This window comes from Athene noctua, unplaced genomic scaffold (genome assembly GCF_965140245.1).
Source record: "Athene noctua unplaced genomic scaffold, bAthNoc1.hap1.1 HAP1_HAP1_scaffold_31, whole genome shotgun sequence".
NCBI classification, from domain to species: Eukaryota; Metazoa; Chordata; class Aves; order Strigiformes; family Strigidae; genus Athene; species Athene noctua.
In genome coordinates, this window is record NW_027437536.1 from 787096 (window position 1) to 929523 (window position 142428).

At 50.5% G+C, this 142428-nt stretch overlaps 3 protein-coding genes across 3 annotated transcripts; 1 reads left to right on the top strand and 2 right to left on the bottom strand.

The window, feature by feature from the left end:
• Positions 1 to 438: 438 nt before the first annotated feature.
• On the bottom strand, positions 439 to 12725 carry LOC141974075 (protein Smaug homolog 2-like). Its single transcript, XM_074933326.1, has 9 exons — positions 11135 to 12725; positions 10324 to 10575; positions 10133 to 10242; positions 9942 to 10028; positions 9338 to 9479; positions 9138 to 9223; positions 954 to 1157; positions 758 to 853; positions 439 to 582 (listed from the first exon to the last, which is right to left on the bottom strand). Exons 1-9 carry the CDS (start codon positions 11298 to 11300, stop codon positions 439 to 441), a joined length of 1287 nt encoding a protein of 428 aa, XP_074789427.1. The 5' UTR covers positions 11301 to 12725.
• Positions 12726 to 15669: 2944 nt separating this feature from the next.
• LOC141974076 (uncharacterized) lies at positions 15670 to 80241 on the bottom strand. The gene is made up of 8 exons (XM_074933328.1): positions 80235 to 80241; positions 78312 to 79324; positions 62298 to 62446; positions 59781 to 59976; positions 57859 to 58016; positions 39966 to 40193; positions 18640 to 20414; positions 15670 to 15693 (listed from the first exon to the last, which is right to left on the bottom strand). The coding sequence occupies exons 1-4, from the start codon at positions 80239 to 80241 to the stop codon at positions 59829 to 59831; spliced, it is 1317 nt and encodes a 438-aa protein (XP_074789429.1). The 3' UTR covers positions 15670 to 15693; positions 18640 to 20414; positions 39966 to 40193; positions 57859 to 58016; positions 59781 to 59828.
• Positions 80242 to 119352: 39111 nt separating this feature from the next.
• LOC141974077 (protein Smaug homolog 2-like) lies at positions 119353 to 122484 on the top strand. The gene is made up of 8 exons (XM_074933329.1): positions 119353 to 119441; positions 120467 to 120693; positions 120776 to 120885; positions 120994 to 121080; positions 121576 to 121717; positions 121833 to 121915; positions 122011 to 122135; positions 122406 to 122484. Exons 1-8 carry the CDS (start codon positions 119353 to 119355, stop codon positions 122449 to 122451), a joined length of 909 nt encoding a protein of 302 aa, XP_074789430.1. The 3' UTR covers positions 122452 to 122484.
• Positions 122485 to 142428: the final 19944 nt, after the last annotated feature.

The window sequence follows — 142428 nt, forward strand, 5'->3', positions numbered from 1 at the left end:
AGGACCGTCCACCAATGGCGGCGCGGCTGATGGCCAATGGCGGCGACGGGGAGGCGGGCCCGGCGGCGGCAGAGCCAATGGGAGGAGGAGGCGGAAGCGGAGGCGGGGTGTAAGGGCAGAGCATGAGCGCGGCCGGCGCTGAAGCCGCTTCACTCTCCCCCCGCCCCGCAGTGGGGTCCCGGCTCAGCACCCCCCACCCCCGGGGGTCCCGCTGCAACCCTCTCTCGGCCCCGGGGGGGCATTTAACCGCCCTTTCCCCAGCCCTGGGGGGCGCGGGGCCCTGGTTCATCCCCCCGGCTGCACCCACAGGCCTTTATTGACAACTAAACCTCGTTCCAACCGCCGACACTGAGCAGGGGAAAGGGGTGTGGAGAAAGAGAACGGGGGGGCACAAAGAGAACGGGGGCAGCAGGGGGCGGGGGGCACAGGTGGGCCCCCTCAATCTTCCATCAGTTTGCCGAGGAAGTGGAGCCTGAAGGTCCTGTACCTGTCCTCGAAATCCATGTGGACAATCCCGTACTCTCGGTTCCTGCAGAGCAGGGTCCCGGTGTATTCACGGTGCATCCCCAGGATCACCTTGACCTGAGGCAGAGGAGGGGTGCAGATGGGGGGAGAGTGAGCCCTGAGGAGGCTGGTGGGGGGTCCCAGCGGAGCTGGGGTAGCACCTGAGGGGATCTAGAAGGTCCCCAAAGCAGCACGTGCTGGTGGGAGCAGTGTTGGGCGGCCCAGGACAAAGGGGGGGCTGGGGGGGCCCTACCTTGTTGCCGCAGACGGGAGTGACAGGCTCCAGGTGCCTGCTGGAGATGCTCAGCACTTCCTCGCTGTCCCTCAGGTAGACAGCGCACATCCCGCCCTACAAAAATAGAAAAAGAGGGGGGGAAAACAGCATCACCATGTGTGTTACCCCCTCACAGCCCGAAAAGCACCCCCGAACTGGGGCGGGGGGGTTTCACCATGAATCTGCGAATGACGCCGGTCTGTCCCACCGCCTGACTGTCCGGGTACGTGTCACGGACCTTCACCTGGATGTCGGTGGTCACCCAGTCGCTGGAGCTCTGCTCGATCCCCGAGCCGGGGGTGTGGGGGTTGTACCGCCGCATGGGGGGGGCTATAGGGGTCATGGATCTGTTGACCACCGGGCTGGGGCTGGGGCTGTCCTGGGGAGAGAGAGAAGGCAGTGTTGGGGTGTGTAGGGGGGCTACAAGGAGGGTTTTGGGGGTCGTAGCGGGGCTATGAGAGGGTTTGGGTGTCGTAGGGAGTTTAGGGGGGAGTAGGGGGCTACAAGGTGGGTTTGGGGAGTTGTAGGGATTTTAGGGGGGCTCTGAGGGGATTTTGAGGGGGATGCTTGGTGGGGGCCTGTGGATGCAGGTCAGGGATTGGGGATGCTCGGGGAGATTCCCCCTATTTTGCTAATTAGGGATACCAATTAAACTCAGACACCAGAGTGAAAAGAGCAGGAGTATTTTGCTGGGGAAAACCAAATAATGTAACAGTGTAATACAGAAAATGTGCAGTAAGAAAAGGCAGAAGAGTGCAGCTAAAGCAAGGAGAGGAAAATATAGGGAAATGCGTCATATCATCACTACCTGAGAGTCAGAGCAGCAAGTACAAAAGATCCTTCTCCAGATGGATGACATCTTCCAGCCCCGCGGGCAGCCCCGGTTCCAGCGAGGGTTTGCAGAGCCTGGCCCGGGCAGGGGGAAATCCTACGCGGTGCCTCCGCCCGGAGCTGAGGCCTCCAGAGGCGCTGGGAGCGGGCCCGCCCTTGTATACCAGAGATTGACAAGCCAGAATAACTGGCACCTTTGTCTGGCCCAGTAAATTTCATGTTATCATTTTCCTGTTGCATTCCACCCAAAGCCTGGCCAGGGCTGGGCGCCTCAGACCAAAGAAATTTCTACCAAGCCGGAATACGTGGGTCCTCAGCCTTGAACAAGGATGCGAAAGGAAAGTTGGATACTTTGTCTCCTGACACATTCCGTACAGATTATATCTGGTGTCTAAGCTGCCTCTTTCCCTGGCGAGTTTCCCTGCTTTATTAATGACCACATGCTAAGGTAGAGGCTTCAGCCCGGGGCCTGTTGCTCAGGCTGCAGCATTTCAGTGCTTGAGCACTGTTTACACCAGCACAGGCGGGTGGTGATACCTCAGTGCAGCACCCACGAGCACGGTGGGTATCAGTTATCACATCTACAGGATTCACCTACGGGGCAGCTCTGCCCTGGGCCGCTTGCCAAGCCTGAGCACTTCACAGGTGGATGCAGGGCAGGGATGGGGGATGCTCGGGGGGCCCTGGGGAGGCAGCACAGGGAGATGGTAGCGCCAGGATGACGAGGGTCTCGGGGGAGCGTCACCCCCCACGAGCTCGTCTTACCGGCACGTGTCACCCCAAGATCCGGCATCGCCCCGGAGGGCCGAGCTCCGCCAGAGATTGAAGAGGAGGAGGAAGATGAGGACCGAGAGGCTGAGGAGGACGGTGGAAAGCAACGTGCTGCGGGAGCACTGGGATGGAGAGGGGCCGTCAGTGCCCTGAAGTGAAGGAATAAATTCACTGACGGGGTTTAAAGGCTCCCCCGAGACTGGTGGCACCCAGCAAGGGATGGCACCGGGTCCAGCTGGCACCGAAGCCAGCCCCCGCAGAGCAGGGGAGTTTCCTTCGGTGGGAAGCAGGTGGGATGTGCCCCCCGGTCCTCCAGTGGGTCCAGCTGGGGTGCGGTGACTTGTGGAAAACAGACTCTCCAACAGGAATAGAGTTATACGGCAGGGGTGGTTACTCCAGCGCCGGGGTGCAAGGGGATTTCTCCACAAAGCCTGCCGCAGGCAGCTGGCATCCCTTGCTTGCTTCATCAAGTTGTTTAGAGAAGTACGACACTGCCCTTCTATCTGGTCCCAATTTTTGGGCCAGGACCCCTGGGGCTATTCCCCGTTTCTCGAGGGAGAATAACCAGACAGCTGAGTGATGTCTGGTTAACCCGGAGCAGGGGCATCCATCAGCTGCTTCTTCAGCTGACGGAATGCTCTGAGCGCCTCTCCGTGCCGAGTGAGGGTTTCCGATTTGATTTTAATAGCTCACCGAGGGATTTTTTGTACCAGGAGTCCGTAGTTACATACCCACAGGCGACACCTCCGGGTCGTTCCTAGGATCGCGCAGAGCTCTTTAGCTGGCTGTGCCCGAGGGCTCCGACAGGGGCCTCTGGCCTTGCAGTCCCCAGGGTCCCTTGCCCAGCCGTGACCTCGGCTCCAGGGCAGGTTACTCGCTGCTGAGCTGCTGGAGCTTTCTGTGGAGAGACTCGATAGCCATTAAGACCCCAAATTTAATAAACTAATAGTCCATGTTATGCACATTTCTTTAGTCTCTGTGGCTATTAAGGAATCATCTACATACTGCAGGACCCCCGATTCCATGCGGCCGCTCCCATTGCTCCAGGTCTTTAGCTACTTGGTTTCCAAGAAGAGTGGGGCTATTTTAAACCCCTGGGGCAGCACAGTCCATGTTAATTGCATCTTCCTCCTGGACTCCATCTTTCCTCATTCAAATGCAAACAATCACTGACTTTGGAGCTCAAAGGCAAGCAGAAGAAGGGGTCTTTTAGGGCCAGCACGGTAAACCAAGGCAATTCCGGTACTCATCTAATTAACAGTGTACATGGGTTTGCTACAACAGGATGCAGATCTCCTCCCCACCTCTTGCTATATGCTCCCTGTGCTCTGTCTAACAAGGTCTCCACATTCTAACTCTCTGGCACTTTCAGCTTTTACAACTTCTTTCGAATGCCCCGTGCTGACTGCCCTATAAATAACGACACTAACTGTTGTATTCCCACCCCTGACCCTGGATCTAAGGGGTGTGTCGCCTCACGGTACCCGCAGCTTACCCAGGAATTCTGAGGGAGTATCTTTAGGTCCCTGCCGAAGGGCATATAGGGCCGAGCAGTTCATTGCTTTCGGTACAGCCCGCTCCATGCCCCTGACACTCCAATCTCCATCTGCATCCACAACCTCATATGGGCTCCTGTGTTGGGGTTCCAGCACGGGTGTTTTATTAGAAACTGGAAATGCCTGGTCACCCCAACAGTCGCTTCGATACCCCTTCGCTGCACTTTTCCAAGGTGCCAGATGGAAGGAAGTGAACGGGACTTTTACCCTGGCAGGGCCCATCCAGCCCTAGGGCCTTTCTCAGAGGAGCCGGCACCGCCGCTCGCTTCTCCCGTCTCTGTCTGCGACACGGGGCTGTGAGGGGGGAGCCTGCCTCTGGCTCCTCCAAACTTTCACCCTCCTCCTGCCGGCTTCCTACCGGCGGTTTATAGTACTCTGGGAAATCTTTATTTTGGCCCCTTTTTCTTTCCCTTCCTTCATATTTTCTCTGTCCGGTGCCAGCACCAGTGGGTCTCGTGGGGGTGCCAGGCCACGGTCTATTTGATATTCAGGATGGTCTCGGAGGGTGAGAAACATGTCTGCATAGGAGACTTCATCGCAGTTCCCTCCCTCCTTAAAACAGCATCAATTGCAGCAGGGTGTTATCACTCAAGGTCCCATTCAGGGGCTATTTTCCATTTTCCCCGCCATCACATTTGTGGATAACAGGTGAGGGGGCACCTTTACACCGTGTCACGGTGGGGAAAACGGCACCGAAAGATCCCCCCTCCCGAGGGGGAAGGAAGGACTTAACTCGTTATCCCGCTCCTTAATTAGTGACATGAGTTGCTCGCCTGCGCTGAGCTTCCCCATCATTATCAGAGTTGTTTCTAGGAGGGTGGTGGTGTCCCAACCTGTGCTGTGGCTATCGTGGTGCCCCTCACTCTGGGCCTGATTAATCAGAGCTCGTAACGAGGGGAGACCTCGTTAAGCCAGGTCTTTCCTCGCTGCAGGATCCAAAAGAACATGTTGGTGGATCTGAACAAGGAGATGATGAATGAAGTGGGCATCAGAGAGGTGGGAGACATCGTCGCCATCCTCAGACATGCCCGAGTCGTGTGCAGGCAGGTACGGGGAAGTCCTGCCGGCTCGTTCAGCAGCAGAGTTTTGCCTCGAGCCCTCTTGTTCGCAAAAACGCACACAAGCACAACAGAGACCTGCCAGGAGCACAATGCAGGGGCACCAGGCAGGAGCTCACACGTATGCAATTAATCAATTAATGTTTAATATGGCAACAGTTTCCTCAAGTCTCTCGCCTCTTCCTTCATTTTTTGCCCTGAAGTGACCTCAACCCCACAGCACCCAGGTCAGTCCATTTCTCCCGAATGCTGCCACTTGCACACGATTCTTTCCCCACCTCGGTGCCATCCAAATCTGGATTGTCCATAGGTACCGGCCCCAGTGGCGGAGGAGGGAGGAGCAGACCCTTCCCCTCCCTGCCCCAAACAGGCTGGGGCACGGGAACACCCCGATCCCGTCAGCCGGCCGGGAACGTCTCTGCCCCGGCCGGGTTTGGGCTCTGTTCCCTTCTCCGTAGCCCAAAAGTCCCAGCTGTGCTGCCCCCGGGGGGGATTCGCCTGTCCGGGAACGTCAGGAGAAATGGGTTTGTTCTGTGCCAGCGTCACGCGGGATGAAGCCCAGCGGCACCTCCAAGCAGCTCCGGGGCTGGCGACACCCCGAGACCCCAAAGCAGGGCCGTGGAGCTCCCTGCCCCATCCTGGCCCCCCCCCAACCCCAAACCGGGGCACCATATGCCCCCCATTTCGTCCCAGAACCTGAACCCTGAGGAGACCTCTGGCAGTTCTGGGGGTGCAGTGGGGGGTGGGGTACTTTTCCCTGGGGGCCCTGGGCAGTTTGGAGGAAGATTTTACTCCCAGAGCAGCCCCCACCCTGGTTTGGGGTTCCCCCTCCCCCCCCCCCTTTCCCATTTCCCTGCCCTCACCCCAGCTGGACCCACTGGAGGACCGGGGGGCACATCCCACCTGCTTCCCACCGAAGGAAACTCCCCTGCTCTGCGGGGGCTGGCTTCGGTGCCAGCTGGACCCGGTGCCATCCCTTGCTGGGTGCCACCAGTCTCGGGGGAGCCTTTAAACCCCGTCAGTGAATTTATCCCTTCACTTCAGGGCACTGACGGCCCCTCTCCATCCCAGTGCTCCCGCAGCACGTTGCTTTCCACCGTCCTCCTCCGCCTCTCGGTCCTCATCTTCCTCCTCCTCTTCAATCTCTGGCGGAGCTCGGCCCTCCGGGGCGATGCCGGATCTTGGGGTGACACGTGCCGGTAAGACGAGCTCGTGGGGGGTGACGCTCCCCCGAGACCCTCGGCATCCTGGCGCTACCATCTCCCTGTGCTGCATCCCCAGGGCCCCCCGAGCATCCCCCATCCCTGCCCCGCATCCACCTGTGAAGTGCTCAGGCTTGGCAAGCGGCCCAGGGCAGAGCTGCCCCGTAGGTGAATCCTGTAGATGTGATAACTGATACCCACCGTGCTCGTGGGTGCTGCACTGAGGTATCACCACCCGCCTGTGCTGGTGTAAACAGTGCTCAAGCACTGAAATGCTGCAGCCTGAGCAACAGGCCCCGGGCTGAAGCCTCTACCTTAGCATGTGGTCATTAATAAAGCAGGGAAACTCGCCAGGGAAAGAGGCAGCTTAGTCAGCAGATCATCAGTTTGGAATGTATCAGGAGACAAAATTATCCAACTTTCCTTTCGCATCCTTGTTCAAGGCTGAGGACCCACATATTCTGGCTTGGTAGAAATTCCTCTGTTCTCCCCCCCAAGCCATGGCCAGGCTTTGGGTTGAATGCAACACGAGAGCCAAACCAGATGTTTCCACTGAAAAAAAAGTGCAAGTCTTTCTGCCGGGCTGATTTTGGGGCTAGAAGGCCGGGCCCGCTCCCAGCGCCTCTGGAGGCCTCAGCTCCGGGCGGAGGCACCGCGTAGGATTTCCCCCTGCCCGGGCCAGGCTCTGCAAACCCTCGCTGGAACCGGGGCTGCCCGCGGGGCTGGGGGCTGGCAGCGGGGGCAAGGGCTGAGGGATCTGCCTTAACCCCTGTGCTCTCTCTCGGGCAGGGATGCTCTGAGGCGTTGCCCTGTGCTCTCCTGGTTGCACTGCTCTCCCTTGTCTCACTCCGTGGGCTCTGTATTATTCCCCACACTCTGGAGTTATTTGCAGCAGAAGACGCCGGCTCTTTCCCCTCTGCTGTCGGAGGTTAATCGATATCCCTAATCAGCCAAACAGGGGGACCCGGGGGGGCAGAATGTGTGGGGCCCCCCCAACGCCCTCCCCCATAATCTCTTCCCCTCCTCCTCTTCCTCCTCCTCCAGACGAAGAGCGTGAGGAAGGCAGCGAGAGCGAAGGGGGAGAGGGCAGCGAGGAGGAGGAGGAGGGGGCCGAAGGCTCCGGGAGCAGCAGCGAGCGGGGTGGGGGGGCTCGGCCCTCAGCGAGGAAGAGGATGAGGCCGAAGATGAGGAGGAGGAAGGTGGCTGGGGGGACCTCGGGGGGGGCAGTGACACCGCCCGGGCCGCTCGTGACCGGGAGGAGATTTTGGGCAGCAACAGCGACGAGGAGGAGGGAGAGGAAGAGGAGGAAGAGTCCGGGGGGGGCAGCGAGGGGGGGACCCCGCACAGCCCCCGCCTGACCCCAGCGAGGCCTCGGAGGACGACGAGAGCCCCAGCGACGCCTCCGACTCCTCCAGCGACAGAGCGGCGTGTCCCCCCTCCCCGTTTTGGGGAAAAACCAGGCACTTTGGGGGGTGTTTCTGGTTTTCTCTTTAATAACGTAGTCAGGGTTAGTAGCCACAGCCGGAACTAAAGTTATTCCTAACAACTTGTGTCTAAAATAACGTTTTCTATCGCAAAGGGCCGCGGCGCTGCGGGTACAAAGGGGGGGCGGGGGGCTGTACCGACGGGGGAGGGGTCCTGGGGCATCCCCACCCTGGGGGAGGGGAGGGAAGGGGGGGCATCGCCGTGTCCCTCAGTTTGGGCTGTAAATAATAATGATATTATTAATGTGTATTAATATACGTTAATATCATTTGGGGTACTGATACAGTAATGAAGAGAAAAGGAATAAAAACTGAAAAACCCATCAAAACCGCAAAGATTTGGGGATTGTTAAAAATGTTGAAAACCGACAAAAATGGGGGAGGGGGGTAAAGGGGGGGCAGGGGGTGTCTGTGTTAATCCCCACCCCCCCTCCCCGCCGCTTATTTTGGGGGTGGGGGGGGTGGAACCGAGCGAGACTGGTCATGGAGGGGGTGACACCCCCCCGTGGAGTGGGGGAGGGTTCATGGGGGGAGGGGTCATGCTGGGGACCCCCATATTTGGGGAGGGGGGTCGGCGCCATCAGATGGTGAGGTCTTGTCTGAGCCATCTGCGGGGGGATGGGGGGTGTCAGAGGGTACTTGGGGGGGGCCACATCCCCTTACACCCCTCCCCTCCCCCAAATCCCTTCCTGCCCCCCCCAGCGCCCCCCCCGTGCTCCCCATCCTCCCCCGTGTCCCCAAATTCACCCTGTCCCCGTGTGTGTCCCCCATACTCCCTCCTGCCATGGCTCTGTCTCCTCCCCGTGCCCCCACCCTGTCCCTGGACCCCCCCCACATCCCCGGACCCCTCTCACGTCCCTTTGCCCCCCCCGGGCCCCCCCTCACCGCCCAGCACTTGCTCCACCATGCTGAACAGCGACTCAGGCGTGGGGCTGATCTCCAGGTCCGTGCCGGGGAGGGGACGCTCTGAGTGGGGGCGGAACAGAAACTGGGGTAAGGGGGGGCCCAAGATTTGTACCCGACCCCCCCAACCCTCCTAGGGAGGGGACCAGGCACTCTGAACCCCCCAAACCTCCCACACCACGACCAGAACATCTTCCCCCGCCCTAGTGGGATGGGGGGTGCGGAGGGGAGGGGGGGAGCACAGGTTCCTCCCCCCACTCAGGGGGTGCCCCAAGGTTTTGTCTTCCCCCTCCCCAAGGTTTGGGGGGTCCGTGTCCCCCCCCAAGACGTACCCTGGGGGAGGGCGAGCAGGGCCTGGGGCGAGCTGTTGATCGGCACCGAGTGGGAAGGTGCAGAGCAGCCACTGGACCTGCCACCACCAGGAGAGGAGCCTCCTCTTCTGTGTCTCTGTGAACGCCTGGGGGGGGAAGGGGGCACATGGGGGGGTCACACAGACCTATAGCCCCCCCCCCAAGCCCTACAGGCCCCCAAAGACCCCGCAGCCCCCCCCATACCTCGTGGCTCAGGCACTGCTCCAGGAGCTGGAGGTAACTGATGATGTTCTCCTTGTCCGGCCACGACGTCAGGAACTGGATGCAAACTGGGGGGTGTCGGGGGTCAGGGAGGGACCCAGACACCCTGATTCCACACACACACACCCCCAAAACCATGGGACTCCCCCAAAAAAGGAATTGGGTTGTGGGGGGTGTCTCACCTTTGCCCATGACACGGGTGAACAGCCTCGGGATGTCCCCGTAAGGGACGGGGGCTGCGGCGTTGCTGGCTTTAATGGGGGTCACTATGATCTTCTGGAGCTCCTGAAGCGCCGGCCACAGGCTGCCCCCCCATATGATGTGCTGTGGACGGTGGGGGGGAGTGTCAAGGAGGGGGGGGGAAATGTGGGGACCGAGAGGGAGATCAGGGACACACACCCCAACCCCCCCCACCCCCAGTCTTGGGGACACAGGGAGGGGTGACCAGGGACATCTTGTGCCACTGCTGGGGACATGGGGAGGGGTCTCAGGGATGTGGGGTTCCCCCCAGGGATCTGAGGACAGGGGACACCCTGTGCCAGCCCTGGGGACATGAGGGACACTCTGGGTCACCCCTGGGGATGTGAGGGACATGGGAGACAACCTATGCCACCCTTGGGGACACCCTGTGCCACCCCTGGGGACATGAAGGGGAGCAGGATCACCCCGTTCCAGGTCTTGCGCTTCAGAATGGGACATGGGCCACCCCGGGGCCACCTCTGAGGACCTGAGGGCCTCCCCGAGGCCACCCCAAGGGACCCATGGGCCACCCTGTCACCGTCCCACCTTCTCCAGCTCTCTGAGGATGCTCCGCCGCTCCCGCAGGTTCTGGATGCTGAGGAGGATCCTCTGCCGCGCACACCTGGGGACATTCTGCGGAGACAAGGAGGGGACAAGTAGGGTCAGAGTGACCGGGAAGGGGGGGACAGTGTCTTCCCTTTCATTGGGGGACACAGGGGAGGGACACCCCGTGTCACCTGTGACTCGAGTTGATGCTCCGTCAGCCTCATCATCTCCTCGTACGTCATTTGGGAGAAAAGCGCCGTGTATTTCTGCAGCCCCAGGCTCTCCAGCCAGGAGGGGACATCTTGGGGGGGGAAAGGAGTGTGACATGGGGTGGCAGGTCCCTGTGAGCCCCCCCACCCCCAAACGGCCCCCCAAACCCCACCTTTCATGCCGCTGCCCTCCTCCTCGAAGGTGTTGCGGCCGCCGGCCGGCTCCTCGGTCTGTTCGCTGCCCCAAGAGGCCACGCTGCTTTGGGGGAGCAGGGGGGCGTGGGCCCCAAAAGGGGGGTGGGGGGGCACGGGGACAGGGGTTTCGTCACCCCCCCACACCCATTCGGGTCCCCCTCCCTGGGCACTGCCGGGCACCAGCGAGAGGGAGGGCTCCAGCGGGCTGGGGTGCAGCTGGGAGGGCAGAGCTGGGGGGAGAGGAGGGGGGGTGTCAGGGGGTGGGCGGGGGTCCCCTCTGCGGGACACCCCCCTGCCAAGTCTCCTGCGGCCACCTGGGTCCCCTTAATGTCTCCCCAAGTTCTGTCTGTCCCCTACATTTCCCCCGCAACCCGTCCAGCCCATCCTCAACCCCCATCCCCCCCAGGCCACTCCCTGTCCCCCCTCCCACCCTTCCTCACCCTCAATGTCCCTTCTCAGCCCTTAATGTGCCCCCCCAGACCCCTTCCCGCCCCCTCTGTCCTCTCAATTCCCCCCCCAGACCCCTTCCACCCTCTCTGTCCTCTCAATTCCCCCCCAGACCCCTTCCCGCCCCCTCTGGCCTCTCAATTCCCCCCAGACCCCTTCCCACCCCCTCTGTCCTCTCAATTCCCCCCCCAGACCCCTTCCACCCTCTCTGTCCTCTCAATTCCCCCCCAGACCCCTTCCCGCCCCCTCTGTCCTCTCAATTCCCCCCCAGACCCTTCCCGCCCCCTCTGTCCTCTCAATTCCCCCCAGACCCCTTCCCGCCCCCCCGCCGGCCCCACTCACCTGCTCCCCCCGGCCCGCTGCTGCTGGTGGGGGGGTACAAGGGCGGGTGCCTGTTCTCCTCAGGAGCCGCCGCGGACCGGGACGGCCCCGACTCGGTGGCTGCATCTTCGGGCCCCTCGAGAGGAGGTGGTGGCCCTCGAGCAGCATCGGGGCACGAAGGCTCCATCGGGGGGTCGCCGCCGGCACCGGGCAAACGCTCCTTACTGGCGCAGCCGGAGAGCCAAGGCTCTGCGGCCGTCCCGGGGGGTGGCAGGGTGTGTCTGAGAGCCTCGCAGAGGGGCTGGCTCTCCTACAGGCAGAGCTTGTTCTTGATCCCGGACGCCAAGATAAAAGTGACTGTTTCATGTCGCTGGCCTTGACGTTGGTGCTGCCAGGGCGCAGGAGGGGGCGGGGGGCCAGAGAGAGCTACTCCTGCCTCGGCCGGCTCCTGCGGCCACGGGCTGATGCCACCTGCAGCAAAAGAAAGGGGACAGGGAGGAGACTGAGGCTGCGTCCCTGTGCAATCGTGTGGGGAGGTGGGGGGAACGCGGGGCTAAACCCCGATGGATTGATCGACTGATTCTCAACCCCCCCAGTCCCTCTCTGACCGGCAGCTCTCCAGCCACTCCTCCCCCAGGCTGTAGCCCTGCTGGGGCTGTTGTGGCCCAAGGGCAGCCCCCGGCATTTGCCCTCGGTGAAACTCCCCCAGCTGGGCTCAGCCCATGGCTCCAGCCTGGCCAGGTCTCTCTGCAGAGCCTCCCCACCCTCGAGAGACCAACACCCCCACCCGGCTGGGTGTCACCTGCAAACTGACCGCGGGGGCACTCGAGCCCCTCGTCCAGCTCATCAGTGAAGGTGTTAAACAGGAGCGGCCCCAACACCCAGCCCTGGGGGACGCCACTGGTGGTAAACTGGAGTTAACTCCCTTCCCCACAGCTCTTTGGGCCCGGCCAGCCAGCCAGGCTTTTACTCGGGATTTTATCTCCTCCTCTGCTCGGCTCCCTTCAAATATGACTTTTTGTGGCGACACACAAACTCTGTGCTCAGCCTCCCTTCTCTCCTGCACCCACTGTACCAAGTCCATCTTGCTTCCCGTCCTCCCTCCTTTTCCCACAGAAGCCCGCCGTGCCCCTTGGCACCACGAAACTGGGTCAGTATTGACAGAATGTTGATTGGACTCCAGCCCCACCCGCTCACCCCGACCTACCACCACAAATAGCCCCCCAAGCCTGCACCCAACTTGGAGGGACGACCACCCGACACCAAAGCGGAGGGACAGACCCACGGGTTCGTGCTCTCGCCCCCCCAGAGGGGGCTACGCCCAGTGCATCCGCGGGAACTGTGTGTGTGGGACTGCAATCGTTCCGGGTTGGGTTTTCTCGGTTGCTGTAGTGCTCTAGAGCCAACCTGCAGCTTGTGCGTTTATCGTAGGCAGCCTCAGGGAACCTGTCAACGCTGCATGAAAACAAACCGTGCTATCCGTGAATCTGACTGTTTCTCCTGAGTGCCCGCTGGGGCTGGCTCGGATCAGGGTCCCAGTCCCGACTGGTATATTAATACCAATTTCATGTCACACCTATTAAGGGACAAGTCCAGCCGCCCCTCGCCCCTCTGATCTCTGAGGACCGGCCAGAACGCAAGGGGATTTCTCTCTTACCAAGTGAGCTCTTACCCTAAAGGCAACACCGGTAAACGGGGGGACCCCCCGGACCTACCCGGAGCGGGTGTTGGGGCTGTTGGGGTCCCAGGCGCCGCTCTGGGCGGGCGTGCGGCTGCCGTCGGGCAGCGGCGTCTGCGAGCCGTAGTGCGGCGTGCGGCTGCCTGCCAGGGCCCCGGCGGCTCCGTCAGCCCCCCCGAGCCCCCTCTGGCTGGGGGGAACCCAAGAGTCCACCCCCCAAGTACCTGTTACCTGGGGCACCAGGGACCCCAAGTCCTTCTGACTCTCACCCAAAATTCGGGTTCGCTTTTATCCTTCGTGCTGGTGCCGTCACCACCCCGCGCTTCGACCGGCACTGCCACAACGCTGACGCCGCCGATTTTAGACGCCGCCGGTGACGGTTTTGTTGCCGTACGGCTACCGGCGGCGTTCCTGCGACCCGGTCGCTGGGTGGCTGCGGTGACGGGGACCGGTTTGGCTTCCGAACTGGTGGCTTTCGCCTTGATGGTCCCTCCCGGCTCAGAGCTTTCCTTAGGGGGAGGTTTGGCGAGTTTTTTTAGGACGGCAGCGTACTGGAGCACGGAGCAGTCGTCGTCGCTCTCGGTGGCTTTGTCCCCATCGGTCCCCAAGGCATCGCCCAGTCTGCTGAAGACCCCCGCGGGCTGGGAGACAAGGTGAGAGGAGCCCGTCAGCACCTGCACCCCCATTTACCCTCCCCTGCCCCTCTGCCCCCCGAATTCTGCCCCTGGGATGGAGACCAGATGGATACCAGCCCTCTTGGGATGTAACGATGCAAAATGCTGCCTGCGGCAATTAATGACTAGGCTATAAAGCAGGTCTCTGCATCACCCATAACATCATATTCCCTCGGATTTGTCTCGAGGGGCTGAGTCTGCAACTTGTTTTACACCCCCAAGACTTTCGTGCTGAGCTTTTTGGCTCCAGAGGAGAGAAACAGATGAAAATCTCTCTTTTTTAATGATTTCTTATACATGAACGAGATCCTAGAAATAAGCAATCAATGGCCATCGTGATCCCGAAGAAGAGACTCGGAATCAGTAAACTGCCGTGAGGCTGCAGGTGCTCCGCTAGTCTGAAGTCACAGAGCCATGCTGTGCTGCTCGTTCGTCCCCTGCACAGCCCGAGCACGGCTGGCCAAAAACCCCGCCCAGGTAATCCTGGGTGAGGACGGACGGGTGGACACCTTTCCTTTAGGCATGCTTAAGCTGATTATACTATTTTAACTGAGACAGGCACAAGAAATGGGTGACAATCCAAGCGTCTGGCTTTAATGCTTTTAAAGGTTCTAAGATTAACTTCTCAGAAATGGGAAATGTTAAACGGAACATCGAGGAACGGTTGCGGGAGACAGACCAAGAAAAGAGGGTTGTTTGAAGCCGGGTGACTTGATGGCCCTGAAACGGCCCAACAGACCGTGTGATCAGGGGCAGAGCCACAGACAAGAAAGGACTCGCTGCCTGGTGGGGATTTCTGGGCATTTTTGATCACCGACAGAATAGAGCATTGAAACGTCAAGGGAACTGCGGTGGACTCTGTATGATGTGATGGTTTAGAGTCCCGATGTAAGGAGGAGCAGGGACTGATCAGCTCGTAGGTCAGCTCGTAGTGGGGCGGGTTGATGCTGCTCTGGTCGGTGCAAAAGACGTTTTCATCCGAAGCGTCTGGGAATGAAAAGGTTCAAAGGCGTCGGGGATTTCAAGGGTGCTGACGAGAGCCCGGAGGCCAAGGGCAGCTCAACGTGAGCGCCGGTCCCTGGTTTATCTGGGCTCTGAACGAAGTGTTGGGAAGCGAAGGCTTTGCCCTCGGGATATTCGGGGTGAGGCGGCAGCTGGAGTCCAGGTAAGTGCAGAACACGTGCGTGATGATCTGGAAGCAGAAAAACAAACCTCGCTTTAGCGTCCTTAGAAATACAGCAGCTTCCTTGCCATAATCGTGGCTGTCCGTGACAGTTTTGGCGAGTGCAACGCTGGCTCAGCCCCGGTGTGTTCAGGAGCCCGAGGCAGTTTGACGCTTAAAGCGGAGATTCCAGCGGGCCGGCACGCCACGGCCGTGCAGGCAGGTTTGTTTTGTCCAGCAGCGAAACAGCCCCAGTCACAAGGCGATAAACTGAGGCTGCGCGTCAGCAGCTCGGTTCCCCCAGCAGCAACTTTATCCCGGCACCCTGCAGAATTTGGCCAAGGCACGGCTTTAGCAGATTTCGGCCACGAACTCCAAGCAAACTGTTTTAGCGACGGGTCCTGCGCTGCCTGCGAGGCTTCGGCTCAGAAGGGCAGCTGGAATCCAGTGACAGCAAATCCCTCCTTGTCCCTCACGAAAGGCCAAACAAAAATCACTGGAAAAACCTGAGCTGGCCACAGGTCTTATTAAGAATGCCAAAATTTTGAGATAAAGGGGTAAAATGAGGAAACCACGCTGCAGCCTGCTGTTGGTGGCTTAACCCTTCCCGGGGAGGTCTCAACATTTTCTGTGGGCAACATCACCCAGTGATCTGTAATCTGGTACTTGCTGGGCTCGTTCTATACAACGGGGTCTGTTTCACAGAAAAAACAAAAGAGTTCCTCTGGGCTAAATGGCCAAAGTCTCCAGAAATCTGGGAGATGCGCCTGGGAAAGCAGAGCGTTGTATTGCCTGCAGGGTGAGCGACAAAAGGGCGAAATTCCATTTTTTCTTATTCTTACAGTGATTGTCTCGAGTCACTGAATGTCAGAACTTCATGGCAAGTGTTTCTTTTCATCTGTTGGGTCAGAACTTCTGTCCCAGGATTGCTGGAAGTTTCACTCCGGGGTGCCCTCCTCTCTCTCTTCATCTCTGAACACTTGGAGCTGCTCACCCCGCTGTGGGGCAAGACACCGAGAGCTGCTCCGTGGCCAGTCACTGTCAAATATTCCATCATCTTCACAAACTGAAAATCAAACCCTGTGTCACGACTGGTTTTGTACAACTGCAGCTTCAGCAACTGACTCTCGTGATACCTTTGTCAGCAAAGCTGTGAAGCTCTGACGGTCACACCTCCTGTTATATTCATATTAATTAAAAACATCAACCCGCCGCGTTTTATATTTCAAATCCAAAACTAAAGGCTGTGGGCGGCAGGGGGGAGGAAATACAACATCCCCAGCCCCTCCCCGCAGCTGCCACTGCCACGATTTGGCCAGAAAAGCGCTTGGAAAATGGCAAAAATCCCCAACGAAACGAACACACACACACAGAGGAAAAAAAAAAAAAAAAAAAAAAAAGTTAAACCTGCATGTGGGACATCGACAGCGTCTGATCGTTCCGCGGCGGTGACGGGGTGCGGGGCTTTGGGGGTGGGGGCTGCGGGGAGCGTTCTGTACAGCGGGGCCTCCGGCTGCTTTACGAGTAGAATAAAAAATGGGAATTTTCCAATTATTTGGGGTTTTTTGTGAAGGTTGGGAAACGGTGAGATCCCGGCGGGGGGCTCCCCCATGGGAACCGCCCTCACCCCCCGCACCGCCCCCCAATTAAAAACGCGGCGCTGCTAACGAAGTCGGCGCCGAACTGGGCCCGGGGGCAGCCGCCTCTTTCCCTGGAGTTTTTTACCAAAACTGGAGGAGTTGTTGGGGTTTTTTTTACCAAAATTGGAGGGTTTGGTTGGGGTTTTATAACCAAAATTGGAAGATTTGGCTGTGGGGAATTTTTACGAAAATTGGAGGGGTGTGGTTGGGTTTTTTACCTGAATTGGAGGGTTTGATTGGGGATTTTTTACCAAAACTGGAGGGTGGTTGGGGGGGAGGGGAAGCAAAGTTGAAGGGGTTTGGTTTTTCCAAAAACTGGAGGAGTTTGGGGCTTTTCTTTTTTTTTTCTCTACCAAAATTGACAGGATTGGTTGTGGGGGTTTTTTTGGTATTGTTTTTTTTTTTTTTTAACCGAAATTGGAGAGTTGTAGGAGTTCTTTTACCAAAATTGGATGTTTTGGGTTTTTTACCAAAACTGGAGGGGTTTGTGTGGTTGGCAGGATCGCCCTCCTGCCTCGTTAGCAATTTTATTAATAATTTTCAACGCATTAAACGTGGGGGGGGTGGAGTTTCCCCCCTCCTCCCACTTTGGGGACCTCCCCGGGACTTGGGTGGGGCGGGCCCGATCCTGCGCCCCCGGGAGCCGAGATGGGGAGAAACCCTCCAAAAACGGCTCTCGGGAGGGGTGGGGGTGCGGGCGTTAGGTGACATGGGGCTCTCCCCTCGCTTTTGGGACGCCCCCGCCCGCACTAATTAGCGCTTCCTTGGTCTGTGGTAATTAGCGATGGACTGGGGGGTAACTGGGCGCACTTGGCTGAGGTTAGGGGGCGATACTGGGGGCACTGTGCTGGGCTTATGGGGGATGCTGGGAGGATTTAGAGGAATACTGGTGAAAGCGGGCAGAGCTGGCTGCAGGGTGTGTCTGTGGGGGGGTTACTGGGAGCACTGGGGGGCACGGGGTGGGGGACAGCGGGAGCTGCCGAAGCACACTGGGGGCACTGGGAGCGCCAGCGAAGCTGAACCGGGCCGTCAGACTGGCCGGGCCCCGGGCACCGGCTGCTCTGGGGGCGGGTCCCTCGGGGGGTGTCGGGGCACACGCGGGGGGGGCCCGGCCGGGTGTGGGGGTCACACCGGGCCGCACCCCCCGCCCCTCCCCGGAGCGGCAGAAGGCGGAGGAGAAGGCGCAGCGCGGCGGGAACGCGGTGGGAGAGGCGGCGGCTTGTAACCGGCTCGGCGAGAGTCCGGCCAGCCGCGGTGAGTCCCCGCGGCCCCCCCGCAGCCCCCCCCCGCTCTTAACCCCCCCGGCTGCCGCCAGGACGCTGCGAGGAGGCTTCGGAGGGGCAGCGGCAGGAGCTGCGGCTGCTGGAGGGCGCCGGCCACGGCTTGGGCTGCGCCCCGGCTCCCCGCACGATCCGCGAGCGCCGGGCCGAGCCGGAGCGCTACGAGGCGGCGCTGGCGGTGGGGCTCGGGGACTTGGGGGGCACCGAAACGCTGCCGGGGGGCGCTCGGCTCGCTTTTCGCCCCCTCCCCAGCCCCGCCGGCGACAGCTGGAGCCGGCGCGGTCCCTCCGGGCTGACACGGGGCGAGGAGCCGGGGCTGCCCTCGGCCGGGCGGGCACGTTCATCGCCGCCAGCCGCTCGCCGCAGGAGGGGGCGGCCGCTGGAGCGCTGCGCCAAGCCCAAGGGGCTGTTCGCACCCTTCGGCCACCGCGGAGGAAAAAGCGGAAGGTGAGGCCGCACCGGGGCGGGGGCACCTCGGTCCCCCCCTGCCCCGGGGGAACGTCGGCAGCTCCCGGCGGGTTTTCGGAGCCGCAGGAAGCGTGGCACGGCGGCACAGAACGGAGCTGAGGAGCCGCTTGTGCCTCGCCTTGGGTTGGGGCTGCGCTCGCTTGGAGGACCCGGCTAAATGCGAGCGCTGCCTCAAAAAAAGCATTTTCCTCTCGCGGTGAGGGCGGGCGGCGAGGGGGGTGTGGGGCAAACCCGGCCGCGACGGCGGCTCCGTTTGCGGGCAGGGTCGGCTCCACGAGGATCGGTACCGCGGTACTTCAGCCCGGGGCGCATCCAGCCGCGGGAGGGCGAACACTCCGCGGCTCTGCGGGGCCTGGCCCGGGCGCGCGGCTGCGCCCGGCCTCGGAAAGGGAAGGGGCTGGAGAGCGAGTGCTGCGGCAGCACGGCCCGGGTGGGTGCTTACGGGGGCTCAGGAGCTTCGTCCCGGCCTCGGGTGAACCCGCTCTGATGGGTGTCCCCGCTGTCACCCAGGTCCTGCCGCGTTTGGGGCAGCTGGCGGCCGCCAAGCGCTCGCTGAAGCCAGCTCACTGCCCGAGGGGCTGCTCTCCCTGGGGAAAGCAAATGACACGGGATTACCGCCCTCACCGAGGCAGAGCTCATTCCTCTGAAGCACTGCAAAGCGCACAAAGAAACCAGCGACGGGGAAGAACGACGGGGAACGAGAGCAGAACCAAGACGGTGCATCACAGGAAAAAGGGGATGGCTTTTTCCCCGTTGCCGAGTTAAACTTCTTGTACACTCACGTTACACCGACTGTCACGGGATTGCTGGAGGTTTTTTCCTGGGACGTCATTCACGCGCAGTCAAGGGCCGGGGTGACTTCGGCAAGCACATGTCAGCCTGCGAGCTGACTCAAAGCACTCTTCAATGCTGAGCATCTCACCCCCCGCTTCTCCCTGTCCCCACCACACACACCCATCCTCACAGCTGTGCACGGACACAAACGGGTGTTTGTTCCCCCTTTGTGAACATCCTGTCTATGTACAAAGGCATTATACCACAGGCAAAGGACAGGCGTATGAAAAGAACCTTCTACTGGCACTTGTTAGCTGAACCAGCTGCCAGTACGAGCCAGTGAACTGCTAAGTCAGTGCGCAGTGAGTCAAGGATACCCTTCTAAACTCCAACAGGCAGTTAAGTGTGACACGAAATAAACTCACCCAGTGAGAATAATAAGGTCCAGAAAAGTCAAAGCTTTGCCATAAAGAAAATAAGCAGTAATCGATGGTCACAGTTCTCTGCACACCTAACACAGAGGACGGAATTCCTAGGTTCCACAGAATAATTGCAACTTATTCCTTAACCCATCCCAACCACCCTCTCTCTAGAGCAGTCAGCCCTTGCAACCTTTACGATAAATTCATCGGTGTGCTTAGAACGACTTCACAGCTCACAGGGGGTTCATGCTGCAGAAACAAATGCAGCGAGGGCCTGTATCAAAAGATCAGTAGGGGGGGGAAACCCCTTCAGACACGGCGAGAAGGCCAGAATAAGTAAGACCAAGTGCCACAGAGGTGTCATTTCTAACGGGGGTTCCTCTGAACATCAGTGAGGGCTCCACTGCAGTGCCCACGCGCCCAGGGCTCCTTGTTGCTGGTGGTTCATTTCCAGACAGGTTTCCTCAGAGAGGGATGGGTAAGAAAAGGGATCTGCCGAGAGAAAAACCAGCACACTCCTCAGATCTAAAGGTTCAAGGAGTTTCTGTGACTAAAAATTTATCCTAAGACAGCAATTTAGAAAACACCGTCAGCAAAACAGTCACTTTATTCTGAGAGGAACTTTTTCTACATTTTTTGGGGGGAGAAGTGCAAATAAATTGCCTCAGCTAAGAATTTTCAGAAGTAATTTTCTTTAAAAAGTATCAGCAGCACAGAGCAGGATTGCATTCCACATCCATGTATTAAAAATACATTTAAAATCACCACGTAACAATGTTCTCATCTTCAAAGAAAAAGAGCTTTTGCCTTTATGTATTTGTATATAAAAATTCACTGAAGGGCTAAAAAACCCCAAACACCCTAGTCTCCAGAAATGGGCCGTTTCCATGTGTTTTACCACTACTCAGGCGAAACGTTCTTTGCGGGCAGGGAGAAAGGCATTAGCATCCCGAAGGCTGAGATCTCTGCCTACGATTTAATCTGCACGTGCGTGCAGTGAGGCTGAGGCAGATGCGCGGGGAACAATAAAGGTATGAATAACACAAAATACGGGATTCAGCAAAATTATGATACCAAATTTATTTTTAAAGAAATGAACTTGTTACTTAACCCCTTCAGCACCATCAACTTTCATCAGCTGCTTCAAATTCTGCTGCAACAGGTTTGTGTTCCATCGCCAGTTCAGAAGTCCCAAGAGGTCAGCTAGGAATAAGAAAAACAATTCTAACATGCAAACCATTTACTGTCACTCACACTCCCTATAACTATGTTCAGGACAAACAGGTTTACTCCCTTGGGTCAGGCATTTTCTCCAGACAACAACATACTTCTAGTCTGCCCCTGACACGGCAGAAAGTTAGCCCAGAGCTTCTCTTGTGGAAGAGCTCTGACAGGCTTTCGGACAAGCAGCCTGCTTTTGAAATGTCAGCGTTAAAATCTCGGCCAAGGAAGTCTGATCCTTCAGTTTTAATTTGTTGTACACAGCAGTTGAGTGCTTAGATAAAGATGCCAAAAGGAAATTAGTCAGCCACCGACACAGCCACATCTACAGGGCCGTGACTCCTCCAGCATTAATATTTCTAACTTCTCTCACTGAATAAACTGAGAGAGAATGAGGCACAAAAGAAGGCAAACAGCTGCAAAATAAGCTAAGTCAGAGGAAAGCCGTCTGCTTCACTCCCAATGCCCCAATTGCTTGCTCGCTTCCAAAAGATGGAGAGTTGGGGCACAGACCAGATCACGAAACAAATCACCTGCCAAGGGGCTCGTCCCCAAATCCTCCCTCCCACCGTTTAGACTGTGTCACTGCAGCATTCACTGACAAATACGGGAATGCTGAAGGCAAGCGCTCTCTGCTTTATTAGTCAGGAAGGGCCACAACACCATTTTCTGTTTCCTTAACCTGGGAGAAAGAGGCCTTTCTTTCAGCTGAGAACGTGTCATATATAAAAGGAAAGCATTTGTCCAGGAGGTTGCAATCAATTAAATTAATATATTTCACTCTAGTAATCCCAGGTAGATGGAACAGCGTTAGGTTTGGGGAGCTGCTGTAAGTTTTTAATGATTCCCACAAGTGAAACCATCTCCACCTGCCCCCAGCTGAGGCCGGCTGGGCTGGTAAACTGCAGAGATGAGGCCGGAGCTGCCTGAGGTAGATGGGTATTGCCATCGATAGTACTTTTGAAAAATTAACTGCCTTAGTATTTGATAATCAAATAGTATAAGGACCTCTAATGCTCCAGTATTCTTCATTTTTATTTCTAGATCAAGTAGGCACCAGCGCTGAGTAATATATTGTTACAGTCGTGAGTAATGCCCCTGAAAACAGTGGACACTTTCCTAATTTGCTAAAAATAAGATTTTAGATCTCTGTGGGAGCGGCCTCTCTTTCCTTTGGAGGATGAAATACTGCACTGAGATGTTATGTTCCATTAACGCGCAGCCTGGAGAAGGCTCTATTTAAACAGAGCAGAGAGAAAGGTGGCTGAAGAAACCAAACTCAGCGTGAGCCCGTCAGGAGGGGAATGCAGTAACCACCTCAGACAATTCTCCGGGTGCATTGGTGCCACAGAGGGACTGTACCCTCGTGCCCACAGAGCTGCAGGCAGCAACGTGTGTGGCCAGTGGTCCAGCTCTGGGCTCCTACATCACCTCTGCTGTGGCTGAAGAAGGTAAAACATGAAGCAGGTAGAAAGGTCAACGTGGGGAGATGGCACTAAAGGTTCTAAGATCATGTCATAGGTGCCCTCGAGGCTTTCAAAAAGTGGTATTTGGAAAGTTCACTTTGACACAAGGTGATTCACTGATAAAGGCAGAAGTTCAAGAGTGTGTCTCACCGGTGTTGTGGCCAAGGAGTACAGTGCTTGCAAAGAGCATCAATTATTTCCTCAGAGAGATCACGTGGGATTGTTTCATCTCCATTCGTGACATCAGAAATCCTGCATGACTTCATCCTGACTGCAGCCTGGAATACCTGCTTCTAAGGGAGATACTGGGTGAGAGATTCAGCCCATCAGTCAGGATAGCCACTCTCATACTAGAGGCGTGAAGGAAAGTAATAAAAAGCAACAGATCTAGCTGCTGGTTGTATGGAAGCTCTTGCAAGTGTTATGCTGCCCTGTTGGTAAGTTATCTAGCACAGATTAATTATAATGGGGTTACGGTTTAAGCTAAAATTTGTCCCACCCTCTGGTTTTTCATGTCTCATGGCTTTTGTGCAGGATATGTACCATGTAAAAAGATAAAATCACACTTAGCTCAACTTGGACCAAAACCCTGCTTTTGTTTCTTTTATTTTCCTATCTTTTAAAATAAACTCACTATGGTATTTGTTTTTTTCTGGAATGACTTCCTCTGAAAGCTTTCTGGGGGAAAATGGATCATAAAGTCAGTAGACTTCTGAAGAGAAGAAAAGGGAGATGTCTTTTATCCGAACAAAGCTACAGTTAACTTCTTGGAAGTTAAACTGAAATTTTCAATTTGGAAGTTAAAAACTGCTTTCTTCAGTTAATGGAAGGTATTAAGCATGACAGACCCTGGGAGAAACCTTTATGGGCTGCTGCACCGTTGTCTGAGGATTTTGTTAGGCACGGTCAGAAAAAGAATGATGGCTTTGCTTTCCTCTTCAGGCAGTGAGATGTCGTGATTCGCAATTAGAGGGTAAGAAACCTCAGCTTTCTCTCCTGACTGTCCTAAAAGAAAATCAACAAACAGGAATGTCACATACTGTCTTCACAGTTAAACTTCAGTTCTCTCCTTTGCTTGAGAGTTCAGCAAGGGACCACTGTAACATTCTTTCCCTTCCTCCTGTTTCAGGATCTATTTTGACTAACCACCTTAGAGCAATTTGCAGTTGTCTTTGGACTCATGTTAAATGATTTAGTGCTGGGTTTCTTGGTAGCCTGTGCCTGTATCAATGTGCTATAGAATGATACAGCTCCTGGAGCACATTTGTAATTGAACCGTAGAGCGTTTTGTGAACACTGAGGTAACGTTTGGAAGCCTGTGAAACTCAACAGGGTTCTGATCAGAGAAAGTTTACAAGGAGAGTGTGTGCTTCAGATAAAACAGGAAAATTAAGGCAGCCAGTAGGAATCAGCTGGGCCGTCTAAACAGGGCACTGTTCTGTGGAGGCAAAAGCTGGCTTTTGGAGTGCACTGAACGTGCTGGAGGGGAACATTAGGATGGTGAAAGCAAGAGTCTGTTATGGTCGAGAGCGTTGGGGTTGTTAATTATAAGGACTGACAGAATCCCTCTCACGATGGCAAGAAAGGGACAGAAATCCCAGGGCGAGGGGAGAGAACCAGTGGGACAACCAGCAATGCTATCAGTGGGAGGCCTGGGGTAGGAAAGAGAGCTGCGAGCAGCTAAGAATGGAGCCCTGATGACCTCAGCATCCTGGCAAAGAGGGTGGCAGGTCATACACTGACAAGCTAATGACGGCTACTGATGGAATCTTAAGCAAAGGCTGGAGAGAGAGGGCTCGGGGAAAAAGCTCCAGGGGAACAATTCCCTTGCTTCCAGGTTTATGGTCAGTGATGTAACCCTCTGCTCTGGCAGTCCTGGCACTGTGAGCAGGATTGGCGCAGCCCTTCAGCTCCGTGCAGCATCTGCCTTAGCGTTCCTGCCGGACCGTCACGGACCCTCGGTGTGACCTACCCTCCTTCCCCATTTTCACATTAGTGGCATTACTTGTTTTCCTTCACTACTGAAGACATTTTTCTTTCCCAGTTTGGTTTGTGCTCTTTACTGCTGAATCTTTCCGTGCTGCTGCCACTCATGGCAAGTGCTGAGATGACTTTTAATTCGTGCTGTTAAGTACATACTTGAATTTAAGTGTATGACTGAGGGTTGTGTGGAATGGAGATGCTGTAACTCTCCCGTTCCAGGGCGCTGTTGCTCCAGTGGGCATTACCACATGCAAAGAGACTCTGCAAGCAGGGCAAATATGACTCTAGAGTCCAGAGCAACCATTTACTTCTTACTGTGAACAGCAGACAGCGAGGATTAGGAAGTTACCAGGCTAATCATCTGGATGTGCATCGCCCTGGTAAGACCGTGTGTTTCTGTTCTCTCTGCATGTTCCACTGGGCTGGGAAAGCAGGGAAGGGGTGCCTCTGCCCCTCCTTGAAATGGGCTGCTCCTGGCTGATACTCAATTGCCATCTTCAGATTCTCTTTCCTCTCCCCTCTCCCCTTTTATATAGCTTTTTATATCAGGGTGTTCCCTCTGAAACCCTTCAGCTGCTACCTTTTTTCCCTCCATTGTTTTGTGGGGGGGTTTTGTCTCCCCGCCTCTCAATCATGGGGGAGCAGAATGACATTCACCCTGATGCCAGGAGCAGGGAGCGGCAGAGAAGAGGGTTGTATTACACTACCCTGAGAGTGCGTTTACTCCCTGTAGGTCCCTCCTCTCCACACAGAACGCGTGCGTTTGGATATGGGTTCATCGTGCACGGCTGAGGGGCTCTCTGAAGGAGTGCTGTTACTCTCCGTACCTGTAAGGGCTATGCACGTTTTCATTCAGTGCTGCTGAGGTGCTTGGACTGTGCTGTTTCAGCCTCAAATCCTCTGAGGTTAGGTGTAAGAATTAGTTCTGTATTGTGAGGGGAAAAAAAGACCTTAAAACAGTAAGGGGGAAACCCCTCCTTGCTTCTTAATACTTGACACCATCTGGAGTGTCCCCAGTGTGCCTTGGCTGTGAGGATTCCAGCTTAGACATGACGGTATTTCATGTTCTTTTCCTTTGTTTTTTTCCACCCAGCACTGGAAAGAATAATAAACAACTTAAGAAGGGTAAGTTTTGAATCTATCTTCATATAAGAATGAGCAGCTTCCAAAACCTCCACATATTCCAAGGTACACCGTAAAAGTAAGGATACATGCTACAGACTACCACTCTTTTTTAGCTTCTCTCCCAAAACAAGAGCTGCACCCTTGAGGGCTTATTTCTTTCAGACCACATTGTGCACTTTTCATAATTTCTTGTACAAACATGTCCTCCACAAGCACAGCCGCCGGTGATTTGGCAAAGGACTAGGAGGCTGGTGTTATCTTCTCAGGAGTTTCCGGCTGCAGTGCGGGCATTCTGCAGTTTGGCCCAGCCAGTTCTGGTACACATTTTTCAAGAGATGTTTCCCAAAGCACGGCTGAGAGTGAAAGGCTTCCGTGCATATTTTGTTCAGCTCGGTTCAGTCAAAGTGCTGCTCCTGAAGCCTGCAGAAGGAAGGCCTTGGCAAGTGCTTCAGCCTTCAGGTCTGAAGTGAAGCCTTAGATGGGCACAGCGAACCAAGATCTCTTGTGTCCGGGGGTGGCTGAGGAAGGCTGAGCAGGCAGTGAAGTTGAGTACACCACACTTACTTACAGCACCTTCACTGGAAGAAGGGAACTAACTGGGCAAGCAATGGGTGGATTTGAGAATTTAAGTCTTCCCTGTCTAGGCAAGGGCACGGAACCAAGCACAGTGTTCCTGGTGGAACTGGCTGGCATCCAGCCTCACCACCCTGACTGTGCCAGCTCTACCGCACAGAGCAGTCTGCTCTCCCGTGTCAGAGATGCTGCGGCATTTGCCACAATGGGGCCCAATAGCCAGGTAAAAGTCTCAGGGGAAGAAGATAAATTTGAGGAATCCAGATGTTTGCGCTCTTTGTTCTAGTGCAAGTGGGTGCTGTCCAGAACGTCCCGAAGTTGGGAGCGGTCTCATGATCATTAACAACGGCCTCAGGAAAGTAGAGACAATGCCAAGGCAGGGAAGAAAAAACCTGGAACTCCACTTTCTTTAAAGGAAGAAATCAATTCTTTTATTTAGCAGGGTGTGCGTTTTTGTGATTTCCATGTGAGGGACCACAGGGACCTGCAATGGAAGTTATGAGACATTATTCTGAAGGGATGAATATTGTCTCCTCCAACACAGCTAAACAGGACACTACTAAAGCTATGCTCTATCAGCTACTGGTGCCTTATCATCTTAAAGGGGAAGGTTGGTAGCCAGCCCTGTTTACTGTGGTTCTGCGCTTGTAATACACGCTGGGAGAGAAAGACAACCCATACAGTAATAGGGCCTTCCCCTGAAAGTGCCTCCATCCTTGACAAGGGTTGGCTGGCAGAAAGGCAGTTTGAAAGAGTCGCAATAAAGGGAAATGTGTCATCACCCTGGAACTTAATCACGGTAGGTGTCTGAGCTGGAGTTGGGGTGCCTGTAGCTGATCTTTCACTGATGGCACTCAGAGTCCTTTGCTATTCTGCCAAGCACTGGAAGGCCGCCTCGCCAGCCCTCTGTTTTCAGAAGCACCCGGAGATGGGAGCCCACTGCCAGCCTCAGCAGTGGTGTGAAAACGACATGATTCCCTTCACTGATGGCTCTCCAGACCTCACCGTGCTCCTGAGAGACTCAGATAAGGTGTGTGTCCCTCTCCATCTCTGCAGGCTTTGTTACCGGCTTAGAAAGCTAACCTACAGCCTGTGCATCTTGCTGCAATAATGAAGCTTGGCGCTGCCTGTGGTCCTCCTCCTCCTCTTCCTCCTTCTCTCTGTGCCTGGGGCTGGCCACGGCCCGAGCTAGGAGCATGCTTCTGCTGCGGTGCCAAGCAGCCCCAGGCTGCTGCCAAGCAACGGCCTGTTTTGTCTTTGGCCACTGCAAAGTGTAGGGTGGCAGATCTAATGAGACAACGTGGAGCAGCTGGTTTTGGCTGTTCAGCTGGCCCAAGGGATCACTGCCCGACGTTGGGGTGTGAAGGATTTGTACCTTGTCCTGGCTCGGCTAGGCTAGGGTGGTTTCCCAGCAGTGGGGAGAGGGCACTAGCCGGGTTATTCAGACCCTGCTGAGGTCAGGTCCATGCGCCAAGGGGGGGGGGCGGTACCTGTTTGCTGCCTGGGCTTTTGTGAGGGGTCTCACCCCCTCTGTGGGTGAGCCAGGGGAAGAGATCCTCTCGGCTGGGGAGAGCTTTAACTGTCCTGGGAGCATCCAGGCCAGTGTGGTTGCGGCACAATGCTCTCTGAGTGGCTGCCTGATTTGGGTTTTGGCCAGGCGGTATTTCTCCAACAATAGCAGTGCCCGGAAACCTGCCCCGAGGTCAGGTAACAGTGAGTGGCAAGGGCTGTGGGAAGAGATGGGCAAGCACCTGAGTCAGTGGGCACCCCCAAGGCTTAGGAATTGCACCCCCGAACAAATGCAGAGCCCCGATAAACTGGCGGAGTGCTTAGAAAAGGTGTGTCGGCAACCTGGCAAAACCCGGGAGACACAGCTCGCTGCGATGTGCTGGGGACTTGCTGTCACGGATGAAAGTATTGACACGGTAATGATTTAGAAAAATAATTTAGATTTATTAATAACTAACAACTGTTTGTCAATACAAAATAACTCAGAAAGAAAAGCGACTTATTCAGGTTCTAAGATGACAAGATTCACTCTAACTTACTTAACGGTCCCTTAATTTATACACATATGTACATGCGCATACACAAACCAGACATATACGTACAGAAACAAAGGGGTTTGGGTGCAGTAAAATGAACACAAAAGGGACAAGCACACAGGAACAAGGGCAAGGGTACGTACCCACACACACCCCCCCACCAATAAACAGGTGCAAGAGAAGCTAGCTCAAAGAAAATTTCCCTCTCGAGTTTAGAGCAAATACTCCCAATGCCTTGGCATTCCTCAACGGGCGATAATTGAGACTCGAGCGGGGGGACTTCGCCCTGGCCTTCCGTCTGGAGCAGACGATACCTGAGAGGCATCCCAGCTCAGGGGAGATGCTGGCCACAGCCCGCTGCGATCCAGGAGAGCTCAAAGGGCCTCTCTGGTGGTCGCAGTTTATAGGATCCAAGATGATTGACTTTTGTCAAATGCTATCTGGTGCCTTCCAGCAGTTGCACAAGAATTTGAATAACATGCACCCCTGTTACTGCTCCATCTGACCACATCCCAGGCACAGGGGTGTCAGGCCATCAGGAGATGATGGGCCATTATAACCTTTTCCGAGCAATCAGAGGGGGGCAGGAGCCAGGCTCCTCAAGGTTATCAGTCCTTATCTCCACAGACTGGTGTATGGCTCGGGGGAATGTGGATGGAATCACACCTGGCACCAAGCAGCCCAACAAGGACGGCAGGGAGGGGTAGGAATTGCACCACCACACTTGCCCATGCCTGCCGTGTCCTTTTGAAGGCCACTCACTGCCCTCAAGGGGGAGGAAGGGCTGCAGGGTCTGAGAGTGAACTTACTGGGACAGCAGCTGGGCCGGGGGCACAGGCAGAGCCAGGCTCGGTCGCCTCCACCAGCACAGCAGCTGAGCCAGAGAGACAGCCAGGGCCGGGATCAGTCGCCCCGATACAGAAACCAAATACACCAGAAAGTCAGCTCGCAAAGGGGCGGATGGGGACGGGCCCGGCACGGGAACAGGAGGGAGGGCCCGAGGTGATCACCCCATCTCTGTCCCCGACTGAGCTGCCAGAGATGCGGAGAGAGTTCGGCCGCCTCCCAGGCGAGCAGATGTGCACCTGGCTCCACTGGCATGCCTTGCGGAAGATCCTTCTCATCCCTCATTCCAGCTTTCTGTAGCAGTTCCTTCAGATCCTCGCCCTGGTCCTCCTAACCCTTTATCCGAGTCATCTCAAGGACACCAATTCAATTCCGTCTGTGTGCTGACAGCAAACGAATCTGCCTGTCAGCTCCTAAATCGCACACTCTCTTTACACCTAGCCTACTCTAAGGTGCTCCCGATCTACTTGCACAGCCAAAACTCTTGTCTTTTGACAACATCCTTTCTTTCCTCACAAGAAAAGAAATCGGTCCCTTTTACCCACGTAGAGTGCTGCTGGTCCTCCAAGGCTGCTATCTGAGCTGTCTTTTCACATCGTTTGTTAGCTTATCTTTTCTTCATCACCTTGAATACAAGTTGCTTCTTTTCATTTTCAAGGATCTGTATTGCCCACCCCTTCCTCTTCCCCCATTCTCTCTCATTTACCCGTCAAGGACAGACAGTGTCCATTAAGACCCTACTGACCGCTACTGCTTTCCTGTTTCTTTGTCTTCCCTATCTGACCATATTAGCCCGGGGTCTCCTGCCTTACGTGCCGCTTTGGGAGCTGCTCTAGCTCAGGATTTTCTAAGTGCACAGCACAATGGGATCTCACTCTGCTCCTCAGGCACCGATAGAAAACCAAATTATAAACAAGCAACCGTACAAAAATGATCATCATTTTTGCGGGGATACCTCTATCTAGGAAGTCTACCCACAGTAAGAACAACTTGAGGGCAAGCTCTGCCCCCTGCTCTGTGGAAACACAGCACTGAAGAGATACTGCAGGTCTCTGGGTACTTAATAGCTACCTTCAGGATTCACAGGGAAATCTTGTACCCTAAACCCAAACCAACACCCCGGAGACAAACTGCCATCGAGTGTATCGAACCATATGAAGTTAGGACCCTCAGTGCACCGTGCTTCTCCCCTCTGTCCTCTCAGCCTCCCAGGAAAGCACAAGAGAGCATGACTACCTCTAACTGAAGATGCTTCCCCCCAGTACTTCTCTTTGGACTGCATCCTGCTGCTCTGCTTTTCCCAAGGAACTCTGCAGTAAAAGCGTAGCAGAGCCCTTTCTGTCCTCCTCCTCGCTCAGAACTCTTTTCTGAATTTGGGGTACTGCAAATCTAGGGCCTCAACACAAAACACCTGTCTCCAGAAACATAAATCAGGGGGACAGCCACTAAAATCAAGGCGTTGCTGAGGAATACAGAACAGGGAATGAGAGGTCTGAGGTTTATTTTTCTGGAAGAAACAACGTTGATCTTGGAGTCCCCAATTCTTTCCAGGGGTGCTTCCTTCCTGCCGGTGCTTTTAGACTCTGAGCATGGAAGGGAAGAAAATACTGTGCAGAAAGGAAAGGGATCACTGCACAGGAAGAGGTTTGAAGGCAGATGTTGGGTTCTATTGCTCCCTGACTTCTCAGCATCTTAATTCCCTCAGCAATGAAATGGAGAGAACTTTACTTAACAGATATGGGGAAATCTTAATTAATGGTTGTAGAGCACGTTTAGATGGCAGGATGATACAAATCATGGGCATGGAAATCATTATTTCTACTCGATAAAGTCACAGGTGCTTACTTTTTTCCCGCCCTTTTTTTTTTTCTTTTAATGTAGCTACACACAGAATTTCTTCAAAGGCTATCTTTCAATCTACAAACCCACCACAAAAAAAGGTAGTAGTAGTAGAACAAGGCTGTTCTGCTAACCAGCCTTGAATACCTTTCAGGAGAACACGAGAACATCACTGACTAAAGTATCGTGACAGCCTTTCCTCCATAACACAAAGGAATCTTTTCCTGTCTTCTGTACTCTCATTAAATACACGGTGCTTTTAACAGCAGCGTGAACAAAGCAAAGTGAATGAGCATCTTCTACCACTTTAACAGCATATCAAAGCAGCTGGTAAGGCAAGGAAGGGGAGGCATGTGCAACATGAGAATAAATGATTCCCGTTGGAGGTTGATCCCCCTGTGCTGAGCCCCTGTCTGTTTTACAGGGGAAAGGCGCGGTTGTTGACATTTCAAACCATTCTAAAGCAGGACACACGTCCCCCACTCGAGTTGGTTCTGGCAAACCAAATGCACCACCGGAACTTTTATATTAGTCCCTTGTCATCACATTGCTTTCTGAAAATTAAACACAGCAAATACTTGTCTCCTTGCACTGACCTGAAGCACTTTGTCATGACGAAACCCAACTGATATTTTTAAATTGTGAATCTGTTCTTGCATAAAATGGATTCCACCTCCAAAGGCCATAATTAAAACCCTGGAGAAGTACGTCAAATCGAGAAGGAGCCATTTATCCAGTCAGTTTTTCATCTGCGAGCTGAAGGAATAAAGCGTATTCAGAAACAGCAGCTAACGTAGCAGATGTAATCTGCTTATAGAGATGAGCATAAACTACTCAGACCTAAAAGGACCCCTTGATTTCAGCAATTCTGCTGAAGCTCAGCAAGTCATCCAGCTCTGTACCAGAAACTTCTGAGTGTCTGCCCCTACAGTCTCCTGGCAACTGTAAACGAATCTACATTGAAAATTCTAGAGGAGAATTTTTAAGTCCTGAACCTGACTTGAGTTTCAGCCTCTTTGTCACTGAGTTTTAAACGGGAAAAAATAATTAAGTTTTTAAATGAGCCTTGCAGACTTCTTTCTCCAATAAGCCAGTCACAGCCGATAGTTTCTAATTCAGAGCCGAGAGGCCACACTGAAATGGTGACCTGCTACTTCAGTACCTTTCTAATAGTTTGTTCCTTCTGAGACAAACACTGCACTTACCATTATAAAACACACTCTTCCAGAGATTTTCACGTGGGGAATCACAGGACCTTCATTAAGGGAGACAGCAATGATTCACCTGTTGTATCTGGTTTCAGACGCCTGGGCACATCTTCCTCTTAGTCTACATGACACTGTGGTCTCCAAGGGAACCATTTAGTACCTGTGTGGCTTCTAAGATTCATTCTGCTTTCTTCCTTAGGAACTTCAGCATTCTTACCTTGCTGTGGGAACTAAGTGCACTGCGTACCCTCGCCTTTATGGGCACAATCAGTAAACAAAACAAAGCAAAGCAAACCAGCACAAGCCTGTGAGAAATAAGTGCTGAAACAGAGAGCAAGTTTACAAACTAAGTTCTCTGTTGCAGGCTGTAGAAAAGAAATGAACTGCTCATACAAGCGCCATGTTTATTCTTGCTTCTAAGTGCTGTACAGATACTAGGGTTGTACTCCAGGTTCTACATTCAAAGCAATGTTTAAGCACTGGTTTTTCCAATTCTTTCAAACTTGCAAGGATTTTTCTAGAAGCAGTTCTTCTCTTCTATCTAACTAAAGGTGGCTAGGAGCTCTGTCAGCTGGCAGCTTGACAGCTCAGACCGGGACAACTCACCCAGGCCTTAAGGATCTCTCCTGTCCCCTCGCAGTGCCGTGGGAAACCATCAGAAGCAGCAAATGCAGTTAAGAGAAGCTCTGCCTCGACAGTCTCTCCTGTCTCCCTGAAGACAATATGAGGAACCGTCAGCTAGTCGCACAGGAGGGTAAGTAACCTGGATTTGCGGTGTTACAGTATTACCTTGTTGGCTGTTTAGACAAAACAGGCTCCAGCATGGGGCAGCACTCAAATGCTTTTTCACTCCATCTGATCAAAGGTTCTGAACTCATATTCCAAAGTATATCAACAATCCTTCACAAACTGCAGGAGCAAGAGAAATACAGCTCTCCTTACATTTTCCTCTGTGCCTGATGAACAGAATCTTGATTTTACTGGAATTCTTCTGTTGCCACCAGTCAGCTATTGATTTTAAGGATACAGGATTATCCCTGATATTCACCCTTAGACGACAGCTAGATTATATGCCCTGAATTTATGGCTATTACCAGATTCATATACTTATCTGTTGTGGGCTGGGAGGGCAGAAAGAGAGACAGAGAACTATTGTGGGGTGAGAGGGAAGAAAGAGAGATAGAGACAGAGAACGTAACAGGCCAAGGATCTAGGCCCACTCTCCTACGTAAAATAAACTTCCCAGTATTTAAAGGCCTACAAAAATTAAATTATGTCAGTAAAGATTTGGTCGCATTTTAAATTAACTCCCGGAGAAATAGAGTCCACTTGACTCGGGTCAGGAGGAAGGACGATAGAAAAAAATGGGGCTTGTGGTTCATTTAAAGCACAGCCTCAAAAGTAAAACCTGCTGGTTGCAAGTGCTATGAGTCTGAGCTTACGTGGTCGTAATCTTAACTTTACAAATCAGGAACTTTATGATGAAATGGATCTCTCTGTTAGAAAATCCTCAACTGCTCTGTGGTCTGTGCAGACGTTATCTGATCGTTCAGTGAGGTCCTTGTGGTCTGTAAAAGTGGGGACCCTGAAGATCATCAGAGACAAGTCTCTTCCCTGGGGCCTTTTTGCTCTGCTGACACCTACTGCAAATCTACCAGCACTACGCTCTCCAGAGCAGCAGTCATTGACTCCGTCAAAGTCACAGGCCAAGGGTCTGGGGCGAGCATCTAGTAATTAGTGTCATTATTCCCAGGATGACAGTTACCAGCTGCAGGATCCACTCAGCATCTTCTCTCAAAACTTGTCTTTCTGCAGTGCTGAGGGTTCAGTAGGCTCAGTTACCACCGTTTCCCAGTTACGTTCGCTAGGGTATATTGTTTCAGATGCACAGGACGGAAAGCCAATACCTAATTCTGACCTTTACAGTAGCCTGTGATTAGAGAGGCTGCTCCTACAGCCATCAGCCACAGCATTCTGCTGAAAAACATCTGTCCTGTTTGGGATAGATTTGGGATATTTCTCCTCTTTCAAATATCCTTACAAAACTAATTTCCTGGAGAAATAACATGGTTTCTTTCAAGTTATATTCTTCAACAACAGCCTTCTTCAAACTAATGCACTGCATATATTAGTTGTACAATGTGATGTGTAAGCCTCTTTCAGCTAATGGTGATATGCACTTGGTAAAATTTCAAACCCGATTCTCCAGTTTTCATTAGAAAAAAATAACACCGAGAAGAGGTACAAGGCTACGGCCTGTGTTTACTCGGCAGTGTCCAAATCCTGCATGGTGCTGAGCCGAGCTGAAGTCCTGTGCAGTTCAAAGAAACTAGAATGCTTGGCATGTATTTGAATCAGACCTACGTCTTTCCTAAAGGAACGGAGAAAAGAAATAGCATAAACGTACTTCCACCTGCTCGGGAAATCTAACACACCTCTCCTGTGAGCAGGGGGATAAGGTGTCCACAACAAACAAGGCTTTGATAGGACCTACTGCGAATTCATTTAATAACAGAGGGAAGCAAGCCTTTGATGGGAAGATTCTTCTCTACACTTTGAAAACTGGAGGTGTTTTAAATCCATGATGGGACGAGTTTCCCCAAAGGCTCTAATAGAGCCTACTGATTCCAAAGAATATTAATCTTCTGCCAAATCAGAGCCCTACATTTCAAAGGGCGTAAACGATGATAAATCAGGAGGTGTCATACGGGGAGACTACAGAAGGAGGGTTATGTCAGAAGGTAGGACAAGAGCTCCTCTTTCCCAGAGCAGTAAAGTCTGGATTATTGAAACAAGCGAAAGATTGTCTAGTACAAAAGCAGGAGAAGAGTGCGGGGAGCGTGGCATCATGTCACTCTGACGTATTTCTCTCCCTTCATTCTCCCCGAAGCTGACAGCAAGAGCAATCGGGATGTCCTGCACTGAACAGCAGAGTTCAAAGGGTCAGAGGAACAGATAGATGTGTTCTGGAGAAGCTTTGATTCTTCACTCCTACTGTGCTGATGAGGCACAAATCAGAAGAGAACGTATTTTTTAAACTCTGTCAATAAACTGTGTTTCCGAGTGGTAACCTGCCCTTTCAGCAGATATTGCAAAGGGTCCCCGGGACAGTGCCTCAGCTGTGCCGGGGTCAGTGGAAGCAGCAGTGTTGCTTTGAAATGTGCTGCTAGACTGTATCTGTGAGCACTGGATGTTCTTCTTGAATAACCTCAAGTAAAAGGCTGAATCAATTCAACGACAGCGGCTGAAAAAAAGTGCAATGAGCCACATTATAGGAAAATGGGGAAAAGGATGCAGGATCTCCACTGAACACAAGCCGATATTGTCGGCAGTCTGCGGCAACACCCTTTTCATTTCAGTTCAGTCCCATAAAATTACCACTAACATTACAACTCACGCAGAACACAGATCAATGTAAAAATGGCACACAGTTCCTCCAGATGGGACTTTTCAGTTCCACTAGATCCCCATCTACTTTTTTACTTGTCTAATATTTCATTACAACCTTCCATAGGTTAATTTTCTTTCCACTGACCATGTAAATCACAGACCAATTTTCATTTCAAACCCCTGACCACAGATTGCTCCTGAAAGCTCAAAGCACATGCTTCAGTAAGCTCTCCAACATTCTTAATGCACATTAGAAAAAGGTTGTCTTCTCTTTAAAAATCTTTTTTAAGGAGTTAATTTTACCTTAAAGTCTGGCACGAGACCCAAGTAGTTGGTACTCCTCCCTTCTCTCCTTCCCCCGCCTCTAAAAGCAGGTACATTTTTGAAATGTAACCGCATGTAGAACTAAAAATCTTTCATGACATTGTTCCGAAACCAAAAATTCCGTCAAAAATACAAACTGCTTTAGATGTGCAGAAAGTGGACAGGATTGCTTAATCCCCACCCCCTACTGCAACCATGTACTGCTCTAGGGAAAGAAGACAGAAAAGGAGGAAAAGCATTTACACTTCAGCCGTCGGCTGTGCTTTCTCTGAACCATTCTTTTTCTCCTATTCTAACAGAACCTTTGCTTGGGCTAAAATACAGTATTGCTGATTTTACTTACAGAAGCAGCCACCCTAAAGCCAGTGAGATATGCCTGCGAGACCAGCAGGATTCAGCCTTGAAAACAATCTGTAAGAAAGTTTTGTGGGAATGCCCGGAAAATACCCTGCAATGTATTCTCTGACGCGTTCTCTTCTGACGTTAATTTAAACGCAGCGCTCTCGTGCTCTCCCCTACAAATCTGTAAACGGACCCTTGGCAGACGGGACCTGGGAAACATGATTTCTAAGGCTGGTGTTGCTATCGTCCTGCTGAGAAACACAGGGCAGTCACTTCGCCACTCTGTGCCTCAGCTTCCCCATTAGCTGACGGGATCATTACAATGGCCATTTTTTATATTTAACAGGACACCCCAGTGCTTGAGCCGACATATGCATAAGCATCTGCTGAATCAGTAAGAGGCAGGAGGGACCCCGTGGCCATTTACCTCCTTTTACAGGCAGGCTGCGCTTCCTCACACCAGGAATTTCTGCTGTTTAATCTCAGATTGTTTTCACGGGTTCTGGGCACTTGAGAACCGCAGCACCAAACCTTGAAGGACAAATACTCCAACAGAGCCAGCTGGTGTGGTCGGAAAAGGAAGGGTTGTGGTTTTCTCTTGGAACACAAAGGAATGGGAACCCTTCCTAAGGACATGACCCAGATCACTCAAGTCTTACTAATTGATTAAGTGCAAGGGAAGAGAGAAGGGTGCGTCCTCCAAGTGTCTATTCTTTGCATATTCCTTGTGCATATGAAATTTGCTTAATAGGAGCCAGGAAAAACACATTTTTGTGCAAATGTCACAGCAGGAATTTACACATTCACATTGACTTAGTGGGGCATCACGACCATACAGCAACTGAACACTTTAACACAAATGTATTTGGGGAAAAAAAAATCTTATTTTGAGGTAACTGACAACTGAGGAATCGGTAATTTCACTGAATAAGTTGTACTGGGTAACCTCCGTATCATTAGTCGCTCCGTTTTACCTGTGCCTTGGATTCCTAAAGAGACTCATTTTCTCATTTTAAATGCTTAACATATCTCCTCTATGATTCCTGTGATTCCTGTCACTGAAGGCTCTTTTCTCTTTCCACAAGCAAGAGGTGTAATTGTTTTATCCAATCACCCTGAGGTCTGAAAGCCCCTGAGAAGAAAATCAGTTAAACGCATATATGGATCACAGAAGATTTAGTGGGATTATTCCCTTGATCAGCGTTTAGTATGAATTCAAGTACTCTGTTAGATCAGAACTTTTCTGAATTCGTACGTTAATCAAAAACTCTTCAGGGTGTTGTCTTCTGAGTGACCTAACTGAGGTAGTTTGTGATGAAAAGGTTTAGCAGTTTACTGATGAGAGAAGAAGTAAAAGACAGCAGGAGAAGCTCCAGCTCACAGACGCTGTGGACACCTGGCTTGGCTGCGCTGGCAACCCAGGGACAGCAGGCGTGACAACAGGAGGAGTGAGATAGGTCAGAGAACAGCATGGAAACACGTCCCCCACTCCTCTCGGCCGACCAGGCCCGGTGAGGTTTAAGAGAGATGAAAGTTGAGGAGTATCGCCTGGTTTCGCTACGTTATGGAAGGTGTGGTGGCATCCACAGGTAGGGAACTGCCCCGGATGCTCCAGCAAGGCCCTGTTTGATCCCATGCTTCTATCTGCCAGCAACGGTTATAGCGGGAAACTTCTCACCTGGTAAGGTCACTGCTTGCAAAAGTTGTTTGGCAGCAGAGCTGCACCTTTTAGCTCGCAATTAGACGCCCCTGGCTAAATGAAGAGCAAAGGTTTCCCAGCTTAATCCCTACCCTCCAGCTCCGCACCGTGGGGTGAAGAAATGATGTAAGAACGGCACGAGTTGATGTTCCTGCAGAATACTACGTGCCCAGCCACTATAACCTGGAGCACTCCGCAGTGGAAGGATGCATTTTTGCAATGCCTGTTTCTTCATTAAGATTTCATCCCCCACCCACCCTAAAAAGCCACTTGCCCTTCACTCTGTTATATCGGCTTTTCCCCGCTCCTGTTCCCGCATTATTTTTTTAATCTCCAGTTCCCTGCTTTACCTGCACTCTCAAATTTTAACGCAGCAGACTTTGTGCATCAGTGTGTCCTTTTCCTCTGTGATTTAGGAAGGACAGGTTCTTCGGTGCAGCCTAATGCTCTGAGAGAGACGGTATTTTAAACACTAAAGCGAAACCCGTTTACAACTGTGAGAAGAGAGGTGTGTTGACACTAAACTTTAAAGCAGGCACAAGGTAAAGGCAAGTCGCTGCTCCAGCAGGTGAGAGTACTATGCACGCGGTTTGTAAGGGAGTTTGCTCGACACACGAGCTGTCTCCTCTTTTTTCTGCTTGACAACCTGTAGGATTTGGTGCTTCACACAATTCACCTGGTAACCAGTAGTCACCAGAGCTTAATAACTAAACAGTACTTCAGGCACGGTGCAGAGAATTTATTTTTTAAAATTAATATTCCACCTGAGGAAAACTTTTCCTACCATTTCCATCTGCAAGAAATAAAAAGAAACAAGGAAATAAATGGAAAAAGCTGAAGCTTTGATACTTCCTGCTCACCCCTTTATCACTTTCATACCGGGCAGTCCCTCCGCATCCTTTTCCATTAAAGCTGTACAATTCAGTTGTAACCTGCTGGCTAATACTTATCTTGCCATACTTGGTTGAGTTCTGTTCAGCAGCAGCGGCTTTCTGAGAAGCAATCAATGTAATTCTGAGGAGTAAAAAATACATCTGTATTTTATATCCTCTGTGTTTCGATTGAGTACTGTTTCTAACAGGGTGAGACCCAGAAGGGCAGAGAATACTGGGGAAGAACAGGGGTAAGGTGTCTCGCAGAACTGCTTTGCAGTCTGATTTGAGACCCCAGGGAGGACGCAGCAGAGATCTCAGGGTAGAACTCCTAAATCGCATACTCTCTTTACACCTAGCCTACTCCAAGGTTCTCCCGATCTACTTGCACAGCCAAAACTCTTGTCTTTTGACAACATCCTTTCTTTCCTCACAAGAAAAGAAATCGGTCCCTTTTACCCATTTAGAGTGGACAGACTTATAAATAATGGAAACGTGAAAAAACCCCAACTTCAGCACATTAAGGTACAAATAAAATTGACTGCTACATATTATTCAGTTGACTTCTATCTGTACAGCAAGGTGTCAATCATAACAGCATTTTCGAATAGGATTAAACAACAAACGTGCAGAGTTATTATGCAGGAATCTGAAAATCTGATTAATTTGTAATATTTGTGTGTGGTCTCAGAAATCCAGCCATGGGCGCTGCCTTGGACTCAGAGCAGTCCCTATGGAGCTGGGGAGCCACCAGCAGCACCTTCTCTGCTCTCCGCTGTGCTTTGGGGAGAGTGTAGTCTTGCTACACCTCTGATGGCTGGTGCGCAAGGGGCAGGGAGAAGGGACGGGGAACCTACTCTGGAAAGAGATGTAATTCCCCTTAACGCCGTTTGCCTAGGCAGGGAGCTAAGACTTCTCTTATCACTGGGCGCCGCATCACAGCCTAAGCCAGCGAGTTTGCTCAGCAGTGCTGTATGAACAGACAGGAGTGCTGCTGCCACGCTACAGCCAGGACTGCAGACAAGGCTTTCATATTTAATAAGCAGCATTCATCATATATGATATATCGTAAATTAATTATAAATGACATAATACATACACCCACCTCTCATCCCACCAAGGGGCCGGAAGGGCACGACCCGATAGAAAACTGAAGTGCACTGCAAACACTGTAAAATAATCCTCTTAAAATATTATTTAAAATAAAGCCTTTATCAAAAAAAACCCCAAACCCAAGCAGAAAACCTTGCTGAACAACACCTGGCTTAAAAACATCCCACACGCCAAGGCCTCCGAGCCTCCCACAAAATCACACTGTACAGGCACTAGTTGTAAACAGGCTTTCCACAGTTTGCTTCCTTTCTGTTTCTTACACATCTTCAGCAACACACCAGGTAACTCCGTTCTAAATGTCTTTATCTCCCGGTGCCCCACAGAAAGGAGGGAATCCCCTCATCCCCACTTTGCAAATGAGCCACTAAGGGACACGGGGACTCAGAGCCAGATTCTCCCGTCACGCCACTGAGGCACCCAGATCCCCTCCGCCGGAGTTACGCTGCTCAGGAGAGCCTGGGTCAAACACAGAACTGCTCTGTGACTCCTTGGCCTCTCCAGGGCTACCAGCAGCTCTGGCACACGCTCCCCAGCCCCCTGCGCTCGGACGCGCTGCCCGTCCCGGTGGCCTTGTCTCACCTGGTGTCCCATCTCGCAGGGAACCTGCAGCTGGCTGCCGAACGTGGCTTCACTGGAGAGCATTACAGGGCACAGGCTGGAGTGCGTTAAACACGCACGTCCAGCTCTGTCCCGGGCCTCCTGGCTCACCTGCAGATGTGGGCTTGTGCCTGCTCAAAGGCGCGGCGCACGCGGGTGTTTCCTCTCAAACTCTGCACCAGCGCTCGCGCAAAGCCCGGGCTCAAAGCCCAGCACAGGAGCAGCCTCAGCAGATGATCCGCACATCAATAACTTCCTCACAGGCTTCCAGAATGAGTTCGGGGTGTCTCACATCTATGCCAGGGAGATGCTGGGCCGCCTCTCTTAGTGCTCAACGCTCTGAAAAACAAGCAGGATCAAACTGAGAAATGCTAGAGTTGCAGTAATCAAACGAACACAGAAATCCTTCCGAGATACCCGTGTAAGCAAATAGTTTAAATGAATTAACAAAAGAATGCAGCACTTCAAGCAACAGTTCATATTAAAATCCTTAGACACAGTTCCACAATGTGACATTAAATTACCTGTATTTATCTCTCAGTAACGGGAACAACAAGAACGCGAGAGTAGACTTTTTGCTTCCTCGCTGAGCCAACTCACATTAAAAATACAGCTTTAAGAATTCAATCATTAAAGGGAAAATACTGCCAGTGAGAAAAAAGGCTTACATTTTTAAAACTAATAAATTCACAGTCTGAGCATGAAAATAAGGCACAAAAGAAGGCAAACAGCTGCAAAATAAGCTAAGTCAGAGGAAAGCCGTCTGCTTCACTCCCAATGCCCCAATTGCTTGCTCGCTTCCAAAAGATGGAGAGTTGGGGCACAGACCAGATCACGAAACAAATCACCTGCCAAGGGGCTCGTCCCCAAATCCTCCCTCCCACCGTTTAGACTGTGTCACTGCAGCATTCACTGACAAATACGGGAATGCTGAAGGCAAGCGCTCTCTGCTTTATTAGTCAGGAAGAGCCACAACACCATTTTCTGTTTCCTTTAAGGAAAGCTGCTCACGAGGAACTCACAATCGGTGCCCCCCTGCAAATAAGCACGCCAGGAAATGTTCACAGCCCCACTGGAGCACCGGGAAGTTAAACCCACCCCAGCATTTGTTGAGATGCGACCGGAACTGCCCACAAACCCAACACCCCAGCTCGTCCTGCCTTTGCCAAACCAGCACCAGGGAAAAATTCCACCCTGCCCCATTAAAAGTCACTTTTCAGCACAAGACAAACTCTCCGGGAGCCACCCTCAGTAGAAGTCCCCCGAGAGAGACACCCAGAAGATTTTAAAGACTACCTACCTGAAGTTTGGCCACCGGGTTACTACTGCACATTACCCACCCACCAATACGGTTAATATTACGTGAATTCTGCCCGCTGTAACTCCTACAGGACAGGCAGTTTCTCCCAACCAATATCCCCTCAGCTCTTTATTTCAGACTTTCAAAACAACCAACACAATGTTTACCAAGGCACACATCTGCAGAGTACATTCTGGAAATTGTAGGCAGAGACCCAGAGCAGCTGCTATACCTTCCCCAAAAGCTTTCATTCGAAGCAATAAATAAAATGACTGCTAGTGGAACGGACTGCAGTGCTCCCTGGGATAGATTCTCCTCCGAGCAGCACTCAGACCAAGCCTTCTCATCATGTCTTTGGGAGTAGACGTAAAGAGCTTTTTACTACATTATAGCTTGGAGCAATTCAAGCACTCCGTTTAAAAATTTTTTTAATATAACCTGCTACAAGTCTATAAGATTTTTAAACCAAAATCTTAGAGACTCAACCTTAACAGAAAAATTGCTTCTGGAAGAAAAGTAAAGATGCCTCCATGAGCTAACCGAAGTGTTTCATGAATATGATGATACGAGCTTTCCACCACTAGTTTGATTTCAGTCTGACTTCTAAAAAGGCACCAGCGTGACAAAAGAAATGATGCCAACAGAAGCTGGCCCACAGACTGTCTTGGAATGGCATCGGGTATTGCCCCAAGAAAACAAACCCACGTGTGCTTTCAGCAGGACGACACAGCAGATGCTCGATGAATACACATCTGCGGAGAGAAAATGTCAGTGCAGTCCAGCTACCAGAGAGAGAAAAATAAGTCACAGTGTGCAGCAGAAGTGCGTATTCACTCTCTCAGGGCAAGCACTCACCCCAGCAAAGTACCAGTTAATCCCGCTCTTTAATAGGTCCAGGGATAGAATAGGTCCGGGAAGTAGAACAGGATAAGGATGTACAAAGGTATTTTAGCCTAGGAGTGACAGGAGGAGGAGGAGGAGCAATAGTAAATAGTAATACTGTAGTCAGCCTGGGTTCAAGTGAAATTTATGTGATCAGGAAATACCAGAGCAGTAAGACAGAGGATTTTCAACTGCAAAGGGTTAGAACAAACCCCCAGCCTGCCAAGTAGCCAATAGCAACTGCACTTTGTTCGGGTTAATGTGATTTATGATTATACTGGCTACATATAAAGATCTTCCTTTACATCACAGCGAGCAATTGGAAGCCAATGGTCCAACGCCCTGGCTATGCACTTTCTTTGACCTGTATCTAGGCAACGGTTTCCCTATGGAGACACCCAAATGTTTCTCAAAGCCCAGTCACAGGGCTGAAGTTAGATAACGTAACTGAGTTGAAGTTAGATTGCATTTTCACTCTCATTAAGTTTTCATGTGTTCATTGACATAATCTTCCCTTTTGAGTATAAGCATATGATTCTCCACTCTTCGACTTGTTTAATTCTGTATTTACATCTTCATTGTTATATTCTTCATTTATGCCACTTCCGCACCTGAATTTGTCATGTCATGTGCATTGCTTCTTTTAAATAAAAACTATCAGTGGTGTTAGATGAGTAGGTAAAATTTCACTCAACTCTTCTCCGAAAGCCTAGTCTCCTTGGTCCCTCAATGTCTTGACTTCCAATCAGTAACAGCCACTGTTATCTAGAGGTTTGAGTCCGTCAGGACCCAAAGAAAACAGAAATACTCTGACTAAGCCTTACAGACACCCTGGATGCTTCACCACAGCAAATCCACGGGTGGAACACTAGACAGCTCTCTGACTACTGGCAATCAGAACAATTTTCCAGCAAGCCCATTGGCAGAATTTCGGTTCTATTCCCATCGCCCCGATAACAAAAGGACATCCAGCTTGATAGTCCTGTCAGAGGCACTGGTAAGACTCACTATCCACCAGCAGTGTTTGTATAGAGGGGGATTGCGGGAGAGCTGAGCACGCACACGACCAATGTGATCAAGCAGTGCCCCTTTATTACAACTAAGAAAGCCCTTTTATACTCTTCTCCCGCACACGTAACATGCAGTACAAATCCTCAAGATTGGACAGTTACCTTAGCCCGCGCTTTAAACCTTCTTATGATTGGATAAAAGGTGCCACATCAGCCGTGCCAGGCTTCCCGCCCTGTGGAACTTCCTCTTCCGTCCCAACCCCTGCCGGGGGGTGTTTGTCTCGTCGAGTTTCTCCCCCCTCATTCGGGGTCACATCCTTATCGCATTCTTGCTCAGGCTGAGGCTCTTACCAGTCTTGTTCTCACGCAGGATTGCTCACATGGCCATTCTCTCACAGAAAGCCCTCTAGAATCCCAACATATCCCTCTTTTTGTTTTTGAGCAATCCGAATTTCTTGCAGGCCCTTTTGTACTGAATGTCTAACACAGGAAACTAAGCACGGTAAAATAACAGCAAGCACGATAACTACAAGAATTACAATAATTCCCCTTTATAACAACTCTTTTAATCATCCTGTGATTCCCAATGAAACAAACCATTCTGATAAGGGTGATGTTACAACAGTTAACTTCTTCATGTTATCTTTCAGTTTTCTCAGATTCTTATAGATAGATACCGAATGGTCAGATGAATTCATACAGCGCATTCCTTCAAACTCTTCACACCCATGCCCTCGTGCTAAAAGCAGAAAATCAATGGCGGCCCCATCTTGAAGTACAGCATGTCTAAGACTCTTGACATCCATAGCCAAATCACTTGTTACATTTGATGTCAAGTTCATTTGTTTAGCAGTCCAACATGCCAAACGAGTGACTAGTTGTAATGCCTTTTTGGTCCCAACTGGAGACACTTGCCAAAAAGAGGCTGTGGTGTCCATGCACCATTCTCCCGCTAAGCAAACATCTTGTTTTCAACAGTTCAGCTTTCTTATCTCCTTGCTACGCATGCAGTTTCTCAGCCCCTTGGCTTTGCAGGTGTTCTTCACACCAGCTACAGGCTGTTGTTACAGTGAGGCCGCTCGGTCTGGATCGCTCATAACATGTCCGTTGTTTTCTAACCATTCCACGAATCCCTCTTTTTGTTTTTGAGCGATCTAGACCCCTTTTATTGTTCGGTCCATCGTTTTCATAAAACACTTCCACACACAGTTTAAAAGATTACAAGATTAAAAGATTACAATGACAATCAAAACTGTTATTCAATATAAAACCAAATCATTTAACCATCTAGTATTGGTAACCTTCTAGCCGAATCATTATTAAATACTCTTCCTTCTTCAAGATGTAAACTCATCGTGTAAGCATCACTACAAAACCAAGTGTCATTTACTGGTACTGCTGAAGGAGTCACGTTTTGCTATCCTAGCTAGACTGTCTGATTATACCAACCATGTGTCAGAGTTGTATAAGGCCAATGCCTCCCAGATCTCCCCTTTCTTTGTTTTGCTGAGGCACCTGCAAGACTTGTTTGAGAGCTGTATCAATCAGGGCTTAGACAAACTTCAAAACACAGCATACTTAGAATAGTTCCACAGAAGGTTAAAAGAATACAGCAGTTACAATTACTAGTTAAAAAGAGTAGGCTAATTTCACTACCCATAATTAAGGGATATAACTAAATACTACAAAATAAACAGTAAGGAAAATACAGAGTAGCACACTTAATTAATAGGAGTACTAACATTCAGATCTGCAGTTGCTAGAGAACCTTGGATGCAGCGAGAATTCAGAGTGCCCTTCCTCGCGAACTGGAAATCCTACACGATGTGTCTATCCATAGGTGAGGCATCCAAAGTTGCTGCAAGCAGGTTCAGCCTCTAAATCAACAGGCCAAAATAACTGGCTTTTTTTTTTTTTTTTTTTTTTGTGATCAGAAACATCTGATTTCATCCTCCTGTTGGGTTCCACCCAGAGCCTGGCCAGCACTCCAGGGGGAAAACCAAGGGAGTTTCTAATAAGGTTAAACACTTGAGTTCTTAATTCTTAATATAGCTAAACAAAGAAAGTTGAAGACACACATTCTTACAGCATTTCATCCTTATGAATAACAACATTTCATCTAAACTACATCTTTCACTAGTGACTAGTAAGCCTAGATATCTCATTAAGGAGTTGCAATTACTGTTAGCATTTTCTCTTAAAAGGATTGGCAACTGTAGTGTAGTTTGTCCTGTTGCAGTAGCAAACATTACTCAGACATTCTGCTTAAATTATCAGTCGAAGAGATTACAAACAGTTGGTACAGGGGCACCCACAGCACCCACAGCTGGATCCTGAGTGCTGGCTGCCTCTCACCCTCAGCTGTGGTTGCACACACCTTGCCAGTAATCCCCAGGGACTGTGACCTGTGCAGACACCAGCATCACCTCTTCCCCAGGTTATTAAAGGAAATGGTCCTTCCCAGTTACCCCTTTTTAAGTTTTTTGTTAACACTTGAGCTTTACTTTGGATTTCTTGTTGATCTGGTATCTGTGATGAGAAATGACACAATATTGGTGGCACCTGTGAGACAGGAAATGTTTAAAAGGTTCATGACATATAATGCCTTATTTAGCCTTTCCTGAGGTGTAGATTGATACTGTACATCTCCCTTTTTCGTTGTTCTACAGACGCTTTAGCTTTAGTGAGAGTACATTTTACTAGAAGTCAATCTTTTGTCACTGTCTGAGCCCAAAATATTTAAGGGGTGCCTGCTGATCCAAATCCTGAGTCATTGCGGCTTCTTGGTATACTATTAGGGGGAGCCGCAGTAAAGTAAGCAAGCTGAACAATTTTTGACCCGTTTGTTACAGAACACAGGGGTTCAGGCCATAATTCTGATTTTCCTCTTCATAACCAACATCTACGACCCCTGGTAAAACAAACAACCCTGTAACCCTCTAAGGTTGTAGATGATTTTTTGACAATATTTCCGTCAGGTAGATTGTTCAGAGGTGCACTCTCCCCGCAGAGCACGCGCCTAAATTGAAGACAACAATTAACACAGAATGACTGCCTCCTGCTAGAGGAGGTATTTTACATGTAACACTTAGAACCCTGAGCCCAAACAGACAGCAGCACCGATGACTCACTGCAGCTGCAGCTGGGCCGTGTCTCACACACGCAGAACAATCACACAACCACACCAAGAAGTTTCCCACACTCCTTACTGACACCACATAAAATGACAAACGTTACAAATGCGAAGACTCCATTAAGAACATATAAAGCCAGTGCTGCATGACAGCGTCAGCACCTTCTCTGTGAAAAACTTGTTGCTTTTGTCGGGGGTTGGGGGGGGTGGGTGCGGTCCGAGCGCGGTGCCGGGCTGGGCCGCAGGCGGTCACTCCGCGGCGGGGGGGCTCGGGGGGGCCCCGGGCCGCCGCCGCCAACTCCATACTGCGCCCCGACCGCTGCTGGACCCCGCGGACTCCTCCGATGCCGCCTCATTCTCCTTCCTGAGGGCATCAGGTGCCCTTCGGGTGTGCTCAGCTCCCGGCCGCGCAGCTCTCGGTTTCGCCCCTGCTGCCCTTCGAGGACCCGGCGGCGCGACCGGCAAAGTAAACAGGTTTTTTTCCTGAGCTAACGCGACGAGAGCTGCTAGGGGTGCCGGCATCGGAGGCGAATTATCAGAACGAAATGCTACTCCAATCGCTGCAAAAGCAGAAGCATCCGCAGCACGCTCGCTGCTCAACTCTTGCAAAGTCTCACGGATTTGTTTCCAGAGTGTGCTGTAGCTGCTCACTTCTTTTGCTGATCTTCCTCCATCACTGATCGAACCCCAAAGCTGTTTCCCTATAGATTCACAAGTAGATATAAGTCCCTTTTCTCGGCTCCACCTTAAACTTTCTAGAGTGAACTTATATTTTGTCCCCCTCATAAGAGAGGACACACTGGAGGAGTTTCACCACTGCCTGTTGGTCCTTGGCAAGGGCAGCCCCATTCCTCCCCGGCCGCCGCCTCTCGCGGATCCGTTATCTTCCAACTCTCTATCTCTCCCTTTTAAGTTACAGCGCGCTGATTCTCACCTTCAGACACCAGGGCAGTGTCTGGATATGTCGACCGGCTTTCTCCCCCTCAGATTGCGCTCCGACGAGTCCTCCCTAGTGAAGACTTTGTGCCGATCTTGAGGCCCCCACCCAGGGACGCCACTGGCGGGAGAGCTGAGCACGCACACGACCAATGAGATCAAGCAGTGCCCCTTTATTACAACTAAGAAAGCCCTTTTATAATGTTCTCCCGCACACGTGAGTAACATGCAGTACAAATCCTCAAGATTGGACAGTTACCTTAGCCCACGCTTTAAACCTTCTTATGATTGGATAAAAGGTGCCACATCAGCCGTGCCAGGCTTCCCGCCCTGTGGAACTTCCTCTTCCGTCCCAACCCCTGCCAGGGGTTGTTTGTCTCGTCGAGTTTCTCCCCCCTCGTTCGGGGTCACATCCTTATTACATTCTTGCTCGGCTGAGGCTCTTATCAGTCTTGTTCTCATACAGGATTGCTCACATGGCCATTCTCTCACAGAAAGCCCTCTAGAATCCCAACAGGGGATGTCACTTCTGACGCCGTTTTGCCCCCCCGTTCTGTATTTCCTGGTATCTCCAAGCTCCTAGCTGACAGAAGAAGAAGATTCAAATACCAAAACTGCTTTGCCAGTGCAAGAGAAAACAAGACCTCGTTTGTCACAGCTCAACCGGCTACTCAGAAAAAGGAAAACAGAATCTACACTCAACCCTGACTTGGACGTGACTCGAGGAGCAGATGCAAAACACACCTTGCTATCAATTTACCCCAAGAACAGAAGGCCCAACATTTCCCAGCCCAGAGACACCTACTGAGATGTTACCAACTGCAAGCAGACATCCCCTACATAGGGGATCAAATTTCTCACTTCTGACTTTAAAAGCCCAAACAAAACCACTGTAAACACAAACAAAACCACACAAACTTGGGGTGTCTGCTGATGCATTCGGTGCCCCACAACACAAACCACAGTAAAGCAAGTGGGAGCTATCCAAGGGTCAACCAGCCCCTAGAGAAGGCGGGAACCCAGTGCCACGCTGCCTGCAGCCGCGTCAGGTGACGGCAGCGCTCGGCCAGGACTCCAACACACATCTCTACAGTTCCGTACCGCTTCACACCAACTCTTCAATTCCAGAGCTTTCATACAAAAATGCACCTGAAGTTTCATGGCCCAAGTGTTTCTTCAGCCCATAAAGGACAGACTCGTTACAGGAAGTCTTGAAAGTAGAATGAAGGCATGCGCTGCCATGGTCCTGTGGGTACAGGAGGAAGGACATTCTCTTCTGCCTCAGATGGCAAAGGGCGAGAATCTGGCCAAGAGGCAACGTGATGGTGAACAGAAAATTCTCATGCCTCTAACAGCTGACTTTCTCCCTGATTCTCCCTGGAGGTTGGCGTGTTTTGCTTCTTTCAGACAGTCCTCCTCTCTGGCTTACACTGCTATTCTTCCTCAAAAACTGAAAGCAAAATCTGAAAAAAGGCAGGAAATGCGTGGCTATAATACATTCTGCCACAAATCACTAACAACTGCTTGAACGTTCACTAAGCAGATACTTCATACTAACACTTTCTCTCAAAGAAAATAGCTGAAGTGCTACCAGTGGCCAAGTCTGCTGTTTTGGAAACCTTTCAGATGCTAAGGACATCAGTTACTAACGGAAAAGCAGCATTAATAACTTGCAGTTTACAGAGAACTGGAGTGTTCCAAGAGCTTAGACACAAAAAGACAGTCTGCGACATCCACTGCAATGCAGAAAGAGCCATAGGATTCATTAACATACTTCCAGAACTGCTAAAAATAAGTCTTAAAGCCCATGTTCTAAGATACTTGTGGAGGCTGAACAAAGAACTATTATAGGTAACCAAAAGAAGAAAATGATGTTTTGGCTCAACCTTTTGGTAAATGAGGATAATCACAAATTTTTACTTAATAATTTTCAAGAAAGCTAAAGGAAGACCGTTAACCAACAATTTTACAGAAGTTACAATCCGCTTCAGAAACTATGATCTGCGCTATAAAGCGCTGCCAATTTTTAGATGAAAAGTGATACTTGAGGGAGGAACTGTTGCAAATGAGAGTATTGACACAGTAATGATTTTGTAAGAAATCTGGATTTATTAGTAAGTAACCGCAATTTATCAATATGACGAGATTCACTCTAACTTACTTAACAGCACCTTAATTTATACATATATATATATACATGCACATACACAAACCAGACATGTACATACAGAAACAAAGGTGTTTGGATTCAGTAAAATGAAGACAAAAGGGACAAACACACACAGGAAAAAGGGCAAGGGTACGTACCCCCCCTCCCCCCCCCCCAATAAACAGAGAAAGAACGGGTCAAATAGAAGCTGGCTCAAAGAAAATTTCCCTCTCGAGTTCAGAGCAAATACTCCCAATGCCTTGGCACTCCTCAACAGGCGATAATTGAGACTCGAGCGGGGGGACTTCGCCCTGGCCTTCCGTCTGGAGCAGACGACACCTTAAGGGTTTTGGTACCCGAGAGGCTCCCAGCTCAGGGGAGATGCTGGTCACAGGCCGCTGCGAACCGGAAGAGCTCAAAGGGTCTCCCTGGTGGTGGCAATTTATAGGGTCCAAGATAATTGACTTTTGTCAAATACCTTCTGGTGCCTTCCAGCAGTTGCACAAGAATTTGATGACCATGCAACCCTGTTATTGTTCCATCTGACCCCATCCCAGGCACAGGGGTGCCAGGCCATCAGGAGATGATGGGCCATTATCACCCTTTCCCAGCAATAGGGAGGGCAGGAGCCAGGCTCCTTAAGGGGGGCCTTAACATTAGCAGTGCTTATCTCCACAGACTGGTGTATAGCTCGGGGAGATGTGGGTGGAGTCACACCTGCCACCAAGCAGCCCAACAAGGAGGGTGGGAGGGGTAAGAATTGCACCACCACAGGAACTGAAGGATGATGTTTTTCTGTTTCTTTTCTAAATCGCTTAAGGATCCAGGGTGATCTTGTTTAATAATGTTAGAACACTTTGCAGCAAGAGAAGAGGCTTTAGCAACCTTGAGAAAAAGTTTCACAGGCAACATAATTAACAGTAACAAATAAAGATCAAAAGTGCAAAGTGAATTATATGTAAAATCAAGCATGAAGCAATGCTCAATCTTCATTTTAATAGTAGTTCTGCAAAAGCAATGTCAATATATTGATCACTGTGAAATACTGATAACTACCAGCAAGTACTAGGAAACACTGCGGGGAAAAAAAACACCTAAAAATCACAAACAAAAAGCAGCTCAATTCCACATGCTGGTTTCTGCCTTCTACAACCCCCCAAGCCACGGTGTTACTGCTGAGCTGTGATCCCATCTTTGCTACGAAATTCCAAAAGCATTTCCAAATTTTTTGCTAAACCCCCCCTTAGGCTCCAAGACTGCCAGACTGCAGTGAACCTGATGTGCTCCGAGTAGGAAACACCTAGGATGTGCTGGAACAGAGATGCCACTGAAAAACACTGCAATAAAACTGTGAGCTGACTACAAAGTCGTCCCAGAGTTGTAACTTTTGCCCCGGACAGAGGAGAACTCCTTAACGTGACAATCCAGTCATCATTCCCAGCCAGCCCCGTCCCAAGGCCTCCTCATCCACCCCCTCGACTCCGACAGAACTCCCCGAGCCCAGCCCTCCCTCCTCCTGAGTCACGACGGAACGATCCCTTTCCCCGGCACGACTCACTCGCATCTCAGTGACCCACCCACGCTCCCGAGTCTCCTTCTGGGGCAGCAAAGAGAACGAGGGACCGCTCCGTGCCAACGAAGCGCAAAAATTACAGAGAGTGCACAGCCTGGAAATGTGGAATATTTGCTTCGGTGGCTGCCATCAGCTCTACTTTCCACAGCCTTTGGATGCCGTCAGCCAGCCCATCAATACACATGAAAAACGTATATAAGGGAAGTTTTTAAAGGAACAAAATATGCCAGCGCCACTCCCGGTACCCTCTGTTCATCTGAGGATGTGTGAACGTGAGGGTGACCTCTACTCTCATGCTCACATCCCTTCTGCCCAACACAAGAAAACATCAGAGATTTCTTCAGGCGTCAGATATGAACACTGCACCTTGGAAATAACAGAAAACAGCTTATTTGGGAGCAGAGCCACGGTATCACCTGCTCTTGAGAGCAAAGCCATCCTCTGAGTGCTATTATTCGCACCCACAGAGAAGCAAAATGCCCCAGAGCCTGTTTTCAGTGTACGTCCGTACAGAAGTCTCAACTAAATAGCAAACAATATTCCTGTCTCCATTTAACTCGGGATTCTTCTGGTTTCTTAGAGACATGTGCTGCTCTAAACCAAAGCAAAGGCCATGGGCAGAGAAACGGCTGGATAGTACACCCCCTCAGCAGATGCTTTTGCTGCATCCAGACAATTTAATCCTAGACTGCGTGGCAAACAACCCACCCCCCATTCACAGAGGAAGGGGGACAGAGAAGGCAGGAAAGTCGGTACATACAACCCCACTGCAACCACAAGGAGCAGAAGCTCCAGCGCTTCTGTGAACTCACCATTCTGGCTAAGTTTTGTTGAACAAACTAGAGTAGAAATCTGGAAAAAGTCTTTGCTGATGGTGCAGCCTCCGAGGTTCTCCATGCTCTTGCCTGTTGCAGTGTCCCTTTTCCTCCAGTTCTATTTTAGTGGATGGCAGACTGACCTACGTCGAGGCATCCTCCAGCTTCTCGGATTCTGCCTACAGCAGTCTTTTAACTACAACATGAAACAACTTGAAAACATCTAGGAAAAAACCTTGGTAATAAGGAAATTTTATTATTGACACTGGATTTTCTTAGGTTTGCTCCGGAACCAAAGCTATCCAATGGGTCTTTAACAACGGTAATTCAGCACTAACCTGTCTGCAGATTAGAGCTGGGATGCGCTAAAGGCTGCAGAAGTAACTTTTCCCAGCCATGAAAACCCACATAATACTCACTAACAAGTGCCTTTGGAATCAGAACATCCCCAGCAAAACATATTCAAGGTTTAACGGTCAACCTGCCAAACATGCAAGTTGCACAGTACTTGCTATTTAGTTGCTGGATCTAATAGAACAGTCTATAAAACATTTTTCTGTGCAATTCCATAACAGTAATTCACCAAAAGTCAGTCAGCTGAGGCAGCTACCATAGAAAGACTAAAGTATGTCAAAATTCTACCTTGTAAACTATAAGGTCCTGTTCTCCATCTCTCAAAGTTGTTCCATCATATCTCATGAGCTTCACAAATGCTAGGGCAAGTATCTTCTCAGATTTATCTTTGACTAGTACAAAAAAAAAAAAAAAAGGAAGAAAAAACCACCGCATAATTAAGTATTTGATACAGACAGTCCATCTAAACCTCAAAAATATGGATAACGTGGTAACGAATGACCATAGCAAAAGATTCTCACATGGACAAAGTGTACAAGAAATACAAAGTCAAATACTTCAGTAGGGCCCCACAGCATTCTCCTGGCAAAACTGGCTGCTCGTGGCTTGGATGGGCACACGCTTTGCTGGGTAAAAACCTGGCTGGCTGGCCGGGCCCAAAGAGCTGTGGGGAAGGGAGTTAACTCCAGTTTACCACCAGTGGCGTCCCCCAGGGCTGGGTGTTGGGGCCGCTCCTGTTTAACACCTTCACTGATGAGCTGGACGAGGGGTCGAGTGCCCCCGCGGTCAGTTTGCAGGTGACACCCAGCCGGGTGGGGGTGTTGGTCTCTCGAGGGTGGGGAGGCTCTGCAGAGAGACCTGGCCAGGCTGGAGCCATGGGCTGAGCCCAGCTGGGGGAGTTTCACCGAGGGCAAATGCCGGGGGCTGCCCTTGGGCCACAACAGCCCCAGCAGGGCTACAGCCTGGGGGAGGAGTGGCTGGAGAGCTGCCGGTCAGAGAGGGACTGGGGGGGTTGATAATGAGCCAGCAGTGTGCCCAGGGGGCCAAGAGGCCAATGGCATCCTGGCTTGTGTCAGCACTGGCGTGGCCAGCAGGGACAGGGAAGGGATCTGAGCCCTGGGCTCGGCACTGGTGAGGCTGCCCCTCGATGAGTGGGTTCAGTTTTGGGCCTCTCACCCCAAAAAGGCCATTGAATGACTCGAGCGTGGCCAGAGAAGGGCAACGGAGCTGGGGCAGGGTCTGGAGCACAGGTCTGCTGGGGAGCGGCTGGGGGAACTGGGGGGGTTCAGTCTGGAGAAGAGGAGGCTGAGGGGAGACCTCCTGGCCCTCTGCAACTCCCTGCCAGGAGGGGGCAGAGAGGGGGGATGAGTCTCTGGAGCCAAGGCCCCAGCGCCAGGCCCCGAGGGAATGGCCTCAAGCTGCCCAGGGCAGGGTCAGGCTGGCTCTGAGGAAGGATTTCTGTGCAGAAGGGGCTGTTGGGCGTTGGAATGGGCTGCCCAGGGCAGGGGGGAGTCCCCGGGATCCCTGGAGGGGTTGAAGAGTCGGGCTGAGCCAGCGCTGAGGGATCTGGGGGAGTTGGGAACGGTCGGGGGGGGTCATGGTTGGACTAGGTGCTCTTCAAGGGCTTTTCCAAACTAGACGATTCTGTGAAATAGGATGGTCTTTGAAATGCAAGACAGAACCAAAACAATGCAAAATGCATAAGAGTCTGACCACACCAACAGTAACTAGACGCATAATATTTCTATTATATCTGTTTTTTTAGAAAGATGGATGAAAGCAAAGTTTTTACTTTTTAAAAACAGAACTTTGATGCATTTAGAATGTTCAGGTATTCAGGAGTTACAGGTATGGCAGCGCTTGGTACCCACGACCAGCACTGAGGATCTCATCAGGGCTCCATCGCTGGGAAGGGGAACATCAGAAGCAAAACAGAAACTGGATCCATAACTGCAGGTGAAGAGCCCAAGTTTCTGAAACTTGACCCACTCTACAACCAACACAAATAGAAAAGACATTCAGCTTGCCCTCGTTGTTCAAAATCTATTATCAATAGTCATTATTTGGAAAACGAAAGCAACGGGGCAAGTAGAAATCATAAAGTTAAGAAGTAAAACCAAAGGGAAAGTGCAATCATCTTGAGATAGCCCAAGGAGCCTGTGAGAAAGCCCTGCAGCCCCAATGCATGGCCTGTACTTAACATTTAAACCACGGCCAACCTACATTTTTGAGTCACCTTAAAAATATTTCTGACTAGGAAGTTGTAGCCCACAATCATGATTTTGACACTTATGACACAGATTTGGGGAATATTGTTTTGATGAGCAAGTATAATTCTCTGAACTAAGAAAATCTTCTTTTAATAGTCACTTTGCAAAATATACAACTTCAATTAAATAACCACTATGGGATAACGTACTATACATATTTCACAGACACGTATAGATGAGGAGTACTACATGTCTTAAAACGCATCCAGTGGACACAACCTGATTAATGCTTTTGTCTCCACATTTATTCTACAGCAAAAATTTTTGCTGCAGATTTAGAAAGGCTTTCCCATCGAGAGAGCCAGCCCCTGTAATCACTGTATGGAACGAACATTATCGCAACCCAGGCAAATCCCCAAACTTCACTGCAAGTGGAAGATGTCTGGCTGTCTCAATCCCATCCTCAACAGCTCAAAGCATCTCAGCTGCCAGCAACGTTACAGGAAAGCCGAGGAAAACCACAAGCTCTCAAGTATCATTTAGATGAAAATTACTTCAAAACAACCACAAGTCAGTCTGAGAACCAGAAGCAGAAACCAAGTCTCTTAATGCCTAAATCTTCCATTTCTGATGCTAAGCCTACTGTAAACTCTTTCACATTCCCACTTCACACGTGGGGTCGTTAAATATCTTTACTACTCCCTACCCACCTGGCTCTAAGATACATAATACCATAACCCTTTCAGCTGCTAACTGAAAGCTTTATTAACTCGTCCTTTTCTTTGACTCGGAGAAATAACTGGTCAGGAAAGGAAAAATAATGTCGAGACTTAAGAGTGAGGAAGATTTAATGGAAAAAAGAAGCTGAGGTGCTAACCTAAAATAAGCAGGCAAACAACTTTTCCCCACACTAAAAGCAATTAGAACTGCCAATCACAGATTAGGAACGTTATGTGCCTCTTTCAGGAGACTTTGGCCACAGATGCTGATGAGAACCGTAACAAAAAGGCTGAATTACTCACAGCCCTGTGATGATCTGTGACGGAACGTGAACCTTACACGACTGCGGGTCACATCTTCAATAGGGATTGCGACCTTCACGGATTGGGAAAGAGGACAGAGAAAGAAAACAGTCGGTGCAGGATCATCAGACATCACCGACTACTACCAAATCTCATGGAGACACCTCTCAACAATACGCCTGGCGCTTTCAAAAAGATCTGTGTGAAGTACCCGCTTCATTTCGCCCTAGACGACCTTGAAACGTCACAGATTCCCCAGGAAAGTTCTTGCACCGAGGAAGAGAGAAGGAAGCAAGCCAGCCTGTTAAGTTACCCCACAAGACCTGCAACTTCAGACGGCGGGCTGTAACCTCAAAGCCTCCCCTGCCGCTCCCCCCAGCTCGGGAATAAGCCCCTCTTGAGTTTGGCTGGTAGAGGTGAACGTGATAAGCAATAGCAAAGTAGAAGTTCTTTACGTATCTGTTATCTACACAACACTTGTGGTACATGTACTATCCACACGTAACCAGTGTGCAGAGATGTAACCACTGCTCTTCTCCACCAGAATTTTTGCCAGAGCCCACCCACATTCAGGCTCCGTGCCCCAACACCACGTCTAGGTTTCTGCCATTCCCTAGCAGCCACTCTGTCTACAGATGCAACAAAAGCAACTTTGGACTCAAACCAACAGGGTGCAGAGCATCTCTAAGTCCCCTCCCACTACACATATGCTGCTCCCACTGACTACAGCTACACAGAATATATTTTATAAAGCTAACATCAGCCTCCTCTGTAACATTAAAACTTGGCATTTAAGCGAAAATGTTATTAGTCCAGCAAATTCAGCAAGCTTAAAGCACAATCAGCCAGATCCCAAACCACTGATGAGTTCAACAGCACAGCAATTCCGTTTTAACCTTATATATCCTGCTTCTCTAGGCCAGCTTCACGGAAATAGGAGGAAACCATTCCTAAACAGGTGTGGCAGTTCCCCCCTAACAGCTGTCTTGACCAAAAGGAGGAAATCAAACTCATTATGCAACAAAAGCCAAATCTGTTTTCCAGCCGTCTAGGCGCTATTCCGTTCGTCCTACTAAACACAAACACAAGCACTGCATTTCCCTAGGTTTGTTTCGCATTTTAGTAACAGCAATTATACACAGACATGGCAAAATAGTTAAAAGCCACAGTATCTTCAACATTCACAGCATCCCAGAATCATCTGGGTTGGAAAAGCCCCTGAAGCTCCTCCAGCCCCACCATGACCCTCCCCCTGACCGTCCCCAACTCCCCCAGATCCGTCAGCGCTGGCTCAGCCCGACTCTTCAACCCCCCCAGGGATCCCGGGGACTCCCCCCTGCCCTGGGCAGCCCATTCCAACGCCCAACAGCCCCTTCTGCACAGAAATCCTTCCTCAGAGCCAGCCTGACCCTGCCCTGGGCAGCTTGAGGCCATTCCCTCGGGGCCTGGCGCTGGGGCCTTGGCTCCAGAGACTCATCCCCCCTCTCTGCACCCTCCTTTGAGAGGAGGTTTCGCAAGTAGTAGTACTGAAAACAGACGTTCAGCAAAAATTGTGCTGAGACTTCCTAAGTCTGAACTATCAACTCAGAGTGCAGCAAGTTGAATCTAACAAACAAACAAACAAGAATCACACGTTATTTCTGGACTGAAAGAATACCAGTCATTAAGAGTATGTACCATATCACTCAAAAAGCACCACAGTACCTCCTTTTTAATTACTTTTTTTAAACACACCTTCTTTCAGTATTAATTTGAAACGATGAGTTTTAACAGTCATTACTTTATCCCACAGACAGATATTTTGCAATTTAACAATATTTAAACAACCTGCAGAGGTCTGTTTAACTTGTTACATCAGGAAGTGGTTTGATGGTTTTGCTGGCTTGGGGCTTGCAGGGGAGGGCTGTGTTTAGCTTCGCTTCTAAAAATGCATTTCAACTACACCCCCATTCAATTGAGAGTTTGAAAATGAATTGGGGAACCGGGGGATTTCTGATCATTTCATGAGACAGACGGTTTACAAGCCAACATACAATCGTAACAAGCAGAGGTGCTGAGGCACTTGCACCAGAGCGGACCTACAGTAAACCCTCTGACAAACGCACAGTCAGCAACCACAGGGAGAAATCAACCTCAGGATTTACAGAAGACTACTTGAAACCCAACCTACTTATCCCCATCAAATTCAGATTTCCTGAGGGAACGCTGGCAGGTCCCTTTGTGTAGATCGTTTCTAAAAAGAAAGCAACTCCTCAGCAACAAAGTGTCAGAATTTCTTGAAGGAAGCAGAGCACGTAGAAATTGAACTCTCAGATTAGTGCCAAGGCTGCTGCTACGCGTGGCTACACAGCCTGGCAGGGGCAGTCCCATCCCATTTAAGCTCTGCACTCGGGGAACCACAGGCACAGCGTGACGAGCAACAGCGTGGCACCAGAACCTACCTGAGGTGAAGAGACTTGCCTGATGCTCTGCTGAACATGACCAAGTGCTGCTGCACTCTTCCTTCCCAGATCCCCCTGTCCTACACCTTTCACAGAAATCGGACCTTCATAAGCCCTCCCACCCCGCTACTGTAACTGAGTAAGCACAGATTAGGGACTACACTCAGGAGTACACTCACCTCATAAATTTTGATTCCAGTGGATCATACAGAGACATCAGCACTTCAGCACCTTCTCCTGTTTCACAGATTACAGTTTTTAAATTCACAAATAAAGCAAATGAAGGAGTGGCAGCAAACTTGGCTTGTCTGTTGATATCAATATCCTGTTTCTGAGACTGTAATTCAAGAACAGAAGAAACTCCAGTTTAACTTAGCCTAACAAATATCCAACCGCCACAAAACTTTCCTAAAACCTTTCCGAGAGAAGAGGGCTTTTCTGTTGATCACTGCTGTGATCTTTGTTTATATTAAGATTTATGACAGACTGCATTTTCTTGATCTGTCTTGAAGTGCCACACCATAAGGAAAAGAAGAGGAAAAAAAAAAAAGAAAAAAGAGGAGGTGTCTTAACTTATTAAAAAGAGAGCTAAACAAATGGAGGAAGAGATAGAGCCTCAAATATACCTGACCCAAATAAACAGAAGTTTGTTCCTTGCTTTGTCTGAAGTTTCTCTGACAGGTACAGCGTGCCCAGAACACAGGAGAGAGAGCAGTGCCATCTGTACAGGTTACCCACCCCTCGGGCTTTACTTCCCATAAACTTTCCACAGACTACTTTATCTAGGCAGCAGGAAGGAATGCACGTGGCACAAAAAGGAAACTGGCTGAGGCAGGGACAAAGAAACAACTCCGGGTGCAAAAAATGCAATCGTTAATAAGGATTTGAATTGCAAACAAGCTGCTTATTCAAGTCTGAGAATGGCTCTAAATTTGCGCCTTGTATTTCAACAAACAAGTTTTCGGGATTGGCGTACAGGAATCATACAAACATAACAAGGACCTTATTCTACTTGAGTCTCAAAAAGCAGCTCTCACGACAACCTAACACACAGACCTGCGACACGGGTGTCTCCGGCATTAACCTACAAGTGTAGTCGACTCACTGAGACAGGTCTGAGCCATGAATTCTGCTAAGCCCTTTAAAGGGTGAAAGACAATTAAACAGACATACAAGTTCTGAAAAATGTTTAAGCTTGAGGAGTCTTCATAAGCGTATCACATTCTTCATTACCAATGCTAAAAATAAGAGTCGCCTAGTTAGTTTAGTCTTATGTTTCAAAGAGAAAAACTGCAGTGCATAGTCTCTTACTTTTTCCTCCTGCAGCCTCTCTTCAACTTGCTTGGAAGCTATTTTTAAAAGCTGAATTTCCAGCTTTTTCTCGTGCTGGTCTGCTCTGGGTCCAAGATATTGCCATCTTCATCTCTAACAACCAGATCTAAATCCAGAATTCTAAACAAACCAAAAAAATAGGCTTCTGAATTAACAGTGCTCAAACCAATGCTTAAAAAACCACCTGCCCAGTGTTTAACATTAAAGCCATGCACACCTGCCCTATGATAGAAAACCAGTAATTGTTCGATACACAATAAAACAATTTAACATGCCGCCAACCCCGGAGATAACCATCCCTGGCTGGAAGTCACTTTCTTCCCAGGCACGGAAAGAGTGAACTAGCAGAACAGCTGGAGAAGTAATTTCTTAAACAACTAAATTTGCAAGAGACTTTGTCTCCTCCTCGGATCATCTGACAGTTTGAACTAACAACTACTACAGTCACACCACAGGCAAACTGGCCAGCTCATTTCGTCTCGCTCCGCATTCTCCTCCAAAGCAAGCATATTCATATTTGAGCAAAAACCTGCAAGGTACAAGAAGGGGGAAGTTGTTTCCCTTTATCCAAAGCCGAAGCCAGATTTCTGTCCGCAGAGAGGAAGGCTTCTGCCATCATCAAATCCAGTCTTGGGAAAGAGCCTTCACATTCCTCCATGCCAGTACAGTGCTGGCAGCAGAACCAAGGATTAAAACAAACCAACCACCCGATCGGGTCTCGGCTGATCCGCAGTTCTCTACCTATCCTCCCCAAGACTGACCTCCTCACCTCTGTTCCAGTAGATGTGGGCCCTCTTTTCTTCTTCTAACTCCGCAGTCACCTCTCATGATGGAGCTGCTGCCACTTTGGTTTTGAAATAGGTTTGATCAGTGAACTTAAATCAAACTTGCAGTGTCTGACGAGCCACACAGAGGCTCGGGATTTATCTGAGAGTAAGTTCCCTCTGGACACGGCCTGCTGCCACCTGAAAAGAAGAACAGGAGCCGTGGCAGAAGACGACATGTTTCGTGTACTTAGAGGATCACGCCTCACACCCCTCCCTGACAAGAGGGAAACCTGGAGGTGTCAAACCAAGCCTTGAGCCGGCTCAATACACAAACCCCTCCAATTAATCGCACTGCGTTAATTCCAAGGGGGATGAACATCACTCATACGAGTTGCAGAGCGCGGGTGGCAGCTTATTAGCAAACACCTCCTCACCTCTGCTCTGTAACTGCATCCAGTCACCGCGGGACTCTTAAGCATCCCTGGAACACCCAGCTCCCAGCTGAGTTTTCCAGTGAGAAAATGCTTTCATCATTGAAAGCAAACAGAAAAGCAGACAAAATCACCTTGCTCCTCCCTACTACTGTTCCCTGGACAGCAGCCAGAGCAGGAGATCAACCCACTGACCGCTTGTACCGCAGCTGCCAGCCCCGGGGGAACAGAAGCAGAGTCCTTCCGTAGGAGATGCCCGCCTGGTCCAGAAGAAAAGGTAACTCAGAAATTCAGAGCAAGACTAATCGCCCAACTGCTACACACCAACAGGACAACAACTCGTGCACAGACTGTCAAACAAATAGAAGCAAACACTCCTCTGATTTCATTTCTTTCATTTATCCTTTAACTTGCAAATGATGCTTCTTGGAAAAAAGAGATGAATTTTTTTGCCTAACCGTCCCCTTACAGATTTCTGCAGCTGAACACAAAACATGTTTTCACATCAAAATTACCTGACCCAATTTCAGGAAAACATTAAAAATACAAATTCATGAGACCACTTTTACTTCCTCCATTATTTTGACAACATGCAGTAAAATCGCTGTGGTTATTTATAGAAAAAAACCTTATTTACAAATCGGTGTTTCACAAAACAGGAAAAGCTAGGTAGGATTAGATCAGAAAATATTTGTATGACGCATGATGAATTCATTCTGTCTGGATATCGAAATCATCATTTGTGCTTATTTCAGGCAAAAGTGAATGTATGACTACATTAGAAACATACGGTATCTTTCAGCTGCGAGTATTTACTCAGAAGCTCAAATTCACTTCCCTCCTGTACTCCACAGAGAATGGTCTGATCACTTAATTACTCCATCAGAACATCATGAATATAAAGCCCAGCACAAGATGTTCCACTGTATTTGAACACTGAACATCGGGAGGTTATTCAGAGTCACTTTAATCAACTCCTCAGCCAGACGGTAAAACACAGTAGCCAAACAAATAATATCAACAACGTCTGGTTAATTGTCTACTGAGGTACAACAGTCCATACCTTGGATTATAAATGCTAATTACTGACTGAATGCAGTTACCGATGATTTATTTTTAAAAAAAAACCTCACAGCTTTTGCTGATAAAGTGCACGGACAGAAACACTGCAAATTTGGCAGTTCTTAAGGAATATAACACAAATAGCTGAAATCTGATGAGTTATTTACATCACAAGGGATTTAAAGACTGGTTTGCCCAAAACTTTTTCAGTCCCCAGGTGCACAGCACTACAACCCTGTCTCTCAGTATTCAAAACACTGCTTCAAGTAATTTCCCAATTAAAGAGTAAGTTATCATTTCTCATTTTCAATCAAAATGGCAAGTCATAACTGTACAGACAACTTTTAACCTAAAACTGTGTTTTTAAAAATTTTGCTTAAAGCCAGACCACTGTTGGGAGAGTTAATATGTCTGAATCACATATCTAACATAAGCAGCTGATACTGCTGGCTTTTTTGGGGTTTTTTTTGGTAAGTATTTCCTTCACAATTTCCCTCCTCTTCTGTTAAAGAGGTACTTGATTAAATCTGTGAGTTTTCTGGTACAAGCTGGATACTACAGAAGTAGAGGAACAATGAGCTAAAGGATGCTTCTGAGCCAAATCCTTCAACATCCCAGTACAGCCAAGTGACTTCAGGGCACACGCAGCTGGTGGTGTTGAGAGGGCAACAACTGTTTATGCTGCAAAAGCAAACAGAGTTTAAATCATATCTTGAACGGAGGCAATACTTGCACTTTTCAACTGACCTTAAAAATTACAACTTCATACCAATACTAAATTGATGATATCATCAAGTGAGTTACATATGGATTCCACGTTACATCTTATAATTTGTACTATATTTTAAAGATGCTCTATTGACTTCGTTCTCCGCCTGGCTGTAACAGGACTGTTAACATACTCCTGTTCCATCCTCATCAATACAGGAATAAAAGAACCCTTCAAGAAGCCGTTGACAGCTAACATGTATTGCACAAGCTGATTTGGTTTTAAGCATAAAAACTTAGAAAATACCGTTCACAAACCTGTTGCCATAATCGATTTTGGCAGTCACTCTCTTTTTCAGTTCTTTGAGCTCAGCTTGGGGTAGGGTCCCAGAGAGTACTGGAGATCTCCACTCAGTAAGGTCACAGATCATGTGCCGTACACTGCAGAACATTTCTCTGTTATCTTGCTGTTTGGAGGAAAAAGATGGGTAGAAGTTAGATTTGAAGTCTACTGTGCATCTTGTAAATACATATAATAAATTGCAAGTATAAAATATGAATTCCAAAGGGTAAGAGTCTGTAAGTAGCTCTAAATCAGGAGCCTAACTTTCTAGAGCCTAGAGCACTGAATACAAAGAATCTTACACTCTTCATTAAAGTATCTAAGTAAGTATACATGCTTGTGTTTATGTTACCTTAAAGCCAGGATCAAGCTGCATTCAGAACAGGCGTTCAAGGGAAAGCTATCCTTTCCTTGGTTCACAGAGGAACTTCATTCAATGACCTCTATATTGAGTAGAGCACGACTAAAAATGGGGCATTTTAACAGCAAGAGGCTCCAGTTCTGCAACACTCCATCTGCAACACATTACAGCCTCCTTTCCCTGCCTAGTTAACCTTCAGAATAACACTTTAAAATTCCTCAGCGTGCAAAGCCGAGCGCATCACTATCTTAGGAGTCCCAGGTAACATCTGGAGGAAGTGAAAAGCCAGGAAAGCACCAAAGCTTATATGGGAAGTTAAACACCTTAACTGGTTACAAAGGCTGGGACTGTGCATATCAAATAGTGCCAGCAGCACACGCAAGCTTTCCTTGGGAACATTCAGCTAAACTAGGCACGGGGAGATAAAGTTCCAGACTTACAACGGAAGAAACCTCTTTTCCAGAGGGTTTTCTATAGGCGTGCCCATACACGCATGCGTTGAGACAAAAGATCAAAGCTTTAACCACAAAACAGAGTTTGACACGTTGGTTTAAACCGTGGACAGTGCATATACACATCACTTGTAGCACAAACAAAACGATGCCAAACTGAAGTCGCACAACAACAACCTTTCTATTTCTACGGTGAAAGATAATGTCGAGACAAAGACAACGCAGAGGCCCTGGATGCTTTGATCTTACCCAGAAGTGCTCTCTCCTACTGTCTTCACAACCCGCAAAATCCAAGCCGTTAGTTCAATACCCTCTTAAAAAGAATGCATCTTCCTAAACACCCTACATCAGTGAATTATTCAGGCTACACTCAGCTGTCTTTCATTCAGACTGTACCTAGGCCTCGTTTGACTGAGAACAACTGGATTAATTAAAGAATGAAAATAAAATTCTCCACTCTATCTAGAAGACAGCAAAAAACTGCAGAAGGTGCAGGAAAAGAACAGAATGACTCAAAAGATTCAGGGAGAAAATATCTAACTGTGAAACTTAAAGACTTCAGTCTGTGCAGATTGCCTAAAAGCTGACTTGATTCTAGTGTGAGAACCTTCACAGAGAGAAAATACCCATTATTCAAAGCTCGACAATGTGGCAGAGAAAGACACAACAGGCACATGTGGCTGGAAGCTACATTTGACAATTCTGACAGAACTCCGTAAGGCAGAAAACAATGCCTGGATAATGGCTTTCAGCAAGGAGTTCAGTCCACAAGACTTACTGAAGACAGAACTGAGAAATTACTGAAATTTCATCTGCATAAAAGAAAGGGATCTCATATCAAAGGCCGCTTTTAATATACCAGGCGGAAGTTGTAAGAGACTCAAGGGCTGGAAGATAAAAGTTGGGAGAACTCAAATTAGAACTAAAGCAGGGGGCAGGGAGTGGAGGAAGTTCATCTAGGGAATTATCAGTCGAGAGAGTAAGAAAATTTATAGAGAAAAATGTTAAATTATTAACTCTTCCGACACATTTGCATTAATACAGAGAAAGTTGTGCTTTAGCTCAACTAGATGATGATGCAGCTAAGGACAGTACTAGCCAGCAGCACTGCTGATGACAGCACCTCTGAACTTGGTGAGTTACCCATTCAAAATATTCCAAACATACACCCAAGCATTCACAAAAAATGGATTTCCTGAAGAGAGGAGAAGCCTGAAGAAACTCTTAGACTTCAGGAGTTACCACCAAGCTACCGATGCAGATACAGCTGGTGGCTCCCCCTCCTCACCAACACATGACATCTTACTGATTCAATCCATCAGCGTGACTTTTATCGCAGGTGTCTCTCCAGCAGGACTACACCAAGTCCAGCAAGTTTAAGGAGATTTCTCACCTTCCCTTGCAAAGGGGAGACCATTCCTTTCCCCCTTCCTCCACCTGAGCAGCAAATACCTGAAACCCTCCCTGGCTCATCTGGAAACTCTATTCCCACCCGAGCCCGGGAGCACTGCCTCTCCTCCATGAGCTACACAGGCCATCTCTCCAGGGTCAGAGTCCTGAACCTGGGCTCTGGCACCCCTCAAACTGAAACTGCTGCAGTGACAGCCTACCTCCCCTCTCCCACAGGGAGGACACAAAACGCTCAAGGGGAAACCAGTAAAGGCCCACAGGAATGAATTCTGCATTTCGAGGAGAACCGAAGCACCAGTGCAGCACCGACTATTGCCTGAGCACAGCTGTGGCGGTTTGACCTTGGCTAAATGCCAGGTACCCACCAAGCCCCTCTGTCACTTCCCCCCCTTTCCCCCTGTTTTTCTCAACAGGGCAACGAGGGCAAAGAAAATAAGATAGACCAACCCTTGCGGGTAAAACAAAAGCAGTTTTAATAGAAGCACAGCGAAGCAAAGGTCCGCATGTGGAAGCAAAAAACCCAAACAGATTTATTCTCTCCTTGCCACGGAGAGGCGCTGTGGGGCCTTCTCAGGAAGCGGGGCTCCCATACGCGGAGTGGGTGCCTCGGAGGAACAAGGGTGACCCCCCCTTCCTCCTTTCTCCCAGCTTTATGCTGAGCAGACGTCACAGGGTCTGGAATATCCCTTGGGTCAGTCGGGGTCAGCTGTCCTGGCTGTGTCCCCTCCCGAGATCTCACCCACCCCGTCCCACTGGGGGGGAAATGTCCGAAAGAGCCTTGGTGCTGTGTAAGCACCGCTCAGCAGCAGCCACCACACCAGGGTGCTGCCAACACCCTGCAGCTCCCAGCACAAACCACAGCACCGTGGGGCTGCTGTAGGGGAAAACCAATTCCAGCTCAGCCAGAGCCAGTAGAACAGCTCAGAAGGAGCCAAGGGCCACCCAAGCCTCTATAAACATAACTAGACATCTCCGGTTTTGTAACAGACAGCAACACAGGGGAGCAGTATGCTCCGCAACACAGCTGGTGTCTTACCGCTACCCAACATGAATGAGTAAGCTGAGGAAACTCTACAAGCCCAGAGCAATCCTTACACTTAAGTCATGTTGCCTTCCAGAAGTGTAACCACCCTGTTGCTGAATCCTGTAGGCAGAGCTCCAGTAGGACACTACAAGATGCACACTTGTCCTTTCTGCACTCATTGAAAATAAAAGTTCTGGACTTATCCAAAATTTCCAGGAACCACTTTCAGGTTCTTGCTTTTCTTCCTCCCCCCTTTTAAACGGATGATGGACACAGCCAGTTCCTGCGTCCTTCACAGGAGAATCTTGATGAAAACACCTTTCTCAGCTTTCGGCTGCTGCTACGCAAAAGCCAGCAAGAACGTAGCCCAGTTATATCCGCATCGGGATTTTAACAAAAACAATCCACACTGCGCTCGGCTCCATCTGAAGAGTCCTGACGCATCAGTCCCCTGCTGCTTCAGGCTTTTCCCCTGCCACTGCAGCAGGTCTCTGTTGCACCGAGCCTAAGTTTGTAAAGGTGTCTTCTGCTAAGCACTTGGACAGCAGTGAGCTTAATCTCACAGCTACATTTTAATAGCCGTTTCTATGGCTATAAAAACCAAGTTCAACACAATAAAACGGCTATCACACTACTGTGGAAACTGTAAAAAACCAGCCCCTGCAAGACACTATTCATGGCAACAGAGAACTGATGCTGCAGAGCAAAAAGCCTAAAGCGAGGGGAAAATGGGGTGAGGGGAAGAAGTTTTCATCTCCGACGGTTCTTCTCCTCAGCATTTCTACAAGAGAAAACAAAATCAAAATCCTCCATTGCCTTCTCAGGAAAGCTTATGGGGTGGGGAAGAGAGAAGAAGGAGTTTTAGGCTTTTTACACATCCAACCTTGCTCAATTTATTTTTACTTGCCATCACCTTATTTGTCTTTCAGTCCTTCAAGCTGTCTCCAACGGCAAGAACTGCAGAGAAAGAGCACAGATCCAGAGTCAAATAATCCCCAAGCAACTTGTTCTGCTCTCTGACAAATAAGAGCCAGAGAGAAGAATCACCTGCTAAGAGCCACGTCTGATCCACCAACACTTTCTCTGCTCCACAACAGCCAGGCGATTGCAGAAATTGGAAATACGTGACATTTTTCCTCAAGCTGTATCGTATTCCAGAATGAATGGAAAAACCTAACCATGGAAGCGGGTCAAGCAGCACTGAATGCATTAGAAGAGCGGCATTTTGCAAAACCAGGGGGACAACTGTTTTTCCCCAAAGCAGTAAGAAATCACACGCGTCGTGCCGCTTTCAGAGGAGCGACAGAGCTGGCTCGGCAGCGAGCCTTAACAAAGAGTCACTGCCCGGCTCGCTCCGGGTGCCGAGAGCCCGTCTCTCGCCATCGGCCCCTTCCCCAACCAAGGGGGTTCCCTGTCAGCCAGTTACTGCTAACCTGGTGCTACAAGAAAAAAGTACTTGAACTCTCTTTTTTGCCTGTTATCTGCCCAGCATCATTCCAACTATTGCCGGAGAAGAGGTGAAGCACGTGACGCTGGTAGCCCAGGATAGCCCGAGCCAAGGGAGGAGGCAAGAGCCAGCAGGTCAGTGCTCCCTCTGCACTGCCCCACTGGAAGCAACAGCTTAAGAACCACCACGTCCCTCTAATGATTTCTCAAATGTTTGTACTTGGCAGGTTCCAGCTGCTACCACAAGTTTCTGCTAAACTGGGCAGAGTATCTGTCCTCCACAAGCACTTTTACCTTAAAACATTTGTTTTCCCACACTAATGGAGTACTCAACTCATTCAATGCTTTCAAGACCTCCCCCTCCAAACAAAACTACTATAAAACCCCCAACTGATAGTTAGCGCATTGTACGCTCATTTCCAGTCCCCATGTCCACGAAACAGCTTGTTTTTAATACATGCTCATCCCATTCCAAAACCTGCCTGCTGAGGACGGCGCGTGGGGAGGGGGCAAGTATTTGTGCCATTTTCCTGTAGGCACCCAACTTACTCCTCTCGATGAGGAGCCTTTGGTCTTCTGAAGAAAAAACAACTTAACCTTTAAAAATCTTTCATTAGTGTCCCAAGAGCAAAACCACATTGCTGCATGGAAAAGTAACAACAAAAATGCCTGCCGTGTGCAGACGCAGTAAGGAGGGAAACACAGTGGTAGAGCCTAAGGCTTCACTAATGTTCACCAATAATTTGCTTTCTATTAAGTTGACTCAGCCATTTCTCAACGCCATCACTACCCTACCCATCTTAGCAACACTGGAGCTGGTATTCAATTATCCTATTGCCCCTCCGCAAAACGATTCTGTATCTTCTATACTCCTCATGCAAATGTTACGGAAGCACCACAACACCATTATACAAACAACACATGAACTCCTCACCTTAGAGTTTATACCTCAATGCAAGAACAGCTCCCAGATCAGCACGCTGCGTTAAAAGATGGTATCACGCCCGGACTGTACAAGCATACACAGTTACCCCAGTATCTGAGATATTCAAGACCTAATCCTGTTAAAACTTCTCCCAGTGTTCAGCCAAGAACAGGTCACCTTCGTGTGCTGCAACCGCGGAAACCCGCAACTGTTTCATTCAGCCCAAACTGTACTTTCTCTATTTACAGCACAAACCTGAACAACTTCAATCCCTCGGTTATCACAGTTCAGTAAATAAACAGAGGCCTCTTCTGCAGCAGACGCGACTGATAAAAATCTGTTCATAAATCATTTCAAGAATACATTCAACTAGAAAATCAAACGCAAGCTGAACCCACACAAAACTTCTAAAAATGCAAAAAGGACCATCACTGAGTAATTCTCTCCTCATGAAAACGGGCTTATCCAGCTGTACCTAGTCCATGCTTTCTTTTTTAGGAATAAGAATTCCCACCCCACAGAGCCTGAAGCGAGCCATTCCAGCACTCCTCGAAGACTCACTTGCTTCTCAAAGAAGGGTTTTTTCCCCCCAAATAAAACCCTGCTAACGGAACACTCTTCCCATTATGCGGGCAGCACACGCTGACTAAGTGAGTGACGCCCCATGGACGCTGCAGGCAAGATTACAAGGCAGCACTGGTTTAAGGAAGGCTTTGTTCCAGTCCCATGAAGCCCTGCACTGTGCTACCTGCACCGGCATCCCAGCAGCGTGACTCAGCGGGAGAGAGCAGATCGGACTAAACCGAGTCCAGAGTCCAGTTCCCATAGTCAGCCTTTTAGAGACACGCCCAGACCTTCTCTATGAGCCAGCACTAAGGAAATTCCCTCCTCTGTCAGCACCTTACCAGTCCTGGGACTCTTTAGGGCAGAAACGCTTAGCCTTAAAGCCAACGCAGATGTCCCCATTACCCAGGTCAAGGTCTAATGCTTTCTTCAATCCTTTTAGACTCTTAGTTACGGTGAAACACTCAAGAAGAACACCAACAAATAAACAAAGCAGAATATAATCAATACCAAAACAATATTTGGCTCTCCATCACAAGTTCGGGGTTGCTGTTGCGTCCCATTTGACTCACACACTACGGAAACTACTCCCCAAGAAATACTTCTGCACCACAAAAATACCTGTTCTCATCTCCAGCCGCTCCACTTGTGAGCAACAACAACTGCTTTCTCATCAGAAGAGCTCAATAACTGAAAACTCTGGGAAAGGGATCTGTATCCACTGCTTCAATCCCTTCCAGTGCTGTGTCACAGGTCACTAAATCCATTTTAAAAAGGAGTCAATGCCAGCTGCTGCATGACTTGTTTGTGAGCAAGTCCCAGTCTCACAGGAGTTTGTGAGCAAGTCCCAGTCTCACAGGGTTCCCAGCTGCTCTTCTGCACACTGCTGCCGAGCGCCGGGGAAGTGGTTGTCTTCACACCCAGCCGTTAGTGAGCAGCATCGGAAGAGACACCAACAAATGTGCAGAACAGAACTGACCAAGCTGACAGAGGGGTCAGAAGACAGATTGGCAACAACTGCTCCGACAGGCTGCCGAGGAAGGAACCTGTTAGATACTGCCATACCAAAGACATACCTTCTACCGAGTAACTCTGATTGGAAATGGAAGCCCAAATACCTCCAACATTAAACTGGAAAAGCCACAAACCACTTTTTTTTCAAACCAACTTACTAAAAAAACTCTCAGTAAAACCACTGTTACACCACTTCCCTTTACACAGGAAACTTCAGAGATCAACCCACAGGAAAAAAAAAAACAACACACACAAAAAAACCCCACACCAAAACCAAACACAAACCACAACACAAGACATGCCAACCTCAGATGGGAAGAAGTCTCTCAAGTCTGCTTCCCCTAAGATTCTTGGTCAAAAAGGCTACAGATTGATGGAGACACAACTTCACACCTACTAGTCACGGTAAGAAAAAGAGTAACAGGCAACAGTCAGACAGTCCAACAGCACGAGGTGGATGAGGGTCCGTATCTACCGCACGTGTCCTCTCTTAGTGAAAGGATTCAGCCTCCACATACCGCAAATGAGCAAAGAGAGTTTACGGTTCCTTACTGGAGGAGGAGAGGACAACAGAGCTCGTATATTTGCCATTTGCCCCAGCTGTAAGTCTCCAAAGATAAACACGATTGCCCATCAATGTGAAGGGTGAAACAGGGGTGGCCAGGTGAGTAGGCAAGAAGGAATTCCAGCAGGGACAACAAGACAAGGTGAAGCCTGCAAAAAACTGGTGGGCATTTGTGTCCAAGGACAAAATAGGAGAAATAAAGGAAAAAGCCTGGAAAACATTAAAAATTAAGAAGCATATGGCAGATTACAAAACATGCAAAGAAAAATAAACAGGTAGCAAGAAAGCTTTCATGTACAACCGCAGACACTTTTGGATCATAACCAGGTTTTGCTGAAAAAGATACAGAGCAACAGATGTTGCTACAGGCAGAGCCCGCAGCCACCAGGCCATCCAGCAGCCAAGTTCACCAGGCAACATCGCCATCGCCTCGCGTTAGACAGAGCACACCACAGGCTCACTACAAGCATTATGTTCTATATATTCAAGCTCCAAGCGAGCCATAGGTTGGCCGACACAAAACAGCAAAGGTGTTAACGGGCTCCCACGCAGCCCCAAAGCAGCAGGAAAACAACAAAGAAACCAAGAGGGCAATCTTTTCCAAGCCAGGCTGCACTGCAAGGCAGAGGCAAGGACGGAGCGACTCCCAGCTCGCCGTACGACGGCAGTCTCCACAGCACTTCAGGGGGGAGGAAGCATGGGCTTAGTCGTGCCTGCAGCTGGTCCCTCCTTCAGAGTCACGGACCAACAGGAGGCCCAGGCAAGGCAACCGAGCTGGCGAACAAACCCTCTTTTAGTTCTTTCCCTTGCCTAATAAACAATAATAATTAAAAGGAAAACTCCACCCCCTGCCACCTGGATGCTACTTTTTAGTCACATACTCCTATTTTTGGAGAGTAACTTGACATACAGTCAACAGGAACTGTAAAGGTTCCCCCAGACCCTTAGCTATAACTTTCCTGACCCAAGTGCCACGCTTAACCGCATCTCTACTTAGCCATTACAGCTGCAGTGCATCCCCTCCTTTAGAGGACAGTATTTACAGGCAATTCCAAGTCACCGCCTCAGTAACCCACGGCCGTTTCGGGGTCATGATTTGTTCACTGAAGCCATATGCACAGCAGATTTGTTTGAAAGCAAGCATCCTTTTTAATTGTTCACCATCTGCGCCAAGGCCTGGAAACTCAAATTATCATCAGCTCTGCTTCCCTCTGGCTCAGCACTGAGATGTTTCCCGTTCCGGGGCCCACTACAGGAACACCTTTTACATTACCAGTTGCTTTCACTTCACTTCATCGCAGCCTTCGCTACAGACAATATCAAACACACGCTAGGCGGAAGCAGAAGCCCCTCCTCAATAAAAGCACCCAACTACTTTCACTGAACCATTCCCTACGGCCAACATTTTTTCCTGCACACCAGCTGGCACCATTAAGAGGATGCTAAAGGCTAAAGCATCAGCTGGAGGCAGGCAGGCATGCCACTGGAGACACAGGTAACAGCAGAGCTTTCCATGATCCTGGATCCCGTCCCCTCCCAACAACTCCCGTCAGCCTTACGCAGGTACCACCAGTGCCAGGGTTTGCCATCTTACGTCTTCTGAACTCTTTTTAGTTTTTTTCATTCCACCTATGGAAACCAGGAGAGCCCTCCTCTATTAACACAGCGCAGTTGAAAGTCCTCGAGTGAGGTTTCGGTACGGCCCGGCATCATCAGCTCCTTGCCTGGGATCGGTTACCTCCTCCTGGGACCCACGGGCTACTCAGCTACGTTCCCTAAACTGATGTGATTTTATTACATTCCACCCCAAATTGAGTGATGTCAGTACTTCCCTGCCTTGTTCAGAGCAGAAGGAGAAGGCAGAGCAAACACAAACACCAAGGGCCGGACTTCCAGAAGGTACGTGGGTGCTCGAAGAGGCTCTCGGGCACTTCGCGCTCCACACGCTCGCACCAATCCCAGCGCCCACCGGCACTGGCAGACGTGCATTTTCAGGGCTGCTCGGGAGCTGCGCCCCCAGCAAGCTCTGCCAACAACCAGTGAGGAAATCTCCACGTCCAGCCACGAGGTTCCTCCACGAGGAAGACAACTCTCCACGATGCCACCAACGATGCCCTCCACACACGGGGCTCCTCAGGCACTCCTGCTTTACCACAGTACGCTCCCAAAGCCCTGCACCTAGCTCAGCTTGGGAGCTGCTCACACAGGTTTTTAACCTCAATATTGATTAACTCCTGGAGCAGAAACACGGAACTGACACAGCTACTGCAACAGGAGAGAGGTACAGAACTAAATGCCTTAAGGAACCAAGTGCCTACAAACAGACACACCCATTACGGACACTTTTCCTTCCAATCGCCTTCATAAATTACACAGCAAATCCTGGATCACTTGCTGGGGTTTTCGACTGGGTAACAGAAAGGCATTTTGGTACTCCTACACCCTTCAGTAAAATCAGCCACCACAAACCTCCGAACACATCTTACAGAAAGGTCTGTGCTATAATAATACAAACAGCACTCTAAATAAAGCAGCAGGGCTAAGAAGCAGTATTTAAGAAAAACAAGTATCAACTATGGGCAACAGTTACTTCAGTTATTCATCCCTCGGTTTTGTTATTTAGATGGTTACACGATTACACATAACAGTTCTCCATGTAATTATTTCAGGTTAGTTGCAAAGCTCTATGGAGCACAAAAGTATTTCCAGAGAGATTTCGTATTTTGCTGGTTTATAAATGAAATTCAGCAACTGCTGCTTCTTGTGTTACAAGTCCTTACATCAGAAACCAGATTTAATGCACACATTACATAAACACGGGAAGATAAATATGCTATAAATACAAAAATGCTTTTGCAACTACAGCCCGAAAACGTAGATAAAGGTTCATAATTACAAGAATTATCTGGTTTTGAACATTCTTTTGGTTTAGATAGGGCATGATCTCAACTCCACCACCACCCCAAGCTAAAGGGGGGAAACATTCCAGGAACTCATTAAGGAATTCATTAAAGCATTATTCAGAAAATGACGATTGTCAGAAGAGCCCTGGGATCTTCCACAGGCCAGAAAATGGAATTTAAAATGTTTTTAAGTTTACAGAAGAGATACGCTAACTTCTCAGGGGTCCATCCCCCTGACAAAGAAGGCCCATACAGAGCAGCCCATGTTTTTCACACAGATGGTGAGTAGCTGCCACGGAATTTTGCGTGACAGTTTCACACCTGAAGCAAGGAGAAGAGCAGAGCTAAGACTGACAGCTTTCATAGAGCAAATACTTTACAACTGGGTGAGCACTCGTTCCTCAGTTGAGCTTCAACTCATAAGTCAGCTTTCAGCTATTTATCTGAAGTTGGACACATCTACACCTATTTAACAAGATGCATTGGACTTCAGTCCTGAAGGACCACCAAAGGATCAGACAAAGCACACCCTGCGTGCTCTCCACAGCCAATACTGGACAAACTCCAGAACGCAGACATTCCAAAGAAAAGAATTGTTGCAGTGCTTACGCCTGTAGTTGAAAGCTGACAGAAAGGCTTCCTGGAGAAGCACCAGTCTAAGGTGCAGGCAGTTTACTTTCCCCTTTCCTGAAAGCTCTGCCTATGTAGAAAGGAAAATGCATTTATAATACAAAGAAAGCTGCGCCAAGTACGGCAAACAGTCTAAACTTAACAACGCATCAGCGCACCTAAACCGAGCATTTGTGGCAATAAGAGACAAAGAGCAAAACTACAAAACCCACTAAGGTACTACTAGAAATTCAGGAGGAAATACTCTGTATTACACCATAGGCAATCACCTGCCTACAGGAAGCGTGTGCTCTGGGAGGAAGGGGAAAAAAAAAGGATTTCCGGTAAATCCCTACAGAAATAATTTCTCAGAACAATCCTGGTTTGTAATGTTGTCACTGACTTGGACAAAAAAAGCAAACAGGAGTACACGCTTGCTTCTGCTTATCCGGTATCTTTACCCCTCTCCAATCTGCTGCTTGTCACAACCGTTTATTGGCAGAGAGCAATAGCGGCTGCTGAGTAAACTGAGCGAAATCAAGCACATGCCTGCAGTCAAATTCAGGTCGTCCATTCAGGAAGAAGTGTGCTTCATCTACCCGTCCCTTAGCCCTGCTTCAGGGGATGCCAGGAACGGGGAAGCATCCCCTCACCAAGCAGGGAATTAAAAGTATACAAAGGAAAGTATATAACTTTTAAAGTATATAAATATATTTTTAAAGTATATTAAAAAGTATATAAAATACATTAATATATACTTTTTATAAATAAAAGCATATAAAAATAAAACTCTAATCTGGGCATACAGTAGGGTATGTCGTCTCTAGGAGACTGAATCTGCTCGTGCTTTCTCAAAACGGTAACACACCGATAACTGCATCGGCAAATATTGCATGGGCATTTTTACTCCATCAGTCAGGGATGTGTCAGCGCACGGTCCTGCTGTCAGTAGCCATCCTGCCCTGCCAGACAGCCCCAAACCTCTCTCACAAGACAGCATCACTAAAATGCCTCAAAAATTCCTTTTTCCCCAAGACATTTTCTTCCCTGCTTTAAGGCACAAACATGCAGGCACAGGATCACCAACTCTCTTAACAAACAAGAGTCTCCACATGCCACACCACCCCCCGCAGCTGTGGAGTATAAATCTGGCATTCCACAAAAGCCTCAAATCTGCCCTGAACCACCGTGGTCCTGCCTCGAGCAGCAGAAGCGAAGCAGCACCGCTTGGCCGTCGGAGTTCCTGTGCTTTCAACAGCACCGCTCCTCCCAAATTCCTGTCCCCAAAGAGCCCTTACAAGGGCAGAACTTAGTCTCCAAACTTATATATCATGACCTAAGTATCACCGCTTGGTCCACCAACCCGTTAGAGCCCTTCCCTAGTAATAAAAAAAATACATATATCTCTGCGTACCCGGTTTGAAGACACCTCTGTACACGCCTTTTGAAAAGCCGGATGGCTGGGATCAGTCTTAGAGAGGCACTAAAACACCCAAACCTCGAAATGTGAAACAGGATGGACTTTGGCCAAAGCACCGAAAATCGGGCTGGTTATCATCTGCCCTGTCTCAACACGCAACAAAAACGCACCGGGAACAAGCAAAACCACAGCAACTCCCAACTGCTGTGGCTCACAGTAGAACTGGTTTAGTTTGTAGGCGGGGGTTTTTGCTTGGCTTCTTACTGCTTTTTGTCTTTTTCATGAATGCAGGTGCAGCCACACACCCTACACAGCACAGAGCGCATCTGAGCGGCTGTCAGGACACTGGCTAAGCACCGAGACCCACAGGTACCGTCTCAAGTACTTTGCAGCACCGTGCCCACTCGGGGGCAGCGTGAGCGCACCCTGATACGCCACCGAAGTGCAGAAACTGTACGTATACAGTCGGAGAAGCAGCGACTAGTTTCACAGTGCTAGTGGCCTGGACATACACGTTATCCCTGACCCCACACAGGGCATTAGGAAGCACCTGCCCAGGCATCCCATGCTGTCCTGAAGCAGCAACACTCAACCAACAGATGTCCAGCCCTTTCTCCATCAAGGCTTTGAATTTAGAAGCTGTCCAAAGGCAGGAGCACCCTGCCTGCCAGGCAGAGCCCGCACGGGCTTACTGATCACGCACGGGCACGACCATCCACGTTCTGCAGTGACTCATTAAGAGCAGCAGAGCAAAGTCGAGTCAGCAGCCTGAAAATTAACAGGATCTCACACAGAGCACGAGCCCCGTGGCAGGGAAGTTCTCCTGCAGCTCACCATGCACAGACACAGATGGCACTAGTTTTCTATTTCACCATTTACCAAAAAAAACGGATTAAACCATCACACTAGTGGTCTAATGGCTCCATGTCTGCATACACCGTTGAACACAAAGGCATTTTAAACATGGCATTTGCAGTAACTGCAGTAGCACCGCTCCCACCTCTCACTGGAGGTTCAAGTGCAAAGGAGAAGGGCCAAACCACAGCAAAAGCCAAGAGGATTGGAAGTTACTAGAGCAACTTCAGCTGTCCCCGAAGCGCTACTCAGGCTCACAGGCCTCCTAAAGCAACTCACTACGTCTCCTCTCCACTGGCACAAGGAAGAACACCAATACTACGAGTTTCGTGTCACGCAGAAAGCAGGAAATGGGAGGCTGAGCAGCCACACTCCGCAGCCGCTTGGGACACCGCGGGTACAGAGCGGACAGAAGCAGCTCCTGGGGCTCTCCGAAAGCCCCCGAGGTCCCTGCTGAGGAAGCCACACACCCACGTGGCCATCTCCCCCCACCACAGCCCTCCCCACCGGCTCGGGGCGAGAGACGGAATAGAGCGCCAGGCGCTGAGACGAAGGAGAAGGATACGCGGCACCAGGAGCGGCAAAAGGCTACTTCAGCTCAGCTGAGGGGTTCCTGTTGCGGACGGTTCCCCAGATGTTACTCCAGTAACGGCAGCATCCCAGTACATCCACCCCCGTTCCTCATCCAACCTCCCCGCGCGCCGAGGCCTCAATTCTCTCAGGAAGCGGAGCTGAGTCACGCTCACCACTGCTTGCTCAGACAGTGCCCCTGCACTACGCAGCAGCGCTCCTCGCTTTAAGGCAGTAAGTTCAGTTTACCCACATGCTGGACACCCACCACCATCGACAAACCCCACCGTGCAGGGCGGAACGGGTCGAGCAGGAGGAGAGATTCTTAACACACCTGCATCCTACCACAGTTTCGGTAGAGCTGCGTCACAGTAATTTCGTCCCGCTGCATCACAGCCAGCAAATCCTTGGGACTGGAGATGTGAAGCAAGTCGAGCTGTGCACAGGCACACACTAGTCAGGAGCTGGGAAAAAAAAGGGTCTATTTACATATTACATATACACCCGTGCATATTTTATATACACACATTTTGTACACATACACACACAAGTACCTCTACATGCACACAGTTCTGAGCTCCCGCCACTGCGACACAAGTAACGGAAGCGACAGTAGGTACTTCCCTGTTATTTCTGCTCCAGTGAAGCACACACACCAAGTATACTCCATCTATGTATCACTGAGACGGCAGTTCAAGCCATGATCCTCTTTGGGAACAGGCACATGTTCCTGTTCACTGTCAGACAATACTGACCCAACACCAGACTCCAGGTCTGAGGCAAATACTCAGGAAGGAAAATCATTCATACGTTAGGATGTTCAGCTTAATTTAACAGTGCCTCCTCCATCTCTGTTTGGGACTGTGTAACTGCTGCATCAATTCTCCACAACCTCAAAGTTTCATAAGCAGCCAAAACTAAAACAGCACAAGTCTCGCAGTGTACAGAAGCGCCCGTTTTCAACAACACAAAGACATGTAAAACACGTGTAACCAAGCTGAATATTCATCTTCCTCGGGAGGAAACCAGCAACACCGAAAAGAAGCTATCCCTCCCAAAACAGCCTCTAACAGCACGGCACCGGCCGTGAATCCCAACGCTCAACTAGCTCGAAACCAGATTTTATCCCCTTGCAGCACTACAACTACTTTCCCCTCTCACACCCCTGCAGCTCAGCAGAGAAATAGCCTGAGTTGGCTGAGGAGCATCTTTGTACTTGGTAACGCCAGCACATCCTAGGCGGCAACTGGGTCACCCCAGTCCTTCAGAAATACCCTTCCCAGCCCACACCACCAAGCAGGCTGTTGGGAAGACCGAAGGAGCGACTGCCAGCTGTAGCGCTTCTGCTTGCCGGTCGTGTATCCTGCATCCTCAGCGCTGACACTGCTCGCAGGTCTCACGCACCGGACCCAGCCGCCTGTCACTGACAAGCCATGCTCTCACGTTCTAGGGATGCGCGCCCAGGATTTACAGTTCCTTCCTAAAAGCCACCTGGGCTCTACTCACACCCAGAGACGCCCTGCTTCCTGCTCACGCTGCTTCCACAAGGCTTAGCTGGGGGTCAATAGGAAAAGCAAGCTGCTCCTCACAGCCAGCAGAGCCCAAGAACCGCGGCGGACACAAATCAGTAATAACAGAGTGTTCTTCTCCGTACCCCCTAAACAAAGCTTCCGATCAAGATGAAACCCTTCCAAGGCCAGACGGGCCCCTCGGCACAGCCCCGCCCGCAGCCACCCGAGGCCGGGGCCGTTTCACTCCCGCGGGGATGTTCTCACCGCCGCCGCGGAACAACCCCCCCTGTCTGCGAGGGACGGAAGAAGCAGAGCGCGAAACGGCTCCGCGGACAGCAGCGCGCGGGGGAAAGCCCTCACCTGCCCGAAAATCGCACTCCCTGCAACAGGAAGAGCCTCTTCCCTCGGCAGCCTCACAGCCTTCCTCTGCCGAGGACGAGGGAGCCGCGGGCATCGCCTCCCTCCGCCCCTGCGCAGCTCCCGCCGCGGATCCGGCGCTGGAAGCGGATCCTGTTCAGCTGCCGCCGGGGGGGAGCAGAGACCGCCGGCAAAATAACTGCGAGGCCTCTTCTCTTCGGGCAGAGCGGCCGTCGGGAAGACAACCAGAAGCAGGAGGAAGAGGAGAGGCAGCTTCTGGAGCGAGGCTGACTCGAGCGCGGGCTGCCCGGCGTCTCCAGACGACTTGTCACCTCGCCCTCGGCAAAGCCCCGCCGGGCGGGGGCTGCAGCCGGCGGGGCGAGCCCGGGGACACCGGCCCCCGGGGGAACGGGGGAGGCCCGCGGCAGCGCCACAGGCGGGAGCGGGGCCGGGAGGGTCCTCACCTCCGCCGCGTTTCTCCTCCCTTCCGGCGGGAACCCGGCGGGTCACGGCGCTGGGGAAGGGGGAGGCGGCCGGGCCGGGCGGGGGGGCGAGAGCCCCGCCGCCGCGCCGCCGTTTTCCAGCCGCGGGGCGGGAGGAGCTGCCGGCGGAGCCCTGCGGTGCGGGCGGAGCCAGCGGCCTGGAGCCCCGGCCGGCCGCCGCGGGGGAGGCGGGGGCTGAGGGGCGGCCGGCCCCGGCGGGAGCAGCGGGGGCCGCCCCCGCTGCAGCGGCCGCCCGGGCCCGGGGGGCGGAGGCGGCCGGGGGGCGCCCCGCGAGGGAAGGGGCCGGAGCCCCCAGCCACCCCCTCGTCCTGCCGCTCGTCCCCGGCGCTCCGGAGGGGAAACGCCGGCCGGCTCCCGCCTGGCTGCCGCACCGAGGAGCGCGGGCCGGGGCGGGGGCTCCCTGGCAGCCTCCCGAACGCTGCTCCCCGATCCCCGCTCCGCCTGGCCTGGCTCTGCCCCGGAGCTCCTTCGGCTGCGCAGAACCGGCTCTCTGGAAAGCCGGCGGGAGCTCCCCTCAGTGCCGCCTTGCCAGGCAGACCCAGCAGGAGGACCCCGCTCTCCCTCGGGACGCTCCTGCCCAAGGAATCGCCGCTTGCTTGGTTGGTTTTACCCCCGGCCCCGAGCCCTTCAGCCACCTGGCCCTCAAGGATGTCTGTCCGCGTCCTTCCCGGAGATGCGGCACTCAAACGAGGCCTCTGCTAAGGTTTAAGGGCAGCCGGCTCTCCGCGTGTGGGAACTGCCGTGCCGAGGAGCGCACCGTTCCGAGGAAATCCTCCCTCGGCCGTGAGGGTTAGAAAGCTTCCGATGTCTAAACCCAAACCCTAGCCCAAGCTTAACATCATCACCGGGCTGATCCGAGTGTGGGGCAGGCGGTTGTGGGGGAAAGGAGCTTCCCGACCCCAACCCTCATACTCCTCCTAATTCACAGTGCAGAGATATCCCAGTGCTGGTTGTCTAGAGCTAGGGGAAATGGGGGTGGGATAGGACTGTTACATCGAGAAAAGAAAAGACTTTTCTTTTCCCCCAGCAAACAGAATATACGTTATCCACACCTCCTGAAAAATATTCTTCATTAAACCGTAAAAGGTTCGGGCTGACACGTTTCACGGATCTCAGGCACAGTGTGTTTCTTCACACTGTGCATGTATGTTTTTCATTTACAAAGAGGAAACTGAAAAATGCTCCTTTCCGTAAATTCAGACAGTTTTGTCATCTTGTCATCTCTTTGGGTTCTCACCTTATTTTTTCAGTGCATCCCATCACTGAATCGGAGGCACTGCTCTCGGAGCAGAGAAACATTCCTTTTCATAACACGAACTCCGAGAAACCCAAAGGCAGTATTTGGCCATGAATGAATTGGAAATTCTTGTCACAGAGACTAGGAGTATCGTCTGAAGAGGATGAATGGAGACAGAACTGTTACCTCGCATGAAATACATTTGCAATAAATAAGAGATACTCCCCAAAATGTACAGATGCAATCCAGTTATATTTCATACTTGCTGCGTATGACCACAAAAGAGGAATGTGGGTTCCATCTCACTTAAATATCACCGCTTTCTGTAATTTTTTTTTTTTTTTTTGTCAGGCCCTGTTGGTAAATTCAACATTTTCAGTCAAAACATATCCGTAGTTATTCTACAGACACAAAGCAAATCCCTCTTGGAAATATTCCTCCCAGGAGGTGATGTGGAGGGCTTATAAATTATATAATAAATAACTGGTTTGCTTTTCTATTTCTATTGAAGATATTCTGTTAGAAATGTTATTGCTTCCATTTCAGATACTCATCATCTCTTTTTTCTGTACAATTTTCATTTGGGGTGAGTGACCTCTATGCTCTAGCTCATTTCTTTGAGGAATGGCTTCCTATGTTCCATCTTTGGGTATATGTTGGAGAACGGCTTGCAGAGAGCAAGGCCATGGGTCTCTGCAGGAGCTGATTGCAGCCACCTGAGGTAAACAGAGGAAAAACCCAGGGTACAGTTATGCCTAACAAAGGACTGTTATGTTAACAAAGGGAGAAACTGAGGTACACAGTGGCCTTGATGGTAAAAACAACCTTGGGAAAGGAGGCAGGCCAGAAGAGGGAAGATGTTGTGACATGTCTGAAATGCCACAGGGGGCTGGGACATTATAATGTAGCCTGTTACATGTACCCAACAGATTTGTGAGTAGTGTGCGTGATTATTGTAGAGTGCTTATGTAAGGGGTGATTTCTTTCAATAAAGTTGAAGCTTGCTCTATCATTCACATTGAATCGGCTGCTTGCTTCCTCCGCCCGTCGCAAGTGGCGCACCCAACAGGGTTACCCGAACTCTGCTTTTCCACTGAACGGAACCTGGAAGCGGCGGAACGGATTTTCGGAGCAGGAAGGCGAGAAGGTCACTGCCTGGTGGAGGAGATGTGTGCCGTCTCCTGAAGCGCCGGGATTTGTAACTCTGACATTGGAGCAGCGGATCCACAATATTGCTTCAGGAGATATTGCGGACCGAGAGGGCTACTGAGGAATAGGCCGAAGTGGTATATCCAGGAAAGGCCATAACGAAGGCTGAATTTGGGGAAACCTAGGGAAAGCCAGCACTGGTCGTTAGCTACTGATCGGATACTGCTGAAGGTCGTCAAGCTACGATACAGGAAAGGAATCAAAACAAGTCTGCCCGGGCAGGACAATGGAACAAGAGGTAGCCCTCAAACTTTTACAGTGCTTTTTAGAAAAGCAGGGAGTAAGTCCGATAAAAAACTTAGCCGCGCTGATTGGTCTGGGCAAGGCTAAGGGACACTTTAAAGAGCCAAATTTATTGTTTGAAGAAGCAGAACGGTGTGATAATCTTTTAGACCCTGATGCTGTAAATCCTGAAAAAGAATCTGAACTGTCTGGTCTGTATCCTCCCTTAACTGGGGATGATCTGTAGATAAAAGTGAGGTGAAAAAAAACGTAAAAGTGAGGCGAAAAAACTTTGGCGCAAGGGAATATGGACACGGCAAGAAAAATTCTTACTCCTGTAAGCTATGAGCCGAGTCATCAGCCACGTTGGGAAGAACGGCATTTTTCTGTCATTAAAGATTTAAGCATTAATAAGAACGGGCTGCGAAAACTCAGACTACACCAGTACTGGAGGCGATGGCTCAGGGATATCGATTGCCCCATAAAAACTGGCTAACGCTTTTAAGGAAAAACCGGCATTCACGCCGGCACAGCACTCTACCTGGAAAACCGAGCGTGTAGATCTCGATGTTTAACGTTCGGAGCTGGCGGCGGCGGCCCGGGGCCTCCCCGACCCCCCCGCGGAGCGGCCGCCTGCGGCTGAGCCCGGCACTGCGCGCTCGGCACCCCGCCAAAAGCGGCAGGGGGATGCGGCCCAGGCTGGAGATGTTCTTATCGGAGTCCTCGGATCGGTAATAGCTGTCACTGCATGCTGTGAGTGCTGAGTGTCAGGAGCTCCTCTGTGTGCCCGTGTGAGTCTGTGTGTGTGTGTGTGTGTGTGTGTGAGTGTGTGTGTGTGTGTGTGGATGCTGCGGTTGGTTCGGGCTCAGTGTTCTCAGTGTTCCAGGTGAAATTCCTCCTCTAGCAGGGGGCAGTCATTCTGTGTTGGTTGTTGTTTTGAATTTAGGTGCACACTCTGCGGGGAGAGTGCACCTCTGAACCATCTGCCTAATGGAAATATTGTCAAAAGGTCATCTGCAACCTTACAGGGGTTGTTTGTTTTACCAGGGGTCGTAGATGCTGATTATGAAGAGAAAAATCAAAATTATGGTCTGTACCCCTGTGTTCTGTAACAAAAAAAAAGGTAAAAAATTGTTCAGCTTGTTAAAGAAGCCGCAATTACTCAGGATTTGGATCAGCAGGTACCCCTTAAATACTTTTGGACTAAAACAGTAACACAAGGTTAACTGCTGGTAAAATGTACTCTCGTTAAAGCTAAAAAATCTGCCGAGCTGACAGGCATTTTACATACTGGTGCAGATGTGACCATAATATCTGTGAGCAGATTGGCTGTTAGCCCTGGTACCTCAAATGCTTTTCAGGGTTGGTGTCATGCTGTAACGATTTAAAGCAAGGATCTCATTCATGTAAGAGGCCCAGAAAATTGGGGAGCAAATATTCATCCATTTATATTAAAAAACCCCTATTGCATTTTGGGGTCATAACTGTATGACTCAATGAGGAACTCAAATTGGACCAAATTTGTCTTAATCACCACTGTAGCACAACCCACCCTGAAACCCCCCCTGACACTCACCGTGTGAACCGAATCACCTGTGTGTATTGTCCTGCAACAACTTAAAACTGTTATTAAGACTTTAAAAGATTTACAGACACTGTTAGGAACCATAAATTGGATACAGCCGTTGTGGGCCTAACTCATGATGATCTGCATAGCCTTTTTGATATTTTGTGAAAAGATCCTTCACTGACATCACCCAAAGTACTTACGGAGACACCAAAACAAGATCTTCACCGTATAGCTAACAAGCATCGCAAGTACACTGCATTCCCCCACAGGGCAAACCATCGTAGAAAGAGCGCACCAGACCTTGAAAGTGCTTTTGCAAAAACAAAAGGGGGGAGAGAGCTTGGCTCCAGGTCAACCATTTGCTCTTGCTGTAAAACGCATGCATTTTTTCCACCAGAATGTCAGAGCAATACAAAAACAGTTTTCTTTATCAAGGCATCCAGCTAAAAACATCCCTGCAACTTGCCCTGAATACCAGACAGACTCCATCTCTTCAAACCTTTTAAACATCTCCCCTGTGTTACAGGTGTCACCAGTATTGTGTCACTTCTCATCACAGATACCAGATCAACAAGAAGTCCAGAGCAAAGCTCAAGTGTTAACAAAAGCCTAGAAAGGGGTAACTGGGAAGGACCATTTCCTTTAATAACCTGGGGAAGAGGTGATGCTGGTGTCTGCACAGGTCTCATCTCCAATGGTCACCGACAGGGTGTGTGCAACCACAGCTGAGGGTGAGAGGCAGCCAGCACTCAGGATCCAGCTGTGGGTGCTGTGGGTGCCCCTGTGCCGACAGTTTGCGGTCTCTTCGACTGATCTTTTAAGCAGAATGTCTGAGTAATGTTTGCTACTGCAACAGGACAAACTACACTACAGTTGCCAATTCTTTTAAGAGAAAATGCTAACAGTAATTGTAACTCCTTAATGAAATATCTAGGCTTACTGGTCACTTGTGCAAAATGTAGTTTAGATAAAATATAGTTATTAATAAGGATAAGATGCTGTAAGAATGTATGTATTCCACTTTCTTTGTTTAGTAATGTTAAGAATTAAGAGCTCAAGTATTTAACCTTATTAGAAACTCCCTTGGTTTTCCCCCTGGAGTGCTGGCCAGGCTCTGGGTGGAACCCAACAGGAGGATGGAATCAGATGTTCCCGCTCAAAGAAAAGTGCCAGTTATTTTGGCCCGTTGATCCAGAGGCCGGACCTGCTTGCAGCGACGTTGGATGCCTCACCTACGGATGGACGCATCGCGTAGGATCTCCTGTTTGTGAGGAAGGGCACTCTGAATCCTCGCTGCATCCAGGGTTCCCCAGCGATTGCGGATCTGAATGTTAGTACCGTATTTTCCTTACTGTTTATTTTTGTACTATTTAGTCATATCCCTTAAATATGGATAGTGAAATTAGTCTACTCTTTTGAATTAGAACTATTCTAAGTAGGCTGTGTTTTGAAGTTTGTCTAACCCTTAATTGATACAGCTCTCAAACAAGTCTTGCAGGTGCCGCAGCAAAACAAAGAAAGGGGAGGGCTGGAAGGCATCGGCCTCACACAGCCTCTGACAAACAGCTAAGCTTTGTGAAGAACAGGCCTCGTAAGATAGATAAGAAACTGCAGAGTTGTGCCAAGGTGGCAGGGAAAGATCAATCAGGACAGCAGGCATTTTGCCTGGGCTTAGCAACTGCTGCTGACCCATCCCAGCCCTGTTTGGTATGCCAGTTGTACTGGTCATTATGGTTGGTATAATCAGACAATCTGGCTGAGATGACAAGATGTGACTCCTTCAGCAGTACCGGTGAATAGCACTAGGTTTTGTAGTGATGTTTATACAATGAATTTACATCTTGAAGAAGGAAGAAGGTTTAATAATGATTTGACTAAAAGGTTACCAATTATTAGGTGGTTAAAAAATTTTTGTTTTTACATGGAATACCAGTTTAAATTGTCATTGTAATCCTTTTAATGGTGTTAACCTGTGTGTGGAAGTGTTTTATGAGAACGATGGACTGAACAATAAAAGGGGTCTGGATCACTCAAAACCAAAAAGGGGGATCTGTGGAATGCCTGGGAAACGGCGGACATGTCATGAGTGATCCAGACTGAGTGGCATCACTGTCATCAGGCTGTAGCTGTTGGGAAGAACACCGGCAAGGCCGAGAGGATGAGAAACTGCATGAGTAGCAAAGAAATAAGGATGCTGGGCTGTGGGAAATAAGATGTTTGCCTAACAGAAGAACTACGTGTGAACGCCATAACGGGACCAACCACAGAGGGCGTGAAGGCTTGTGGACAGTAGTATAGAACCAATCCTAGTTTGTTTGCTTTCATGTGATTGCTCTTCGATAGTATGTGGGATGCTCTGTACTCGATAAGGTACCTTCGACAGTTTAAGGCGCGCTGTATTACAGAGTCGAGCTGCCATAGACTTTCTTTTGCTTGCCCAGGGGCATGGATGTAAAGATTTTGATGGGATGTGTTGTTTTAATCTATCCGACCGCAGTCAGTTAATTCAAAACCAATTACAGTGGATGAAGTGACGTTTACAAAAAACACAAGTGGTTGTCAATCCTTGAGACAAATGGTTACAATCTGTGTTTGGTCTGTCCCTATGGCTGCAAGGTCTGTTACAAGAAGGATTGCGGTGACTAGGAATAGTACTATTGATTGTAGTAATTATTAAAATAGCATATAGTTGTATAATGAGAAATATTAGTAAATTTATGCTTGTGCAGCCTGCACAAAAAGAAAAAGGGGGAATTGTTGGAGAACGGCTTGCAGAGAGCAAGGCCATGGGTCTCTGCAGGAGCTGATTGCAGCCCCCTGAGGTAAACAGAGGAAAAACCCAGGGTACAGTTATGCCTAACAAAGGACTGTTATGTTAACAGAGAGAGAAACTGAGGTACACAATGGCCTTGATGGTAAAAACAACCTTGGGAAAGGAGGCAGGCCAGAAGAGGGAAGATGTTGTGACATGTCTGAAATGCCACAAGGGGCTGGGACATTATAATGTAGCCTGTTACATGTACCCAACAGATTTGTGAGTAGTGTGCATGATTATTGTAGAGTGCTCATGTAAGGGGTGATTTCTGTCAATAAAGTTGAAGCTTGCTCTATCATTCACATTGAACGGCTGCTTGCTTCCTCCGCCCGCCGCAGGTATACACAAAGGCAAAGATTTTTATATCTGAAGGAAAGACTCTTTTAAAAATTACTATTTTTTTACAGTGTGTTGCTCTTAATCAGAATGGAAAGAAAAGTTTATGCATTTTTGTTACAAAAATGACTTCAGCCTTGGGCTTACATGTACCCGATACACGCATCATCATCTTGGGGATCTCTCACAGACCAGTGTGGACAATTTTCAGAGAGACTTAAGAAGCCAAAACTGAATTTCCTTGGACGTTCCTCTTGGCTTCAGCCAGCCAAGGCGTGGCTTTTAGAAACCTGGACTGAAGTCTGGCAAGAGCTAGAGGGAAGTTTTGTTCCCTTCCAGGCTTTGCCCAGGTGTTTCTGAAGTATGCTCAGCAATCTTCAATCTTCCTCTAACTTTTATTTTGATCACCTACAGGTGCGTCTTAAGCCTTTCCTCCAGTAGGATGACATTTGGGATAACAGCATGCTGGATGCAGGACTCCAGTTGCCAGCAGAGGTATTCAAAGGCAACATCTGAATTTATAGAGCTGCTGTGATGTTTATTGCATCCATTGCACTGGTGTAGTATCTTTCCGAGGGGTTAAAGAGAGCGCCTCTCCTTCCCTTCTGCTGACTCTTCATCGGCATTTACTTCCTCTTGCATCTGAATTTTTGTATTTACAGATTATGGGACTATTAGGAATATAAAGGGTGATTAATTACTTTTGAGTTCAGAAAGGAGATAAAGATTCTCAGTTCAGAGAGGAGATAAAACTATTAATTTATTACATGACATTTTTTAATTAAACTGTTTATGTTTTAGCTTAAAAAATGTGGCTTTGTCGCATGTAATGAAAGTGGTTGTTTCCTAAGTTATGTTCCTTTGGAAATACTTCAGAGTGTTCTTGCTGTGTTATACTGAAAGTGATACAAGGAACAAGACAGCTTCCCTGAGCTTGATGTTTAAATGCAAATGTGTGAACATCTCCCAGTTACTCTGTGTAAATACCCAAGGGTTGCCCAAGTGATGTGTTTTAGGAGGGGTATGATTATCTGAAATAGATGTATGAAGCGGAGTTATCACCCAAAGGCCATGGGATCGTTTGTGCCAGCTTTTTTTGGTTTGGATCGTGGGGTTTTTTACAGGGAATTTTCCTTACACTCTTCCCCTCACCAAAAACCCCAAATGTTTAAAATGTCATTCTCTTCAGCTTCAATCTCCCTGCTCTCTAAGAACCTCTACATCAGTCAGAGGAGGAAGAGAAACCCATTAACGAGGTGAATGAAGCAGGACGAGGCCTTCCAGGAAAGGAGCTTCCCGCCTCCGCAGAGGCGCGGGTGCCGGGGCTCAGCCCCTCCTCGAGCGGTGCGGAGCCCCTGCCCTGCCTGCTGCAAAGCTGCGGAGCTCTGCGGGAGGCCACGGGGCTGGGCTGGGCCACCAGGGGCCTGTGGGAGGTTGCCAAACCTGGTAAAGCATTTAGAGGGAAAATGTTTGGCGAGACTCCGGTCATGCCAGTAAGTGCCTGCGGGCGATCCCGCCTGGAAGGCAGCAGCCGGCTCCGGAAGGCTTCTTGGGTCCCAGTCGTACACCACGGGCACCTGCTGGGAGGTTTTCAAGGGCGTACCCCAGATGCCATCACCAGCGGCCTCTGCTTACACAAGGGAGAACGGTTTCCACAGCCACACTGCCAGCCCCTTCATCCCACCGCCTGCAAATACCACCGCTGCCTTCAAATGCAAAGGATGAACGTTCCAGTCTAGAAAGGGCCGTGCTTATGCGCCCACCAAAACATTCTGATTGTTCTTTTAATGCTTTAGAAACGGAACTTCTAATTCAACTTCAGAGTAAGAAATAGCTTTCCCTGAACTCTTTATACTTCTATAGCTATCTGTCTTTAGATTGGACTGTCAGATACAAGAATTGTCTTGTAAAACTGTAGTTCCCCTTTAATAAGCCGCTCTGACGGGCAGTTATTCATGCAGTCTGCTCCGTGCCGAGTGTGTTTTCATGCTGGGCAGCCCTGTCCCTTGATTGCAGGAACGCGCTCCTGGGAATCCTAAGTAAATATGAACTGGTATGTATGAAAGGATTTACTAGACCTTCCGCTGCTTCATGGATTGATTCTGTTCTTCTGCACTGTAAAGACACAGGAGTTCTAACAAATAATATTTCACTCCTTGGATTTTTAAGATTGCTGTTAGTATTTACTGTAAGTTATTTTGACAGAAATTGGAGACACCATGCATAAAGAATTTCTTCAGCAACAAATTGTTTGCTAATGTTTAAGTTTCAGGACAAAATTCTAAAGAGGTGTTAAAGTTCCGTCCTGGAAAAATGAGTATATGATACGGATGTTAACGAGGTGAATCCAATTCACCGTTCTAATTATTGCATTTTCAGCAGATACTTTCAGACAAACAAAAGGCATCGTGGTACTGAATGTTGTCTTCAGGTCTGGCAGCTTTCAAGGAGCAATTCAGATTATTTTTATTGTTATTAGATAAGAGATTTCTCTCAAACTGCTCTACTTGTAAAGAGTTGGAGCCTGGTTGAAGCTAGTCATCTGGGACGCTTGTGGCCAGGGGAGAAAGAAGACAGCTGCAGAAAGCACTCATCCCACTTATCTCAGATGTATCAGGACGGGATAAATCATCTCCTAATGGTGCCCTTAACTGGACAGCCTATATAGACTGTACAGACTCTAGAGCAGACAACTCTTCAGGTAGGGACACTTAGCAGTAACTGGAAATCCTACGGCATGAATGTCTACGTCTAATGGTAAAAGATTTTCTGCTGGGGGGAGATTTATGCAACCAGCATGTCATCTTTAACTTAATAAAACAGACATTGACTCATGATTAAAAAAAGTCTGATCTCACTCTATATAGACCCGTGTATACTTAGGCCATACCGAGTTAAAATCTAAAACTATGTAAAAACTATGTAATAATGAAATGCCATTTTGCTCTTAGGCTTCAGAAATGAGCTGTGTGATAGAAATGCACCAGGAAAGCACAAACATAGAAAGAACGTTGGGGGTGGTTTAGGATATAAAGTATATTTACTCTCGAGACAAATACTGTTGACTGAAATGTCATGCTTCCTCAGAGACAACACGGGAGGTTACGTAAGGTTCACAGTTGTCTTTCGTTTTACAAATAGTATCACTTACATGAGTATGTAAAAAACAAATCATGCCAAACAGAAATGATTGTTTTTAAAATTAAATTCTAAATTAGTGGAAGAAGGGAAGGAAGTACATGAAAACATCTAGAATTTACTAAAGCATTTGACACTGAAGCGTGTCTCAAAATTGTGTTTGACAAATGAATCAAAACAGATTATGTAGAAATGCAATTATGAGTACAAGTAATTGGCCGAAGAATGGACTAAGGACTAATGTAAACATGAGAGTGAGACCCTGGTCCCACGCAGGACTTTATTAGGGTTTCCCTACACTGTGCGGAAGGAGGCTTCTGGTCATGTGTTGCAGAAACAATTAACTTTACTGCTTTGTGTCCCTAGCAGAAATGAAGAGTCAAGAACAGACATATTAGACAAATACCCTTCCCTTAATTCCTGCAGCCATTGCTACCTGCTCTAGCTGAAGGCATTGGGGGGCAGCAGAGATCTAGAACTTGGCTGCGATCGCAGATAAACTATTTTACATCTGTTTAACCTTACTGATTCTGCAGAATTATTTCTCTGATTTACAGTGTGCAGGCAGACTTCAGTGCCCAACACCACCTCCTCTGCAAGGTCGTCATATCATATCACTCATGAATATACTAATTAAACCATCATATTTGCTCAGGACAGGGCAGCAGTAACTTACAGACCACGTAGTTTTCTGGCCAAGCATATCCCTGCTGAGTGGACGCTAGGAATCACAATGGAGAAGAACATTTCCTTGCTGTAAGGCTAGATGAGAAATAAGTATAAGGCACTTTGTGTCAGTTTAGTGATTGCCTTCACAGTGAAGGGCAAACCTGAGTAAAACACGAGCTGGGATTTCGTGTCAAGGAACGAACAGGCTGGGCTGAAGGTAATAATTGGCCTGTTTTGCCATTTCACCCTCTGTGTTTAGTTATAGCCCTACAAAGGGAGTGAGAAGAATTGCAATGTGGGGTTGTGGTCTCAGTTTTCCCTTGATACTGTTTTGCTCTAGTGTAAATGATTACAGAGGTGCAGAGGTGGTGAACTTGGGTCGGCAAACACAGTGCAGTTTTGATGAGCAAAATGGGATATAAAAAAACCAGGTCCGCTCTCTGGAATATATAAAGAGATAAAAATGTAACAAGAGCTATATCTTAGTGCTCAGGCTACAGCATCGCAGTACAGAACGCTGTGAATATTTATTTTAGTGCTCCATCAGTCACAATGGATTAAAAACTGAAATACTGCATCCAGTATGGGATAGGGTGTGGATTCTAGACCCTATGTTCTGCTACAAGGGCTAAATATTCTCCTTAATGGGAATTTACCGGCATTTATGGCAGCAACTCTGACGTGAGAGGAAGGGCTAGGACCGATCTGACTATTTCTGTCAGAACGGTTTGGCTCGGGTAGATCTCATCTTCCTAAAATAGTTCAAATGGTGAGTATTTACTCTGTGTTTTCATCTAGTGTCCCTCCACGATCAGTGAGGGGAGGATAATTCATCTCATTTTAACGGATGTGCAACATAGATCCCATGGGTAATATAAGCCAACCCATCTTTTCCTATTACATAAAGTTAGCCTAAACAGCTGCACCCAACAGGGAGCTACTCTACCCGCCAACGGAGGTGCCTGTGGTTCTCAAAACTGCTCAGTTTTGTTACCCACCTCAGCTCTGGTTTACTTACTAAGAAGGTTAGAGACAGTGGTACATGCTATTCAGGTTCCCCCCCACCACCTGTTTTTTGTCCTACCTGCAAACTCCAGCTCTGTCATTCACCCCTTCTGTAGTTCAGGGATCTACATTTGAGGTCTTGAAGTAGACTTGGCTCCACCTCTACTGTGCAAACGACATTCATCAACACATACAGTTAAACCGGTCAAACTCTAGAAACCAGGGATAACTTTTCCAGGACATAAAAATATATTTTTCTCCTGTAGGAAAATCTTTCCTGTGCTTTTGTCAAGAGAGCTTGGACCAGATGATCCTTGTGGTCCCTTCCAACCTGGGATTCTATGATACCTTCCACCAGCATTAACCTGGGAGAAAGAGGCCTTTCTTTCAGCTGAGAACGTGTCATATATAAAAGGAAAGCATTTGTCCAGGAGGTTTCAATCAATTAAATTAATATATTTCACTCTAGTAATCCCAGGTAGATGGAACAGCGTTAGGTTTGGGGAGCTGCTGTAAGTTTTTAATGATTCCCACCAGTGAAACCATCTCCACCTGCCCCCAGCTGAGGCCGGCTGGGCTGGTAAACTGCAGAGATGAGGCCGGAGCTGGCTGAGGTAGATGGGTATTGCCATCGATAGTACTTCTGAAAAATTAACTGCCTTAGTATTTGATAATCAAATAGTATAAGGACCTCTAATGCTCCAGTATTCTTCATTTTTTTTTCTAGATCAAGTAGGCACCAGCGCTGAGTAATATATTGTTACAGTCGTGAGTAATGCCCCTGAAAACAGTGGACACTTTCCTAATTTGCTAAAAATAAGATTTTAGATCTCTGTGGGAGCGGCCTCTCTTTCCTTTGGAGGATGAAATACTGCACTGAGATGTTATGTTCCATTAACGCGCAGCCTGGAGAAGGCTCTATTTAAACAGAGCAGAGAGAAAGGTGGCTGAAGAAACCAAACTCAGCGTGAGCCCGTCAGGAGGGGAATGCAGTAACCACCTCAGACAATTCTCCGGGTGCATTGGTGCCACAGAGGGACTGTACCCTCGTGCCCACAGAGCTGCAGGCAGCAACGTGTGTGGCCAGTGGTCCAGCTCTGGGCTCCTACATCACCTCTGCTGTGGCTGAAGAAGGTAAAACATGAAGCAGGTAGAAAGGTCAACGTGGGGAGATGGCACTAAAGGTTCTAAGATCATGTCATAGGTGCCCTCGAGGCTTTCAAAAAGTGGTATTTGGAAAGTTCACTTTGACACAAGGTGATTCACTGATAAAGGCAGAAGTTCAAGAGTGTGTCTCACCGGTGTTGTGGCCAAGGAGTACAGTGCTTGCAAAGAGCATCAATTATTTCCTCAGAGAGATCACGTGGGATTGTTTCATCTCCATTCGTGACATCAGAAATCCTGCATGACTTCATCCTGACTGCAGCCTGGAATACCTGCTTCTAAGGGAGATACTGGGTGAGAGATTCAGCCCATCAGTCAGGATAGCCACTCTCATACTAGAGGCGTGAAGGAAAGTAATAAAAAGCAAGAAATCTAGCTGCTGGTTGTATGGAAGCTATTGCAAGTGTTATGCTGCCCTGTTGGTAAATTATCTAGCACAGATTAATTATAATGGGGTTACAGTTAAGTTAAAATTTGTCCCACCCTCTGGTTTTTCATGTCTCATGGCTTTTGTGCAGGATATGTACCATGTAAAAAGATAAAATCACGCTTAGCTCAACTTGGACCAAAACCCTGCTTTTGTTTCTTTTATTTTCCTATCTTTTAAAATAAACTCACTATGGTATTTGTTTTTTTCTGGAATGACTTCCTCTGAAAGCTTTCTGGGGGAAAATGGATCATAAAGTCAGTAGACTTCTGAAGAGAAGAAAAGGGAGATGTCTTTTATCCGAACAAAGCTACAGTTAACTTCTTGGAAGTTAAACTGAAATTTTCAATTTGGAAGTTAAAAACTGCTTTCTTCAGTTAATGGAAGGTATTAAGCATGACAGACCCTGGGAGAAACCTTTATGGGCTGCTGCACCGTTGTCTGAGGATTTTGTTAGGCACGGTCAGAAAAAGAATGATGGCTTTGCTTTCCTCTTCAGGCAGTGAGATGTCATGATTCGCAATTAGAGGGTAAGAAACCTCAGCTTTCTCTCCTGACTGTCCTAAAAGAAAATCAACAAACAGGAATGTCACATACTGTCTTCACAGTTAAACTTCAGTTCTCTCCTTTGCTTGAGAGTTCAGCAAGGGACCACTGTAACATTCTTTCCCTTCCTCCTGTTTCAGGATCTATTTTGACTAACCACCTTAGAGCAATTTGCAGTTGTCTTTGGACTCATGCTAAATGATTTAGTGCTGGGTTTCTTGGTAGCCTGTGCCTGTATCAATGTGCTATAGAATGATACAGCTCCTGGAGCACATTTGTAATTGAACCGTAGAGCGTTTTGTGAACACTGAGGTAACGTTTGGAAGCCTGTGAAACTCAACAGGGTTCTGATCAGAGAAAGTTTACAAGGAGAGTGTGTGCTTCAGATAAAACAGGAAAATTAAGGCAGCCAGTAGGAATCAGCTGGGCCGTCTAAACAGGGCACTGTTCTGTGGAGGCAAAAGCTGGCTTTTGGAGTGCACTGAACGTGCTGGAGGGGAACAGTTAGGATGGTGAAAGCAAGAGTCTGTTATGGTCGAGAGCGTTGGGGTTGTTAATTATAAGGACTGACAGAATCCCTCTCACGATGGCAAGAAAGGGACAGAAATCCCAGGGCGAGGGGAGAGAACCAGTGGGACAACCAGCAATGCTATCAGTGGGAGGCCTGGGGTAGGAAAGAGAGCTGCGAGCAGCTAAGAATGGAGCCCTGATGACCTCAGCATCCTGGCAAAGAGGGTGGCAGGTCATACACTGACAAGCTAATGACGGCTACTGATGGAATCTTAAGCAAAGGCTGGAGAGAGAGGGCTCGGGGAAAAAGCTCCAGGGGAACAATTCCCTTGCTTCCAGGTTTATGGTCAGTGATGTAACCCTCTGCTCTGGCAGTCCTGGCACTGTGAGCAGGATTGGCGCAGCCCTTCAGCTTCGTGCAGCATCTGCCTTAGCGTTCCTGCCGGACCGTCACGGACCCTTGGTGTGACCTACCCTCCTTCCCCATTTTCACATTAGTGGCATTACTTGTTTTCCTTCACTACTGAAGACATTTTTCTTTCCCAGTTTGGTTTGTGCTCTTTACTGCTGAATCTTTCCGTGCTGCTGCCACTCATGGCAAGTGCTGAGATGACTTTTAATTCGTGCTGTTAAGTACATACTTGAATTTAAGTGTATGACTGAGGGTTGTGTGGAATGGAGATGCTGTAACTCTCCCGTTCCAGGGCGCTGTTGCTCCAGCGGGCATTACCACATGCAAAGAGACTCTGCAAGCAGGGCAAATATGACTCTAGAGTCCAGAGCAACCATTTACTTCTTACTGTGAACAGCAGACAGCGAGGATTAGGAAGTTACCAGGCTAATCATCTGGATGTGCATCGCCCTGGTAAGACCGTGTGTTTCTGTTCTCTCTGCATGTTCCACTGGGCTGGGAAAGCAGGGAAGGGGTGCCTCTGCCCCTCCTTGAAATGGGCTGCTCCTGGCTGATACTCAATTGCCATCTTCAGATTCTCTTTCCTCTCCCCTCTCCCCTTTTATATAGCTTTTTATATCAGGGTGTTCCCTCTGAAACCCTTCAGCTGCTACCTTTTTTTCCTCCATTGTTTTGTGGGGGGGTTTTGTCTCCCCGCCTCTCAATCATGGGGGAGCAGAATGACATTCACCCTGATGCCAGGAGCAGGGAGCGGCAGAGAAGAGGGTTGTATTACACTACCCTGAGAGTGCGTTTACTCCCTGTAGGTCCCTCCTCTCCACACAGAACGCGTGCGTTTGGATATGGGTTCATCGTGCACGGCTGAGGGGCTCTCTGAAGGAGTGCTGTTACTCTCCGTACCTGTAAGGGCTATGCACGTTTTCATTCAGTGCTGCTGAGGTGCTTGGACTGTGCTGTTTCAGCCTCAAATCCTCTGAGGTTAGGTGTAAGAATTAGTTCTGTATTGTGAGGGGAAAAAAAGACCTTAAAACAGTAAGGGGGAAACCCCTCCTTGCTTCTTAATACTTGACACCATCTGGAGTGTCCCCAGTGTGCCTTGGCTGTGAGGATTCCAGCTTAGACATGACGGTATTTCATGTTCTTTTCCTTTGTTTTTTTCCACCCAGCACTGGAAAGAATAATAAACAACTTAAGAAGGGTAAGTTTTGAATCTATCTTCATATAAGAATGAGCAGCTTCCAAAACCTCCACATATTCCAAGGTACACCGTAAAAGTAAGGATACATGCTACAGACTACCACTCTTTTTTAGCTTCTCTCCCAAAACAAGAGCTGCACCCTTGAGGGCTTATTTCTTTCAGACCACATTGTGCACTTTTCATAATTTCTTGTACAAACATGTCCTCCACAAGCACAGCCGCCGGTGATTTGGCAAAGGACTAGGAGGCTGGTGTTATCTTCTCAGGAGTTTCCGGCTGCAGTGCGGGCATTCTGCAGTTTGGCCCAGCCAGTTCTGGTACACATTTTTCAAGAGATGTTTCCCAAAGCACGGCTGAGAGTGAAAGGCTTCCGTGCATATTTTGTTCAGCTCGGTTCAGTCAAAGTGCTGCTCCTGAAGCCTGCAGAAGGAAGGCCTTGGCAAGTGCTTCAGCCTTCAGGTCTGAAGTGAAGCCTTAGATGGGCACAGCGAACCAAGATCTCTTGTGTCCGGGGGTGGCTGAGGAAGGCTGAGCAGGCAGTGAAGTTGAGTACACCACACTTACTTACAGCACCTTCACTGGAAGAAGGGAACTAACTGGGCAAGCAATGGGTGGATTTGAGAATTTCAGTCTTCCCTGTCTAGGCAAGGGCACGGAACCAAGCACAGTGTTCCTGGTGGAACTGGCTGGCATCCAGCCTCACCACCCTGACTGTGCCAGCTCTACCGCACAGAGCAGTCTGCTCTCCCGTGTCAGAGATGCTGCGGCATTTGCCACAATGGGGCCCAATAGCCAGGTAAAAATCTCAGGGGAAGAAGATAAATTTGAGGAATCCAAATGTTTGCGCTCTTTGTTCTAGTGCAAGTGGGTGCTGTCCAGAACGTCCCGAAGTTGGGAGCGGTCTCATGATCATTAACAACGGCCTCAGGAAAGTAGAGACAATGCCAAGGCAGGGAAGAAAAAACCTGGAACTCCACTTTCTTTAAAGGAAGAAATGAATTCTTTTATTTAGCAGGGTGTGCGTTTTTGTGACTTCCATGTGAGGGACCACAGGGACCTGCAATGGAAGTTATGAGACATTATTCTGAAGGGATGAATATTGTCTCCTCCAACACAGCTAAACAGGACACTACTAAAGCTATGCTCTATCAGCTACTGGTGCCTTATCATCTTAAAGGGGAAGGTTGGTAGCCAGCCCTGTTTACTGTGGTTCTGCGCTTGTAATACACTCTGGGAGAGAAAGACAACCCATACAGTAATAGGGCCTTCCCCTGAAAGTGCCTCCATCCTTGACAAGGGTTGGCTGGCAGAAAGGCAGTTTGAAAGAGTCGCAATAAAGGGAAATGTGTCATCACCCTGGAACTTAATCACGGTAGGTGTCTGAGCTGGAGTTGGGGTGCCTGTAGCTGATCTTTCACTGATGGCACTCAGAGTCCTTTGCTATTCTGCCAAGCACTGGAAGGCCGCCTCGCCAGCCCTCTGTTTTCAGAAGCACCCGGAGATGGGAGCCCACTGCCAGCCTCAGCAGTGGTGTGAAAACGACATGATTCCCTTCACTGATGGCTCTCCAGACCTCACCGTGCTCCTGAGAGACTCAGAGAAGGTGTGTGTCCCTCTCCATCTCTGCAGGCTTTGTTACCGGCTTAGAAAGCTAACCTACAGCCTGTGCATCTTGCTGCAATAATGAAGCTTGGCGCTGCCTGTGGTCCTCCTCCTCCTCTTCCTCCTTCTCTCTGTGCCTGGGGCTGGCCACGGCCCGAGCTAGGAGCATGCTTCTGCTGCGGTGCCAAGCAGCCCCAGGCTGCTGCCAAGCAACGGCCTGTTTTGTCTTTGGCCACTGCAAAGTGTAGGGTGGCAGATCTAATGAGACAACGTGGAGCAGCTGGTTTTGGCTGTTCAGCTGGCCCAAGGGATCACTGCCCAGCATTGGGGTGTGAAGGATTTGTACCTTGTCCTGGCTCGGCTAGGCTGGGGTGGTTTCCCAGCAGTGGGGAGAGGGCACTAGCCGGGTTATTCAGACCCTGCTGAGGTCAGGTCCATGCGCCAAGGTGGGGGGGCGGTACCTGTTTGCTGCCTGGGCTTTTGTGAGGGGTCTCGCCCCCTCTGTGGGTGAGCCAGGGGAAGAGATCCTCTCGGCTGGGGAGAGCTTTAACTGTCCTGGGAGCATCCAGGCCAGTGTGGTTGCGGCACAATGCTCTCTGAGTGGCTGCCTGATTTGGGTTTTGGCCAGGCGGTATTTCTCCAACAATAGCAGTGCCCGGAAACCTGCCCCGAGGTCAGGTAACAGTGAGTGGCAAGGGCTGTGGGAAGAGATGGGCAAGCACCTGAGTCAGTGGGCACCCCCAAGGCTTTGGAATTGCACCCCCGAACAAATGCAGAGCCCCGATAAACTGGCGGAGTGCTTAGAAAAGGTGTGTCGGCAACCTGGCAAAACCCGGGAGACACAGCTCGCTGCGACGTGCTGGGGACTTGCCCATGCCTGCCGTGTCCTTTTGAAGGCCACTCACTGCCCTCAAGGGGGAGGAAGGGCTGCAGGGTCTGAGAGTGAACTTACTGGGACAGCAGCTGGGCCGGGGGCACAGGCAGAGCCAGGCTCGGTCGCCTCCACCAGCACAGCAGCTGAGCCAGAGAGACAGCCAGGGCCGGGATCAGTCGCCCCGATACAGAAACCAAATACACCAGAAAGTCAGCTCGCAAAGGGGCGGATGGGGACGGGCCCGGCACGGGAACAGGAGGGAGGGCCCGAGGTGATCACCCCGTCTCTGTCCCCGACTGAGCTGCCAGAGATGCGGAGAGAGTTCGGCCGCCTCCCAGGCGAGCAGATGTGCACCTGGCTCCACTGGCATGCCTTGCGGAAGATCCTTCTCATCCCTCATTCCAGCTTTCTGTAGCAGTTCCTTCAGATCCTCACCCTGGTCCTCCTAACCCTTTATCCGAGTCATCTCAAGGACACCAATTCAATTCCGTCTGTGTGCTGACAGCAAACGAATCTGCCTGTCAGCTCCTAAATCGCACACTCTCTTTACACCTAGCCTACTCTAAGGTGCTCCCGATCTACTTGCACAGCCAAAACTCTTGTCTTTTGACAACATCCTTTCTTTCCTCACAAGAAAAGAAATCGGTCCCTTTTACCCACGTAGAGTGCTGCTGGTCCTCCAAGGCTGCTATCTGAGCTGTCTTTTCACATCGTTTGTTAGCTTATCTTTTCTTCATCACCTTGAATACAAGTTGCTTCTTTTCATTTTCAAGGATCTGTATTGCCCACCCCTTCCTCTTCCCCCATTCTCTCTCATTTACCCGTCAAGGACAGACAGTGTCCATTAAGACCCTACTGACCGCTACTGCTTTCCTGTTTCTTTGTCTTCCCTATCTGACCATATTAGCCCGGGGTCTCCTGCCTTACGTGCCGCTTTGGGAGCTGCTCTAGCTCAGGATTTTCTAAGTGCACAGCACAATGGGATCTCACTCTGCTCCTCAGGCACCGATAGAAAACCAAATTATAAACAAGCAACCGTACAAAAATGATCATCATTTTTGCGGGGATACCTCTATCTAGGAAGTCTACCCACAGTAAGAACAACTTGAGGGCAAGCTCTGCCCCCTGCTCTGTGGAAACACAGCACTGAAGAGATACTGCAGGTCTCTGGGTACTTAATAGCTACCTTCAGGATTCACAGGGAAATCTTGTACCCTAAACCCAAACCAACACCCTGGAGACAAACTGCCATCGAGTGTATCGAACCATATGAAGTTAGGACCCTCAGTGCACCGTGCTTCTCCCCTCTGTCCTCTCAGCCTCCCAGGAAAGCACAAGAAAGCATGACTACCTCTAACTGAAGATGCTTCCCCCCAGTACTTCTCTTTGGACTGCATCCTGCTGCTCTGCTTTTCCCAAGGAACTCTGCAGTAAAAGCGTAGCAGAGCCCTTTCTGTCCTCCTCCTCGCTCAGAACTCTTTTCTGAATTTGGGGTACTGCAAATCTAGGGCCTCAACACAAAACACCTGTCTCCAGAAACATAAATCAGGGGGACAGCCACTAAAATCAAGGCGTTGCTGAGGAATACAGAACAGGGAATGAGAGGTCTGAGGTTTATTTTTCTGGAAGAAACAACGTTGATCTTGGAGTCCCCAATTCTTTCCAGGGATGCTTCCTTCCTGCCGGTGCTTTTAGACTCTGAGCATGGAAGGGAAGAAAATACTGTGCAGAAAGGAAAGGGATCACTGCACAGGAAGAGGTTTGAAGGCAGATGTTGGGTTCTATTGCTCCCTGACTTCTCAGCATCTTAATTCCCTCAGCAATGAAATGGAGAGAACTTTACTTAACAGATATGGGGAAATCTTAATTAATGGTTGTAGAGCACGTTTAGATGGCAGGATGATACAAATCATGGGCATGGAAATCATTATTTCTACTCGATAAAGTCACAGGTGCTTACTTTTTTCACGCCCTTTTTTTTTTTCTTTTAATGTAGCTACACACAGAATTTCTTCAAAGGCTATCTTTCAATCTACAAACCCACCACAAAAAAAGGTAGTAGTAGTAGAACAAGGCTGTTCTGCTAACCAGCCTTGAATACCTTTCAGGAGAACACGAGAACATCACTGACCAAAGTATCGTGACAGCCTTTCCTCCATAACACAAAGGAATCTTTTCCTGTCTTCTGTACTCTCATTAAATACACGGTGCTTTTAACAGCAGCGTGAACAAAGCAAAGTGAATGAGCATCTTCTACCACTTTAACAGCATATCAAAGCAGCTGGTAAGGCAAGGAAGGGGAGGCATGTGCAACATGAGAATAAATGATTCCCGTTGGAGGTTGATCCCCCCTGTGCTGAGCCCCTGTCTGTTTTACAGGGGAAAGGCCGGTTGTTGACATTTCAAACCATTCTAAAGCAGGACACACGTCCCCCACTCGAGTTGGTTCTGGCAAACCAAATGCACCACCGGAACTTTTATATTAGTCCCTTGTCATCACATTGCTTTCTGAAAATTAAACACAGCAAATACTTGTCTCCTTGCACTGACCTGAAGCACTTTGTCATGACGAAACCCAACTGATATTTTTAAATTGTGAATCTGTTCTTGCATAAAATGGATTCCACCTCCAAAGGCCATAATTAAAACCCTGGAGAAGTACGTCAAATCGAGAAGGAGCCATTTATCCAGTCAGTTTTTCATCTGCGAGCTGAAGGAATAAAGCGTAATCAGAAACAGCAGCTAACGTAGCAGATGTAATCTGCTTATAGAGATGAGCATAAACTACTCAGACCTAAAAGGACCCCTTGATTTCAGCAATTCTGCTGAAGCTCAGCAAGTCATCCAGCTCTGTACCAGAAACTTCTGAGTGTCTGCCCCTACAGTCTCCTGGCAACTGTAAACGAATCTACATTGAAAATTCTAGAGGAGAAATTTTAAGTCCTGAACCTGACTTGAGTTTCAGCCTCTTTGTCACTGAGTTTTAAACGGGAAAAAATAATTAAGTTTTTAAATGAGCCTTGCAGACTTCTTTCTCCAATAAGCCAGTCACAGCCGATAGTTTCTAATTCAGAGCCGAGAGGCCACACTGAAATGGTGACCTGCTACTTCAGTACCTTTCTAATAGTTTGTTCCTTCTGAGACAAACACTGCACTTACCATTATAAAACACACTCTTCCAGAGATTTTCACGTGGGGAATCACAGGACCTTCATTAAGGGAGACAGCAATGATTCACCTGTTGTATCTGGTTTCAGACGCCTGGGCACATCTTCCTCTTAGTCTACATGACACTGTGGTCTCCAAGGGAACCATTTAGTACCTGTGTGGCTTCTAAAATTCATTCTGCTTTCTTCCTTAGGAACTTCAGCATTCTTACCTTGCTGTGGGAACTAAGTGCACTGCGTACCCTCGCCTTTATGGGCACAATCAGTAAACAAAACAAAGCAAAGCAAACCAGCACAAGCCTGTGAGAAATAAGTGCTGAAACAGAGAGCAAGTTTACAAACTAAGTTCTCTGTTGCAGGCTGTAGAAAAGAAATGAACTGCTCATACAAGCGCCATGTTTATTCTTGCTTCTAAGTGCTGTACAGATACTAGGGTTGTACTCCAGGTTCTACATTCAAAGCAATGTTTAAGCACTGGTTTTTCCAATTCTTTCAAACTTGCAAGGATTTTTCTAGAAGCAGTTCTTCTCTTCTATCTAACTAAAGGTGGCTAGGAGCTCTGTCAGCTGGCAGCTTGACAGCTCAGACCGGGACAACTCACCCAGGCCTTAAGGATCTCTCCTGTCCCCTCGCAGTGCCGTGGGAAACCATCAGAAGCAGCACATGCAGTTAAGAGAAGCTCTGCCTCGACAGTCTCTCCTGTCTCCCTGAAGACAATATGAGGAACCGTCAGCTAGTCGCACAGGAGGGTAAGTAACCTGGATTTGCGGTGTTACAGTATTACCTTGTTGGCTGTTTAGACAAAACAGGCTCCAGCATGGGGCAGCACTCAAATGCTTTTTCACTCCATCTGATCAAAGGTTCTGAACTAATATTCCAAAGTATATCAACAATCCTTTCCTTCACAAACTGCAGGAGCAAGAGAAATACAGCTCTCCTTACATTTTCCTCTGTGCCTGATGAACAGAATCTTGATTTTACTGGAATTCTTCTGTTGCCACCAGTCAGCTATTGATTTTAAGGATACAGGATTATCCCTGATATTCACCCTTAGACGACAGCTAGATTATATGCCCTGAATTTATGGCTATTACCAGATTCATATACTTATCTGTTGTGGGCTGGGAGGGCAGAAAGAGAGACAGAGAACTATTGTGGGGTGAGAGGGAAGAAAGAGAGATAGAGACAGAGAACGTAACAGGCCAAGGATCTAGGCCCACTCTCCTACGTAAAATAAACTTCCCAGTATTTAAAGGCCTACAAAAATTAAATGATGTCAGTAAAGATTTGGTCGCATTTTAAATTAACTCCCGGAGAAATAGAGTCCACTTGACTCGGGTCAGGAGGAAGGACGATAGAAAAAAATGGGGCTTGTGGTTCATTTAAAGCACAGCCTCAAAAGTAAAACCTGCTGGTTGCAAGTGCTATGAGTCTGAGCTTACGTGGTCGTAATCTTAACTTTACAAATCAGGAACTTTATGATGAAATGGATCTCTCTGTTAGAAAATCCTCAACTGCTCTGTGGTCTGTGCAGACGTTATCTGATCGTTCAGTGAGGTCCTTGTGGTCTGTAAAAGTGGGGACCCTGAAGATCATCAGAGCCAAGTCTCTTCCCTGGGGCCTTTTTGCTCTGCTGACACCTACTGCAAATCTACCAGCACTACGCTCTCCAGAGCAGCAGTCATTGACTCCGTCAAAGTCACAGGCCAAGGGTCTGGGGCGAGCATCTAGTAATTAGTGTCATTATTCCCAGGATGACAGTTACCAGCTGCAGGATCCACTCAGCATCTTCTCTCAAAACTTGTCTTTCTGCAGTGCTGAGGGTTCAATAGGCTCAGTTACCACCGTTTCCCGGTTACGTTCGCTAGGGTATATTGTTTCAGATGCACAGGACGGAAAGCCAATACCTAATTCTGACCTTTACAGTAGCCTGTGATTAGAGAGGCTGCTCCTACAGCCATTAGCCACAGCATTCTGCTGAAAAACATCTGTCCTGTTTGGGATAGATTTGGGATATTTCTCCTCTTTCAAATATCCTTACAAAACTAATTTCCTGGAGAAATAACATGGTTTCTTTCAAGTTATATTCTTCAACAACAGCCTTCTTCAAACTAATGCACTGCATATATTAGTTGTACAATGTGATGTGTAAGCCTCTTTCAGCTAATGGTGATATGCACTTGGTAAAATTTCAAACCCGATTCTCCAGTTTTCATTAGAAAAAAATAACACCGAGAAGAGGTACAAGGCTACGGCCTGTGTTTACTCGGCAGTGTCCAAATCCTGCATGGTGCTGAGCCGAGCTGAAGTCCTGTGCAGTTCAAAGAAACTAGAATGCTTGGCATGTATTTGAATCAGACCTACGTCTTTCCTAAAGGAACGGAGAAAAGAAATAGCATAAACGTACTTCCACCTGCTCGGGAAATCTAACACACCTCTCCTGTGAGCAGGGGGATAAGGTGTCCACAACAAACAAGGCTTTGATAGGACCTACTGCGAATTCATTTAATAACAGAGGGAAGCAAGCCTTTGATGGGAAGATTCTTCTCTACACTTTGAAAACTGGAGGTGTTTTAAATCCATGATGGGACGAGTTTCCCCAAAGGCTCTAATAGAGCCTACTGATTCCAAAGAATATTAATCTTCTGCCAAATCAGAGCCCTACATTTCAAAGTGCGTAAACGACGATAAATCAGGAGGTGTCATACGGGGAGACTACAGAAGGAGGGTTATGTCAGAAGGTAGGACAAGAGCTCCTCTTTCCCAGAGCAGTAAAGTCTGGATTATTGAAACAAGCGAAAGATTGTCTAGTACAAAAGCAGGAGAAGAGTGCGGGGAGCGTGGCATCATGTCACTCTGACATATTTCTCTCCCTTCGTTCTCCCCGAAGCTGACAGCAAGAGCAATCGGGGATGTCCTGCACTGAACAGCAGAGTTCAAAGGGTCAGAGGAACAGATAGATGTGTTCTGGAGAAGCTTTGATTCTTCACTCCTACTGTGCTGATGAGGCACAAATCAGAAGAGAACGTATTTTTTAAACTCTGTCAATAAACTGTGTTTCCGAGTGGTAACCTGCCCTTTCAGCAGATATTGCAAAGGGTCCCCGGGACAGTGCCTCAGCTGTGCCGGGGTCAGTGGAAGCAGCAGTGTTGCTTTGAAATGTGCTGCTAGACTGTATCTGTGAGCACTGGATGTTCTTCTTGAATAACCTCAAGTAAAAGGCTGAATCAATTCAACGACAGCGGCTGAAAAAAAGTGCAATGAGCCACATTATAGGAAAATGGGGAAAAGGATGCAGGATCTCCACTGAACACAAGCCGATATTGTCGGCAGTCTGCGGCAACACCCTTTTCATTTCAGTTCAGTCCCATAAAATTACCACTAACATTACAACTCACGCAGAACACAGATCAATGTAAAAATGTCAATCAGTTCCTCCAGATGGGACTTTTCAGTTCCACCAGATCGCCATCTACTTTTTTACTTGTCTAATATTTCATTACAACCTTCCATAGGTTAATTTTCTTTCCACTGACCGTGTAAATCACAGATCAATTTTCATTTCAAACCCCTGACCACAGATTGCTCCTGAAAGCTCAAAGCACATGCTTCAGTAAGCTCTCCAACATTCTTAATGCACATTAGAAAAAGGTTGTCTTCTCTTTAAAAATCTTTTTTAAGGAGTTAATTTTACCTTAAAGTCTGGCACGAGACCCAAGTAGTTGGTACTCCTCCCTTCTCTCCTTCCCCCGCCTCTAAAAGCAGGTACATTTTTGAAATGTAACCGCATGTAGAACTAAAAATCTTTCATGACATTGTTCCGAAACCAAAAATTCCGTCAAAAATACAAACTGCTTTAGATGTGCAGAAAGTGGACAGGATTGCTTAATCCCCACCCCCTACTGCAACCATGTACTGCTCTAGGGAAAGAAGACAGAAAAGGAGGAAAAGCATTTACACTTCAGCCGTCGGCTGTGCTTTCTCTGAACCATTCTTTTTCTCCTATTCTAACAGAACCTTTGCTTGGGCTAAAGTACATGACTCAGTATTGCTGATTTTACTTACAGAAGCAGCCACCCTAAAGCCAGTGAGATATGCCTGCGAGACCAGCAGGATTCAGCCTTGAAAACAATCTGTAAGAAAGTTTTGTGGGAATGCCCGGAAAATACCCTGCAATGTATTCTCTGACGCGTTCTCTTCTGACGTTAATTTAAACGCAGCGCTCTCGTGCTCTCCCCTACAAATCTGTAAACGGACCCTTGGCAGACGGGACCTGGGAAACATGATTTCTAAGGCTGGTGTTGCTATCGTCCTGCTGAGAAACACAGGGCAGTCACTTCGCCACTCTGTGCCTCAGCTTCCCCATTAGCTGACGGGATCATTACAATGGCCATTTTTTATATTTAACAGGACACCCCAGTGCTTGAGCCGACATATGCATAAGCATCTGCTGAATCAGTAAGAGGCAGGAGGGACCCCGTGGCCATTTACCTCCTTTTACAGGCAGGCTGCGCTTCCTCACACCAGGAATTTCTGCTGTTTAATCTCAGATTGTTTTCACGGGTTCTGGGCACTTGAGAACCGCAGCACCAAACCTTGAAGGACAAATACTCCAACAGAGCCAGCTGGTGTGGTCGGAAAAGGAAGGGTTGTGGTTTTCTCTTGGAACACAAAGGAATGGGAACCCTTCCTAAGGACATGACCCAGATCACTCAAGTCTTACTAATTGATTAAGTGCAAGGGAAGAGAGAAGGGTGCGTCCTCCAAGTGTCTATTCTTTGCATATTCCTTGTGCATATGAAATTTGCTTAATAGGAGCCAGGGAAAACACATTTTTGTGCAAATGTCACAGCAGGAATTTACACATTCACATTGACTTAGTGGGGCATCACGACCATACAGCAACTGAACACTTTAACACAAATGTATTTGGGGAAAAAAAAATCTTATTTCGAGGTAACTGACAACTGAAGAATTGGTAATTTCACTGAATAAGTTGTACTGGGTAACCTCCGTATCATTAGTCGCTCCGTTTTACCTGTGCCTTGAATTCCTAAAGAGACTCATTTTCTCATTTTAAATGCTTAACATATCTCCTCTATGATTCCTGTGATTCCTGTCACTGAAGGCTCTTTTCTCTTTCCACAAGCAAGAGGTGTAATTGTTTTATCCAATCACCCTGAGGTCTGAAAGCCCCTGAGAAGAAAATCAGTTAAACGCATATATGGATCACAGAAGATTTAGTGGGATTATTCCCTTGATCAGCGTTTAGTATGAATTCAAGTACTCTGTTAGATCAGAACTTTTCTGAATTCGTACGTTAATCAAAAACTCTTCAGGGTGTTGTCTTCTGAGTGACCTAACTGAGGTAGTTTGTGATGAAAAGGTTTAGCAGTTTACTGATGAGAGAAGAAGTAAAAGACAGCAGGAGAAGCTCCAGCTCACAGACGCTGTGGACACCTGGCTTGGCTGCGCTGGCAACCCAGGGACAGCAGGCGTGACAACAGGAGGAGTGAGATAGGTCAGAGAACAGCATGGAAACACGTCCCCCACTCCTCTCGGCCGACCAGGCCCGGTGAGGTTTAAGAGAGATGAAAGTTGAGGAGTATCGCCTGGTTTCGCTACGTTATGGAAGGTGTGGTGGCATCCACAGGTAGGGAACTGCCCCGGATGCTCCAGCAAGGCCCTGTTTGATCCCATGCTTCTATCTGCCAGCAACGGTTATAGCGGGAAACTTCTCACCTGGTAAGGTCACTGCTTGCAAAAGTTGTTTGGCAGCAGAGCTGCACCTTTTAGCTCGCAATTAGACGCCCCTGGCTAAATGAAGAGCAAAGGTTTCCCAGCTTAATCCCTACCCTCCAGCTCCGCACCGTGGGGTGAAGAAATGATGTAAGAACGGCACGAGTTGATGTTCCTGCAGAATACTACGTGCCCAGCCACTATAACCTGGAGCACTCCGCAGTGGAAGGATGCATTTTTGCAATGCCTGTTTCTTCATTAAGATTTCATCCCCCACCCACCCTAAAAAGCCACTTGCCCTTCACTCTGTTATATCGGCTTTTCCTCGCTCCTGTTCCCGCATTATTTTTTTAATCTCCAGTTCCCTGCTTTACATGCACTCTCAAATTTTAACGCAGCAGACTTTGTGCATCAGTGTGTCCTTTTCCTCTGTGATTTAGGAAGGACAGGTTCTTCGGTGCAGCCTAATGCTCTGAGAGAGACGGTATTTTAAACACTAAAGCGAAACCCGTTTACAACTGTGAGAAGAGAGGTGTGTTGACACTAAACTTTAAAGCAGGCACAAGGTAAAGGCAAGTCGCTGCTCCAGCAGGTGAGAGTACTATGCACGCGGTTTGTAAGGGAGTTTGCTCGACACACGAGCTGTCTCCTCTTTTTTCTGCTTGACAACCTGTAGGATTTGGTGCTTCACACAATTCACCTGGTAACCAGTAGTCACCAGAGCTTAATAACTAAACAGTACTTCAGGCACGGTGCAGAGAATTTATTTTTTAAAATTAATATTCCACCTGAGGAAAACTTTTCCTACCATTTCCATCTGCAAGAAATAAAAAGAAACAAGGAAATAAATGGAAAAAGCTGAAGCTTTGATACTTCCTGCTCACCCCTTTATCACTTTCATACCGGGCAGTCCCTCCGCATCCTTTTCCATTAAAGCTGTACAATTCAGTTGTAACCTGCTGGCTAATACTTATCTTGCCATACTTGGTTGAGTTCTGTTCAGCAGCAGCGGCTTTCTGAGAAGCAATCAATGTAATTCTGAGGAGTAAAAAATACATCTGTATTTTATATCCTCTGTGTTTCGATTGAGTACTGTTTCTAACAGGGTGAGACCCAGAAGGGCAGAGAATACTGGGGAAGAACAGGGGTAAGGTGTCTCGCAGAACTGCTTTGCAGTCTGATTTGAGACCCCAGGGAGGACGCAGCAGAGATCTCAGGGTAGAACTCCTAAATCGCACACTCTCTTTACGCCTAGCCTACTCCAAGGTTCTCCCGATCTACTTGCACAGCCAAAACTCTTGTCTTTTGACAACATCCTTTCTTTCCTCACAAGAAAAGAAATCGGTCCCTTTTACCCATTTAGAGTGGACAGACTTATAAATAATGGAAACGTGAAAAAACCCCAACTTCAGCACATTAAGGTACAAATAAAATTGACTGCTACATATTATTCAGTTGACTTCTATCTGTACAGCAAGGTGTCAATCATAACAGCATTTTCGAATAGGATTAAACAACAAACGTGCAGAGTTATTATGCAGGAATCTGAAAATCTGATTAATTTGTAATATTTGTGTGTGGTCTCAGAAATCCAGCCATGGGCGCTGCCTTGGACTCAGAGCAGTCCCTATGGAGCTGGGGAGCCACCAGCAGCACCTTCTCTGCTCTCCGCTGTGCTTTGGGGAGAGTGTAGTCTTGCTACACCTCTGATGGCTGGTGCGCAAGGGGCAGGGAGAAGGGACGGGGAACCTACTCTGGAAAGAGATGTAATTCCCCTTAACGCCGTTTGCCTAGGCAGGGAGCTAAGACTTCTCTTATCACTGGGCGCCGCATCACAGCCTAAGCCAGCGAGTTTGCTCAGCAGTGCTGTATGAACAGACAGGAGTGCTGCTGCCACGCTACAGCCAGGACTGCAGACAAGGCTTTCATATTTAATAAGCAGCATTCATCATATATGATATATCGTAAATTAATTATAAATGACATAATACATACACCCACCTCTCATCCCACCAAGGGGCCGGAAGGGCACGACCCGATAGAAAACTGAAGTGCACTGCAAACACTGTAAAATAATCCTCTTAAAATATTATTTAAAATAAAGCCTTTATCAAAAAAAACCCCAAACCCAAGCAGAAAACCTTGCTGAACAACACCTGGCTTAAAAACATCCCACACGCCAAGGCCTCCGAGCCTCCCACAAAATCACACTGTACAGGCACTAGTTGTAAACAGGCTTTCCACAGTTTGCTTCCTTTCTGTTTCTTACACATCTTCAGCAACACACCAGGTAACTCCGTTCTAAATGTCTTTATCTCCCGGTGCCCCACAGAAAGGAGGGAATCCCCTCATCCCCACTTTGCAAATGAGCCACTAAGGGACACGGGGACTCAGAGCCGGATTCTCCCGTCACGCCACTGAGGCACCCAGATCCCCTCCGCCGGAGTTACGCTGCTCAGGAGAGCCTGGGTCAAACACAGAACTGCTCTGTGACTCCTTGGCCTCTCCAGGGCTACCAGCAGCTCTGGCACACGCTCCCCAGCCCCCTGCGCTCGGACGCGCTGCCCGTCCCGGTGGCCTTGTCTCACCTGGTGTCCCATCTCGCAGGGAACCTGCAGCTGGCTGCCGAACGTGGCTTCACTGGAGAGCATTACAGGGCACAGGCTGGAGTGCGTTAAACACGCACGTCCAGCTCTGTCCCGGGCCTCCTGGCTCACCTGCAGATGTGGGCTTGTGCCTGCTCAAAGGCGCGGCGCACGCGGGTGTTTCCTCTCAAACTCTGCACCAGCGCTCGCGCAAAGCCCGGGCTCAAAGCCCAGCACAGGAGCAGCCTCAGCAGATGATCCGCACATCAATAACTTCCTCACAGGCTTCCAGAATGAGTTCGGGGTGTCTCACATCTATGCCAGGGAGATGCTGGGCCGCCTCTCTTAGTGCTCAACGCTCTGAAAAACAAGCAGGATCAAACTGAGAAATGCTAGAGTTGCAGTAATCAAACGAACACAGAAATCCTTCCGAGATACTGTGTAAGCAAATAGTTTAAATGAATTAATAAAAGAATGCAGCACTTCAAGCAACATTTCATATTAAAATCCTTAGACACAGTTCCACAATGTGACATTAAATTACCCGTATTTATCTGTCACGTCCCGCTCAGACGAGGGGTGAAGCGACTCAGATTCGCAAATCCCCAACTGGAGCGGACAGCAAGTCTCCAAGTTCAAGCATTTATTAACTCCCTACGATGTACTAATTGAACACACGATAATTGGCTAAGTATACAGCAAGTTGTGGCGAGCAATGTAATATGCCTTGCATTTCTGAATGGAAAAAGGAAAAGAGGGAGCCAGAGGGACTGGGGGAATACAGGTCAGCGCTCTGGGTCCCTGCGCTGATCCCGCCGGCGAGGGTTCCAGGAGGCGGCCGTCTTTTCGCTGGCGTCCGGCTTCTTCCCTTCACTGCTCTCTCCAGACGGCCGGGGGGGCCGGGAGAGGGGCAGAGAGAGAGAGAGTCCTTTCTGCCCCCCCTTGATTTACACCCGCTTTCCTTGGGTCCGTCCCCTAGGTCGACCCACAGAGCTACGTATGCCATGTCCGGGGAGGGGTCAGGTGTGCCATGGGATGAGGTAATTAGCACGATCAGTCAGCCCTCGTTAGCATACTGAGGGTGTTAACTTTAATATGCATTTGGTGGCTAATGACCCAAGGTCATTCACCGGACACCGGCCCTTGCGATGTGCCCAGGTGCCCCAGGGCAGAGCCGTCCTGTCCCCACAGGGCTCCCTCCCCCGGCTGCACGGGGCAGCGTTATCAGCTTCGGCCTCCACAGGATGCACCCGGGACTCCGAGATTCGCCTGGCGAGGGTTTGAGGCATTTCTCCCATCAGCCCCGGCTTTTGCTCTCCCAGGCTCTTTGTCTTAGCTTCTCGCAGGCCTGGTTTCTCGTCTCTCACAGAAGGGGCTGGGGGGGCTGGGGGGCACATTAAGGGCTGAGAAGGGACATTGAGGGTGAGGAGGGGTGGGAGGGGGGACAGGGAGGGGCCTGGGGGGATGGGGGGGATGGGGGTTGAGGATGGGCTGGACGGGTTGCGGGGGAAATGTAGGGGACAGACAGAACTTGGGGAGACATTAAGGGGACCCAGGTGTCCACAGGGGACTTGGCAGGGGGGTGTCCCGCAGAGGGGACCCCCGCCCACCCCCTGACACCCCCCCTCCTCTCCCCCCAGCTCTGCCCTCCCAGCTGCACCCCAGCCCGCTGGAGCCCTCCCTCTCGCTGGTGCCCGGCAGTGCCCAGGGAGGGGGACCCGAATGGGTTGGGGGGGTGATGAAACCCCTGTCCCCGTGCCCCCCCACCCCCCTTTTGGGGCCCACGCCCCCCTGCTCCCCCAAAGCAGCGTGGCCTCTTGGGGCAGCGAACAGACCGAGGAGCCGGCCGGCGGCCGCAACACCTTCGAGGAGGAGGGCAGCGGCATGAAAGGTGGGGTTTGGGGGGCCGTTTGGCGGTGGGGGGGCTCACAGGGACCTGCCACCCCATGTCACACTCCTGTCCCCCCCCCAAGATGTCCCCTCCTGGCTGGAGAGCCTGGGGCTGCAGGAATACACGGCGCTTTTCTCCCAAATGACGTACGAGGAGATGATGAGGCTGACGGAGCATCACCTCGAGTCGCAGGTGACACGGGGTGTCCCTCCCCTGTGTCCCCCAATGAAGGGGAAGACACTGTCCCCCCCTCCCCGGTCACTCTGACCCTGCTTGTCCCCTCCTTGTCCCCGCAGAATGTCCCCAAGAATGCACGGCACAGGATCCTCCCCGGCATTCAGAAGCTACGGAAGCGGCCGAGCGTCCTCAGGGCCCTGGCTAAGGTGGGACGGTGACAGGGTGGCCCTCGGACACCCTGAGGTGTCCCCGGGGTGGCCCTCGGGTGCTCAGAGGTGGCCCCGGGGTGGCCCATGTCCCCTTCTGCAGCCCAAGGGCTGGCACGGGGTGTCCTTGTTCTCTTGTGTCCCCAGGGGTGGGACAGGGTGTCCCCAATGTCCCCAAGGGTGTCACAGGGTGTCCCTGCTCCCCCTCATGTCCCCAGAGGTGGCACAGGGTGTCCCTGCTCCCCCGCCTTATTTTCCCAGGGGTGGCACAGGGTGTCCCTCACATCCCCGTGTCACCAAGGGTAGCACAGGGTGTCCCCTGTGTCCCTCAACTCCCCAGGAGTGGCACAAGGTTTCCCCCATGTCCCTAGGGGTGGCACGGGGTTTTGCCCATGTCCTGGTGTCCCTGGGGATGGCATAGAGTGTCTCCCATGTCCCTCATGTCCCCAAGGGTGACCCAGAGTGTCCCTTGTCCTCTCATGTCCCCAGGGGTGGCACAGGGTGTCCCTTGTCCTCAGATCCCCGGGGGGAACCCCACATCCCTGACACCCCGTGTCCCCAGCAGTGGCACAAGGTGTCCCTGGTCACCCCCTGTGTTCCCAGGACTGGGGGGGTGGTGTCCCTGCTCCCCCCTGCGGTCCCCACATGTCCCCCCTGCTCCTGACATGTCCCCCAACTCCCCACAGGACATCCAAAAGGGGGCAGCGTGCGGATGGCACTTCAGGAGCCCCAACACATCACGGTGACCCCCATGAAAGCCTTTCGGCGCTCCCCGGCCGCTCGCCCAGCAAACAGCAGCTCCAAGGGGGCCCCCCAAGGGCCCCCCCACGCCAAAGCTGCCGAAGCCCCCGCCCTCAATGGGAACATCCCGGGGCTGTTCACCCGTGTCATGGGCAGAGGTGAGACACCCCCCACCCCATTTCCTTTTTTGGGGGGTCCCAGGGTGCTGCGGGGGGAAGAGTCAGGGTGTCTGGGTCCATCCCTGAAGCCCCCCCGACCCCCCCCAGTCTGCACCCCACTCCTGAATTTGTGGCCGGACAAGGAGAACATCACCAGTTACCTCCAGCTCCTGGAGAAGTGCCTGAGCCACGAGGTACGGGGGGGCTGTAGGGCTTGGGGGGGCTGTAGGGCTGTGTGCCCCCCCCCATATGCCCCCTCGCTCCTCAAGCGGTCACAGAGAAGCAGAGGAAGAGGCTCCTCTCCTGGAAGTGGCGGGTCCTGAGGCTGCTCCGCACCTTCCCCCAGAAGGTGCCGCCCTACGGCCCCGGCTCTCAGCGCCCCCAGGGGTAGGTGGGGCCCCTCAACGCGGGGGGTGGGGTATGGGGGGGTGGGACCCCCCCGTGGGGTTGTGAGGGGACTGGGACAGCCCCCTGGTCACCCCAGGCACTGGTGGCCCTTTGGGACCCCATCCCTGACCGCTCATTTGCCCCCTTTGGGGGGTTGCAACTCCCCTGGGGGGCTCTTGCCCCCATCCCCCCCCCCCAGGTGCTTTGGTGCTCCTGTGTGCCCCCCCTCCCCAATTTGGGGGGGTCTGAGGGTGTCTCAGCCCCGCTGTTTCCCCCAGGACTCCCCTGTGCCCTAATTTAACCCCTGGGTGCCCCATTTCCCACCCCACGTTTGGAGGTGCCACCCTGGGGGTTTGGGGCAGCTGGTGCCACCCTGACACCCCCCGCCCGCAGCTGGGCTGTCGGCTCCAACTCGCTCCCCAGAGTTGGCTCTGGAGGGTGTGTTGGGGGGCAGCAGGGGCAGCACCCCTTTGTGTTGCCCCCCGCCATGCAGCTGCCCACCGACCTGGGGCCTGCTGGGGTGGCCCCCGACCCGTGGCCCCCCCTCGGCGGCCCCCCATCGGCACCCAGGGACGTCAGGTGAGTGCTGGGGATCGGGGGGGCAGTTCTGGGGAGGTAGGGGGCTGTCCTAGGGGTTGGGGGGGGAGCAAATGTGGGGGTCCTTGGGGTTTGGGGGGGGCAGGAGTTGAGGGGGTGGATTTAGGGCGATTGGGGGGCTCTTGGGGCGGATGTTGGGATCCTTCAAGGTGGGGGGGCCCTAGGGGGTGGGGGGTGCAAATGTGGGGGTGCTTGGGGATTTGGGGGAGTCTGGACTTGAGGAGTGGATTTGGGGCTCTCGGGGGGGGGGTCCTTCAGGATTTGGGGGTGTAATAAACTATTGTAAGTAATTTGCTAAGTTAGGCAAGGCGGGTGTGATAGGTTTGAGTGATCTGTAAATGTTAAACCACACTATCCTGCTGTCTAAAGTATTGTAAACATAGAATATGGTACCCTGTGTGGGTGCTGAAATGGTTTGCAGTTACTATAACCTATACTACAAGAATGCTGGAATATATATGGATAAAATATAAAGCATGCCATTCGGTTGGAAAAATGTAACTGCTTCTCGGAAACCCCATCACCTAGAGCTGATATGTCCCCGCTTCTCGGAACCCCCCCACCTAGAGATAACCTGTAACTGCTGCTTGAAGAAAAGCCGCCAAAAGATGGGATCATGAGGCTTTTAAAAGATCCAACAGGAGAAAAGCGCGCCAGGAGACCAAGGCTTCGAGACTTCCAAAAGACCCCACAGGAGGGGGACGAAGACCCAAGCATCTCAAAGGACCCAGTGGAGAAAAAGCAGGACAATCATCTGACGAGAGAGGATTGGTTAAAGACGGTGGCACAGAACTATAAAAAACCTCTGGTTTTTTGAACTCGGGGTGCGTGTGGCAGAGCTGCGGCTCTCCATGCACCCAGCGCTGCTTTGCCTATTGCTTCCCACCCTAAATAGATTGAACCCAAGTAAAAAAATATATATTGTTACAAAAATTGGCTTTGTCTGATTATAACAATTTGGTGACCCCGACGTGATCTCAGTGTGCTTTCCTGGACTGTGGCTTCTCGAGGGGCGCCCCACAGGTTGTGGCTCGAAAGTAGCAGTCTGGGTCAGTCTCCAGAGACCAACGGACAAAAGAGAAGCAATGGTCAAAGGAACTGGAGCTCCAAAGGAAAGACTGCAGTACAAAATACCCGTAATTCTGGTGCACGAAGACCCGAACGAAGACGACGGAGTTGTGAGTATAAGGGACACCGTTGGGTTGGGTGGGATTCGGTTGCTTGTGTGTGAGAGTGTGATTGAGACGGAACCTCATTCTGGAAACGAAAGTCGTTTCGGAGCCAGGATTTGAGTTCCGAATCGAGTGTGGAGGTCTTCTAACCGCGGTTCCAAACTCCCGCGAGGGATTTGGCCGGTGAAGGACCGAAGCGGATCCTATAGGAGTCGTGGGCGGGAGCACGGGTTCTAGGGGTACGTGGGTGGGTAAAGGGTTCAGCCCCCCGCAAGACACTCTTAATGGTAACCAAGGGCGAGAGGAATTGCCGTAGAAAATTCCCAAGGCGAGAGGAATTGCCGTAGAAAATTCCCAGGAGATATGTGGGTGGGTAAGAGATTCAGTTCCCTTGATATAACCCACTACAAGGACGAGAGGAATTGCCTTAGAAAAGTCCCAAAGGATACGTGGATGGGTAAGAGGCCCAACTCCCTGGATCCAACCCTCTACAAGGGCTGTAGGAATTGCCACAGTAAAACCCCTAGATGGGTCAAAAGGAATCAAAAACCCGGGACCAGAAAAAAAAAAAAAAAAAAAAAAGGTAAATTACCGGTTATACCACCGGATAGTCCATTAGGCATAATGATTAGAAATTGGAATGAAAGTGGTCCTAGAAAAGGAAAAAGTAAATTAAAATTAGTCCAATATTGTATGGTTGAACGGCCGAAGAAAGCTTTAAACCCACCTGTCTTCTGGCCTACTTTTGGGTCTTTTGAAGACTGGATTTGCCAGGCTTTACGTACATATGTTTACTCAAGAAAACCTTCTAGTTGAGAAGAAAGCGATTATGCAAAATTGTGGATCAGGACTTCACGTCCTTATCCAGCTTCAATACTTACACTAAAATAGGATGAGAAATCTGAAGAAAAAGGGGTAAGAACAGGGCAGGGACAGAGAAAGATGATGAATGGGAACCACTAGATAACTGGCCGCCCCCATACTTTAATTATCCGGCCCCGGCGGCTTTGACGGCCCCGGCGGCTTTAACTGCCCCGGCGGCTTTACCTGCCCCGGCGGCTTTACCTGCCCCGGGGCTTTAACTGCCCCGGTGGCTTTACCTGCCCCGGGGCTTTACCTGCCCCGGCGGTTCCCCTTCTGCCTCCGGCTGCAGGTACAGGAGGTAAAACTGCCGTAACTGAGGGAGCGTCTTTACCCCTCACGGGAGGTGCCCCTCGGAGGCAACCAAGGAGGCATCGGGTTTGTGGCAGTCCCGTTCAACACCTCCGATGTACGGAATTTAAAAAAGACACGGGGACTCTATTAGATGATCCTCTCGGAGCAGCTGAGAGGTTAGCCCAATGTTTAGGTCCCAGTACTTACACCGGGGAGGAAGTACAGTCCGTTTGAAGCATCTTATTCACGACCGGGGAAAGGCAAATGATTCGACCAGCCGGAATGTGTTTGTGGGAGCTGCAAAACCAAGCGGGGCCGCCGGCGGGTCAGAACTGGCCCAGTGTCCGCCCTCACTGGGGTCACCAAGAACAGGGCCGGCAGAATATGAGGGACCTCAGAAACTGAACAGTGGCCGGCATTAGAGAAGCAGTTCCTCGGGGGCAAAACATTAATAAAGCCTTTAGCGAACATCAAGGGAGAGATGAACCACCCACTGGTCGGCTGGAAAGATCGAGAAAGAATTTACAAATGTATTCGGGGGTAGAGCCGACACGCCCCGTGGGAGCGGCTTTATTAAAAAACCAAAACCAACCAACCAACCAAACCCCCCCCCTCAATTCGTAGCCAATTCGTGAGGTGCCGTCAGGAAAAAGTTAGAAAAAGTATACAATTGGCAGGACCGGAGTCTGCAGGAGCTATCGAAAGAAACACAGAAAGTGTAGGTGAGGAGAGACGAAGAAAAGCAGGAAGCAAAGGCGAAAATATTTGCAGCAGTCAGAGAAACCTCTGAGATCTCATTCTAATGGATTTACCGGGAGCTTCGGGTGGTGAAAAGAAAGGGGCAGTAACTAGAGGAAACGAATTAGCATGCTATTATTGTGGGAAGAAGGGACATTTACAGCAGAATGAGCAGGATAAAAGGGTGTTTAAAGAAGAATAAGGAAGTCGGGAGCTCTATTTTCTGGGGACAAAGACATCAAAGGAGTGCTCCATAAAAATAAAATGAAGCCCCAGAGAGAAAAGTTTGGATTTTTAGCAAATAGGGGTGCAAAAAAAAAAAATCAACTGTAAAAAAAATATGCCGAGGGGATTTATTATTGCTACCAGAAGCTGAAATTAAAAAATAATAGTACAAGAAAAATAAAAAAAGTTATACATTAACGGAAAGAGACGAGCAACAGCTAAATCCTAAAGTCTGATATACAAAAGGAGAGATTGGAAAGCTTGAAATAAAGCCTATTAAAATTGACAGAATTGATCCGGAGACACCAATTCGGATAAAACAATACCCCATTCCCCTAAAGGGTCGAGAGGGGCTGAAACCAATTACAGACGAATTATTAAGTAAAGGCACATTGGAACCTTGTATGTCTCCACATAATACACCTATTTTACCGGTTTTAAAATCAGACGGATCTTACAGATGGGTGCAGGATTTCGGGGCTGTGAATCAGCGAACTGTGGCTCGTTTCCCTGTGGTAGCAAACCCCTCGATGCTGCTCAACCAACCACCCCGAACTATATTTGTCCAGTGTATTGACTTAAAGGATGCATTCTGGTCCTGCCCCCCTAGACGAGGAGAACAGAGACTATTTTGCATTTGAATGGGAAGATCCATCTAATGATAGAAAGCAACAACTCAGAGGGACAGTGCTTCCCCAAGGGTTTACAGAATCGCCTAACCTTTTTGGGCAGGCATTAAAAAAAAAAGTTACTGCAGACATTCAAGCCATCCTCAGAAATAAAGCTTTTACAATATGTAGATGATTTATTAATAGCTGGACAAACTGAGGATGATGTCGGGATGGGGACTATAGAACTGCTGAACTTTGTAAAGAAAAAAAAAAAGGATTAAAGGTTTCAAAATCTAAATTACAAATTGTAGAAAATGAAGTCCTTGGGGCACTAGGGTTTGAGTGATCACTTCTTGAGACATTTTGGCTGCATTGGAATATATGAAATCGCAAAACAATTTCCGGGGGGGAAAGGGACGGGGGGGATCCAGGGGCAGGGGGAGGGCATGGGGGTGGGCACAGGGCCATGGCAGCCGCACGCCCGCCCAGAGCGGCGCCTGGGACCCCAACAGCCCCAACACCCCCTCCGGGTAGGTCCGGGGGGTCCCCCCGTTTACCGGTGTTGCCTTTAGGGTAAGAGCTCACTTGGTAAGAGAGAAATCCCCTTGCGTTCTGGCCGGTCCTCAGAGATCAGAGGGGCGAGGGGCGGCTGGACTTGTCCCTTAATAGGTGTGACATGAAATTGGTATTAATATACCAGTCGGGACTGGGACCCTGATCCGAGCCAGCCCCAGCGGGCACTCAGGAGAAACAGTCAGATTCACGGATAGCACGGTTTGTTTTCATGCAGCGTTGACAGGTTCCCTGAGGCTGCCTGTGATAAACGCACAAGCTGCAGGTTGGCTCTAGAGCACTACAGCAACCGAGAAAACCCAACCCGGAACGATTGCAGTCCCACACACACAGTTCCCGCGGATGCACTGGGCGTAGCCCCCTCTGGGGGGGCGAGAGCACGAACCCGTGGGTCTGTCCCTCCGCTTTGGTGTCGGGTGGTCGTCCCTCCAAGTTGGGTGCAGGCTTGGGGGGCTATTTGTGGTGGTAGGTCGGGGTGAGCGGGTGGGGCTGGAGTCCAATCAACATTCTGTCAATACTGACCCAGTTTCGTGGTGCCAAGGGGCACGGCGGGCTTCTGTGGGAAAAGGAGGGAGGACGGGAAGCAAGATGGACTTGGTACAGTGGGTGCAGGAGAGAAGGGAGGCTGAGCACAGAGTTTGTGTGTCGCCACAAAAAGTCATATTTGAAGGGAGCCGAGCAGAGGAGGAGATAAAATCCCGAGTAAAAGCCTGGCTGGCTGGCCGGGCCCAAAGAGCTGTGGGGAAGGGAGTTAACTCCAGTTTACCACCAGTGGCGTCCCCCAGGGCTGGGTGTTGGGGCCGCTCCTGTTTAACACCTTCACTGATGAGCTGGACGAGGGGCTCGAGTGCCCCCGCGGTCAGTTTGCAGGTGACACCCAGCCGGGTGGGGGTGTTGGTCTCTCGAGGGTGGGGAGGCTCTGCAGAGAGACCTGGCCAGGCTGGAGCCATGGGCTGAGCCCAGCTGGGGGAGTTTCACCGAGGGCAAATGCCGGGGGCTGCCCTTGGGCCACAACAGCCCCAGCAGGGCTACAGCCTGGGGGAGGAGTGGCTGGAGAGCTGCCGGTCAGAGAGGGACTGGGGGGGTTGAGAATCAGTCGATCAATCCATCGGGGTTTAGCCCCGCGTTCCCCCCACCTCCCCACACGATTGCACAGGGACGCAGCCTCAGTCTCCTCCCTGTCCCCTTTCTTTTGCTGCAGGTGGCATCAGCCCGTGGCCGCAGGAGCCGGCCGAGGCAGGAGTAGCTCTCTCTGGCCCCCCGCCCCCTCCTGCGCCCTGGCAGCACCAACGTCAAGGCCAGCGACATGAAACAGTCACTTTTATCTTGGCGTCCGGGATCAAGAACAAGCTCTGCCTGTAGGAGAGCCAGCCCCTCTGCGAGGCTCTCAGACACACCCTGCCACCCCCCGGGACGGCCGCAGAGCCTTGGCTCTCCGGCTGCGCCAGTAAGGAGCGTTTGCCCGGTGCCGGCGGCGACCCCCCGATGGAGCCTTCGTGCCCCGATGCTGCTCGAGGGCCACCACCTCCTTTCGAGGGGCCCGAAGATGCAGCCACCGAGTCGGGGCCGTCCCGGTCCGCGGCGGCTCCTGAGGAGAACAGGCACCCGCCCTTGTACCCCCCCACCAGCAGCAGCGGGCCGGGGGGAGCAGGTGAGTGGGGCCGGCGGGGGGGCGGGAAGGAGTCTGGGGGGAATTGAGAGGACAGAGGGGGCGGGAAGGGGTCTGGGGGGGAATTGAGAGGCCAGAGGGGGCGGGAAGGGGTCTGGGGGGAAATTGAGAGGACAGAGGGGGCGGGAAGGGGTCTGGGGGGGAATTGAGAGGACAGAGGGGGCGGGAAGGGGTCTGGGGGGGAATTGAGAGGCCAGAGGGGGCGGGAAGGGGTCTGGGGGGAAATTGAGAGGACAGAGGGGGCAGGAAGGGGCCTGGGGGGGGAATTGAGAGGACAGAGGGGGCGGGAAGGGGTCTGGGGGGAAATTGAGAGGACAGAGGGGGCGGGAAGGGGTCTGGGGGGGAATTGAGAGGCCAGAGGGGGCGGGAAGGGGTCTGGGGGGGAATTGAGAGGCCAGAGGGGGCGGGAAGGGGTCTGGGGGGAAATTGAGAGGACAGAGGGGGCAGGAAGGGGTCTGGGGGGGGAATTGAGAGGACAGAGGGGGCGGGAAGGGGTCTGGGGGGAAATTGAGAGGACAGAGGGGGCGGGAAGGGGTCTGGGGGGGAATTGAGAGGACAGAGGGGGCGAGAAGGGGTCTGGGGGGGAATTGAGAGGACAGAGGGGGCGAGAAGGGGTCTGGGGGGAAATTGAGAGGACGGGGGGGTGGGAAGGGGTCTGGGGGGGGCACATTAAGGGCTGAGAAGGGACATTGAGGGTGAGGAGGGGTGGGAGGGGGGACAGGGAGGTGCTGGGCGGGGACAAGGATTGAGGATGGGCTGGACGGGTTGCAGGGGAAATGTAGGGGACAGACAGAACTTGGGGAGACATTAAGGGGACCCAGGTGTCCACAGGGGACTTGGCAGGGGGGTGTCCCGCAGAGGGGACCCCTGCCAACGCCCTGACCCCCCCCCTCCTCTCCCCCCAGCTCTGCCATCCCAGCTGCACCCCAGCCCGCTGGAGACCTCCCTCTCGCTGGTGCCCGGCAGCGCCCAGGGAGGGGGACCCGAATGGGTGGGGGGGTGTGACGAAACTCCTGTCCCCGTGTCCCCCCGTATCCCTTTTGGGGCCCACGCCCCCCTGCTCCCCCAAAGCAGCGTGGCCTCTTGGGGCAGCGAACAGACCGAGGAGCCGGCCGGCGGCCGCAACACCTTCGAGGAGGAGGGCAGCGGCATGAAAGGTGGGGTTTGGGGGGCCGTTTGGGGGTGGGGGGGTGTCATATGGACCTGCCACCCCATGTGACACTCCTGTCCCCCCCCAAGATGTCCCCTCCTGGCTGGAGAGCCTGGGGCTGCAGGAATACACGGCGCTTTTCTCCCAAATGACGTACGAGGAGATGATGACGCTGACGGAGCATCACCTCGAGTCGCAGGTGACACGGGGTGTCGTCCCCCCCTCCATGTCCCCAAATGAAGGGGGAGACACTTTCCCCCCCTTCCCGGTCACTCTGACCCTGCTTGTCCCCTCCTTGTCCCCGCAGAATGTCCCCAGGGGCGTGCGGCAGAGGATCCTCCTCTGCATCCAGAACCTGCGGGAGCGGCTGCGCATCGTCAGGGCGCTGGCTAAGGTGGGACGGTGACAGGGTGGCCCTTGGGTCCCTTGGGGTGGCCTCGGGGAGGCCCTCAGGTCCTCAGAGGTGGCCCCAGGGTGGCCCATGTCCCCTTCTGCACCCCAAGGGCTGGCACAGAGTGTCCTTGTTCTCTTGTGTCCCCAGAGATGGCACAGGGTGTCCCCCGTGTCCCAGTGCACCTTGGGTGGCACAGGCTGTCCCCGAAGGTGGCATAGAGTGTCTTCCATGTCCCTCACGTCCCCAGGGGTGACCCAGTGTGTCCCTCATGTTCCCAGGGGTGGCACAGGGTGTCCCCTGTCCTCAGATCCCCAGGGTGTCCCCCACATCCCTGACACCCCTCCCCGTGTCCCCAGCAGTGGCACAAGATGTCCCTGGTCACCCCTCCCTGTGTCCCCAGGACTGGGGGTGGGGTTTGGGGTGTGTGTCCCTGATCTCCCCCTCAGTCCCCATGTTTCCCCCCCCCTCCTTGACACTCCCCCCCACCGTCCACAGCACATCATAGCGGGGTGCAGCCTGTGGATGGTGATGCAGGAGCTCCAGAAGATCATAGTGACCCCCATTAAAGCCAGCAACGCCGCAGCCCCCGTCCCTTACGGGGACATCCCGAGGCTGTTCACCCGTGTCATGGGCAAAGGTGAGACACCCCCCCACAACCCAATTCCTTTTTTGGGGGGGTCCCATGGTTCGCGGGGGGTGTGTGTGTGGAATCAGGGTGTCTGGGTCCCTCCCTGACCCCCGACACCCCCCAGTTTGCATCCAGCTCCTGAAATCGCCGCCAGACGAGAACTTCACGAGTTACCTGCATCTCCTGGAGAAGTGCCTGATCCATGAGGTACGGGAGGGCTGGGGGACTTGGGGGGCCTGTAGGGCTTGGGGGTGAGGCTATAGGTCTGTGTGACCCCCCCGTGTGCCCCCTTCCCCCCCCAGGCGTTCACAGAGACACAGAAGAGGAGGCTCCTCTCCTGGTGGTGGCAGGTCCAGTGGCTGCTCCGCACCTTCCCACTCGGTGCCGATCAACAGCTCGCCCCAGGCCCTGCTCGCCCTCCCCCAGGGTACGTCTTGGGGGGGGACACGGGCCCCCCCAAACCTTGGCGGGGGGGAAGACAAAACCTTGGGGTACCCCCTGAGCGGGGGGAGGAACCTGTGCTCCCCCCCTCCCCTCCGCACCCCCCATCCCACTAGGGCGGGGGAAGATGTTCTGGTCGTGGTGTGGGAGGTTTGGGGGGTTCAGAGTGCCTGGTCCCCTCCCTAGGAGGGTTGGGGGGGTCGGGTACAAATCTTGGGCCCCCCCTTACCCCAGTTTCTGTTCCGCCCCCCCTCAGAGCGTCCCCTCCCCGGCACGGACCTGGAGATCAGCCCCACGCCTGAGTCGCTGTTCAGCATGGTGGAGCAAGTGCTGGGCGGTGAGGGGGGGCCCGGGGGGGGCAAAGGGACGTGAGAGGGGTCCGGGGATGTGGGGGGGGTCCAGGGACAGGGTGGGGGCACGGGGGGAGACAGAGCCATGGCAGGAGGGAGTATGGGGGACACACACGGGGACAGGGTGAATTTGGGGACACGGGGGAGGATGGGGAGCACGGGGGGTGCGCTGGGGGGGGCAGGAAGGGATTTGGGGGAGGGGAGGGGTGTAAGGGGATGTGGCCCCCCTAAGTATCCTCTGACACCCCCCATCCCCCCGCAGATGGCTCAGACAAGACCTCACCATCTGATGGCGCCGACCCCCCTCCCCAAATAGGGGGGTCCCCAGCATGACCCCTCCCCCCATGACCCCTCCCCCCACTCCACGGGGGGGTGTCACCCCCTCCATGACCAGTCTCGCTCGGTTCCACCCCCCCCACCCCCAAAATAAGCGGCGGGGAGGGGGGGTGGGGATTAACACAGACACCCCCTGCCCCCCCTTTACCCCCCTCCCCCATTTTTGTCGGTTTTCACCATTTTTAACAATCCCCAAATCTTTGCGGTTTTGATCGGTTTTTCAGTTTTTATTCCTTTTCTCTTCATTACTGTATCAGTACCCCAAATGATATTAACGTATATTAATACACATTAATAATATCATTATTATTTACAGCCCAAACTGAGGGACACGGCGATGCCCCCCCTTCCCTCCCCTCCCCCAGGGTGGGGATGCCCCAGGACCCCTCCCCCGTCGGTACAGCCCCCCGCCCCCCCTTTGTACCCGCAGCGCCGCGGCCCTTTGCGATAGAAAACGTTATTTTAGACACAAGTTGTTAGGAATAACTTTAGTTCCGGCTGTGGCTACTAACCCTGACTACGTTATTAAAGAGAAAACCAGAAACACCCCCCAAAGTGCCTGGTTTTTCCCCAAAACGGGGAGGGGGGACACGCCGCTCTGTCGCTGGAGGAGTCGGAGGCGTCGCTGGGGCTCTCGTCGTCCTCCGAGGCCTCGCTGGGGTCAGGCGGGGGCTGTGCGGGGTCCCCCCCTCGCTGCCCCCCCCGGACTCTTCCTCCTCTTCCTCTCCCTCCTCCTCGTCGCTGTTGCTGCCCAAAATCTCCTCCCGGTCACGAGCGGCCCGGGCGGTGTCACTGCCCCCCCCGGAGGTCCCCCCAGCCACCTTCCTCCTCATCATCATCTTCGACCTCATCCTCTTCCTCGCTGAGGGCCGAGCCCCCCCACCCCGCTCGCTGCTGCTCCCGGAGCCTTCGGCCCCCTCCTCCTCCTCCTCGCTGCCCTCTCCCCCTTCGCTCTCGCTGCCTTCCTCACGCTCTTCGTCTGGAGGAGGAGGAAGAGGAGGAGGGGAAGAGATTATGGGGGAGGGCGTTGGGGGAGGGCGTTGGGGGGGGCCCCACCCATTCTGCCCCCCCGGGTCCCCCTGTTTGGCTGATTAGGGATATCGATTAACCTCCGACAGCAGAGTGGAAAGAGCCGGCGTCTTCTGCTGCAAATAACTCCAGAGTGTGGGGAATAATACAGAGCCCACGGAGTGAGACAAGGGAGAGCAGTGCAACCAGGAGAGCACAGGGCAACGCCTCAGAGCATCCCTGCCCGAGAGAGAGCACAGGGGTTAAGGCAGATCCCTCAGCCCTTGCCCCCGCTGCCAGCCCCCAGCCCCGCGGGCAGCCCCGGTTCCAGCGAGGGTTTGCAGAGCCTGGCCCGGGCAGGGGGAAATCCTACGCGGTGCCTCCGCCCGGAGCTGAGGCCTCCAGAGGCGCTGGGAGCGGGCCCGGCCTTCTAGCCCCAAAATCAGCCCGGCAGGAGAGCCGGCGCCTTTGTTTGGAGCGGGAATATCTGGTTTGGCTCTCACAGGAGATTGCCCCCGAGCCTGGCCAGGGCTCAGGGGAGAAGCTCAGGGGTTTCCCTGCTCATCTCTTGGATCACGCGCAGGGTCTCACGGGTACGGCAGCGGCACGAGCCCGCGGGACGTCTGCCCAGCCCCCGTCCCCACCCGCCACGGCACCGGGCGCTCCCAGCATCAGCGCCAGCCCAGGGCAACGCGCGCGGCCGGTAACTCCACGGTGCCGGGGGCCCCCGGCAGCCGGGAACAGCGTGGCCGCCCCGATGGCAGCGTGGTCGCCGGGAGCGGCGTGGAGCAGAACCTGCCTGGCAGAGCGAACACCTCGTCCCACGCCGAGGTACAGCCGTGGGGGGGCTCCTGGGCGTGGGTGCTCGGGGACACCGGGTGCTCGGGGCCTTTGCGTCCCCCCGTGCTTTGGGGCCCTGGATGCTCGGGGTCCCTGGTGCCACCATTACATGGGTGCTGCGGGTCCCTGGTGCCCCCGTACCGCGAGTGCCCAGAATCCCGGGGTGCTCAGGGTCCAAGGGGTGGGGATGCCACCCATGGGGGCCTGTGGCAGGTTCCCCCCCAGTGAAAGCAGCTTCTTGGCTGCTGAAGCGTAGCAGCTCCTGGCTGCCTGTTCTCGGGGCTTGGCGGTAACTGGGGCCTTTGGCTAACGGGAGCCGCTGTTGGCTACAGGTCAGAGTCACCTGGCTATAAATGGAGTCCCCTGGGAGCCCTTTGGAGCTCGTCCCCTGGAGCAGCAGCTGCGGTCGAGGCCTCTCCCCTGGGGTCGGGACGCTGCCCAAGGAAACTCCTCGAGGGGCCCTGGGTCGGGACGCTGCCCTGAGCAGGTCCTCGAGGGTGAGAGCCCTCACTTGTCAGGTGAGCGAGAGAGCGTTTGGGGTTGCCCTTAGACCCCAGAAAGTCGATCTGATCTCCTCTCACAGACATCCGCACCTGTGATTCACTGAGAGCTAGTTAATGGTGTTGATAATTTTTTATTGTTGGTGGTTGTTGTTTATCTGAGAGCCTCTGTAACGGTGCCGCTCACCCCCCCCATCCTTCTCCCCGCAGGACGCTCCGGTGACGCGGCGCGACCCCAAGCGGCCAAGCGCCATCCCTGTCCCCAAGGATGGGCCCCAGGGGACAGACGGGGACTCCCCCACTGTGCCTGGCACACTCCTCCCGGCACAGAGCCAGGAACACCCACATCCCTGCTGAGCCACCGTGGCAAACCTGGCAAACCCCCCGGCAGAGAAGAGCTGCCCAGAGACCCTCCTCTTCCTCACCTTCAGCCACCCCGACCAGCAACACCCGGCTCCACGCCGGGAGAGAAGAGCGCAGCCAGGGATGCCCCAGGATGTGCTGTGCCACACGCTCTCGGCACCGGTTTTCGCAGTGATCCCCCAGTAAATGGTTTGCCGACAGCCAAGCGTTTCCTCTGACTCTTTGCCGGGGTGGGTTTGGCACCGCCGGGACTCGAGGGGCGCCCGGCTTCCCTCCCGCTGCCGGCACGGCATTCAGCAAAGGCCCGGCGCTCTCCATCGCCGCGGCGCAGAGGGCCCCCTGCCTCGAGAACAGCCCCGCAAACTCCACAAAAACTCGGGCTGCCGCGGTTGGAGGGGGCTGTGCTCTTCCTCCTCATCCTCCTCCAGGCCCGCGGCGTGTCCCAGGGGTCCCTCTGTCACCTGTGTAGTGAGGGGACACGGGGGGGGGTGGGGCGGCACAGAGCGGGAGGAGGGGCTTGGGGACACCCAGGGGGGCTTGGGGACAGTTGGGGAGGGTCGAGGATAGCAAGCGGCATCCGCGGAGTGTCCCGCGGTGTGTCCCGAATTCTGGGGACACCTGGGGACCCCCAGGGAGCTCTGGGCATGGTCAGGGACACCCCGAGAGCCCCAGGGACCTTTAGGGACCCCCAGGGATGTCTGAGGATGCTCAGGGACGCCCAGAGAGCCCCAGAGACACTCGGGGGCAGGCAGGGAGTGCTGGCGGGGCCGAGGGGGGCCAGGGACAGCCAGAGGGCCCCGGGAACAGCCCCGGAGGCCTAGAGGTGGCCGAGGATGGCCAGCGACAGCCGGGGAGCTCTGGGAACACCCAGCGCCAGTCAGAGACCGCCGGCGCCTCCCGGGGAGGGCGGGGGACCCCCGAGGACAGACAGGCCCAGGCGCGGGGCGCCCAGAGAAGCCCGGGGACAGGTGGGCACCGCTGGGGACACCCGCGGAGCCCCGTGCCCCCCCTTCCCGCCCGCCCGTCCCCTCAGGCCCAGGTTCAGCCCCCTCGCGGCCCCACCTGCTGCCGCCGGTGCCGCTGGCGGCCCGGCCCGGCCCGGCCCGGCGGACTCCCAGGGCGCCGCGGAACTCACAGGCCGCCGCCATCTTCCCGCACCGCGCGCCACAGGGCGCACGCGCGGCCGCCGCAGCCAATCCCCTCCCTCCGCTTCCAGCCAATGAGCGGCGGCGGGGCGGGAGGAACGGGGCGGGAACAAGACGGGAGGGGCGGTGACTGACGGCCGGTCTCCAATGGCGGTGCGGCTGCTGGCCAATGGCAGCGGCGGGGAGGCGGGCCCGGCGGCGGCAGAGCCAATGGGAGCAGGAAGCGGAGGCGGGGTGTAAGGGCAGAGCATGAGCTGAAGCCGCTTCACTCTCCCCCCGCCCCGCAGTGGGGTCCCGGCTCAGCACCCCCCACCCCCGGGGGTCCCGCTGCAACCCTCTCTCGGCCCCGGGGGGGCATTTAACCGCCCTTTCCCCAGCCCTGGGGGGCGCGGGGCCCTGGTTCATCCCCCCGGCTGCACCCACAGGCCTTTATTGACAACTAAACCTCGTTCCAACCGCCGACACTGAGCAGGGGAAAGGGGTGTGGAGAAAGAGAACGGGGGGGCACAAAGAGAACGGGGGCAGCAGGGGGCGGGGGGCACAGGTGGGCCCCCTCAATCTTCCATCAGTTTGCCGAGGAAGTGGAGCCTGAAGGTCCTGTACCTGTCCTCGAAATCCATGTGGACAATCCCGTACTCTCGGTTCCTGCAGAGCAGGGTCCCGGTGTATTCACGGTGCATCCCCAGGATCACCTTGACCTGAGGCAGAGGAGGGGTGCAGATGGGGGGAGAGTGAGCCTTGAGGAGGCTGGTGGGGGGTCCCAGCGGAGCTGGGGTAGCACCTGAGGGGATCTAGAAGGTCCCCAAAGCAGCACGTGCTGGTGGGAGCAGTGTTTGGGCGGCCCAGGACAAAGGGGGGGCTGGGGGGGGCCCTACCTTGTTGCCGCAGACGGGAGTGACAGGCTCCAGGTGCCTGCTGGAGATGCTCAGCACTTCCTCGCTGTCCCTCAGGTAGACAGCGCACATCCCGCCCTACAAAAACAGAAAAAGAGGGGGGGAAATCAGCATCACCATGTGTGTTACCCCCTCACAGCCCGAAAAGCACCCCGAATTGCGGCGGGGGGGTCTCACCATGAGTCTGCGGATGACGCCGGTCTGTCCCACCGCCTGACTGTCCAGGTAGGTGTCACGGACCTTCACGTAGATGTTGGTGGTCACCCAGTCGCTGGAGCTCTGCTCGATCCCCGAGCCGGGGGTGTGGGGGTTGTACCGCCGCAGGGGGGGGGCTGTAGGGGTCATGGATCTGTTGACCACCGGGCTGGGGCTGGGGCTGTCCTGGGGAGAGAGAGAAGGCAGTGTTGGGGTGTGTAGGGGGGCTACAAGGAGGGTTTTGGGGGTCGTAGCGGGGCTATGAGAGGGTTTGGGTGTCGTAGGGAGTTTAGGGGGGAGTAGGGGGCTACAAGGTGGGTTTGGGGAGTTGTAGGGATTTTAGGGGGGTTATGAGGGGATTTTGAGGGGGATGCTTGGTGGGGGCCTGTGGATGCAGGTCAGGGATTGGGGATGCTCGGGGAGATTCCCCCTATTTTGCTAATTAGGGATACCAATTAAACTCAGTCACCAGAGTGAAAAGAGCAGGAGTATTTTGCTGGGGAAAACCAAATAATGTAACAGTGCAATACAGAAAACGTGCAGTAAGAAAAGGCAGAAGAGTGCAGCTAAAGCAACGAGAGAAAAATATAGGGAAATGCGTCAGATCATCACTACCTGAGAGTCAGAGCAGCAAGTACAAAAGATCCTTCTCCAGATGGATGACATCTTCCAGCCCCGCGGGCAGCCCCGGTTCCAGCGAGGGTTTGCAGAGCCTGGCCCGGGCAGGGGGAAATCCTACGCGGTGCCTCTACCCGGAGCTGAAGCCTCCAGAGTCGCTGGGAGTGGGCCCGGCCTTGTATACCAGAGATTGACAAGCCAGAATAACTGGCACCTTTGTCTGGCCCAGTAAATTTCATGTTATCATTTTCCTGTTGCATTCCACCCAAAGCCTGGCCAGGGCTCGGGGGGGAGAACAGAGGAATATCTACCAAGCCGGAATACGTGGGTCCTCAGCCTTGAACAAGGATGCGAAAGGAAAGTTGGATACTTTGTCTCCTGACACATTCCGTACAGATTATATCTGGTGTCTAAGCTGCCTCTTTCCCTGGCGAGTTTCCCTGCTTTATTAATGACCACAGGCTAAGGTAGAGGCTTCAGCCCGGGGCCTGTTGCTCAGGCTGCAGCATTTCAGTGCTTGAGCACTGTTTACACCAGCACAGGCGGGTGGTGATACCTCAGTGCAGCACCCACGAGCACGGTGGGTATCAGTTATCACATCTACAGGATTCACCTACGGGGCAGCTCTGCCCTGGGCCGCTTGCCAAGCCTGAGCACTTCACAGGTGGATGCAGGGCAGGGATGGGGGATGCTCGGGGGGCCCTGGGGATGCAGCACAGGGAGATGGTAGCGCCAGGATGCCGAGGGTCTCGGGGGAGCGTCACCCCCCACGAGCTCGTCTTACCGGCACGTGTCACCCCAAGATCCGGCATCGCCCCGGAGGGCCGAGCTCCGCCAGAGATTGAAGAAGAGGAGGAAGATGAGGACCGAGAGGCTGAGGAGGACGGTGGAAAGCAACGTGCTGCGGGAGCACTGGGATGGAGAGGGGCCGTCAGTGCCCTGAAGTGAAGGGATAAATTCACTGACGGGGTTTAAAGGCTCCCCCGAGACTGGTGGCACCCAGCAAGGGATGGCACCGGGTCCAGCTGGCACCGAAGCCAGCCCCCGCAGAGCAGGGGAGTTTCCTTCGGTGGGAAGCAGGTGGGATGTGCCCCCCGGTCCTCCAGTGGGTCCAGCTGGGGTGCGGTGACTTGTGGAAAACAGACTCTCCAACACGAATAGAGTTATACGGCAGGGGTGGTTACTCCAGCGCCGGGGTGCAAGGGTATTTCTCCACAAGGCCTGCAGCAGGCAGCTGGCATCCCTTGCTTCCTTCATCAAGTTGTTTAGAGAAGTACGACACTGCCCTTCTATCTGGTCCCAATTTTTGGGCCAGGACCCCTGGGGCTATTCCCCGTTTCTCGAGGGAGAATAACCAGACAGCTGAGTGATGTCTGGTTAACCCGGAGCAGGGGCATCCATCAGCTGCTTCTTCAGCTGACGGAATGCTCTGAGCGCCTCTCCGTGCCGAGTGAGGGTTTCCGATTTGATTTTAATAGCTCACCGAGGGATTTTTTGTACCAGGAGTCCGTAGTTACATACCCACAGGCGACACCTCCGGGTCGTTCCTAGGATCGCGCAGAGCTCTTTAGCTGGCTGTGCCCGAGGGCTCCGACAGGGGCCTCTGGCCTTGCAGTCCCCAGGGTCCCTTGCCCAGCCGTGACCTCGGCTCCAGGGCAGGTTACTCGCTGCTGAGCTGCTGGAGCTTTCTGTGGGGAGACTCGATAGCCATTAAGACCCCAAATTTAATAAACTAATAGTCCATGTTATGCACATTTCTTTAGTCTCTGTGGCTGTTAAGGAATCATCTACATACTGCAGGACCCCCGATTCCATGCGGCCGCTCCCATTGCTCCAGGTCTTTAGCTACTTGGTTTCCAAGAAGAGTGGGGCTATTTTAAACCCCTGGGGCAGCACAGTCCATGTTAATTGCATCTTCCTCCTGGACTCCATCTTTCCTCATTCAAATGCAAACAATCACTGACTTTGGAGCTCAAAGGCAAGCAGAAGAAGGGGTCTTTTAGGACCAGCACGGTAAACCAAGGCAATTCCGGTACTCATCTAATTAACAGTGTACATGGGTTTGCTACAACAGGATGCAGATCTCCTCCCCTCCTCTTGCTATATGCTCTCTGTGCTCTGTCTAACAAGGTCTCCACATTCCAACTCTCTGGCACTTTCAGCTTTTACAACTTCTTTCGAATGCCCCGTGCTGACTGCCCTATAAATAACGACACTAACTGTTGTATTCCCACCCCTGACCCTGGATCTAAGGGGTGTGTCGCCTCACGGTACCCGCAGCTTACCCAGGAATTCTGAGGGAGTATCTTTAGGTCCCTGCCGAAGGGCATATAGGGCCGAGCAGTTCATTGCTTTCGGTACAGCCCGCTCCATGGCCCTGACACTCCAATCTCCATCTGCATCCACAACCTCATATGGGCTCCTGTCTTGGGGTTCCAGCACGGGTGTTTTATTAGAAACTGGAAATGCCTGGTCACCCCAACAGTCGCTTCGATACCCCTTCGCTGCACTTTTCCAAGGTGCCAGATGGAAGGAAGTGAACGGGACTTTTACCCTGGCAGGGCCCATCCAGCCCTAGGGCCTCTCTCAGAGGAGCCGGCACCGCCGCTCGCTTCTCCCGTCTCTGTCTGCGACACGGGGCTGTGAGGGGGGAGCCTGGCTCTGGCTCCTCCAAACTTTCACCCTCCTCCTGCCGGCTTCCTACCGGCGGTTTATAGTACTCTGGGAAATCTTTATTTTGGCCCCTTTTTCTTTCCCTTCCTTCATATTTTCTCTGTCCGGTGCCACCACCAGTGGGTCTCGTGGGGGTGCCAGGCCACGGTCTATTTGATATTCAGGATGTTCTCGGAGGGTGAGAAACATGTCTGCATAGGAGACTTCATCCCAGTTCCCTCCCTCCTTAAAACAGCATCAATTGCAGCAGGGTGTTATCACTCAAGGTCCCATTCAGGGGCTATTTTCCCCAACGTTACATTTGTGGATAACAGGTGAGGGGGCACCTTTACACCGTGTCACAGTGGGGAAAACGGCACCGAAAGATCCCCCTCCCGAGGGGGAAGGAAGGACTTAACTCGTTATCCCGCTCCTTAATTAGTGACATGAGTTGCTCGCCTGCGCTGAACTTCCCCATCATTATCAGAGTTGTTTCTAGGAGGGTGGTGGTGTCCGAACCTGTGCTGTGGCTATCGTGGTGCCCCTCACTCTGGGCCTGATTAATCAGAGCTCGAGGGGAGACCTCGTTAAGCCAGGTCTTTCCTCGCTGCAGGATCCAAAAGAACATGTTGGTGGATCTGAACAAGGAGATGATGAATGAAGTGGGCATCACGGTGGTGGGAGACTGTAAAAGGAACAAGCCTTAGAAAACTGTTTTCTCTCAGGATATTATTAATAGCAGGAATAATTAATAAAGAGGCAGTGGTTTAGAGGTTTCATTAATAGAGCACAGGTGCTCTAGGAACAATACCGACAGTTTAAGCAACTTAGAAAAGCTGAGCAATGAAAAGCTAGGCATAGATTAAGAATATGTCAAATAGAACATTTTGAGTCTTTTCTCAGAAGTCTAAAAGTGAACGATGATGAAGACTGTTCAGAAGATGAGGAACCACGATGAGCGGAGACTGCATCCGTGAGCAGCGGTGTCCGAAGAGGAACTGGAACGGAACGATGGGAACTCGGCGAAACTGTGGAATACGGTGGACTTCTGAAATGGATGATGAACTGAGAGCTGAAAGTTCCTGGAAAATCCCCAGAGACTCTTGGTATTGTATGTTGTATCGTATCTAGAGAGGGCGCTTTTTGTGAGCTGTGGCCACTCCCTGAGGCGATGGCCCAGCTCTGAGCTGTTAATAAAGCCAGCCCAGAGGTACCCGCAGTCTGGGGAAACCCTTTAACAGAACTGGCCACCCCGATGGGACTCTGGGACACAAGAGAGCAAGAGTCAGGTATTCCTCTGGACAAAGCCGTTGCCCATACTCAAATTGCCGGCCAAGGAATGAGAGGTGAGTTCACCTAAGAGACTTGGGCACGGGTAATTCCAGAGAGAATTATACTGGGAAACTCTCGTGCTGAAATTTGCAAAGAGAGAGATAAAAGAGATGTACAGAAGATGGGGACGGTACTCAGCGTTGAAAGGGGGACGCCCCTTGCTGAGGTTTCAGAAAACTGAGGAAAGATACCTTTGGCACAATCCTCACAGAAAAGGAAACTGATGGAGGAGGGCCAATGGATGTATGGCCTCCGAAAGGAACAGTCAAACCCCACCAGTAAAAATTTCTAAGAATAATTTTGGAGGATTCTGAGAGTCAAGATACTGATTATTGGTATAGTTGGTATAACAGAGGTCAGCAAAGAAAGAAAAGCTCTTGGATAAAAACTAAAGGGAGTTGACTTCCTGCAGCTCCTGAAGCTGAAGCAACTGAATTCCCTTTTAGAAGTGCTGGCGTGTGCCCAAGGCGTTTGGATTCCAGCCCAAAGCCTGGAGCGGGCCCTGGGGCAGGCGCCGCCGTCTCTCCAGTAGCAGCAGCGATGGGACACGAACCTTGGAAGCAAGGTGCTTGAGTCACCTGGCAAGCAAAAATGCCTCGCTTACGGGCTGATGCTGGAAAACGTGCTCCGCTGTTATTGGGAGTTGTCACTGATTACACCCCTAACTGGAATGATATGCAAACTTTATGATGAGAACGATTTCAAGCAGAGAAAAGAGAAAAGATTTTCCAAAAAGGCAAGAGAATAACTAATTGGACAAAGGTTTTGGAATGCAACGAGCACCCAAGTGATTACTGGGGCCGGCTGAAGGCTACTTTAATTATGGGGGTATGACCCGTGACCATTTCCAAGAGCCACCAGCTATTAGTGTTTGTGTAGAAATTGATGCCAGGCTGGACAGGGAAAATGTTAACTAAAATCCTTAGCATTGCTGCTTTTGTTTTTGATGGGAGAGATGAAAGCAAAAGCAGCAAGGAGAAAGGTTATAAGTTGAGAAAAAGGCAGAGCAAAAAGAGAAAGAAAGAGAAATTGTGTTGCTGGCTGCAGCAGTTACCCAAACCTATAACCCAAGGGGGAGAGGTCGGGGGTTTCCCCAAGGCAGAATCAGGGGAAGGGGCGCGCGAGGCAGAATTCCTCTTCTCTCTCCATATGCTAATGGTTCAGAGTGCTTCTGCCGTGGGAACTGGGGACACATGCAGAGAGAGTGCCCGCCGAGACCCGTGTCTGCACAAGAGCATCTGCCCCTGCCAGACCTCCTCGACCTCATCACAGCAAAGAAAATGATAGTCATCTTCTCTGGGAACTGCAGGAACAACGGGCCCCCGTGGAATCAAGGTAGATGAGCACGGTCAGATTTCTGCAGAGGTAAAAACTGCTTTGGGGTAAATCTGTGATCTCTTCCAGTTCCCCTACTGGCCCTTTGGGCCTGTACTGAATTTTGAAGTTCCCCACATTTCAAATGATAGTACGGGCAGTAGCAGGGGAACAGATAAAATATTTATCTACCCCTTTGACGAGACCTTTTGCAGGAATTTGGTCCGTTTATCTCCTTGGCTCCAACAGAGATTCAGTTGGTTTTAATGGGCTCAGAAATAATCGAACTGGGAGGTCAAACCCCACATGATGTGCATGAGACACGATTTGAATTGGCTGCAGTTCCCAGAGAACTCTGAAGTAAGTGGGATGGTTAACACTGGCTGAGCCAGTTGTGATAAAAACAGAAGGAGGGAATCCTCCTTCCATTTGGCAATATCCCATTATAAATGAGGCCATTCCCAGTAGAGAAAAACAAACTGTACGTTTTTTCAGAAAAAAGAATTTTGAGGGAATGTCGTAGTCCTTTTAATACTCCAGTTTTACCAGTTAGTAAACATAGAGTAGATAAAGATGGAGATCCTGAATATAGATTTGCTCAAGATCTCCGAGCTGCAAATGAACATGTAATTGCTTCACACCCTGTGGTACCAGATCCGAGTCTGATTTAACACAGATCCTGGGCACAGTATTTCACGGGGCTTGATCTTACAGGAGCTTTCTTTAGCATCCCAGTCGCGGAAGAAAGCCAGTCACTCTTTGCCTTCCCGTGGCAAGGGAAGCAGTTAACTTGGACTAGGTTACCACAAGGATTTACTAGTTCTCCAACAGTATTTTCTCAAATTTTGAAAAATTATTTACAAGATCTGTCTTTTTCAAATAAGTCTGTTTTGATACAGTATGTTGATGACCTGTTATGGGCAAGTAAATCTAAGGATGACTGTATTAGAGACACTGAATATCTGTGTATCCGACTTGTTAACAAGGGGCACGGTGCATCTCTGTCCAAATGGCAGTTTTGCAAACAGCAAGTGAAATATCTGGGATTCATCCTAAAGCCAGGACTTCCTGATTATCCAAAACCTTTTACATTGTATTGGGATGAAAGTAAAGGAACTGCGAGAGGGGTGGTAGTACAAACTTTAGGACCACATGAACGACCTGTTGCTTATTTTTCTTCTATATTGTAATTTTTCTTCTTCATTGGTAATGCACACAAGAGAAAAACCAGGGAAACAAGCAGACAAAGAGCAGGTCGGGGTTTCCTCACATTTTATAGCGGTACAGCATTTCTAGGAGCTCAGCTATAAAAACCCCCTAGAGACTGGGATGTTATAGACATACGTAACTTCACAAAAAATGTGCAAAGTTCTGAATGAGAAAAATGCATTAGCGAGCTGCCCTCCCATCAGTGTTACATTTCATGTTTATTTGCATCATTTCTCCTCCTGCCTGTTCTGACGGTTTTTTCTCAATTTCTTTCTTACTCTGCCTACGTGCAGATTTGCATTTTCCTTTGCTGTTAAAATTCTCCAGTACTTTGCCCGGAAGTTCTTTTCAGAGGATGCTCTCCTCAGATTTCAAGACAATAAATCCACCAGAAACAGAGCCCGAGGGACTCCGTACCAACAGATATTACAGCTACACTACCTGTCTGCTTTACCTCAAAACCAGGGACAAGGGACACACGGAGAATGTCACCTGCTGGGATAACAGGCTGCCAAACTCATCAGTGAAGGCCAAATTCGCAGCTTGGCCGTGACGCCTGGACCATAATCAGGTCTGCATTACAGGTTCCCCTTATCAAAGCTGGCTGTGGGCTGATCTAGCCACACGACTTTCACTGAAATAAAAGGATATATGTGCACTTAAATATGAGCACATTTTATCTGGAGTTTTTCTTTTTACATTTGAAATCCACTATAAAGAATACATTTCCCTTTGTAATCACTAACACGCTTTTTAATCTCTTTTTGTACTCGTCCCTGCTGGATAGCCTCCTTAACTCCTCCCTTTACACTTCATCCCCTGCAACAGCTCCCAGATTCTCTGGGAATTATTTCCACTCGCCTCCCCAGTAAGTGATCAGCCGCATAGGAAAACATTTGGTGTGGCATCATTCAGATTGAGAACACATCCTTCACCAAGGACACCCTCCTCAGTCACTCCTTCATGAGGACACTGTGTTGTCCATAGCTTTTACGTGTGAAGAGCAATTCCTGAACACCAAGAACTTTGGAAACCTGAACAAAACAAACAAACCAACCCCAGATGCTGCTTGACCAAAAAGTTTTGGGAGGTGCCAAGAATACCAAGGACCCAATCAGTCCCCTACGGAGTGAAAATTAGCCTAGTGTCCTTATCTATTCAAATGCAGCATCTTACGACACCACCCACGGGGTTTCTAACAGTATCAGTTCTGACAACGAACCTCTATTAAGTTGCCAAAAGCAAACGTTACATCACGTCACGGAGGTCAAGTCCTTCTGGAAATATCTGTTTAAGACTTTAGGAGCTGCACTCACAAACATGCTGCTTTAAACTGGAGTAACAGAGGTGACAGCGTAAGTTCTTACACGTGTCAAACTTCCTCAAACGCAGTGAGCGTAGATGTAAACTACAGCTGGAGAGAAATTCCCTGCCAGCAGTTGCATACTGCGCCTGTCACTGGCAGGCAATTACATCTCTTCTCCTGATGCAGCGTAGATCACCTAGTTGTACCTCCCACAGTGCTTCAAAAGGGCAGGCGGGGGGATCACAGCAACCTGCAAGTTTAAGGACTTGAGGCTGCTGATGAAAAAGTACCTAATAAGATTTATATCAGAGAGACTACAGGCAGGGTTGAGAGATTCAGAGTTTCAAGGAGCCACAGAGGGAGATTTTAAAGAATTCTCCTCCTCTACTTCCTACTAGAAGGAAATAATTTGGAAGCTATAACTTGGTCTCTATCACAGAGCAACCCGACTGTTGTGCATAAACAGTTTATATCCGCTCTACACTATGAATGAGAAAATGACATAATTAACGTTCTTTCTTAGTACGTCATCTGCAATGAGAGAAAACAGACACCGATTATCCAAAGCGTTAAAAATCTCTCAGTTCTGTAGTAGTCCTTCAGCAGTCGATGCACTGTGATCTGAGTTTCATTGTTAGCACAGAAATTAAATGCTGCCTAAGAGAGAAAAGACTAAAATTTTGCTCTGGATCCTCAACATTTTCTTATCTGTCTGTTCTAAAGATTCTCAGTCATTTAGGGGCCACAGGTCAGACTGCATTTCTTAATTTCAGCTTCTCACCCCACAAGTACCTTACAAAGCAGTATGCACTTTAATGCCTTCGCCGTCATTATGCTACTGTCCAGTCACTATTTTCACCCTTACAGACTCACAGGCAGATACTCACTGTGGCCATGTCCAACCATCTACATTTGCTGTCCCCAGAGGCTGTAGGAAGAGCCAGGCTTCCTAATCCCTCCTAATATTCTTCAGATCAGTCTTCCCTTTCAAAACAAATGCTGTATCTGCCAATAGCACTTTTCCCAGGACAAAACTAAAACAATAAAGAAAAAAGCACAAAACACTCGCCAACAAAAACCCCACCTAAAATAATCATAATTTTAAAAATCTCAATCGTAACGGCGTGCTTCCTCACGATAAGATGGGGCAGCTTCCTCCAGCGCATACAGGGAAATGGGATTAATGGTTCGCCAAGAAGGGGAACTTAAGAGCCAAAGAAATTATTGTAGGTAAACACAAAATCTAAAGACTGCAGCTTCAGTTACTGATTCACCGGGTAAGAAGACGCGCAGCCAGAAGCATTTAAAGAGAGCACTGAAGAGTGGTTTTTATCCTTTCTACCTTTGCTCTCCCACAAAACAAGGTGGTACGGAAAGGACATCCCCCCCTCCACGGTCACATAAACCCCGTCCTTGAACAGCTATCAGCAGCTTTAGATGATCCAGCTGAGCAAGACGTCAGTCACGTCAGGGCATGTCATCCGCACCGGTACAGCTGTTTAAACCACGGAATGGATGCAAGTGGTATCTGCCACTCATCTTCCTCGCATCCTTCAACAGAAATGCTACTTTCCAATATAATTACAGTTTTAAAGGCATTCAAAACGCTTCTATGCAAAGTAGAATTGCAAAAGTCTTTAAGAAGTATTCTTTCAGTTTTCCACCTATCATGAGAGGGTATGACAAAGACCACGAGGGGATGGGAAGGAAAAAAAAAAAAAAAAAAAGATAAAATTGTTCTCTCTTTTACACCACTCTGTCCTGAACTTCGGTCATGCCTTACCTCACCTCACACCTTACCAATTCGGAGTACGACAGAAAGGCTATCAAAATTTAAAGTGAGACAATCAATAAAAAGAACGGAATAAGCTTAAATTAGGCTTTCTATAGCAAAGCATGGGAAGGGAACTGGGGAGAAAAAAAAATCATTAAATCACACAGAAATTTCAGTGGAAATTCATTTAACCTTGTTAAGAAAAAACACACACGGGGTGAAAAAAAGGACGGGACAAGTAGCATAGCAATACCGTTAAGCCAGCAAAATAATCCTGCTAAAATCTCCTGCCCAACCTCACGAATTAAATGAAGTCCAACTTTATAAGGGGACAGAAAAATATAAGCAGTCAGAAAAGAAACAGAAATTTAGCAGCAGCCTACACTCCCCGGATAAAACTGACAATTTGGTCACATCTCATTTATGAGAAAGAACAAGATTACATTTAACCACTTTTTGACAAGTACTTACCCACTTGCCCTGAAACTCACAGGAGAAGTTCAATAATTTTTGCTTCATACTATGTTCTATCACTCACACCTAAAAATAAAACTGATCCCTTAATGAGCTGTTCTTCGATAAATATTTCAGTAGTATATGGAATAAGCTTCTCTATAAAAAGTGACTCTAAGTTGTGCTACCCCTAAGACAGGTGTATTTTTAAAAGCTACCAACATCCGCAAACTTTCGACATTTCTCAGCGATACTCACGGATACTGATTAAAAGAAAAAAAAGAAAAAAGGAAGTTTCGGCAATAAACTTTTTCAGATTACAAATTAATCTTCTCACTAAAGCTGGAAAATGCGGCTCTACAGAGAGGGTTTTGTAGTCACTTAATCACAGATAGGAAACGGAATTTGTTCTCAAAAAGAGCAGCCTTCCCAGCTGACATGGTCCAAAACTATCGAGACTTTAGTAAGCTTAATTAAAAAAAATTAAAAATACTGGCTTCCAGAAAAAGTGTCCTTTCCCACACAGGTCATTAGAAAGCCCCGGGCGATCACAGCACCCTCGGAGCAAATGCTAACTCCCGAGCAGAAGCAGACATCATGCCTGTATTTCAAAAGGGACGGAGAGCAGCGTGCCTTCCTTTCCACGGAGACAGCAGCTTGCCACTACAGGAGAGGTTGAGTGCCATAGCTGAACAGACTCCCACTCCCCCCCCGCACACACCCCCCTTTTTATTTTTTTTTTTGGCCAAAGAAACAATCTCAAAGCTGATCAGCTTGGATAACTCACACTAGAGCACGTATGAAATTAAGTATTTTGCATACAAGCTTCACGAAGCAAAGACAAGACACACTGACAGTTAAGCTAAGCCCCGAGCTGCTCGCATACCTATGAACTGCACACACTGCCTCCACCAAGATGGCTCACACGCAGAGCCGGGTATTTCTTCAAGTGCTTTGTTAGACTGAGCTCGGTGTGAGATTCTGCACAGAGCAGGAAGAGGCGTCTCGATAGAATGAAGGAAGACAACCCATGTGGAGTTCTAAAGCGGAGTTCTTGGTTCTGCTGAAAGGTTTTATCTCTTTAGACAAACAGTACATTAATATTGGTAGAAAACTGCTGAACTTTTACGTTATCAGAAGCTCAAACCCGTAATCAATGGAAGTTTCCAGTGGAGCCTCCGAAGTGCAGGTTTGTTCAGACTCCAACTTGTTCACTGTTCTGGGGAACATCGCAGAGCTGCATCACAAAGTGCGCATCAGATGAACCTGTTATTAAAAATAACGACGAATATGAAAGCAAAGGAGAGTTGCCTGTCATCTGACAGCAATGAAAGATAAAAAAGCCTCATTTGCCTTATCTGCTCACAAAGAACATTCAATGGCGATAAAATCCTATGACTTTTCCAAAAGTCAGTCTCTGATAAGAAGCACGACTTAAAATCTTTTTCCTTCTCAATGCCCACAAACTTAGCTCTGGCACACCCACTGTATTTCTGATTCCTCTGCCAGTTTCTTTCCATTCCATCACCGTGCTGGCTGGGGGGCTGGGGGGGTGCGTGTTCTTCATACCGAACCTGCGTAAGCTGAAACACAATGACACCAGACCAGAGCAGGTGTTTACTCGTCCGAACATATTTGATTAACATTTGCTTGAAAAAAGTCAGTGAAGAGTGAGCTCAAGAGCGAAATAAAAATGTCTACAGCGGGTTTACCCAACTATTGAGGAATGGAAGTGTTTGAACAGTGCGAATTACGCCTTCTCACTGAAAAGTTCCTTCCACGATCATTCTGCATTTCCTGTTCAGGTTACCACTGTGATTTCAAAACCATGAACCAGAGGCAAAGCACACCGACGGCGAGTATCCTAACGCTGCCAAAAACCAGGGCTGTTTTTAAAGAAGGGGCAGGCGGGGCCGGGCGGCGAGGAGCAGCCCGGGCCCTGCAGCGCTCAGAGCACCGGCCCCGCGCCGGCTGGGGCTGCCCCGGCGGAACGGCGCCCCCTGCTGGTCGGGGGCTGCCCCGGCGGAACGGCGCCCAGCGGCTGCCACTGCCTGTGCGCGGGCGCCGGGCCCGGCCCAGGCGGCGATGGTGCCGGTGCCGCCGGCGGTGGGGCAGCTCCTGCTGGCCCTGCTGCTGCTGCTGGTCCTGCTGCCGGCGCAGCAGCTCTCCTTCTTCCTGCAGGCGGTGCTGGTGGTGGTGCTGGTGGTCCTGCTGCTGCTGGTCCTGGTGCTGGGGCCGCCTCCGGGCCGCCGCTGAGGTGGGGGCTGCCCGCCCGGGTGGGCCCCGGGGGCCGGGGCCGGGGCCGGGCACAGAAGTTGCGGCCGTGCCAGGCTTAGGGCGCTTCCCTGCGCAACCGCGTGTTTTTCACCAGAGAAAGGCGTGTTTTTTCCCGAAGGAAAGGGGGTTTTCCACCCAAGAAAGGGGTGTCTCCCCGCTGGCGGGGAGCCGGGCGCAGGGGACAGGTGGGGCGAGGCGAGCGGAGGGCGGGAGCCCAGGGAGCCCGCGGCGCGTCCAGGGCAGGGACAAGTGGCGCGGGCCTGCGAGGCGGGTGGGTGCCCCCCTGCTCCGCCCGCCTCTGGAAGAACACCTCCATCTCTCTTTTAACTGTAGGCATCTCCTCGTGTTTGAGAAGCTGTTCTCATCGGTGGAGACAGAGCCCGGCACAGGTAACGAGGAGCGGGTTTTAAACCAAATCAGTGTGATCTTACGCTTGAGAATAATTTAATTCTTGTCTTTCTTTCCCCTCCCTCAAGTTGAAGATGTTCTGTTCTGCCCTGTTGAAGATGCCGAGCTTCGCCCACCGATGAACTCGGAGATTTGATTTTATTTTGATTTGTTTGATTTTATTACCCTGCCAACCCCCAGTACATTCCAGTTACCTGTTGGCAGTTGATGTTGATAAAAATAAAAGTTGATTTAGATTTCAGAATTGCAAGTACTATTGTTCCTTTCTAAACTAAAATCGGGTATTATTTTCTGAAGCGTCAAGAAGAATTGTCCATCCATCTGTTTGAACTGCAGTTGGGTTTTCTTGAATATTTGGGAGGCCAAAAAAATAAACAGGTGGAGGGTTAAAGTATTTGCCGCTGACTGCAGAACGCTGTAGGGGCAGCTGGAGTCCTGTGGGGGCGAATCCCCTGCTCTCGGTGAGCGTCTGGGGCAGCTTCAGGGAAGCTTGACATGGTTCAAAGCTGCCGGTAGGTCCTGCCAGGTTTTGTGTAGCCGGGCGGGACGATGTGGGATGGGGAGAGTGAGAAAAAGTAAAAAACCCGCAAACAACGAGGAGTTTTCGTGAATGGGGGGTGCAGCAGGGGGAGGGAGAAGCCTGGGAGTACCAGAGTTTGCCTTTTGTATTTGGGCTGCTGGCTGCTTGGTGTGGGCATATTCGTCAACACCTGCGTCCCTCTGAGCCCGTTGCAGGAGGTAATGCTGCTTCTCATCTAATTCCCCCGCTGGAATTTGGGGAGGGGGACCAAACTTACTCTTTATGGAACAGCTTCTTCTAATGAAGGGGTTTGGGGATGTACGGGGAACAGGTAATGCTCCTTTAGGTTCCTACCCTGGCATTCTGCGACTCAGTCAGTGTTTTATTTCCTATCGTAAGGTGCGAAAGTTAGGAGTGTGCTTCTGAGGTTAACTAAACGTTTAGTTGTACTAGCGTTTTCTTTCCTGCTCTGAGCTCTGATCCTTTCCTTTGACTTACGAAGTGGAAAGCTGTCTGATACAATGCCATGTTACTGGAACTGACCCAGTTTTACAGTGGTTCAGATCCCGAGTTGTAACTGGAAAGACGCTGCTTCTCTCAGCCAAACCAAACCCCGAGTCTTGCATGTGAAAAGAGCAAGGGGTGTGCCAGAGCTTTGGCCTCCTTGTGTTAAGAAGAGGAAGAAAAAGAACACCAAATACACACTAAAATTTGTGAGGAAAGATGGGTAAGAAAGGTCTGCACGCTGCTCACAGAAGCTGGTAATCCAACTGTTAAAAGCGTCCG

Excerpts from the sequence above, each read along its gene's own strand:
- LOC141974075 (XM_074933326.1), bottom strand. The coding sequence starts at position 11,300 with ATGGAGCCTTCGTGCCCCGATGCTGCTCGAGGGCCACCACCTCCTCTC. Across the intron at positions 10,576-11,134 it reads CAGCGGGCCGGGGGGAGCAG|CTCTGCCCTCCCAGCTGCAC; the intron begins GTGAGTGGGGCC and ends CTCTCCCCCCAG. Across the intron at positions 9,224-9,337 it reads CACCCGTGTCATGGGCAAAG|TTTGCATCCAGTTCCTGACG; the intron begins GTGAGACACCCC and ends GACACCCCCCAG.
- LOC141974076 (XM_074933328.1), bottom strand. Across the intron at positions 62,447-78,311 it reads GGAGTGCGATTTTCGGGCAG|CAAGATAACAGAGAAATGTT; the intron begins GTGAGGGCTTTC and ends TCCTCCAAACAG. Across the intron at positions 59,977-62,297 it reads AAAATCGATTATGGCAACAG|GTGGCAGCAGGCCGTGTCCA; the intron begins GTTTGTGAACGG and ends TCTTCTTTTCAG.
- LOC141974077 (XM_074933329.1), top strand. The coding sequence starts at position 119,353 with ATGGAGCCTTCGTGCCCCGATGCTGCTCGAGGGCCACCACCTCCTTTC. Across the intron at positions 120,694-120,775 it reads GGAGGGCAGCGGCATGAAAG|ATGTCCCCTCCTGGCTGGAG; the intron begins GTGGGGTTTGGG and ends TCCCCCCCCAAG. Across the intron at positions 121,916-122,010 it reads AGAAGTGCCTGATCCATGAG|GCGTTCACAGAGACACAGAA; the intron begins GTACGGGAGGGC and ends TTCCCCCCCCAG.